Raw genomic sequence first — 141,636 nt, 5'->3', positions numbered from 1 at the left:
TTTTGCCAGTCCAAAGATCCATTAAAATGTTATTCCTTTCCACTCTTATTTGTTTACTTACCAAGAAGGCTCAAGCTGGGTGTGGTAGTGCATGCCTGTAATCCCAGCACTTGAGAGGCTGAGGCAAAAGGATAATGAGTTTGAGATCAACCTAGGCTAAAAGTGAGATCTAATCTAAAAATAAAATATATTCTAAATGAGAATCCTAGCAGACCGGGAAAAATAACAGTATAGAAAGAACTGTTATATAAATTGACAATATATTGACAATTTCATATGTCAGTAGCTATATTTATTAAGAATTTATGGGCTAGGAGTTTAGCCCAGTGGTACAGTGCTTGCCTAGCATGGGAAAATCCAGGTTTGATTTCTTGGTACCACATATACAGAAAAAGCCAGAAGTGGTGCTGTGGCTCAAGTGGTAGAGCTCTAGCCTTGAGAAAGCCCAGGGATAGTGCTCAGGCCCTGAGTTCAAGCCCTGCGACTGGCAAAAAAAAAAAAGAATTTATAATGTACCAGGCAAGCACTGTGCTAAAAACTTCATGTTGAATGCTGGATGCCAGTGGTTCATGCCTGTAATCCTAGCTACTCAGTAAGCTCAGCTATGAGGATTGACGTTCAAAGCCAGCTTACACAGAAAATTCCTCAAGATTTTTTTTTGCCAGTCCTGGGGCTTGAACTCAGGGCCTGAGCACTATATGGTACCAAGGAATCAAACCCAGGGCTTTGTGCATACTAGGCAAGCACTCTACCACTAGGCTACACTCCTGGCCTGTCCTCAAGATTCTTATATCCAGTTAAGGAACAAAAAGCCATATGTATGGGTATGGCTAGAATGCTAGCCTTGAACAAAATAGCATAGGGACAGTATGCAGGCTCTGAGTTCAAACCCCAGTACCAGCACCAAAAATAAATGAATAGCTTTATGTACATTATATAATATGTACATAAACAGTGATGTTTAACTTGGCACCACACTGCTACTTACTAAAACAAAAGGAGATTCTTACCAGACTTAAAAATCTAGCTCCCCAAACTCAACTATTTATTCATATGAAGAATTTAAAGGATCAGGTAACATCCTTTTCCAAAAAAAAAAGTGCTAATTTTCCATCCACAGATGGACAGGTTAAGAGACACGAAGACATCTTAATGGTAGTGATAGCAGTGGAGGCAACTGGTCAAAACAGTGAAGAAGCCAAGTGCTGGCGGCTCACACCTACAATCCTATCTTTTCAGGAGGCTGAGATCCAGAGCCAGCCTCTGCAGGAAAGTCCATGAGATTCTTCTCTCCAATGAACTGTCCCCCCAAAGCTGGGAGTAGAGCTGTGGCTGGTAGAATGGTAGCCTTGAGCAATAGAAGCTCAAGGAGAGGGCTCAGGCCTTGAGACCAACTCCTAGGATCAGCACCAGAAAAGAAAATAACATTGATGACCAAAAGTTCAAAAAGGGATGGAAGCATGGCTCAAGGGGTTGAGCTCTTAAGCCGTGAGTTCAAACCCAGTATAATAAAAAAAAGAACTATAAAGCCATGAAGTCATGACCGAAATTCCTTCTGTCCCCATAAAATGAGAACAGTATACTAGGTACGCGGGATAAATGATTTGAGAATGACAAGGCCGGCGGGGTCCCCGCAGCGGGGATAGGATGCCTCGGGAGCGCAGCTTGGGAGAGCAGCCGCTAGAGGGCGGCAGAGCGCAGCGGGCGCAGCCACTCAACCGGGAAAACGCTGCACCTGCCCCGCGGCCTACAGGCCAAGCGAGGCTGATGGCGCTGTTGAGTAGCAATGCAACGCCAGCCACACGTGTAAGTTCAACTTTTCCAGTAGCCGCTTACAAATTTTCGTATTTTTAGCTCCAGTTATACAAAGTTTATCGGACAGCACCCAGACTCTGAGTTCAAACACACACACACACACATGCAAGCGCACACATGCACATGTACAAATTAGTACAATGAAGCCAAGAGGCAGTGGCTCATGTCTGTAAGCCTAAGGAAAGAAAGTCCATGGGACTCTGATCTCAAATTAACTAGCAAAAAACGTTTCACAGTCTTTAGTGCCTGGGCTGGCTTTGAACCGTGATCCTCAGACCTCAGCCTCCTGAGGAGCTAGGATTACAGGTGTGAGCCACCACATTGAGCTTCATCCATCCATCTATCCATCTATCCTTCCTCTCTCTCTCTCTCTTCCTCCCTCTCCCTCTCCCTTTCCCTTTCTCTCTTCCTCCCTGTCTTTCTTTCTTTTTGTGCTGGTCCTGGGGCTTGAACTCAGAGCCTGGGCACTGTCTCTGAGCTTTTATGCCCAAGGGTAGTGCTCAGTAGAGCAGAGCTAGGAGAGGTGGCTCATACCTTTAATCCTAACTACTCAGGGGACTGAGATCTAAGGGTCGAGGTACAAAGCCATCCTGGGTGTGAAAGTCTGTGAGACTCTTATCTCCAATTAACCACCAAAAAACTGGAAGTGGTGCTGTGGCTCAACATGGTAGAGAACTAACCTTGAGCTGAAGAGTTAAGGGACAGTGCCCAGGCCCAGAGTTCAAGCCCCATGACTGACCCCTCCACCAAAAAATGAATCTCACAGACTTTCCTGCCCAGTCTGGCTTTGAACCTCAGTTCTCAGATCTCAGCCTCCTGAGTAGCAAAGATTATAGGCATGTGCCACCAGCACCAGTACTAGGGCTTGAACTCAGGGCCTGGGTGCTATCCCTTAGCTTTTTCACTTACGGCTGGTACTCTGCCACTTGTTCCACTGCTCTACTTCAGCATTTTGGTGGTTAATTGGAGATAGGAGTCTCAAGGACTTTCCTGCCTGGACTGGCTTCAAATCTCAATCCTCAGATCTCAGCCTCCCGAGCAGCTAGGATTACAGATGTGAGCCATTGGCACCTGGCTTCGGTTGTTTGGAGATAAGAATCTTAGTGCCCAAGACAACCTATAATTTATGATCCTCCTTCTCAACCTCCACAGGGCTGGGATTACAAATACGGATGACCACACCCAGGTTTTCCCAACTGAAATTTCATAATCATATAAAGGAAAAGATTATCACTTAAATTTTACAAAAAAAAAACCCAACAAACCTCTGTAAAAACAATTTAGTTATTTGCTGATAAGTGACCACCACTTACTGAGTCTTTGCCAAGTGTCAGATGTTTTCCTGTTTTATTTTTTTTTAGCATGTTTTAAACATTTCATTGCCAGAAAGCCACTTCATGCAATACATTCTGTATTGTGCAGAGAAGAGAGGTTAACAGTTGGGCAGGGGCAGGGGTGAGACTGCAATCCAGACTGTCTGGCTCCAGAGTCTGAGCTCCACCCTGTGCCACCCCTGCAGTGCTCAGTCTTCCAGACAAGCGACCTACACGGCAGAGCCAGGCTTCCGAGACTGGCATGGGAGGGCCCCTTCACCCTCTGCCCTCTGCCTGCCTTTCCAGCCTGAGCCCACAGCAGCCCCTGATCTGTGCCCACCTGCTTGCCTCTGTGTTTATGCCTATTCTTCCTCTCCCTCTGAGCTCCCTTTTCCACCTGCGAAGTCTCTTCTGCCAGTCTTTTGGCTTCCTCAGAAAGGCTGTCACTGTCTCCAGCCTTTGAGCCCCCATCCTGACCTTTCTGACCAGACCCATGTGCTCTAGGTCTGGGTTTCCAGGGGCTGATTACGTGACTGTGACCTTGTAAATGAATCTGGAATCCAGTTCCTCATACCAGGCTGTCAGCTTCCTGCTGGGGATAAGGACCAGGCTGAGCCTGACAGGCCCAGGATTGGTTCCTGGCTCTTCCACCCACTCTGTGGGTGCCTTAAACAAAAAGGTTCATTCACCATGCCTGAAGTGTGTCAGGAATGTTTTGGGTAATAGGTGTGAGCTCTTGATACATGGCATGTAATTAAAAAAAGAATGTTCAGGGCCGGGAGTTTGGCCTAGTGGTTAAAGTGCTTGCCTAGCATGCACAAAGACCCGGGTTCGATTCCTCGGTAGTGCTGAGGCTCAAGTGGTAGAGCTCTAGCCTTGAGAAAGTCCAAGGACAGTGCTCAGGCCCTGAGCTCAAGCCCAGGACTGGCAAAAAAAAAAAAAAAAAAGAATGTTCAGGGGCTGGAAGTTTGGCCTAGTGGTAGAGCGCTTGCCTAGCATGCACAAAAGACCTGGGTTTGATTCCTCAGTACCACATACATAGAAAAAAGCCAGAAGTGGTGTTGTGGCTCAAGTGGTAGAGTTCTAGCCTTGAGGAAGCCCAAGGACAGTGCTCAGGCCCTGAGTTCAAGCCCAGGACTGGCAAAAAACAAAAAAAAAATTACAAAAAGATTGTTCATTGTAGCAAAAGATTAGAGACCACCCAAAATCCCAATGCTACAGAATTGTTTTTAACAAGTTCTAGTGTGGCTACGGAAATGTATATAATGAAGCCATGAAGAAAAGATGGCACCATGTGTAGTTGGGGTAAATCATGTTGTGAGATTAAAAAGAGGAAAGAGCAGAGTAGTGTAGGAAATGTGACAGTTTGTGTAAAACCTGAAAAGCAAGGCTGTGCATATGAGTGCTAATATATGCGCTACATGTCTGTATAAGGAATTCCAGAAAAAACTCAGACATGGTCTCTGGATAATGAGTTTCAGGACTGCACTTCAGAGCCATGGAAGATTGCAAACATTTTACTTATAAAAAAAAACAAAAACTAGGGGCCGGGAGTTTGGCCTAGTGGTTAAAGTGCTTGCCTAGCATGCACGAAGACCCAGGTTCAATTCCTCGGTACCACATGCATAGGAAAAAAAAAAGCCAGAAGTGGTGCTGAGGCTCAAGTGGTAGAGCTCTAGCCTTGAGAAAGTCCAAGGACAATGCTCAGGCCCTGAGTTCAAGCCCACGACTGGCAAAAGAAAAAAAAAAACTATTCCCAGCCCTCCATTGTATTTTTTAAAATGCACAATTTAGGGCCACGAATGTGGCCTCGTGGTAGAGTGCTTGCTTGCCAAGTATGAAGCCCTGGGTTCAATTCCTCGGTACCACATACACAGAAAAAGCCAAAAGTAGGGCCGTTACTCAAATGGTAATGCACTAACTTTGAGAAAGTTCAAGGATAGTGCTCGGGCACTGAATCCTAGCCCGAGGACCGGCAAAAAAAAAAAAAAAAAAAACACAATTTATTCTTGTACAGAGTTGAGAAAATGTGCAAAATTTGATATGCCTTTTTTTCCCATGAACTTCCTAACTTGCATTAATGAACACTGGTGACAGGTGTGCCTCCACATTCTTGTGTGACTTGGGGAGGAAGGGACGAAGGGAAGCAGATGGAGGGGGAGGGGATGACTCTGCTTCTCAACCTTGGCACTGTGGACATTTTGGTCACAAAAATTCTTAGAGTATACGCTAAAGTCCCAGAAGATAAGCAGGGTGAAGGAGTAAGTGCTTTTAGAGTTTTATGTTCTTAATTTTTTCCCCTGCTTCCTAACTAGCATGTAAGCGTCATAAGGGAGCTGGATTTGCTTTTGTGTGTGTGTGAGGAGGAGAGGTCCGTTGTGAGGCTTGAACTCAGAGCCTGGGTGCTATCCCTGAGCTTTGTTTTTTGCTCAAGGCTAGTGCTCTACCACTTTGAGCCACAGCTCCACTTCTGGGTTTTAGGAGGTTAATTGGAGATAAAAGTCTCATGGCCTTTCCTGCTGGAGCTGGCTTTGAACCTCCATCTTTGATCTCAGCCTCCTGAGTAGCTAGGATCACAGGTGTTAGCCACCAGTGTCTAGCTGAGAGCAGGAATTTTTATACTTCTGTTCTTGCTGTGTCGAGTGCTTCACACAAGCCTTACACAGAGCAGATGCTCAAGAAATACATGTTGAGTATGGAAATGTAACAATGATATCCTGCTCTCACCCTGTATAATGAATATAAGCTAATTAAAAAAATAAAACAGCTATATGTTGGGCTGGGCTCAATAGCTTATGCCTGTAGTCCTAGCTAATCAGGATCTAGAGAATCATAGTTTAAGACCAGCCTGGGCCAAAAAGCTCAAAAGAATCCATCTCAACCAATAAAAAGTTGGATATAGTAGTATGTGCCTGTCATTCTGGGTATGTAAGAATCGTAAATAAGAGGATCGAGGTCCACATAGTCCTGAACAAAAATTGAGACCTTATTGGAAAAGTAAAAAAGTGAGTTAGAGGAATAGTTCAAGTGGTCCAGTGCCTACCTAGCAAGTTTCAAGGCCTTGAGTTCAAGCTCTAGTGCCCTTTGCTCTTGCTTCCCCCTCCCCCCCACTTTGCCACACCTCCACTTCTGGTTATGTGGAGATAAATATTTCAGAGAACTTTCTGACGGGGCTAGCTTTGAAGCGTGACCCTCAGATCTGAGCCTCTCGAGTAACTAGTGTCATAGGGTGAGCCACTGGCGCCTGGCTGTTGGAAGTGATTGAAGGCAGCAGACACCTGTCCCTCCCCAGCACCTCCTTTCCAAGCCTGTTTCCTCCACACACTCAGGGAAGCATTCAAAGACGGTCGTTCACGTCCTTGCCTCCGTTTCCCTTGCTTCTCCCCAGATGGTGTTGCAAAATCTGACTAGTGTGCACCATTTCCTTTCTGTCTCCCTTCCTGACTGCGTATTTTCCCTTCTCTAAAATTCGTCACCATCACCACAAATCTGAAAGCTTATCAGGGGGCAGAGAAAGTAGGATAATTTTCATAGAGGAAACTCATTCATAATGAGAATTCTTGCCAGGCCTGATGCAGTGAGACCAGAGACTTGAAAGTTCCTGCTCCCAGCATTCAGGAAGTCAGTACCCAGGCCCAGATCAGGGAGCTTTACCTGCTCATCTTCAAGTCTTGGTTTGTAGTGCAGAATGTAGTCTATTCAAGATGTCCATCTGCTTCTAGTAGTTAGGTACAGGTGGCTCACACCTGTAATCCTAGCTACTCAATGCTAGGTCTGCTCCCAGAGAACAGTCCTCTTTCCCCCCTAGGCTGTCCTGGGCAAATCTAACATTCAGGAAGCTGAGATCTGAGGATCACCATTTGAAGCCAGCTCCAGTAGACTCTCCGGTAGACCCCTGAAACTCTTATCTCCAATTAACCAGCAAAAAGCCAGAAGTAGAACTGTGACTCAAGTGGTACCTTGAGCAGAAGAAACTAAGGAGGCCTAAATTTAAGCCCCAGTATTGGAACACATACATAAATAAAGATGCTCACTTGCTCTCCCTGTTTCTGATCCTCTCAAAATCGCCTGGTTCAAGCTGGGTGCCCATAGCTCATGCTTGTAATCCTAGTAACTGAGAGATTGAAATCTGAAGATACTGGTTTGAAAGAGGAAACTCATTCATAAAGTGAATGATAAGCCTGGAGAGAAAAGTCAAAAAAAAAAAAAATGGAAGTGGAGCCATGGCTCAAGGGGTAGAGCACTAGCCTTAAGGAAAAAAGTTCAAGGACAGTTCCCAGGCCCTGTGGTCAAGCCCCAGGAGGACTGGCATACACACACACACACACACACACACACACACACACACACACACACACACAAGTTACCTGGTTGAGATTTAAGTCCTTGGCCTACTGCCAGTGGCTCATGCTTTTTGCTACTCAAGAGGCTGAGATCTAAGGATTGTGGTTCGAAGCCAGTCTGAGCAGGCAAAACTGTGGGACTCTTATCTCCAATTAGCCAGAAGGAAAAAAAAAAGCTTGAAATGGAGTTGTGGTTCAAGTGGTAAAGCAGTGAAAATGCTAAGCCAGAATGCGAAGCTCTGAGTTCAAGCCCCAGAACTGGCATGCTCGCACATATATATATATATACACACAGGCCTTAAGTCAAGTACTTGTGGTCCACACCTTTAATCCTAGCTACTCAGGATTCATCCCAGGCAGACATATTGGGAGAGTCTTAATTCCAATTAGCCCTGAAAAAGCCCTAAGAATTGGTAGATCGATCACCAACCTTGAATAAATAAAGCCAAGCAATAGTTGAAGGCCTTGAGTTCATGCCCTAGTTAGGTAGTGAGGACAATGAAGAGTTTGACCTGAATAGTGCTGTTCTCACCTGTCAGAAGGCGCCTGTGGCTGCTGTTTTGGCTTACTGGGTGTGTCTGTTTATATTGGTCTGAGTCAGCTGTTCACCTGCAGGACACTAGGCTTCCAGAGCCAGGTCTTTCTCTCTGCGTCCCTCAGTGACCTAACTCAGCACCAGGCTTCCCTGGGTTTCCAGAGTCTACAGGAGAGGAGGGGAAAGAGAAGAGGTTGAAGGGTAGAGCCAGAGCTCTCATTCTGGGTTTAAATTCTGCCTCAATAACTTAGTAACCATGACACCTTGGGCAGCTAGCTCAGACTAATGTTCTCTTTATCTCCTGCCCTAGCCTGCCTCTCACCCTCATTAGGAATCACTCCCCCCCAAGAAATAGAAGGAAGGGTAAAGTCCATCCAGCGCCTATGACTCAGGGTGGGGGAGGCAGAGCTTCCTAACTAAGGCAGCTACCTTCTCTATCAGAGCTAAGCAGGCGCTGTGGAGTGGCGCCTGTAGGTTATGTCTGAGGCTCCTACCGGCTTCTCCCTCCTCATCTAGACCGTCTGAGAGGAGTGGAGATAAATTAGAGCGGTGGTGGAGTGTCGTTAATCCCGTCTGGCTCTCAAGTTTCCATAGCTTGTGTAACCACGGAAGCCTATAATAAACTTAGGCAAATAGAAGAGCACAGACAATTTCTGGCTCTGGACACCTGCTGGGGTGCTGATGCTGAAGTCATGGACCCCCTCCCATTTCTATCATGACCAGACCACCGAGGAGATCCTTGAAGACATAAATAAACAGGAGATTTATTGTACTCCAAAGAAACTGAAGATTGAGAGCAGCCTGTGCTTAAAGACTGTCTAATAAATTCTTTCAGGAGACAATAGAAATTTGGCCTTTGAGCAAGAGGATCTTAGGGTGGAGACTGGAGCAGTTGAAAAGGCTCATGCCTGCAATCCTAGCTATGCAGAAGGCTGGGATCTGAGGATTGAGGTTCAAAGCCAATGGGGGCAGGAAAGTCTGTGAGATTTTTTAATTTTTTGCCAGTCCTGCCTGGGGTTTGAACTGTCCCTGAGCACTGTCTCTGAGATTTCTCAAGGCTAGTGCTCTACCACCTGAACCACAACACCATTTCCAGCTTTTTCAGTGTATGTGGTACTGAGGAATCGAACCCAGGGCTTTGTGCATGCTGGGCAAGCACTATACCCCTAGGCCAAACTCCCAGCCCCCAAGTCTAGGGATTCTTTTTCCATCAAAAAGCTGAAAGTGGGGAGGGGGGTAGAGCACCAACATGGAGGGAAAAGGGTAGTGCTCAGGCCTTGAGTGCACATTCCAGTACTGGCACAAACAAGGAAATAAAATAAAGAAGTTGGGTGGTTTGAAAAGTTTAGCTCAGACGTTTCTTTTGTAAATTTCTTTTTTATTGTAATGTATAGAGGGGTTAGAGTTACATTTGTCAGGTAGTGGGTGCATTACTTTTTGCACATTGATACCATTTTCATGTTTTTCTCCTCATTTCCTCCCCCCCAATCATCTCGTTTTCCCTACTTCCCTTTCCTATTTTAAACAAATAAACATGTATTTTCCCTACTTCCCTTTCCTATTTTAAACAAATAAACATGTATACAATATACCAGGTAACAAAATGAGAAAAGTAACAATATGAGATTAGCCGAAGGGCAACAAAAGAGAAGAGAAATAACATAATACATTAAGAACAACAATCACACATGATAAAGCTTTTATTTCCATATCCTAGAATTCCTTTCATTTAGCCTCATCCTCTATGACCTTATGTACCTAGGTTTTGCACTATCGTAATCCTCTGCTAGGAGAGTCCTAGATGTGTACTAATTATTACAAATGTAGTGCAAACATTTCTTTCTTCACATTCTATCAACTGGAAAATCTTGTCACAGTTTCCTATTGGGTTACAGTTTTATAGTACAGCTTTGCTCTTCCTGGAGTTTCTTGGCATCTCTCCCATTCATCTTTGGGAGAAGAAGCAGGTGGCTTCTTCACAGTATGACTAAGAGCTTAGGGTTTCTTAGTTGTACTATCCAGTAGCAAAAATCTCGTTGGCTTTTTTTTTTCTTAGAACATTGTTATGATAGCCTTCTACAAACACTATAGGTTTTTTTTTTCTCAATATAGGTATAGACTTGCTCTATGGTTTTTTTAGTTTCTTCCAATTCCCCAAAATCAGAGCTTTAGATTGAGTTTTAATCTGTTTCTTATTACTGTACTAGAAGACCTGAGGCTGGGTATTCTGTAAAGAAAAGAGGTTTACTTAGCAAAGTCACTGTCGAGGCATAATTTGGCTCTGAGGAGGACTTCATGGCAGATGGCACCACAATGGCTGGACTCTATGGTGTGTGTACATGTGTGTGCAAGAGAAAAAGAGAGAGAGACAGAGACAGAGAGGGTGAAAGAGAGAGAGAGAATATGATAGAGAGAGGTCAGAGATCATGTGGCAACACAGAAAACCAAAATATAGCTTAGGGATCAGGCTCAACTTCTTACAACCAGTTGCTCTTTTGAGAATTAACGTACAGTCCTACAGGACATTTCTTAATCCTTTCTGAGGGCAGCAACACCAAACTAGGGACCCAGCTTCCAACACATAAACCTGGAGGGAGATGGGTCCCGCTCCCAGCAGGGGGCGATGGACAGTGTAGGGGCTTTGTTGTGTGCCGTAGTCTCCTGGAGGGTTTGTGGAAATAGACCCTGCGCACACTTCTAGAATCTCTGGTTCCATAGGCCAGGATGGGACAGAGCATTTGCACTTCTAGTGTTCTGGAACTATCCAGAATCAAAGCACTGCAGTGTGTCTTTCCCCTTGTGCTTGCTCCCCTTGTATAAACTCAACTGACTTGATCTCCCCCCACAGACCAAATGGGTTGCCAGGTGTGGTGGCACATGCCTGTAATCCTGGCTCTTGTCAGGCTGAGGCTGGAGGACTGTGAGTTTGAGGCCAGACTGGGCGACATAACCCTGACTCAGAAAACAAATAACAACAAACAAATATGCAACAACAACAACAACAACAAAACCCATAAGGGAGGGAGGCTTGGCTTAGTGGTAGAGCATTTGCCTGGCAGTTCACAATAAAAGATAAAGAAAAAATAGGGTTATGTTGTAGGATTCTTAAAATATATACTGGAGCCGGGCAAGGTGGCTCACGCCTATAATCCTAGCTACTCAGGAGGCTGAGATCTGAGGATTGCAGTTCAAAGCCAGCCTGGAAACTAAAGTCTGTGAGGCTCTTATCTCCAGTTAACCGCTAGAAAACCAGAAGTGGCGCTGTAGCTCAAGGGGTAGGATGGTAGCCTGGAGCTGAAGAGCTCAGGGACAGCACCCAGGCCCAGAGTTCAAGTCCCATAACCAACAACAATAACAAAAAAAAAAAACCTAAGCAAGAGTGGAGACCCTAAGTTCAAGACCCAAGACACACACACACACACACACACACACACACACACACACACACACACACACACGTACACACACATATTAGCTTGGCAGTTTTAAAGAGTGCAAGTCAGAGGCAGATCCTGGTGGCTCATGATGGTAATCCTGGCTACTCAGGAGGCTGAAATTTGAGGACCACTGTCTGAAGCCAACCAGAACAGGGAAGTTGATGAGACTCTCATCTCCCATTAACTGCCCCACCCCCCCCCACCCCAGAAAGCTGGCTCAAGTAAAGCTCAGAAACAGTGTCCCAGCCCTGAGTTCAAGCCCCAGGACCAGCACGAATTTTTGTGTGTGTGTGAGCTCTTCAACTCGATTGCTACCACATTACCCCTGAGCCACAGCCCCACTTCCTGTTTTCTAGTGATTAATTGGAGATAAGAGTCTCACAGTCTTTAGTGCCTAGGCTGGAGTTGAACTAAGATCCTCCCATCTCAGCCTCCTAAGTATCTAGGATTTGCAGGTGTGAGCCACCACGCCAGGCTAAAAATTTCTTTTAAAAAGAAAATAAATATGGGGCTGGGAATTTGGCCTAGTGGTCAAGTGCTTGCCTAGCATGCACAAAGACCTGGGTTCGATCCCTCAGTACCACGTACATAGAAAAAAAGCTGGAAGTGGTGCTGTGGTGCTGTGGCACAAGTGGTAGGGCTCTAGCCTTGAGAAACCCAAGAACAGTTCTCAGGCCCTGAGTTCAAGGCCTGGGACTGGCAAAAAAAAAATTTCAGATATTTTGTAGAATGTCCTCCAATTCTTTTTTTTTTTTTAGGATGACACCAGGTTAGGCCCTTGAGGGTGGAATGCTACAGAGCGGTCATGGGAGAGATATCCCTACAGTAGTCACGAGATGGAAGCAGACGTGGTTGTCAGGCTTCTCTGCATAGGGGTTATTATTGCTGCCTTTATGCTCTATGCTCTGAGGAAGTGAGTCACTAACCCCTGCCGGTACTCAGCGGAGGAGGCCCGGCCGCTGGGCCAGGCCAGGCCAGCATAGCAGCTACACAAAATGAAAATGCTTACTGTACATCTGCATTGTTATTCTGCAAGGAAGTAGTTCTTTGACTTTATTTGTTTATTTAGATCAGTATGGACTCATGCTTATTTGTTTTAGACTCTGAATTTTGATCTAATCAAATGTTATTCATTTCATTGCTGCAGTTGTTTCAGATTTGGCTGTTAAAAGGTTTTTCTTCTTCTTTCCTACATCCGTGTCACATGTCTTATCCTGTATTTAGATTTGTGCTGGTCCTGGAGCTTGAACTGAGGGTCTGGGTGCTGCCCCTGAGCTTTTTTGCTCAAGGCTAATGTGCTACCATTTGAACCACAACTCTGCTTTCTCCTCCTCCTCCTCCTCCTCCTCCTCCTCCTCCTCCTCCTCCTCCTCCTCTTTTTCTCTTCCTTTTAAAGGTTAATTGAAGATAAGAATCTCAGGGACTTAGCTGGGTGTGGTAGCTCACACCTGTAATCTTAGCTACTCAGGAGGCTGAGATCTGAGGATCAAGGTTCAAAGCCAGCCCTGGGCACAAAAGGACCTGAGACTCTTATCTCCAATTAACCTCTAGACAACGGGAAGTGGGGCTTGGCTCACGGGTAGGGCAGCAGCCTTGAGCTGTAGAGCTCAGGGACAGTGCCCAGGCTGAGTTCAAGCCCCATGACCCACCAAAAAAAAAAAAAAAAAAAAAAAAGATTAAGATTCTCATGGACTTTCCTGCCTAGACTGACTTTGAACTAGGGTCCTCACATCTTTGCTTACTGAGTCACTGAGATTACAGATGTGAACCACCAGCACCTGGCCTCTTATCCTTAAGAGGAAAACAAATAAACAAACAAACAAAACCCTCACTTTCTGGCACTAACTTCTAGATTTTTAAGTTATTTGCTTGTTTTAATGTACGTTTATAGCTCATTTGTTCATTGGCAACATAAGGGAGTTTCATTGTATTTCCACATATTCTCCCAGTCTACTTTGAACATACTCATCCCTTCCAACATGTGCCTATGCCTCTATCCCTTATTTTGCTTCTGTTGGACACAGAATCTCACTGAGTAGCTTGGGCTTAAGCTAGCCTAGAACTCCCAGTCCAACTGCCTCAGCTCTCTGAGTACCAGGATTTAGGGTACACATCCAAATTTTTATTTGAGCAGTCATATTTTTCAGTTACCTGGACTCCTTTGTTTTCTGATTTATCTTTTTATTAGCAGTTCTCCTTGTAGTTTTATGAAATAAACTAGAATTTGTTTCTACTCATAATCCAAAAATGCTATTTGTCAGTTTGTTTATTTACTGTTGGTCTCAGGGACTCCTGATTTTACTTTTTGCTCAAGGCTGGCCTCTACCAGTAGAGTCACACCTCTACTTCCTGTCTTTTGCTAGTTAATTAGAATTTCATGGATTTTTCTGCCCCGGCTGACTTTGAACACCAATCGTTAGATCTTAGGCTCCTGAAGAGCGAGGATTATAGGCTTGAGCTGCCAACACCAGGCTTTAATTTATTTCTGTTATATTCAGAGAATGTTGCCTGTAAGATTTGTCTTCTGCTGGAGGCATGGCTCAGTACTCAGTGTTAAAGTGCCCAAAGTTTAAATCCCTGTACTATACCCCCGTAAAGATTTCAGTCTGCTGGACTTTATTCTCCCCTCCTTCTTTCTGGTGGTGAACTTTCTGTGAATACTTGAAAAAAACATGCTGGTTGTAGTATTTTACAAATGTCAGCGAGTCCAAAACACTTGATAGTATTGTCCAAATCTTTTATAATTTTATTTATTCTTGTCTAGATGTTCTTACTGAGATAGGAATGTTAAAATTTCCAGCATGATTTGGAGTTTGTTTATTCTTATTTTAGTTTCCTTGGCTTTTCCTTGGTATATTCTGAAACTCTTCATAGCACAGCCAGAAATGGCTGTCTTTCTGCTTGGTATTTTACCACGTGTATGAAACGCCCCCTCTCTTTCAGGGTCTTCAATTTTGCCTTCTCTCACATTAATAATGAGTCCAGCCTCATTATGGCCACAGTTAAAAAATTATTGCTATCATTAAAGTATTGTACAGAGGGCTTACTGTTTCATAAGTCAGGTAATGACTCTCTTTCTCTCTCTTTTGGACAATGTCACCCCTTCCTTCATTTTCCCAGTTTCTCCCTCCCACCCCTGCCCACATAAGTCATTTTCCACATAGTGTCTACTGAATAGCATAATTGCATTTGCTTACTCTTCCTCCTTCTCTTTCTGCACTCCACAGGTTTGTTTTTTTTTTTTTTTTAATGTCAGATTCCTTCCTAACTTTTTATTTTCCAACCACCTTTTTGTTCACAGGATATTTTTTTAAGGCAGTATATAAACTTATACTTTCTCTCTCTCTCTCTCTCTCTCTCTCTCTCTCTCTCTCTCTCTCTCTCTCTCTCTCTCTCTGTGTGTGTGTGTGTGTGTGTGTGTGTGTGTGTGTGTGTGTGTGTGTGTGTGTGTACCTGTAACTGGAGTTTTAACTCAGGGCCTGATTACTGTCCTGAGATTTCTGGCTCAAGGCTAGCACTGTACCACTTGAGCCACAGCTCCACTTCTAGCTTTTTGCTGGTTGATTGGAGATAAGAGCCTCATGACCTTTCCTGATTGGGATGACTTTGAACCATGATCCTCAGATCTCAGCCTCCTAAGTATCGAGGACTACAAGTGTAAGCCACCAGCAATTGCCTGAATCCTAACTTTGTATTCTTTTAAACATAATTTTTTATCCTTTTTACTTGGAATGTTAAGTTCATTTCTTTTGTGATGGGGGACAGTACAGATTGAATCTGAGGCCTTGAACATACTAAGCATGTTATTTACCACTGAGTAACATCTCAAACCACAGTTCATTTTAGTTTAGTATTATTTTGATATGGGAAGATTTAGTTCTACCATTAAAGTAGGTTTCGGTGTTTTTACTTTATTTTATTTTTGTTGTTGTTGGGTTTTCCCTGAGCTTGCACTCAGAGCCCAGATGCTGTCCCTCAGTATTTTTTTTTTTTAATCCAGGCTTGTACTATACCATTTGAGCCACAGCTCATCTTCTGACCTTTTTTTTTTTTTTTTTTTTTTGCCAGTCCTGGGGCTTGAACTCAGGACTTGAGCACTGTTTTTGGGCTGTCTCAAAGCTAGCACTCTACCACTTGAGCCAAAGTACCACTTCTGGTTTCTCTTGTGTGTGTGTGGTACCAAGGAATCAAACCCAGGGCTTTGTGAATGCTAGGGAGACACTCTACCACTAGGCCACACTCCCAGCATTCATCTTCTGACTTTTTGCTGGTTAATTGGAAATAAGCGTTTCATAGACTTTTCTTTCTTGAACTGAGATCTTCCCATGTCAGTCTCCAGAATAGCTAGGATTACAGGTGTGAGTCACCAGAGCCAGACAATGTCTTTCAGTTTTCAGTGTTTGCTGCAGAGGTGCCACTGTGCATCCTCTTGACAGTTTATTTAGAATACAGCATGTGAGCCCACAACAATGAAATCCACCTCATTTCTTCCTTGTATGTTACTGTCAGCATGCATTTACTTTTACATGCATTCAAAACCCCACAATAAAATGTTGTTATTTTGACATTTAATGGTCAGTTAAAAATGGAGGAAAGCCAGATATAGTGGCGCAGTCCTGTAATCCTAGAACTTGGAAGGTAGAGGTAGGAGGAGTGCAAGTTTTAAGTCATCTTTTAGCTATGTAATGAGACTTTGTCTCAAAAAAAAAAGGAGAGAAGAAAAATGTCTTCTGTTTGTCCTTCTTGTTACCATCTCTGATGTTCTTTGATTCCTTGTAAAGATCTAACTTTCTATGTGGTGTCATTTTTCTGTAGGTGGAAGAATTTAACATGTATTGTACTATAGGTCTGTGGATAATAAGTACTCTCTGTTCTGATTTACTTTGTAATTTTTTTTTTTTTTGGTCTGTTCTAGGGCTTGAACTCTGGGCCAGGACTCTTCAGCTCAATGCTAGCACTCTACCACTTGAACCAGAGCACCACTTCCGGTTTTTTGGTGGTTCATTGGAAATGAGAGTCTCATGGACTTTTATGCCTGGGCTGGCTTTGAACTGCAATCCTCAGATCTCAGTTTCCTGATTAGCTAGGATTACAGGCCTGAGCCACCATACCTGGCTCCTTCATAATATCTTTCGTTCAATAGATTGACAGAATTTGTGTCTGGTTTTGGTTCCTAGCATTTTTCTTTTATCTTTCTTTTTTTTTTTTCGTAGTACTGGGACTTAAACTTGAGGCCTGATACTTGCTTGCTTGATTGGTGCTAGCACCACCAAAACCACATCTCTATCCCTGCTTTTTGTTGGTTATTTTGGGGATGAGTTTTTTTTTTTTTTGCCAGTCCTGGCCTTGGACTCAGGGCCTGGGCACTGTCCTTAGGGTTTCTCAAGGCTAGAGCTCTAGCACTTGAGCCACAGCACCATTTCTGTGCTTTTTTCTATGTATGTGGTACCAAGGAATCGAACCCGGGTCTTTGTGCATGCTAGGCAAGCACTCTACTACTAGCCTAAACGCCCAGCCTGAAGATGAGGTTTTGTAGACTGGTCTTAAAAACTTCATCCTCCCCTTGAGTAGCTGGGATTATAGGCATGAGCCACCAGTGCCTGACACTTTTCCTGTCATTTTTGTATTATCTTTGTAAATGCCAGAATTTATGTCAAGTAAGGGAAATACTTTTAGATAATGTTTTATTTTCAGTGGGACTTGGGCATGTTTGAACTTGCTTGTAATCCCAGCGCCTAGAAGGCTGAGGGAGGTTGGTCTCAAGTTTGAGGCCAGCTTCAGCTACGTAGTGAGACCCTTAAACAACAACAACAACAAAACTGTGAGGTGCTGGTGGCTCATGCCTGTAATCCTAGCTACTCAGGAGGCCAAGATCTGAGGATCTCGATTCAAAGCCAGCCTGGGCACTAAAGTCTATGAAACTCTTATCTCCAATTAACCACCAAAAAAAAAAAGGAAGTGGTGTTGTGACTTAAGTGGTAGAGCACTAGCCTTGAGCTGAAGAGCTCATGGTCAGAGCCCAGGCCCAGAGTTCAAGCTCCAGTACTGACTAAAAAACCAAACCAAACCAAACCAAATGACAACAACAACAACAACAACAAAAAACCAAACCAAAGAATAAACAAAAACATACAAAAAACCCCAACACCACTGGCCAGTGGCTCATGTCTGTAATCCTAGCTATTCTATTCAGGAAGCTAAGATCAGAGGATCAAGGTTCAAAACTAACGTAGGTTAGAAAATCCCTGAAACTTTTATCATCAATTATATATCCTCCCTTCCCCCCCCCACCAAAAAAAAAAAAAAAGCCAGAAATGGAGCTGTGGCTCAAATGGTAGAGCATTAGCCTTGAGCATAAAAACTCAGGGACAACACTCAGGCTTGAATTCAAGCCCGAGGACTGGCACACACACACACACACACACACACACACACACACACACACACACACAGCTAGCAAAGTTTTTCAATAGCAACTAGAATTCTTAGGCCAGCCTAAAACAGCCACACCATGCTGAAGAAGTGCCCTGTTTAGAGGCCTATTTCCTCAGGATGTGCCACCCCTCCCCCGGCTTCCTTTCCAGTTCCCTCCCCTCTCTGTGCTTTGGCCACAGGTCTATCTGAATTCGCCCAGTGTCATGCCCTTTCTTTCCTCCCTGTCTTTGCAGTCTGTGTGTTGTCTCCCTGGAATGCAGTTATCTCTCCAACTGAACTGTTGACACAGAATTGATCTTGCTGTCTGCATCCTCTCTGGTCCATGTCCAATCCATTCTCCCCACACAGCCAGAGATCCCCTCAAAGCATGTCTGAGCATGCTACCTTTGCATACTTCCTTCAACGGGACTTCATTCATCCCTCCCTTTCAGGACTCTTCATGAGCAGCTTCACTGGGAGACATTTAGGAGGGCAGAACGGTGGAGCCCACGATGAGATGGATGCAGATTGAGGCAAGTGTGTGACAAATCACAGATGGCACTCAAGGTTCCGGTTGAGCAGAGGTAGAAAAGCTCCATTGTTTCTTTTTTGTCTGGTGTGTGTGTGTGTGTGTGTGTGTGTGTGTGTGTGTGTGTGTGTGTGTGAGTGTAAGAAACTCCTGGGGCTTGAACTCTGGATCTGGGCACTCTTAACTTCTGCTCAAGGCTAACACTCCACCATTTGAACCATAGATCCACTTCTGCTTTTTTTACTGGTTAACTGGAAATAAGTATAAGGGACTTTCCTGCCTGGGTTTGGCTTCAAACTGCAGTCCTCTGATCTCAGCCTCCTAACTAGCTAGGATTCTAGGCATGTGTTACCAGTTCCTGGCTCTCACTTTTAATATAAGATGTGGTTAGCCAGGCACCGGTGGCTATGCCTGCAACCCTAACTACTCAGGAGGCTGAGATCTGAAAATCCTGATTCGAAGCCAGTTCAGGACAGGGAAGTTAGTGAGACTCTTAACTCCAGTTAACCACCAGAAAACTGAAAGTGGTGCTGTGGCTCAAAATGGTAGAGCACTAGCTTTGAGGTGAACAGCTCTGGGACAGTGCCCAGGACTTGAGTTCAAGCCCCAGGACCAACAAAAAATGAAAGAAAGAAATGATTCTAGTGAATGATAATTTTCAGATGCCTGATGGGTTTCAGTTAGAATATAATCAAAGATGCTTGTCTATGAGCCTCAATATGGAAGCCATTTACTTTTTAGAAAAGTTATTGGGATGTGACTCAAGTATGATAGACCACATACCTAGTAAACATGAGGTCCTGAGTTCAAACCCTAGTACTGCCAAGAAGGAAAAAAAATAGTCAGGTGCCAGTGGCTCAGGCGTGTAATCCTAAGTATTTAGGAAGCTGAGATCCAGAAGATCTCCATTTCAAGCCAATCTAAGAAAAAAAGCCTATGAGATTCCACCTTCAAAGTCAACATCAAAAAGCCAGACTTGGGCATGGAGGTGAAAGTGGTAGAGCTGGAGCCTCGCAAGCAAGCTCATTAATTGGGAAGCCCTGAATTCAAATTGTAGTATCCTCCCAACTCAAAAGAAAGAAGAAAAGAAGAAAGGAAAGGAGGGAAGGAAGGAAGAAAGAAAGAAAGGAAAGGAAGGAAAGGAAGGAAGGAAGAAAGAAAGAAAGGGAAGGAAGAAGGCAAGTAAGCAAGCAAGCTGGGGCAGGGCGTGGCTCATGCCAGTAATCCTAGCTACTCTGTGGGCTATGATCTAAGTTAGAGGTTCGAAGACAGCCCAGGTAGACAATTAGTAAGACTCTTATCTCAAATCTGAACGAAAAGGTGGAAATGGAAGTTATGGCTTCAATAGTAGAGTTCTAGCCTTGGGCCAAAAAGTCAAGTGAGAGTGCAAGGCCTTTAGTTTAAGTCCCAGCACTAGCTCAGAAGGGGTTGTCTTCATTTCTGGGATCATCACCCTAGTCCAAACCCTCGTGGCTACTGTACTAAGGAGATACCCAGCCTCTACACTACTCTTGTGCCCATCCAACAATAGCCAGTGTGACCTTGAGAATGTAAAATCCAGTATACTCACCAACCCAACCTCTTTCCCTACACTGGCCACGCATACTCCTCAGGCCTGACTCCAGCCCCAGGTGACCTGGCCCTGGCCCACCTCACCTGCAGCCTACCTTCCCTGCACACCAGACCCAGCCACACCATCCTGGATCTCTGCTGGTCCTCCTGTCTGGGCAGCTCTTTCTGGGGCATACCCTCTCTTGACTGACTCTGTGTCTAGAGGTCTCTGCTCAAGGGCCACCTCCTTTCACAAGCTCTTCTAAGTACATTTGCCTCTAGTACTCTGCTTCATCACTATTTCATTGGTTTTCTAATGCCTATGACTGCCTGAGATTGTACTGTCAACCTACAGATTTCTCAACATGACTAGGTCTAGTTTTATGTGTCTGTGCCATTCATTATTGGGGTTTGAACTCTTACCTTAATGCTCTCTTGCTTAGCTTTTGTTTTGTTTTGTTTCTTTTTGTGCTAGTCCTAAGGCTTGAACTCAGGGTCTAGGTGTAATTCCTGAACTTTTTTGCTCAAGGTTAGTGCTCTACTGCTTGAGCCACAGCTCCACTTCTGACTTTGGTGATGGAGTAGGAGTCTCACGGGCTTTCCTGCCAGGACTGGCTTTGAACAGAGATCCTTAGATCTCAACCTCCTGAGTAGCTAGGATTACTGGCATGAACCACTGGTGCCTGGCTTTTGCTTAGCATTTTTCTGCTCAAGGCTGGTATTCTACTGCTTGAGCTATACTTCAGTGGTTTGTTTTTTGTTTTTGTTTTGTGTTTTTTTGCCAATCCTGGGCCTTGAACTCAGGACCTACGAATTGTGAACCCGGGTCCTCGTGCATGCTAGGCAAGCACTCTACCACTCCTGGCCCCACTTCAATGTTTTCATACATTTAATTGGAGATAAGAATCCTGAGAATTTATTTGCCTAGGATGTGATCCTCAGATCTCAGCCTCTCTCAGTAGTAGGATTATAGCCTCTGCAGGCTCTTCACTCCTCTCCCCATTCTAGATTCATCCCTGGAATGGAGACTCTGGTTTGTTTTCTATTTGCTTTAAATTTCCTAGAACCATGAGTATGAAATTTAAAAAATGGTCATGACAGGTGCCAGTAGTTTGGTCCAGTGCTAGAGTGCTTGCCTAGCATGCACCTTATCCAAGATCCAGTTCGATTCCTCGGTACCACATACATAGAAAAAAGCCGGAAGGGGTGTGGAGGCTCAAGGAAAGCCCAAGGATGGTGATCAGGCTCTGAGTTCAAGCCCAAGGACTGGCAAAAAAAAATAAATAAAAAAAAAAAGTCATGACAGCCAGGTGCTGGTGGCTCACACCTGTAATACTAGATATTCAAGAGGCTGAGATCTCAGGATCACAGTTCAAAGCCAGCCCAGGCACGAAAGTCTGTAAGCCTCTTATCTTCAGTTAACCACCAGAAAACAGAAGTGGTGCTGTGGCTCAAGTGATAGAGTGCTAGCCTTGAGCTAAAGAGCTCAGGAACAGTGCCTAGGCCCAGAGTTCAAGCCTCATGACAGACAAAAAAATGAAAGTCATAAAGAATAAACCAAGGGTCAAATTCTGGTGCTACTCTGTATTAACTTCCCTTTGGAGAGAGGTGGACCAAGAGAGGTCCGAGACCAAGGTCAAAGGGTGCTATACTTTTAGACAAAACACTTAGTTTTTCTGAGTAGTAATTTTTCCTCCCTCCCACTCTCCCTCCCTTTTCCCCTCCCCCCGCTTTCTTTCTTGGAAAAGAAAGTCTGGTGCCTGTGGCTCACAGCTACTGAAGAGGCTGAGATCTAAGGACCTGAGTTCCAAGCAAGGACAGGAAAGTCCAATTAATCACCAAAAATCTGGAAATGGAGCTCAAATGGTAGTGTGCCAGCTTTGGGCAAAGAGCTAGAGGATAGTGTCCAGACCCTAAATCAAGTCCCAGTAATGACACATAGACACATAGCCAAGTAAAATAAAAGAAGAAAGGAGTATTTATCTCTTAGAAGTACGGGCATGAAATAGTATCAGGCACATGCACACCCACACCCACACACACACTCCTGTGAAGTTTACAGGGTAGTGAGATACACTTGACATCTTCACAATTTACCAGTGTATTGAGTGTCCCTAAATGTTAGAGCTATGCTTTCCAAACAGGGATGGGAAGAACTACGTGGGGGAGGGGGCAGGCACCTGGACCACCTGGCCTAGCTTCCTGGACTGCTTGTTTTATTCAGAAGTAATTCAAAAATATCATTTGTTGGAGTAAAATAAACGAAGTGTTTATCAGAAGAATGAAGGATTTGCTTGATTCTTAAAATTCAGGTGTTTGGGGAACCAGCCTGTGGAGTACTACTGGGGAGCACTTGTTTTATTAGTGGGGAATGGAAGTGATGGGAAGCCCCATCCAGTCTCTTCATCCTGATTAGAGACCTTTCTGCCTCTCCCAGTCAGCCTTCCTGCCTTCAAGGGGGATTCTAGCCCTCTTCTCTGAAGTTCCCTAATTCCCTCCTCAATGCACTTTTCCTCCTCGGGTGCAGGAGACATGTGAGGTGGGGGTGGGGTAGAGGTAGGGTGGGGAGGCCCAAGTGCTTTTAAAAGGATAAGTTGGGGTTCTGAGCCTTAGTGCATTTTCTCTTAGCTCTTAATAAAGCCCAGATAGGGACCACCCTGCTGGTCCATCAGCCTCTACCCACTCTCCTAATCTGGACATAATTATAGTAATTACCCTGGGATATTATTACCAACCCTATATAAACAGCATAGGTAGCTGCTTCTAAGCAAAATTACAGGTGGTGTTTTTCAGACCCACAAGTCCATCATCAGAGTAAATGAATGTTTCCTTTCCTCCCAGTATCACTCCAATATTAGAGACCTCTAGGGTCAGTTAGCCCAACCTCAGCAGTGACTGAGGTGAGAGAAAGACCTCATTTCTCTTGCAATACCTGCAACACACAAAACAAGGCCTCTCCAGATTCCCTCCTAGGAGAAAATGGACCAAAGCCCCAAACCATTCTTAGCTTCTGAGTCCACCCTGACCCCCCCACTGAGAAAAGAGAGCAAGCCACTTGCAGCTTTTGCATGGGCTCAGTGACCTGGAGAGAGGTCAGCATCGCTAAGGCCACCCAGAAGCCTGTCGAAGGCAGGCGTTACAATTTGCAGATATGCTGGAGAGGCCAACAAATACAAGCAAGTCCTTTCCACCTGTGCGGAAGTCTGCTGCTGGTATCGACTGGTACCCATGTAGGGCTGGGAACTGGACTGGCATGGAGGGTCACCAGCAGTATTCCTTGGAGTTTAGCCTGGGCGTTTTCCACAATGACCCTAGAGGCCAAGCCACTCTCCCAGGCTCACAGAGAGCCTGCGCTCTCCGCCCCTCTTCCTTATCTTCTCCTTTTACAGCTTCCTCTTTCTGACTGCCAACCGCTGCCCTGCATCCATGCCCCGCATCCATGCCCCAGCGTCGTGGTCGGCGGCGGCCCCGCAAGGCCTCTTGCGGTCGGGGCTGGGATGCTGTGTGTGTTCTCTCTCCCGGACAGGGGGATGGGCAGGTTGGAGCAGAGGGCAAAGGCCTCGTGAGGCTTCTGGAATCTCCCGCAGGGGGGCAGCCAGGGACTCAGCCTGGGAGACTTCAGACTTTGGGCATGCACGCGCGCAGGCGCGTGCGCGCGAGCACACACACACACACACACACACACACACACACACACACACGCACACACTCGCACACAAAGGCTGCCCGGGCGTGCGCAGGAGAGCGCGCTCGCACCCACGGCGGTGCGCACACACGCACAACTGCACAAAGACGTGCATCTCCACACACACGCGCACACACACTTCCCGCAGGCCCGCGCGCAACCGCACACCCGCCTCGCGTGCACACACGTGCGCACACGCGCGGGCACGCTCCCGGGAGCCGACCTCCCCCCCCCACACCCAAACGTCCACCCTGGCTCTTGGGGCGGCGCGCGCACCCGCGGAGACGCGCGCTCACCCGCAAGGCTCCGCGCCCCCGGCCGCGGCCCGGGCGCCGTGCGGCGGGCGGGGACCCGGGGCGGGGACCCGGGGCGGGGACCCGGGCGGGGGCGGCGGCGGCTGGGGGAGCGGAGGAGGCGGAGCGGGGATCCGAGAGCGGGCCGGCCCGCGCTCCTCCTGCCGGCCGGGGATTTTCCAGCCTGGGCGCCGACGCCGCGGATCTCCCTGCGGCCGCCGCGGACCATGGGCGACAAAGGGACACGGTGAGTGCGGGCGGCCGCCGCGCCGGGCGCGCGTGGGGGCGGCCGGGGCCCCGAGGGCGCGGGCCAGGCTTCCAGGCGGCGCCCGGGCTCTGCGTTCTCGATCACCCCGGAACCCGGCACCCTGCTTCCCGCCCGAGGTCTTGTGAATGGTGGCTGGAGAGGCCATGGGTGGGGGAACCGAGTGGGCGAGATCGAGACCCCGGCCACCCCATCCGGCTCGCGGCTCCTGCCTCAGACACTCTGCACTGGCTCGCAGACGCAGGGACAGCCGGACACACACACACACACACACACACACACACACACACACGCTGACAGCCGCTGCCACACGCGGGTCACACACAGCCGCACGACGTCATCCACACTTGCACACACTCGTCTGTCCACACCTTCATCCTGACAGTCCTGGTAACACGGGAACAGGAACCAACTCTAACACGCCCTCACGCCGCCACACATCCACACGGACACTGCCTGGCACTTGGACTCTGTAACACACACCATGGCCGCACGCACGCTGTCACCCTCAGAGACATGACACTGGTGTGACATGCTGCTGGCCTGACTCACAAACGCGGAGGAAGACAAGACTCTGCTGTTGCTGATTTCCCACCAGTGCACTTAAGACCCGATCCACAGGGACTGGCGCCCCGTGGGTACAGCTGCTAGGGTGGGGGCTTGCGGTACACTCCCTCCTGTCCCCCAGAGGGGAAGTGGAGACACAGCTGCTCTGGTGGAGAGCCCCTTTTTAGGCTAGAGTATAGCAAGTCTTCTCCATTCAGCCTCCTTTTCCTCTGGCCTCCTGAGGTCTGGTTGGGAGTGACTTCACACGCAGAGGCAGAAGGGGCTTCTGTCTAGCAGTCTCTGGAATGGGACACAGGGACAGAGGAGGCAGGGTAGGAGTAGGAAGCCCTTGGGGACAGCCCTTCTGAATGGGCCTGGTCAGACACCCAGCTTGATTCCCTCCCATTCCTGTCAGTCCCTGTGGCCTGTCCTCTGCTCCTCTTCAGACCCTTCTTACATCTCATTTTTCTTTACTCTCTCCCTCCTCCCTTCCTCCACCTCCTTTCTTCTAATATTTACTATCTAATGAGTTCTAATAGCTCATGAGTTCCTGCTGGATATTACTAGGTGTAGGATAGAAAATCAGAGATGTCTCCATAAGGAGTTAACAGACTAAAAGAAATCATCCACCAATGGATATATATATATATATATTTATATATATATTTATATTTGGAGCTTAAACTCAGGGCCTGGGCTCTGTCCCTCTGTCCTTTGAGCTTTTTCCCTCAAGCCTGGTGTTCTACCACTTGAGTCACACCTCCATTCTGGCTTTGTGCTGGTTAATTGGTGATAAGAGTCTTATGGACTTTCCTTCTTACCTAGGCTGTCTTCGAACTGTGATCCTCAGATCTTAGTCTTCTGAGTAGGATTACAAATATGAGCCACTGGTGCCCAGCTGGTCATCATGTTTTGAGACCCCTAACAAAGTGATTTCTTGCCACTTCCAAGATACTCAACAGAGTTAAAAGGGCCTCTAAGGGTTATGCCCATTTCTCATTAGAAGAAATTGAGGCACAGAGATCACTTCCTTTTTTTTTTTTTTTTTGTCGGTCGTGGGGCTTGGACTCTGGACCTGGGTGTTGTCCCTGAGCTCTTCAGCTCAAGGCTACCACCCTACCCCTTGAGCCTCAGCCCCACTTCCGGTTTTGGAGATAAGTCTCACAGTATTTAGTGCCCCAGCTGGCTTTGAACCATGATCCTCAGATCACAGCCTCCTGAGTAGCTAGGATTATAGTCATGAGCCACTGGGCTTGGCTCAGAGGTCACTTACTCTTTGAATTTAGAAACTCCTCTCAGCCATCCTCCCAGCAGCTTTTCCAGGAGGTTAGTTTTTTTTTTTGTCTTTTTCTGTCCCTCCACTCTTCTCCCTATATATACCAAGAGAAGTCAGAGGGTTGGGAAGATTACCTGACTTGTTTAAAGTCTAGAGGGGTAAGAGGCAGGGTAGAGGTCAGAGTCCACTGTGTATGGACTCACCCTTAGGCACTTCCAGGCCCTGTGTGGGTCTCAGGTTCAAGGACAGGGAGATGAACCCTCCTTTGTACTGGAGGCCCAGGCTAGGGTGTCTGCATTCACCTTGGTGGTGAGTCCCCACTGTAGCTGAATCTGATTCTTGGCAGAAGGGTGTGTGTGTGCATGTGTGTGCATCTGTGTGTGTATGTGTGTATGTGACTCCTTCCTTTATTTCATCAATCTCCCCCAGAGCCAAGGCCCTCCTGACTGGCCAGGTGAGGTCAGGCTTCTCTCCCTACAGGGCATAGCTGCGAGTTTGGAACCAATGTCTTCTTTGTTTTCCTGTGCTGTGGGTGAGCTGGGTGACTCAGCCCCCTTGGGCCTCTCTGTGACTTGAGGAGAAATGTCATTGTTTCTCTGCTGGCATGAGCTGGCATGATGAAGACATCAGGAGTTTCCAGGGGCCTGATGGAGACCTCTGAGGCCTGGACCTTTTCCTTGGCTTTCCCTCTGATTCTTGGGGGCACAGGACAATTGCCTTTGCCTTTCTGACCTTAGTTTTCCCATCTGTAAATGGGAACTATCAACAGAAGGACTTTTCCTGACTATTCTCCTTGTGCTCTCTGTAGTCACTGGGCATAGGGGAGGGGGTGCTGCCTAAGGCCTGGAGACTTGATCTGGCTAACCCCTACCTCTGGTGGGCCTAGCCTGCTTCTCTAGACTCCTGCAGCCACAGGAGGTCTCTTTCTTTCTAGGTGGTTTCTTGCATAATTAGGCTAAGAATGGCTGAATCACTAAGAACCTTAACCAACTCTCTCTCTCTTTTTTTTTTTTTTTGTGAGATTCTATCTTATGATTGGAAAGAGGAAGTATCTGACTTATTTTGCAGCAGAGTCAACTCATCTTTCCTATCTGGAATTCAAAGTGATAGGGAGCTGGATATTGATGGCTGGAATTACACAGAAAAAGGCAAAAGTGGGGGTGTGATTCAGGTGGCAGAGCAACAGCCTTGTGTGAAAAAGCTAAGTGAGAGAGCAAGGCTCAGAGATCAAGCCCAGTACTGGGTGCCCCCCCCAAAAGAAAAACAGAAAAAAAGATAAGGAAGTGATAATGACAACTAATAAACTGTCACTGTTCTTAAGGAGTTCCCAGGATGGAGGAGGGAAGAGAGATGAGATAAGCACCTGGAGAGGACTAGTTACAGGAGGGTGGTGGTGTGGGTGCTGTGGCTGGGATCCCTGGGGACAGTTAACAAAGATTGACTGAGTGTTTCCCAAGTCCATAGGACTGGAAATCCAGAGGTGAACAGTTCTATTTTGTCCCTGATTGTTATTCAGGTGATATGGGCTACCGGAAATCTAAGAGAAGCTCTGACCCAAGGTCTGTGCAGGGGCTAGGGTAGGATGCTGTCCTAGGAAGGAGGTGCCTCTGAGCTACTGAGCTTCATCTGGAGGGAGGAGGAAGAAGAGGAGGAGGAGGAGGAGAAGGAGGAAGAGGAGGAATGGGGCCCTGGGGATGTGCCAGTCTAGCCTGGGTGTGGAATGTGCAGAGGTTTGGAGATGTACAGTACAAGGCCTGGGCTGAGCGGGGGTCATGGATGAACCCTAGGAGAATACAGGCCAGCCAGCCCTACTGTGTGAAAGTCAGGGTTTTCTCCCCAAGCCAGAGTGATTCAGAAGAGTGCCAGGGGCAGTGGAGGGGCGCAGTGAAGCTTCCTATCTGTGATGCGCCTCTGGTCATGGCCTGGAGGCTGTATGGGAAGAGCAGGCCTGCAGGCCGGGAGCTCTGTCTAAGAACCTATGAGCCACACACCGGAAGTTCTAAAAAAACTAGAGAGGGTGGATCTGGAAAGTATGCATATGAGTAAAGAGGTAGACTTCTTGCCTGGCTAGTTGGTTGGACTTTTGCTCAGTGACTGGTATGTGTTTAACATGCTGAAATAATCTCACTGGATGCTCCCTGTGACCTAATAATGTGGGGCTTGTTAGTCCCATTTTACAGATCCGAAATAGACTAAAGGAGCTGAGTGCCGGGGGCTCACAGCTGGAATCCTAGCAATTTGGGAAGCTGAGATTGGGGAGGATCATGGTTTGAGGTTAGTCTAGGCAGAAAAGTTTTTGACGCCTTTGAAATCAAGAGCCAGCCCCATTGGCACAAAACTGTTGTCCTGGCTATGATGGAAAGTCGTAAACATGTAGATGGAGCGCAGGCCAGAGGGTCCTGCCTTGGGAGGAAGCAAGACCCTATCTCAAAAGTGCAATCAACAGAGCCAGACACTATTCACTTAATGTCTGTAATCCTAGCCCCTCCGGAGGCTGAGATCTGAGGATCAAGGTTTGAAAACAGCCCAGGCAAGAAAGGTCTGTGAGACTCTTATCTCTTAAACAACAAAAAGCCAGAAGTGGAGGTATGGCTCAAGTAGTGCCAGCCTTGAGCAGAAAGAGTTAGGGGTTAGTGCTCAGTCCCTAGATGCAAGGTCCCATACACACACACACACACACACACACACACACACACACACACACCCTGAAGACAGAGCTAGAGGTGTGGATCAACAGTAACAACCCCTGCATTCCAAGTGTGAGTCCCTGAGTTCAAATCCCATACTACCAAATAAATAAGTACACCAGAAGAGATGAAGTATTTTGGCCACTACCAAATTAGCCCATTAGCATTTGCACTGAGCGTTATCTTTCTACACAGCCCCGTGTGCTACTTTGTTACCTCCACTCACTGGCCCCCAGACTCAAATGGTTCATATCTTCTCTACCTTCCTGAATCCACTTACTTGAAAGGCAACACGAAGGGTCTGATTTAGACAACAGGAGGGACTTTCTGAAAGGCAATAGGTAGAATAGAATTTCCTTGCCTGCAGATGTTTATGAGCTCTTCTTTTTCCTGAGGGAGGAGGGTGGTGCGAGGGGGACGTGTAGTCACCAGTTCTCTGTGAGTTTTGGCTGTCATTTCTTTTGGTGGTTAAGGCCTGTGTGACCCAACTTGGCTGGAATATGGGGAAATCCTGTGGCTTTGGCCAGGACCACTCCTGAGCCTGCCGGCTGTGGTAGCAGCAAGCCTGGCCCGCTGTCCCTGATTCAGGGCTGGCTTCTGGGTTTCAGACTCACTCAGGGGCTCTATTTCTGAGCTGGTCAGTCTTGCCTGAGGCTGCAGCCTTTCCTTGGAATGGAGTCCTAAGTTCTGGACTGGACACCTCCCTGCGACCGTAGCAATTAAAAAAAGAAAAGGAAAAATAAAAAGCTTATTGGGAGTCACTTGTCACTTCAAGTGTTCCCTTGGCGTCCACCAGGCTGTCCTCCATTGCTGACCATGTGTCTCTGTTGCCCATTTGGTTGCAGCCTGTAGGTATGGTGGCGGTGTGGCTGAGGGAGCTGGAGTGGTAGGCTGTGCCTAGGGAGGCTTCTGCATGCGTGGGTCCAGGCCTTGAGCTAGGGCTGGAAGGGAAGGCAGTGAGAGGGAGGGCAGCCTTCCCATGGACTCGAAGGCAGAAGTTGCTTTGAGGAGTCTGGATGACTTGATGTAGGGGGAAGCTAGAAAGCATGGAGGTTTGGCCAGGACCAGCTTGAGCTTTGGTAATCACTGTACCTGAGTTGGAGAAAAGAGGCAGGAAGATGAGGAGCGCTGAGACCTGGAGCCAGGAAGGCCCCATAAGACTTCTCCATGTGGGCAGAAGGTGGTGACCTGGTGGATTGGTGCGGTAATGAAGTCACATTGGACCACACAGCACAGAGGATGTACCTTGCTTTTCTGTGTGTAGAGCATGCCTTGCGCTTGAGTGGGGGATTGTGGGGTTGAAGCCCCAGGAATTTGTTCCATCTACTCTCCTGCCTGTGTCCAGAGAGAGAGGATCACTGTCCTGCAGTGCCTTATAGGCCCAGGCTGAAAGGTGGGCAGTGAGCTGGGTTCAAGGGAAGGTGTACAGTTTTGTGGTTCCCCTGATGCAGGCTGGGGGACTTGGAATGGTTTCCTAGAGTAGATGACCCTGAGCTCCAGTACTGGATCATGAGGAAGGCCTAGGCAAGATGGATACTTTTAGATGTGTGTGTGTGTGTGTGTGTGTGTGTGTGTGTGTGTGCGCACATGCTCGCGTGAGAGAGAGAGCCCATGTTTGTCCCAAACATGGCCCTCTACCACTTAGGCCACTTCTGGCTTTGTATTAGTTAATTGGATATAAGAGTTTTGTGGGCTTTCTTGCCCTGACCAGTTTTGAACAGCAATCCTCAGGTCTCAGCCTCCTGAGTAGCTAGGATTATAGTCATAAATCACTGGCAACTGCTTAGTTGTAGATAGTTTTGTAATTGTTTTTTTTTATATGGTTCTGGGCTTTGAACTCAGGAACTTGCACTTGCTAAACAAGCCACTTGAGACACACTGGGAGGAAAAGCAGAGCTTGCGCCAAGGTCTAGTCCAGGATCCAAGTGTGGGACTGGGAAGAGCCAGGCTCAAGGAGGGTCTCAGCCTCCAGGCAACCAGCAGGCCTTGGGTGTCAGCGCTGCTCTAGTTGATGTCCTGGCACTCATCCATTCATGTCAGGGTCCTCATTGCCACTTGTTGAACTCTTTTTGTTTGAACTCTCTCTTCTTCCTCTGTGTTGGCATAGCCTCCACTCTGGGTATACTTTTTGGGAAGTGTCTGTTTAACTAGACTGGGTAGAGCTCAGTGCTGAAGGAGAGAGGCAAGACTCTTCCATTAGACTGGAAGTCCTCCACTGAGGGGAGGACCTCTCAAAGGGAGGCCTGTGTCTCTTCCTCAGACTGGAGATTTGAGGGGTGGGCCTGTTTCCCATAGGAATACACGTGACTCCTTGCCCCTACCCCGTGTACAAGATGGGTCCTGTCCCAGAGGTGGCTTGAATCTTCGCAAGGGAGTAGAGGAGGGGGTGTGGGTGGCAGGACTGGGTGGCTGCTTTGAGAGGGGAACAAAGGACTCTGTTGTCCCAGGCCCCCTCTCCTCCCTCTCCAGGGGCCCTGACTAGGTCATCTCTCTGGAGACAGCCTCCTCCTTCCTGGGACTGGCCCCATCTTTATTCTTGCGTTAGAGGAACTGCTTGTTCCTGCCCAGAAGACCCGATGCCAGATGAGGCCCCTGGGACAAAGCCTCAGGGACTGGGCCTAACGGCATCTTGGGAGTTCTGAGTGACTGAGGTCACCAAGGAGAAGGAGCAGCTTTCTCTCAGCCTGGGGCTGGACCACCACAGAGCTTGAGTGCCCTGGCAGGGAGGAATCTATAGACTCTAGAGTATCCTGCAAGGCTGGTCCTAGTCAGGCTGGCAGGAGGCAGGACTTACTCAGCAGCTGTGGGTGGGTGTGGGTACCGGAGGAGGCCCTGATCCTGCTGGACCTGCAAGTAGCCTCCTTGGGTGTTTTGGTACTTCTACCTCTCTCCCAGGCTTTGCCATCCGTGCTCATGGGCAAGTTTTGGCAAAGTACCAGGAGAGGGCCGGGGAGAAGATGCTGGGTGCCATCCCAAGAGGATCCCAGCCTTTGTGCTGCCACTTATTATTTATTTATTTATTTGAGGGGGGAAGGTAATATTGGGGCTTGAACTCATGGTCTAGTGGCTGTTCTTTAGCTTTTTTTTAAGTGGCTGTTCTTTAGCTTTTTTTTTTCTTTCTCAAGGTTGATGTATTACCACTTGAGTTATAGCTCCACTTCTGGCTTTTTTGGGTGGTTAATTGGAGATAAGAGTGTTATAGACTTTCTTACCTGGGCTGGCTTTGAACTAGGATCCTCAGATCTCAGCCTCCTGAGTAGCCAGGATTATAGATGTCCTGGGGTTTCTGCTGTTTACTCGCTACTGGGTGCCCTTGAGTGTGACATTCACCCAGCAGGGGGCCTGGTGTGTCTGAAATCTCTGTTTCTGTGTCCTGCTTGTGGATCTGGAGAATGACCTTTCTTCTAGAGGCCAAACGTAGGGAACCCGGCAGCTCAGATCTCTGTCACAGACTGTGAGGGAGCTGAGTCCTGGCTGAGGCTGATAGTGGACACTGAAGGCCAGGAAGGAGCCACCTTCTGCTTGAAGGGTTGTGCTGTCATCTGTGGGCCCAGAGCCTTCTTGGAGGTGTGTATGTCGGGGGGTGTCTCTACTTCTCTGCACCATCCCCTGTCTCCTCTGGGGACTTCACATCATATCTGGTGACTAGCCAGTCCTAGGCTGGTCTCTCTTTTCCCTTCCAGGTGGTGCTTAGAGTTCCTTCCTCCAGGAAGCCAGTGAGTTAACTGGCTGCCCAGTGCCCACTCTCTAGGCACCCTCTGTGATCTGATTAGCATAGACTAGAAACTGATTAGCATAGCGGGTGGATTCTGGGAAGAGCTAGATTTCCTGGTTTCAATCCCAGCTCTAACACTCATTGGCTGGGTGACTTCGACTGATTGTTTAACCCTTTCCTGGCTGTAGGCCCTCTACGGCAATACTGAACTGGAGGTTGTCTTGAAGATTCTATGAGTTAAAATAGAGATTGCACAGAATGTCCTGTCATGAGGTTAGTGCTGTGTGTTGGCTTTTGGATGCTCTTTCTGGGTTTCCCTCTCTCCCTCAGCTGAGCCTCCCCTAGCGGGGACCCTAGATGAGTCATTTTTGAGGTCCAAAGCCTGTATTAGGGTTGGCTCTTAGTACCTAGTGGGTGATTTGACTACAAATGTCATACCATTCTTAATGGCCTAAGTCCCATTTGCTACCTCCTCCAGGAAGACCTCATGGATCTCCAAGTCTTTTGTGATCTTTCTGCCATCTTCTGTCTTACATACCTTTTATCCTTCTTGCTGCTGTGGTCCAGGTTATTTACACACTTGTGATGTCCTCCAGGAGGTTGAAAACTCTTCAAGGGCACCTGGTCTGGGTCTGCCTGTCCCTAACATCTGAGTGGGCCTGACATGGCACCCAGCTTCCTAAATACTTCTTTAGTGAAGGAAGCTGAATGGCAGCATTTCATGGGGAGAAGATATACTTTAAAGGGTGGGTGGTGTGGTTGGTGTGGATGATCAAATCTCATTGCTAGTTTCAAAACATCTCAAAGTAGCCCAGAGCCACAAGAATTAGATTAGTCTTGTGGCCTAAAGGAGCAGAGGTCACCCGATGACCAACTTTCCTCTTGTTGGGATGACATGTTTTTCTAACAACTGAGGCTTCCTGGCAGGAGATCCATGGCTTGTTTCGGCCTTGGCGGCTTTGCTGCTGTTGTTTCTCTAGCTCACCCTCTTAGCTTCTGTCTGCCTGCTGAAGTCCAGCTTCCTAAATAAGCACTCAGCATGCTGCCCTTCTTCTGGCCTCCAGAGGGTGGGCTCTGAGCATGGTCTCCATCCTCAGACATTCCTGAGACCTTCCTGGCTCTGGGCAGGAGCATGAGGGAGCAAGGGGTCTCCTTTCCACGAGGCACACGTGGGTCTGGTTGTCGTACACCCAGTGTGGTTTGGCATGGCCTGAGGAGAGCATCACCTGCTGGTGATCAAGGATTCTATGCAGCTGGAAAGTCTCTCTTGGTTGGCAGAGCTCAGTTCTCTCCATCAGCTTCCCACTGGGCAAGTGCTCAGAACCCACCTCATTACTGGGGACAAAACTCTGGGCACTGGATCCAGCAGGCTGCGGTCATAATCAGCTAATTAAACCACCCAGGAATTGCTGCTTGGCTTACAGGAGTGGGGAGAGGGGGTGGGCTTGTGAATCAGGGAGGAGAAATGACGGGGGTGGGAGGGGAGGCTCAGAACACTGGGCAGGGCTGGGAGAAAGGAAGCAGAAAGAGGGAAAGAGGCTGGGGAAGAGGAAGAGAGGGGTAGAAGCCTACAGGGGCCATGGTCGGAGGAGTGCCAGGTGAAATGGGACCCAGGGACACCGCCTTTACTAGCCCTGTGGTTCCAGGACAAACTGCTCTCTTTGCCTCAGTTTCTCCATGTGGCAAGCAGGAAGTATGAGAGGCTTTGGGCTAGAACATTCCAGCACAGTTCCTTTTCTGTGTATAGGCTGTGTAGTGAGGAGGAGAGAAGGTGTACTGTTCTCTGCAGGGTGGCCCAGCTTAGCAGTCCCAGGATGGACAGGTCATGCTGGGCTTGCTCTGAGGAGTAGGGCTGGGCTACTGTAAGTTTTTTTCTGGAAGGGAAGACTTGTAGGTAGTGAGAAAGCCTCCCTGTCTCTCTAGGCCTTGGTCCTTAGGCCTTGGTTCTGCTATCATCTTGGTTCTGTTGTTCCTTAGGACTGACTATCTAGTCAGTGCTTACAGGGAGGGACTGTTGAAAGCTTGGGGTTTCCTCTCCAGGGCTGACTGGCCAATGTCTTATCCAACTTGCAGGACTGTCCCCAGTAGTACTTCCAGAGTATGTGGGGAGACACTCCATGGATTTTCGCAGTCAGATGGATTCAGCCTTACTTGTCTAACACGATGACTGCTTAGCTCCATGCCTTTAGCCAAGGCATTTAGATTCTCACTTGACCTCAGTCTTCTCATTTGGGAAATGGGTACAGTGATCACACCTAGCTCAGGGGTGGAGGAGTAAAAAGCCGTATGGATTTGATTTTTTTAAAAAAATCATTGCTCTTCTCCAGGTCCAGTGTGGATCTGGGCAGTCCCTCCCTGCTCTCTTTCCTACCCAGTCTGCACAGAGATGAGGCTCAGAGATGGCAGGAAGGAGCAGTGAGATTGTCCCGGGCCACTGCAGATAGTGCCTCTGCCCCTCAGCCAGGGCAGATTCTGTAAGAGGAGGTAGAGAGGGACTGGGGAGTTGGAAGCTGGGGGAGGCTGTAGAGAAAGGGCCCTTGGCATTCCAGCCCCGTGTCTTTGTGCCTTTTCTCCCTTGGCCCACACCCGGGGTGCAGAGCCCAGAACTTGGTTTCCTGCCAGGGAAGTCAGCCGGCCTCTGTTTACATTCAGAAAACAACAGCTCTTCCTGGTTCTCAGTGCTTAGCAGGAGGTGCCTGCTCAGAGGTCTGGGGCAGGCCACAGAGGGATGGGGGCTGCCTCCTCCAACCTCTGCCACCGAGCCCAGCAGCGAGCTGTGACTTGTCCCTAGCTGGACCACTCCAAGGAAGCAGTTACATAAGTCCCAAGGACTCCTGCTCCCTTCCTCCCAGAGGGCCTGAGGAGGAGGCAGACACAAGGCACCAGGCAGAGCGGGCACAACAGGGCACGGAGCTCCTGGGCACAGCGGGCAGTGCTGACAGTCGGTGTCCCTGTTGGGGGGGACACTGTGTTGCATTGCCTTGGTTGACTCTGAGCTGCCTTCATTCTCCCATAACTCCACCCCTGGGAGTTGAGCTGTGACGGGGAGAAGCTTCATTAGAGGAAACGAGCCACGGTCCTCAGATAATTTGCTTCCAAACTGCCCCCGGAGGGGAACTGGCCTCTCTGCTGCCAGAACAACAGATAGCTAGCATGTTCCAGTTTCTTCCCCTGGATTCCACATGCATGTCTCCAGAGTTGGCTGGGGACCAGCTCAGGCCTCCACCACAGGCCTTGCTGTGGCCTGAGCCACCACAGTGGTGATATCAGAAGCCACTCTCTCCCCCACATCTAGCTTGTGCAAGGCAGGATCTTCAGACTTTCCCCAGCCCCGTAGAAATTGTGAAGCCAATAGCGGCTTCCAGTGGAGGTGATGCAAGGTAGAGGGTAGAGAAGGAAGGAAATGGCAGCCAGAGAGGGACCTGCCGCATTGAGGGCTGTTTTAATTTTATTTAGTATGGGTACTGGGGCCTCAGGTTCTCCCTTGGCTTTTTTTTTTTTTTTTTGGCTCAAGTCTGGCATTTTTCCACTTAAAAATCCTATCTCCACTTCCAGCTTTCTGGTGGTTAATTGGAGATAAGAGTTGCACAGATATTCCTGGTCAAGCTGGCTTCGAACTGCAATCTTCAGATCTCAACTTCCTGAATAGCTAAGAATACAGGTGTGAGCCACTGGCACCCAACTTGGAGGGCTGTCTTAAGGGGTGCAGAGGCCACGTGATGTGGTGGTGTGGGGCATCCGGCTGAGGTCCTCATCTCCCCCTACCAATAACTGCATGTCTGAGGGCAAGCTGTTCAGATTCTGAAGAGACCTGGGCACACATTTCCTTCCTTTCTTGAGGATGCTGTGCTAAGGAAAGAACTCAGCACATGAGCGGGACTGTCAGAGTTGATGTTTGCTCTGGAGCTGCCAAGGCCCAGGACAGGGGAAAGTCTGCAGGCATTAGCACACTCAGTCCCCTCTCGAGGAATGCTGTTTCTTCACTCCACAGACACCCCTGAAAAGAGCCATCTCGTATGTTCACCATTTTGCAGAGGAAATTTTGTAATGGAAACTCTCTGAGAGCCATGATGGAGCCCCTGGCCAGGCCTCTGCGCCAGCCTCCTCCAGCCTCAGCACCATGTTCATCCAGACTGAATGGTGATGGAAACGTAGCTTCTCTCCATTCTGCAGCCACTGGCTCCAGAACACTGACTTCCTATTAAAGCCCTGTCTCTGGTCTGGGCTGTCACTCTAGTCTGTGGATTCTTATCCCTTTGCTCATGCCTAAGCCTTCCAAGCCATCTTTGTGTGTGTGTGCGTGTGTGTGTGTGTGTGTGTGTGTGTGTTGAACACAGGGCCTGGGCTCTGTTCTAGCCTATCCTTCCCTTTCCTTTTTTTGTGTGCCAGTCCTGGGGCTTGAACTCAGGGCCTGAGAACTGTCCCTGAGCTTCTGTGCTCAAGGCTAGTGCTCTACCACTGGAGCCACAGCTTCACTTCTGGCTTTTAAAAAATTGTTTTGGTATTTAATTGGAGATCAGATTCTCATGGGCTTTCCTTCCCCTTTCAACTGAGATCCTCAGCTCTCAGCCTCCTGAGGAGCTAGGATCACAAGAGTGAACCACCAGTGCATGGCCCATCTCCCCCCCCCTTTTTTTTTTTCCAGTCATGGGCTTGAGCTCAGGGCTCGAGCTCTGTCATTGGACTTCAAGCTCTACCACTTGAGCCTCAGCACCACTCCCAGCTTTTTTCTATGTATTTGGTACAGGGGAATTGTGCATGCTAGGCAAGCACTCTACCACTAGGTCCAACTCCAGGCCCCCTCTCTTCTTTTTGAAACACACTCTTGATGATGTCCTTCCCAGTTTAAAATCTAACGAACTGCTCTCCTCCTCACAGGACAGTTCACAGCTCCTCTGCCCACACATGTGCACTGAGGTTAACACTGATCCTTGCACTTGCTATACTCTAACACTTGGGCCAAACCTCCAGCCCTTTGTATTATTTATTTTGTTAGCTTTAGTCATTTTTGCTTAGGGTTGCATGTCTTTTTGCCCAGGACCTCAATCTTCCTATCTCTGCCTCCTACCATTCTAGGTGTGGACTATTGATTGAGACGGCATCTGGCTGTCTTTTTGTGCAGGCTGGCCTCATATTGCAGTCCTACTCATCTCCAACTTCTGAGCTGAGAATACAGGTGTGAGCCACCATATTGGGGCCGGTCAGTTTCATCAGTTCTTGATAGAGCCTGGCACAGTGGAGTGGGAGGTTGCTGGAAAGTGATCAGGCAAGTCCCTGGAGGAAGTGAACCCTGAGCTGCTGATCCAAAGGAGAACCATTCTCCATCCCACTTCCTTACTGTGCCTGGAACTGAAAGAAAACAAGAGGATACTGACGTTAAAATGGGAAATATGGGCTGGGAGTTTGGCCTAGTGGTAGAGTACTTGTCTAGCATGTACAAAGAGTTGGGTTCAATTCCTTGGTACCACATACATAGAGAAGTTGGAAGTGGTGTTGTGGCTCAAATGGTAGTGCTCCTGAGAAAGCCCAGGGACAGTGCTCACCCTGAGTTCAAGCCCCAGGACTGGCAAATAAATAAATACATATGGATGGGAAATATAAGCTGAGGGTTGCTCCCCTCTCCTCCGCTCTTTCTTTCTTAAGCCAGGGCTTTGTCTCAGGGTTTATTGCTCTCACTCTGCTTTACTGCTCACTGCTGGCAATCTACCACTTGAACTATGCCTGCAATCTGGCATTTTGCTGGTTAATTGGAGATGGGATTTAGTTTGTGCGCATGCGCGCACACGTGTGTGTGTGTGTGTGTGTGTGTGTGTGTGTGTGTGTGTGTGTGCATGCGTGTAGAAGTGTTAGTACTGGGGTTTGAACTGAAGGCCTTGTGATTTCACTCAGCTTTTTTTTTTCACTCACAGCTGGTGCTCTGCGACTTGGTCCACAGCTCCATTTCTGGCTTTTTGCTTGTTGATTTTCTAGTTAAAAGTCTCTTGGATTTGTCTGTCTTTTCTGTTTTTGAATCTTGATCCTTCAGTTCTCAGCCTCTTGAGCAGCTAGGAGTCACCAACACTCTGTTTCTTCCTCTTGTCCACATAGTTGCTGAACGAGCAGCCATGACGTGAAAATGCAGGCTGCAGAAATGAGTTTATAGAGCGTGCCTTCGTGTTCTCCTATCTCCTGCGTGTCCTCGATAGACCTGAGTTTTCCTTTCCTCATTGGATCTCGTTCTAGTCTTGGCATGCCATTTGTTGCTCTGCAACTCTGGGCAGTTCTTGTCACTTTCTGAGCCTTTGTTTCTGTGGTGTATCTTAGAGGTGACAATATCCTCATGGTGGCATTGACGTGTGTGTTTGGACAAGTGGTTTGGACAAGTGGTTTGGGCAGTCTTTCAGCTGGAAGGCTCTTGAGGAGGGACACATGTCCAGTTGGTGAGTGTGTCCTCAGTGCCAGCCGGGGCAGGCACATGTACTAGGGTGAACAACCTTCCTAGCTTTTCCGGGTCTTTGTCAGTCTCACACCTTAGGAGAGCTGTCAGCTCAGTCTTGGGTAAATTGGAACTGAGTTACTCTGTGCTGTGTTTTCCATAAATGCTCGTGGACTGGGTATGTCAATAAATTCATCTTTAGCGCAGGGCAGAGGTGGGACTTGGCTCGATATAAACAGGGCCAGACTAATAGAGTGAGATGAGGCCTTGTGAGAGAGGAGGTGACAGAAGGGTCTGGAAGATGCAGGAAATGAGACAGAAAGGAGGGGAGCTTGCTGGATGCTGCTCCAGGCTTCAAGCTCTTTCTCCTGTCTGTCCCCAGCCAAGGCAATGGCTGGTTTCTCACTGCCTTCTGGCAAGTCTGCCAAGTGCTTTCTGTATTGTCACTTCGAGGGTGAAGTGAGCCTAGGTCAGGCTGCAGCCAGTGGAGGCTCTGAAAGTAAGGCCTCACCTGACACTGGTGTCTCATACCTGAATTGTAGCTATGAGGAGCCTCAGATCTGAGGGTCATGGATCAAAGCCAGCCTGGGAACACACATCAATGAGAGACTCTTCAATTAACCAGCAAAAATCTGAAGAGGTTATATGGCTCAAGTGATAGTATGCTAGCTTTGAGTGAAAGAGCTAAAACTGGAGGCCTGGAGTTTAAACCCCATTACTGACACAGACACATACAAACAGACAGACAGACACACACACAAAAGAAATTAAGCTTCAATGCCCATCCTTCATCAGGTGTCTGTGTATAAAGCTCCTTGTTGTGTCTGGTCCTTAGTTGGTACCAAGCAAGTGTCCTTCATTATCTTATAAAATGGGGACAGGAAAGCTTTCTCAGCGTAACCACCAGGCTTGTGTGGCAACCAGATGGGTTGTGAGGAACTCTAGGTAAACTGGGCCACACCCTATACAGTTAAATATGGCGTTCTTTGTAGGGCTGCTCTGTCTAGCCTATGGTTCTAGGCATGGAGGATGGGGGGGGGGTAAAGGGGTGGGATTGGGTCTATCACCAGCATGGAAAGGAAGGATCTTGTCCCTAGAAAGTGCTCCAGGATCACCAAGGACTCCAGAGATGTTCCCTGTGCGAAGCAGTCCTGGAGGGCCGCCTGGATTTGGGAAGCCACAACAAGACCGGCTTCTTAGCTGGGACTGAGGACCAGAAGAAGGAGTGTCCTGGAGCCTCTTCTGTCTGATGGGCTGGGGGCAGGGCCTTTGTGCAGGCGGGTTGTGCTTGATCGCCTCTGGGCCCTTCCTCCAGCCCCCAGGCGGACTCACCACTCAGCTCACCTCATCTCAGCGCCTCGCCTCGGAAGACTTCACCTTGTGTCCCTGCACGCAGGGAAAACGGAAGATATTTTGCTGTTCTTATATAAATTATTAAGTAAGCTTCCAAACTCTGTGAATCCATGTTCCCAGGCCTAGTTTATCTCCCCGCCTCCCACTCCCTCCTTTACTGCCGTGGTGGGAACAGGTGCTCCTCTGTCAGGCAGCTCTGAATCCATATGAGACAGTTGTTAGTGAGAGCCCTCACTGCTCAGGTAGGACCTCGGAGGCTTCTGGGCCCATTCTGGGCGTGGCTGAGTTCACTGTTCCTGCTGGCTGTGTCAATGAGAGCCTGGAAAGGCCTCTCTGGCCCACTTGTCCTCATCTGCACAATGGAGAAGATGAGTACTTGGAAAGGATGAAAAGTAATGGATCACAGCATAACCTGGGTTTATAGAACTGAGCAATGCGGGTGGAGCTGGCTCTGGGGCCACATTGACACTAGGATGGGGTCTGTTCTGGGGTAAAAGGTGTGTGTGTGTGTGTGTGTGATAAGAGGGTGAATGTGTCTATAAGCTGGGGAGTTCAATTGGCCCAGGAAGGGTCTAATGTAAGCTTAGGTTAGGGCTGGATGGGTGGCAATCTGGCCTAAGTCTGGGTGAGGAGTCTGGCTTGTTTATGCTTTTGAGAAACTTCTAGGGCAAGCTGAGCTGACCTTTCCTGTTCAAATGCCCACGGGGTGTGGCACATTGCAGTGCAGTCAGAGAAGGGAAAAGGGCAGTGGTGGCAGCAATGGAACCTCTGCCTGGAGATCAGGGGAGGAGACTGGGCGCCTGGTGGGGTGGGGGTGGGGGAGGTGGCAGGGAGTGGGTGGAATGGAAGGAGCAAATGTAGGCCTGGGTTATCAGCTAAGCTGGTAGCCATAAAATGGCTACATAATCTTTCTGAACCTGGAGTTTCTTGTCTTAAAACGACAGTGATAAAGGGCCATGAGTTTGGCCTAGTGGTAGAGTGCTTGCCTAGCATGCACGAAGACTCGATTCCTCAGTACCACATACATAGAAAAGCCAGAAGCGGTGCTGTGACTCAAGTGGTAGAATGATATCCTTGAGGAAAAAGCCCAAGGACAGTGCTCAGGCCCTGAGTTTAAGCCCCAGGACTAGCAAAAATAAAAAATAAAAGAATGATAAAACCAGCCTTGGTGACTCACACCTGTAATCCTAGCTCCTTAGGAAGCTGAGGTCTGGAGGATCATGTTATCATGGTTCAAAACCTTTCCTGGGAGAAGTACCCAAGAGACTCTATCTCCAAAAGAGCCGGAGCAAGTCCTTGAGTTCAAACTTGGTACAATGGGAGTGGTGGGGAGGATGGGATAAGGCTTCATGAGATAATATAGGGCTTTTAGCAGAGTGCCTGGCACACAGTAGGTGCACAAGCAATGCTCAGTGTGCCTCTCACCCTCATTCACCTCTGTTGCACTTTATCAACACTTTGTCTGCCCCACTGCCTCCCTCTTGGTTTCTACTGCTCTGGGAAGGACTGAGTTTTGTTCATCCAGTGAAACCTAAAAGCATGTTCTTTTTCACCCAAAGCCATGCTTACCTACATACCTCCTAGGTGTTTCTGCCACAGGACCACCGTGTGGGTTTTGCTCTGTAGAACTCTAGCTGGTTACTGAGATTGTGATGATGCCCTAGAGACAAACAGCTTTATCCTTCTGAGCCCTCAGCAGCCAAATAATCAAATCACCGCTGGGTGAGTGCTGACATCTGTTTCTCCCTCCTGGAATGCAAGCCACTGCCACCCAGGGGCTGCGTCGCCAGGTTCCCGGGGCTGCCATGGGATGTGCCTCTCCCCTGACTGTCATTTTCTTATCTTTAAGTCATTTAGGCCTGGTTCCTCTTCTGTCTGAGGCAAGTCCCCCCTCTCTTCCTGCCTTGGGTTCCTGGTGTTTAGAACTAGGCAAAGAGCAGAACTACATCAGCTCCTCCCGCCTACAGCAAGGCATTATTAAGTCAGCTGCTGTATTTCACAACCTCCAAGGCCCCTTCCATTCTGACCTTCGGTCTCTGGGCCTCTGGGAGGAGAAAGGGGAGAACATTCCATTCTGAGCAGACCCTCTTCTCCTGGCTTCACAATGGACATGGAGCTCTGTGCACACTGTTTATATTTCCATGCCAGAGTGTATTACCCAGCACAGCCTGCTGCAATTAATTACAAGCCCAGCAAATAACTTGTTCCTGGGAGGTTGGGCTTGGCATAAACATTTATATACAGCCCTGGACAGCGGAGGCTGGGCTCACCCCTCCTGCCTTAGGCTCCCAAACAGACAGGATTAGGGTGGGGTGAGTGGGGCCACCCAATTTCCTTCAGAGCTGAGGTGCTATGTTTGTAATTTTCTCTTTCAACCTTCTAGTTCTGCTGGAAACCCCTGCACTTCTCTGTGGATGAATAAGTAGAGATTCGGCTGAGTTAAGTGATTTGTTCAAGGCCACACAGCACATAGTGGTAGCAGGATCTGTGGGATAAATAGATTCAAAAAGAAGCTAGAAATCAGGAAGTTAGTGCAGAGCTGAGTTCAAACCCTAGGATCACAAAACAGAACAACGAAACCAACCATCCAGAAATGGATCAATTATTAAGCTGTCCATGCATTCATGACTCTTTGTGACCATTTGTCCTGAAGGGGGTTCTACTAGCTCCAGCCCGTCCTTTATCAAGACATGGAGTCTTCAATTTAGGGGTTTTGGGGAGGTCAACTCAGGCCACCTCAAAGGATCTGGAATTCTACATTGAATGTTCTGTACCTGAAATGCTGGGGACTAGAAATGTTCCAGATTTCTGATTTGATATAATCTGCATATGCTGATGGACCCAAGTCCTCCCTTAAGCCACAATTGATGCATGTCTCACATACACCATCTACTGTGAAGGTAATTTTAAGGTATTTTGCAGACACCTGCATTTTGATCATGTAATCGTCACATCTGAGGTCTCGTTGGGATTTCCATTTCTGGCATCCTGTTGATTTTCAGATTAGGGATTTTCAGGTTAGGGATGCACTTGAGCCCTGCTTGAGAAGTCTTGGCTTGAGTTTATCCTCAGGAAGAGGCCCAACCATTTCTGCTGTCCAGATTTACTGTTCAAATCTCTGGAGCCACCTGTTGGGGGCCATCCTTTTCTTTTCATGGAGGAAAACAGACCCAGGAAAGAAAGAGGCTGGACACTACAGACAGGGCCCACTTTAGACATGGAAGTGCCTGGTCCCTGGACCTGAGTCCTGGAACCTTCTGGTGGGGCAGGAGCTATCCCCAAGGGTAGGATTGCAGTCCTCAGGCTTTGGGGGCTTGAGCTACTCACACCATGTTAGCACCGTGCCTGGAGGCTGGTGTAGGAAACCAAGGCTCAGGAAAGATGTTGTGAAGCATGGAGTGAAGGATATGCTGGTGCGATGATATAAAAGGAAGAGCATCTCATTTGGGAGATGAGGGTTTGGGGCCCAGGTTGCCACCTGTACCACAAACGAGAAGAAAGAAGTGAGATAAAGTAGGCTATACTTTAGCTATACGGTAGGCTTGCTATGAAAACACTCTGCTAAGGGAAGGAAGCCAGACATCAAAGGTGGTAGTATGGACAACTAGAACAGATGAATCTGTAGAGACAGGCAGCAGCCATTGTTGGCTTTCAAGGGTTGGGGAGAGGGGACATGGGGGAAAAAAACTACTTAGTGGGGAAGGGATTCCTTTGGAGTGGTGGAACCAGATAGAGGCTGTGGTTTTACACAACAGTGTGAAAGTACTGAATGTCACTGAGTTCTTTCACTTTCGATGGTTGATTGTATGTTAGGTAAATTTCACCTCAGTGACTTGTGGTTTAAAATCAGTAATAATAATGATGATAATAACATCTGTCAGGAGGGGTATGGCTGAGATGAGACACGGGTGTTAGGGTGAGGCTGTTGAAGAAAGAGTGGTGTCAGAGGTTATAGGGAATTAACTACAGTGTAGGGAGTAGCTCAGCAGTTAAGATTCTATATTAGTCTGTCTGTCATTACTGTCAGAGAATCCCTGGTTCTGGGTATTTTATAAAGAAAAGAGGCTCCTTTAGCTTACAGTTCTGGATGCTGGCACTAACATAGGCTAGGTTCTGGCAAAGGATTCACAGTAATTTGTGGTAGATGGCATCTTGGCAGGAGCAGCACAGTAAAACAAGAAGCTCAAGAGCCATTCCAGGGTTGTAGTCACCCAAGAACTCAAAAAGCCAGGCATCTGGGACTCATGCCTATAAATCCTAGCTACTTAGGAGACTGAGATCTGAGAATACAAGTGCGAAGCCAGTCTGGGCTGAAAAGTCTATGAGATTTTTTTTTTATCTCTAATTAACAAGCCGAAAGCTAGAGTTGGAGGTGTGACTAAAGTGGTAGAGGATTAACCTTGAGTGAAAAAGCCAAGTGAGTGGTACAGGGCTGGCCTCGAGCAAGGTGCTCAGAGACAGTGCGAAGGCCCAGAGCTCGAGTCCCACGACTGGCAAACAAAAACAAAAATCTCCCCCCCCAAGCCAAGAACAAAACAGAAACAAACAAACCAAAAAACAAAAACAAAACAAAAAACTCAAGTGAGAACATGAGGCCCTGAGTTCAAGTTCCACTCCCCCTTAACCAAACCAAACCAAAGTCCCAAGAAAATGACCTTAATTTCTTCTGAAGGCAGTTTCTATAAAGATCAAAATGCCTCCTACAGGTTGCACCCCTACCTTCCTCCTCCTCCTCTCCATTTCCCTTCTTTTTCTTTCTTTGATTCATCTATTGAACCCAGGACCTTGCCTATGCTAGGCAAGAGGTCTACCCACTTAACTGTATCTCCAGCCTGCCTGTCTGCTTAGCAGCTTCCTTCCTTCCTTCCATCCTTCCCTCCCTCCCTCCCTCCCTCTCTCCCTCCCTCCCTCCCTCCCTCCTTCCTTCCTTCCTTCTTTCCTTCCTTCCATATATCAACCTTTGGGTCACATTCAAATCATCCTGAAACCATAGCAGTTCTAAAGCAAGACTGACACGCTCCAAAGCTGTTTGGCCTTTGCAGATGATTATTTATTCTCTCTTTGTTTGAGTTTCCTCAGCTATAAAAGGAGGGGGGGAGATAATTAAGGTTTTATTGTGGGGATTTTAATCTTTGATTATAGGAATCTCAAAGCTTGCCTGAGGATTAAATGAGTTAATATTTGTAGTGGCACGAAGTAAGACTTGCATGGTAGCTGTGGTCATTCTCTCTCATTCACCTTTCTGTTACTTGTTCATTTGCTGGGTACCCACGCTGAGCCGGGCTCTGGATGGGATTCTGGGGACACAGCTGTGCATATGACTCAGTGCCTGCTCTGATGTCAGGAGCTTTCTGACATTCTGGCAGAGGAGCCAGCCCGCTGCACAGCACCTTCCCCCTCCTCAGCTCACCTGCAGCTCCAGCTGCTGCTGAGAATCTCTCTGCATCTCTGGAGCTGTCAGAACAGGCAATGCCTCCCAGGCTTTCAAACGTTTGGGGACTGGGTCCCTGGGTTTGAGGGAACCTGGGCCTTGGTTTCCCTACTTGTCACAGACAATCAGGCTGGCTGAGCACTCAGGATATTTTTCTGGCTTCCAGACTGGAGTCAAACAAGCCTTAGTGGAGTCTGGGGTCTTTGCTGCAGGGCTGAATGCTAGCAAAGTCAGTCCAGATAGCACTGGGCTGTGAGACAGGCTCTCAGAGCTACCCAACGGTTCTAAGAAGCTGAGATGTGCTGGAGGGAGCTGAGGAAGGTTAAGTGCAAGCCCAAATGTGATGGCCCCAGCCACATCTGGCCTTGGTAGGGGTCCCAAAACCCAGTAGCCTGTATTGGCATGGCCCGAACTGTCACCCTGTTGAGATTTAATGATGAAGCGTGGACTGTCTTTAGGGGACTGACTGGTAAGATGAGTAGACAAGGTAGGAATGGGGTCAACAGGTTGAGCGTGACCTCAGTGATACCGGACAAAACTTGAGTCTAGGTGTTGCCCCTGCCCCTCTGTCAGCCTGTCCAGGTTTCTGTGTCTGCATCTCCCCGACTGCCATCCTCAGTCAGTCCTCCTTGGGTCTTGTACTAACATTTTCCCTCTGGCACCAAGGAGTGTCTAACCCTTCCTTCTCCCTCCCTCTCCCCCCTACCTGTGTGGTCTGCACCTGCTCTCTTCCTCCAGATACCTGCCTGCGGGGGATTGAGAAGAGCCATTCTAGGAAGGAGTTTGCCCTTTCTCTGCTCCTTCTAAAAACGTGTGTGTGTGTGTGTGTGTGTGTGTGTGTGTGTGTGTGTGTGTGTGTACGGGCATGCACGCGCATGCACGCGCTTGCCATTACCTAGGGCTTGAACTCATGGTATCTTGTCTTACTTGTGTCTCCCCCCTACACCCCAGTTGAGACTGGTGTTCTATCATACACTACAACTTCTAGCTTCTTGCTGGTTAATTGGAAATAAGAGTTTCATAAACTTTTTGTGCCCGGGCTGCCTTTGAATCATGATCCTCAGATCTCAGCCTCCTGAGTAGCTAGGATTACAGATGTGAGCCAACAGCGCCCAGTTCTACATTGCTATTTTTATTTTTCGAGTGAAGATACAACAGTTGGAAACTTCCAGAACTCATGTGTGGGCTCTGGAAGGGACCAAATAACTGGTCAGAGTCACAGGGGAGAAAGGAGAGCTTAGAGAGGCAGTGGGTCTGGCTGAGTGACTCTGTCTGTGTTCTCAGGTTACCTCCTCCTCTCCCTAAACCTTCGTTCCTCACCCTTCTTGGGCCTCCTGGCCTAGAAATTTGACAGCTTGGCCTGGGAAGCTTCTTTGCATGAGACGTTCATTCATGCATCCCATCCTTCATGGCTCCTTGGTACCACGTCTTGTCCTGAGCCCCAGAGTCATGGAGTGAGAGACCTGACCTCATCTTTACTTGAGGACTGACAAGGGAATGAATGAATGACCCATATCTACTGTGGGCACAGGTTTCAAAGCGGATATGAGCCATTCATTCATTCATTCATTCATTTTGCAGGTGCTTGCTGAGTTCCCATGTGTTGGGCAATCTCCTGGCCTTGGGATACCAAGGCAACAGAGTAGGCAAGAGCTCTGCTCCTACCTGGTGCCCCTATTCAGCATGAGCCTGGGGGACAGTGAAATCAACGGACATATATTTTTTCAATAATAATTTAAGCATCAACAGTCAGAGAGCCCTTTCCCTGAGCGTAGGCAGAGAGAACTAGTTCCTAACCTCTTCTAGAAACAGCATTTGAAGCAATTGTTGCTGTTTGTCCTTCTGGTTGTGTGTGGGTGTTTCACAGGTAATCTGGCTGACTTCCTTTCCACATTGCTTGTGATGGGACGAGATACTGAGGTGATTCTCTTAGATGTGATCTCATGTGCTTTCCAGCCAGACCATGCAAGTCCACAGGTCGCAGGCCAGGTTTTGCTCCTCCTCCCCCCTTTCTGCATACTTGCCTAGCTCCTCACTACTTTGTCTTCTCTGGATGATCTCCAGGGAAATCTCTGTGAGTGTTGTTCTGTTTATCTTTGGCTGTATAATGAATCACCCCCCAAATAACACTAATCCTTTCAAGAGTCAGGGATGTGGGGAGTGTGGGAACTTGAGGACACTCCTGGCACATGTCTCTCATGTGACTCTGGATGGCACAAGGACTGGAGGAGCCAAGTGTTGGGCACACTTGTGGATACTATAGCTAGAATGAATTTCTTTCTCCTCCTCCTGCCATTGCTGTTTTCTGAATTGGGGCCAACTTTGTCTCTCACCTGAAGAAACGATGCCAGCTTAATTTAACCACACACCACTTTTTGTGGATTGGGTATTATGCTGTTGTTATTATTAATAATTCTGGTCCTATGGCTTGATTTAGGAGCTTTGTTACTCTCCCTCAGCTTTTTTTTCTTGATGCAAAGGCTCACTGTTCCACGTCCAGCTTTTTGGTGGTTAATTGGGGATGAGAGTCTCACAGACTAAGGTGCCGGGGCTGGCTTTTGAATTGTGATCCTCTGATCTCAGCCTCTTGAATGCTAGGATTATAAGTGTGAGCCACCAGTGACTGCCTGGCTCTGTGCCGATATATATATATGCTCAATCATCACAATTAATCCAACAAGGTCAGTTCTGTTGCTGTCTCCATTTTACAGAAAAAACTGGGGCTCTGACAAGTTTCCCAGTTGATAAGTAGCAGATCTGGGACTTGAACCCAGAGGGATCTTGTTGGGTCTGGCCCTTCCCTGCTTCCTTGAGCTCCTTCTTAGCCACTGTGTCCTTCTATTCTTCCCTCCACACAGCTCCATTTGGGGAGGGTATTACAGCATGATCCCAGAGCCCTGCCTGTGTTTCATCACAGTCATAAAATCTAGATGGCAGATTCTGCTCCCTGCCTCATCTAGCTTCTCTTCTCTGCCTCCCTCTCACCTTCTAGAAGCCCCATTTTTTTTCCCCCTGCAGGTTCTGTTCTGTGTAGTCTCAAGGTAGTATCCTGGCCCTCCAATCACCTTGGAGTTATGGCTGCTGCTCCTTGGGCTCCTAGCTGTGGCATTGCTCACTTGAGAAAACCTTCCCGCACTCCCCAGGTTGGTTGGTCACTGTCCTTGGAGCACTGCACTGTAGGACATTTCTGAGAAACAGTTGTTCTTGGTTTGTTGATATCTGTCTTGGAGGGGGGGTGTCCATTGAGAGTGCATGGTCCTGCTAGCTTCCTGACAGGTGAGAAGTTTCATGGAGATGTGGACTAAGACATTACTCTGCCCTAGTTGCAATATGTCTGGTGGCCAACAGTGTCTGCCATGCAACCAGCACTTCATAATATTTGTCCAATATTGTTAATAATGCAAAGAACAAAGCCAGGCACCGGTGGCTCACACCTGTAATCCCAGCTACTCAGGGGACTGAGGTCTGATGATAGTGGTGTTAAGCCAGCCAGGGCAGGAACATCTCTCATCTCCAATTAACCACCAAAAAGCTGGAAGTGGAGCTGTGGCTCAAGTGATAGAGCACTAGACTTGAGTAAAAAAAAGCTCAGGGACAATGCCCAGGTTATGATTTCAAGCCCGGACACTCTCTCTCTCTCTCTCTCTCTCTCTCTCTCTCTCTCTCTCTCTCTCTCTCTCTCTCTCTCTCTCTCTCTCTCTCACACACACACACACGACAGAAACACTCTCATTTAGCTCCCAGAGCTTGTCACCTTCATTGTACAGATGGACAGCCAGGCTGAGAGACAAAGGTCCCTGACGCCATAGTAAGCAGAGGTTTCTACCAGTGCAGCCTGGCTCTCTCGGACACACACTGAATGGCAGAAGAGCTTCTAATTTCCCGAAACTTCTAGTAGCATGTGTGTATGTGTGTGTATGTGTGTGTGTGTGTGTGAAGGTGTGAAGGTGTGTATGGGTGATGGAGAAGACAAAGATGGAGTCAGGGCTGGGCGCTTTGAGAAGCAATGGGCATCTTCATGGGGTCTTGAGAAGGAGTAGAAGTTACTAGATGAGGGCCAGGAGTTTGGCCCACTGGTAAGAGTGTTTGCCTAGCATGCACAAAGACCTCCCGTTTGATTCCTCGATACCACATATATAGAAAAAAGCTGGAAATGTGCTGTGGCTCCAATGGTAGAGTGCTTGCCCAAGGACAGTGCTCAGGCCCTGAGTTCAAGGCCCAGGACTGGCCAAAAAAAAAAAAAAAGTTACTAGATGAAATCTACCTGGCCCTGGAGGCATCTTGAGTCTCTAACTCCAGCCTCCCACCCTGGGCGCCATGCCTCCCCCTCTCCTTCCATCGCAGTACGGGGGATTCTGTTTTGGTTGGGCGGAGGTGGCAGAGGAGTTTGCATGTCTGGCTCTTCTCCTCCTCATTCCTCCTCTCTTCCTCCCAGTGCTGCTCAAGCTGTTTCCTCTGCCAGCCTGGCTCTGTTCCAGCCTTGGGCAGGCAACAGCCATCCCCTCTTCCTGGGGCTTCTGTGGGCTGTGGATTCCTTTTCACTCATGGAGGGTCCTCCTTTCTCCCTCTTCTGTGTAAAACCCTGGGAACAGAGGCTGCAGGCCATTCCAGAGCTGCCTGCTGCTCTCAGTGGTCTTGGAACTCATTCTTCCCCCTCAGGGCTTCTGTTTCCCGGGGAGTCACAGCCAAAAGGCACATAGCAGGCCTTGTCCTTGGGGAGTCATTTGGGGTCTGCCTCAGCAGCCATCTTTACCATTACTAGCCTTGGGGACAGAAGTTTGCTCTTCCACCTCAGGAACTGCTCAGCTGACATCCTGACACCCTCTGGGGACCCTCACTTGCAGCTTCTTCTCACACCCTTCCCTCCTGCAGAGGTTCATATGTGCGAGGTATTACTGGTGGTGTAGATGTAGATGGTGGGAAGAGCTGTCAGGAAGCAGAGGGTGATGTGATGGAGAAGTAATGGTAGACAGAGTGTGCGAAGAGAGCACTTGCCAAAGGAAATAGAGCTGAACTTGGTTTTGAGGAATGAGTAAGAGTTGGACAGACAGGCAAGGAGGGCAGACTGGATAAGTTGTGCAAACTGAAAAAACACAAGTTGGGCTGGGAGTGTAGATTGCCTGCCTAGCATGCACGGAGCCCTGCGTTTAATTCCTTGGTCAGAAGGAATTCTACCACTGTGGCTCAAGTGGTAGAATGTTAGCCTTGAGAAAGTTCAAGGACAGGGCCCAGGCCTTGAGTATAAGCCCCAGGACTGGGGTGCAGGGGAGAAGTGTAAGATACTCAAGATACTCAGGACGTATGGGAGGAAGTAGATAGAGGAAAGCTGGAAAGAAGGGCTGTGATTTGAGCTTGTATACCTTGCCCAGCCAGATGGTGCCACCAATTAGCCTTCTCAGCGGGTCCCAGGTCTTTGTGCTGCAGTCCAGGGCTTGGAGGGCAGCAGGCAGTGAACCAGGAGGCTCTTGGGATTTGGAATTGTCCCAACCGTTTGCTTCTGCTCCCTGGGGAGCTGGTTTTGTATTTGGGACCTGCTGAGGCAGCTGTGGTTGGGATAGGCTGGTGCCAATGTGTAGGACAGAATCAGGTTAAATTCTGACCTGCACAATTTGGGGAACATGACTGGCTAGTGTTCTGTACCTGCCTGGACAATAAGAATAGAGACTATCTGGCTTTGGGGTCGTGAAATTGAAACAAGGTCACCTGCACTGTTTATCCCCCCGCCCCCCTTCCCTGCACTCCAGTCTCCTCTCTCCTCCTTTCTTTACAGGGATGGCTGTTTGGACCAAGGCCTGTATACCAGGACACACAGTTCAGGCCTCACTGTCTTGGGCCAAGAAAACAGCATCTAGGCTGGAAGTGTGGCATAGTGGTAGAGTGTCTTCCTAGCATTCATGAAGTCCTGGGTTTGATTCCTTGGTACCACCATACAGAAAAAGCTGGCAGTGGCACTGTGGCTTTCAGTGATAGAATGCTAGATTTGAGAAAGCTCAAGACAGTGCCTAGGCCTTGAGATCAAGCCCCAGGACTGGCAAATAACTAACTAACTAATCAGCAACTAGTTTAGAAATGCAGCAAGTAGGCTGGGTACTGGTAGCTTATGCCTACATTCCTAGCGACATGGCAGGTTATGATCTGAGAGTTGTGATTTAAATCCAACCAGGGCAGAGAAGTCCATGAGAGTCTCTTATCACTAATTAACCAGCAAATAGCAGGAAGTGAAAAGTATGGCTCAAGTGGTAGCGTATCAGCCTTGAGTGGTAAAGATAAGAGACAGCACCCAGGCCCTGTGTTCAAGTCCACTCCCCGCATATGGAGAAAGAAACAAAGAAAAAGGGCTGGGAGTATGGCCTAGTGGTAGAGTGCTTCCCTATTATGTATGAAATCCTGGATTCTATTCCTCTGTACCACATACACAGAAAAAGCCAGAAGTGGTGCTGTGGCTCAAGTGTACTTTCCTCAAGCAAGGACAGTGGATAGTGCCCAGGCCCTGAGTTCAAACCCCAGGACTGGGGGAAAAAAAAGGAAATGTAGTAGCTAAAATGCAGACTCCCAGGCTCCCCCATGTCTATTGGGGAGGATGTCTACAGAGGGGCCCAGATCAGAGACCTGACCCCTGCTTCCTGTGCACCCTGCTGTCTGTGGGACCTTTGCTCTGAGCAGCAAAGAGGAGCAACCTAGCATTGGCCCTGAGGTCAGGACCCCTGGGGACTGAGGCAGGCGAGGCTTCACGGGGGGGAGGCAGGAGCTGCCTGGGACCTGTGCTCTGGATGCTCCTGATTGGTTTAATGCTTTGTCATCTGTGTCCTGGCTGCTGTACCAGGGACCCCATGTTTTCATTTCAAATGAGGCCCACAATTGTGTAGCTGTCCTGAGTCCCAGCTGGGCAACCTTTCCCTCTCTGATTCTCATCTGTGCATGAGAGGAAGTCGTTGTGAGGACCAAGCACGATGCTTAGCACAGCTCTGAGCATACTGCCTGGCAAAGGCTGGTGTGGAGCGACTTCCTGTGGCTAGGTGCCATAGACACTACACATGACATGGTCTCATGGCTGCCTGAGAGAGATGTGAAGGGGGCTGTTGCTGTGGAGAGTAATGCAGGCAGAGGAGGGCCTAGTGCAGGACTGGACCTAGCTGGGGTCACAGGAGGCAGCCAGTTGGAGGTGCAGTGGGTGTGAATTCCGCTGGTGCTGTCAGCACAGAGGTGCCAGCATCACCGGGTGTTACTTCTACAGTTACAGTTATTAATTCCAAGCCTCCAGGGAAGCTGAGGTGAATTGAGACTGGGGAGGAGAAAGATGGACCACAGGGCCTGAAGGTGGCTGAGAGGCTGTTTCTGGGCCTTGTGGCTGTGATCGTAGTCTAGGGGCTTTCCCTTCCAGAATACCCTACTGAGCCTGCAGTGCTGTAGAAAAGGAACCAGAGCTGGAGCAGCCAGGAGGATGGCTTGGCTAGTTGAGGCCTGAGCACATTGTTTAGCATCTGGACACTTGGCTTCCTCTTCTGTGAAATGGGACTAACATCCCTTGCAGTGATGCTGGGAGGTTGCTGTGAGAGGTTGCATGGAAGACCCAGATCAGCTCTCAGCACAGGAAGTGCGTGGTGAATAGTCCTCCTGCCATGGGATCTGTCAGTTTGGAAGTTGGGAAATCTGTTTTGTATTTGGACTTTCTGTAGCCCAGCTTGCCCTGTCAGACAAGTGCTGTCACCCGCCCCTCCCCGCTCCCCACCACCCTTTAATTGCCAGGAAAGTGAAGCTGAGAGCCAAGGGCCTTGGTGGTCCAGAAGCAGCAACTGGAGATGGCTGAAGGCACAGCTCTCCAGGGGACCCCTAGGGGGGTCAGCTTGCGGGGGGGGGTAAATTGAGTCTATTACAGTAGATCACAGAGAAGGGAGTGTTTGAATAGTCACTGTTTTGATTTCCAGGCTCTCTCTGGAGAGTATAAATTCTAGCCCAACCCTGCTAGGGCTTCAGGGCTTGTGTCGTGAATGTTTGCAGTGTGTGTTTCGTGAGATTTCCTTTTTTCTTTTCTCATTGCTTTGCTTAGCTCTGCTTTTAATTTCTTTTCTTTTGATACAGAGGATTGATTGCAGGGCCTTGTACATACTATCCAAATGTGGTACCATTTGAGACACATCTCCAGTCTCTTTTTATGTGTATTTACTTTTTTCAGATAAGATTTCTTACTTTTGCCCAGGCTGACCTCAGACCAAGATCCTCCCATCTTCACTCCTTCAGCTGCGATTATAGGCAGGCACCACTACTCCTGGCCTGTTGAGTAATTGTAAGATTTCCCTGCAGAGGCTGAGCTCTCAAGCCAGCACTGTGGGCTGGGAGAAGCAGCACTGACTGGGATTCCAGTGTCCGAGGTCCAGGCCTGGTTCTCTCAGTGGCAAGAGGAGCTTTCACTTCTCATGGGCTTCACTGTGCTCAACCATGGAGGACACATTCATGTTATTTCCATTGTAGAAATGAGGACCAGAGAAGTTTGACTCTTGCTCATGTGAGTGCTGATTCTCTTAGCCACACCCTGGGGCTCAAGGGGTCATTGGGACTCCTTGTCCTTGTCCATGTCCTGAGGGAGGCATACTCCATGAGCCCCAGTTCCATATCTTGGGGTATGGAGAAGTGTCTGGAAATTTCTAGCCTCAAAGTGGGCTAGATCTTTAAAGGTGTAGGAAATGTCTGACCTCCCTGGGTCCTCCCAGCCCAGCCTCACTGGCTGACCTCAATCCCCAAACCCTTTCTCTTTCCACATGAGGAAGAAAGAGTGGCTGGAGTTTGTGGTTTCTCCACCTGTGTGTATATGGCCTCAGGGTTGGTGGGGCTGGGATCTTGGGACACCCACACATGGGAATGAGTTTGGTGATTCCAGGAATCACAGAGATCAGTGTGACTGGAGAGTGGGGGAGGAAGCCAGAGGGTGGTTGGGGCCAGGTTTTTGAAGGGTCTTTGGGGAGGAAAGGGGGGTGATGATTGCATTCTCCTTTGAGTCTAGAAGGATTGAGAACATGCCTGGGGCAGTTACACAAGTGTTGGTCTTCCGTCACTGGTTCAGTGGCGTTTAGTAGTGGGTAATCCCCTGTTGATGACTCTAAAACCAGACTCCCCTGTCTGCCTATTCTTGAGGAGAGCCTGGGCCAGTCACAGCCCCTGGGAACTCCTTTTCCTTCGCAGCCATGCTGAACCATAAAGAGCTTTCCTGGTAGGGATTCTTGCTGGCTCAAAGTCTGATAATGGGAGATTTTGTTTAATCTCAGCTAATCCTGCAAATACTTGGCACAGAATCCAGCTGCACAGCCAGGGCCTTTCCTCAAAGACCTGGCCAGGAGAGCAAGACTTTGCCTTGGGCTCTGGAAGGGGTCCGGTCACCATAATCAGCCTCCTGTAGTCCCAAAGCTTACCTTTTCAGCCACCTACCTGCTCTCAACCACAGCTGGCAGCAGTGGATCCTGTCCCTCCTTACACTCTGTCCTTGGCCTTAACAGGCTGGGTGGAGGCAGCTGAGCTGAAGTCACTACAGGAGTTCTCAGTACTTAGTGTGTTACAGAGGAGGCCTATACAAGTCGTAGTTGAATTCTAAGCCTCTGTTTCCTCACCTGCAAGGTTGTATTAGTCACCCTGGAGACACATTTATGCTCTCAAAGTTCTGGAGGTCAGAATTCCTCCAATGGGCCAATAGGCCTGCAATCCTTCTGGAGACCTCAGGGGGGAAGGGATTCCTTTACTTTTGTGTCTAGACTCTGCCTGCATTCCGTGGCTCCTGGCCCCATCCTCCATCATCAACACCAGCTGCATGGCTTCTCCCAGGACCTCTCAGCACACCTGTCATCACAGGGTCTTTTTTTTCCTCTAGGATTCTTATAATTTGCATTGGCCCTTCCTACCTCATTTCCCTACCTCTACACTGTTAATTAAATCACCTGTGCAGAGTCCCTTTTGCCATGTGAGGTAACACAGTCACAGCTCCTAGGATTAGGACTGGGGGCAAGGGATATAATTCAGGCTACCACATATCCCTTGCAGTAAGCATAGTTGTGAATTAAGCGCAACAACCACCAGTGGCTCACACCTGTAATCAGACCTGGAGGGTTTGAAAGTAACTGGCAGGCAGAACAGTCTTCTATCTCTGCAATCCTCCAGCAAAAAAGTGGGGCTCAGCATGTGGCTCAAGTGGTAGAGCACCAGCCAAATAAGTTGAGCTGTTGGGAAGCCCTGTGTTCCAATCTTACTGCTGCCAAGAGAAGAAAAAGGAATGTGAGAGCTTTGACTGGTGCCTGGAATGTGGTAACCAGCTCCTGGCACTCATTTCCCCACTCTTCTGGGCCTCAGTCTCCCCACCTGTCAAGTGAAGAATTCCCCTGTAAGTTCCCACCGTCTAAGCCCACCTTCTCGAGAAGTGTAGTGGAACAGACAAGGTTTTGCTTCTGTTGGCCTGGGGCTCAGGAAGCGCAAACTTGAGCCCTGTCCTGGGATACTTCAGACCCCAGATCCCCTTGGGCAACCTCCTCTCAGTTCCTGGCCCCGAGCATTTCCCATAATTCCTAGGAGGTAGACAGGAAAGGCTGAGCTCATGGCTCTCCAGGGAGGGCAGGAGGGTGAGGGGTAGAGGAAGGGGATGGGAGAGGCTGGAGGCAGTGTGGTAAAAGGGAGGGCAGATTTATAGCTGAGAGGTCCAGGTTATCTGCACAGGGAGAAGTGAGAATGATGGCACTTCCTCAGCCCTATGCCAACATGCTGGTCTGCACCTCTGCTGCATGCCACCTGCCCCCTTCAACTGACCCTACCTGATAGGCTTAAAGGCCCAAGGAGTGAAGGTGTGGGTAGGATGTGAGAAGGAGAGGAGGGTCAAGAGACCCACAGGGCTGGAAATGGGGAGCAGCTTGCTACCCAGGAACTCCTGCCATCTCAGCTAGGGATCACCCCTCCTCCATCTGCTCAGATACCAGTCATCACCTGCCCTTGGGCTCAGTAACTTCCTTTTCTGGACTTGCATGTCTTATTCACGTGTGTGTGTGTGTGTGTGTGTGTGTGTGTGTGTGTGTGTGTGTGTGTGTGTGTGTGTTTGTAGGGGGGTGGGGTTAGGACACGAATGTGGGCTTATGGGGGGTTAAGAGACTAGAAGGTTTTTGTTTTGTGGCTTTTTAGTACAAGTGCTAGAAGTTAAACTCAAGGCTTCAAGTTCTTGCTCTTTCTTTTTGCTCGTAGCTGGCCCTCTACCACTTAAACCATCATTCATTTTTAAAATGTTCTTTAAAATTGTTATTATAAAGGTGATATACAGAGAGGTTATAGTTTCAGAAGTCAGGTAATAAGTACATTTCTTTTTTGGACACTGTCACTCCTTCCTTTGCTCTCTCTCAGTTCCAGTTCCTCCCTCCCTCCCTCTTTCCCTCTCTCCCTCCATCCCTCTCTCTCTCCCTCCCTCCCTCCCTCCCTTCCTTTCTTCTTTCCCCCTCTGTCTCTCTCTGTTCTCTCTGTGTCTGTCTGTCTGTCTGTCTGTCTGTCTGTCTGTCTGTCTGTCTGTCTCTTGCCTGTCATGGAACTTGAACTCTGGGCCTGAATGCTGTCCCTGAGCTCTTCATCTCAAGGCTAGCATTCTACCTCTTGAGCCACAGTGCCACTTCAGGTTTTCTGGCAGGTTAATTGGAAATAAGAGTCTTAACAGGACTTTCATGCCCCTGGTTGGCTTTGAACTGTGATCCTCAGCTCTCAGCCTCCTGAGTAGCTAGGATTAGAGGCGTGAGCCACCAGCACCCAGCTTTTCTTTCTATCTAAACTGTATTTTTAAAAATCCTTTTCTTTTGGTTGGGAGTTGGCCTAGTGGTAGAGTGCTTACCTAGCTTGTACTAAGACCCAGGTTCGATTCCTCAGTACCACATACATAGAAAAAGCCGGAAATGGTGGTGTGGCTCAAGTGGTAGAGCTCTAGCCTTGAGAAAGCACAAGGACAGAGCTCAGCCCCTGAGTTCAAGCCTCAGGACTGGCAAAAAAAATAATCCTTTTCTTTTTTGGTACCAAGGATTGAACCCAGGACATGGAAATTTTTAGGCAAGCACTTTGCCACTGAGCAACATCCCAGCCCCTACTTCCAGCTTTTTGCTCATTGTTTGCCCCAGCTGGCAGTTCTCAGATCTTAGCTCCCTGAGTAGCTAGGATTATAGGTGTGAGCCCTGGTACCCGGCTTCTTGTGCGTGGCTGTGGATGTGTGTGCTGTTAGATCAGGCAGTGTGTCTATATCTTGTCTTCCACCTTCTCACTTCTAGCAGACTTCATCTTCAAATCCCAGCTCAGGGGCCGCCAGCAGCTTGTGTTTTCTCAGCAGCCTCTGCCCATCCAACGGGAGTGGAGTTGAGCCTTTTTAGAACCCTCTCCTTGGCGCCCTTGGTGGGGTTTGTTATTGGGTCTTCACATCCGTTTCCCTCCACTTTGTGGGCGGCATGTTCAAGGTTACTGTGGTGACCAGCTGCACAGCCAGGGCCCTTCCTCTGAGTCATGGTCAGGATGAGAAGGACTCAGCTGTTGGCTCCCCACCTTGAAAACCAGTCCCTTGTAGGCACATGGCTTTTCCTCCTAGTTCCCTCCCGGGCCTCAACCACAGACCCCTGTGGAGAAGCAGTTAGGCTCCTGCAGTTATTCCACACCTTGAGAGTGATTTGTGCTACCCATAATGCAGCTGAGGCTGTGGGGCTGGAGGAGGGACAGGAGCCCCCTTTAAGTATCCAGATGAGGGTGGGAATCTTCCTCTCTTTCCAGTGTCTCTTTCCACATCCTTTACCACTTGAGCAGCTCTCAGGATTGGGGGTCAGATTGCCCTAATCCCTCAGTGAAGATAATAGAACTGGTTCTGGGGGCGACTTTCCAGACAGGCTGCTGGTTAAGGAGGGGTAACAGGATGATTCCTGATGAGAAGCCTCTCCGCCAGCCCCTGGCCCCTCCTGGGCCAATGGAAGGAGCAGGTGGTAGGGGTGGGCATGGGGTGTGTATCAGCAGGTCCAGGGAGTGGTTTGGGGAAGAGTTTGGAGGAGCCCCTCCTTGTTCCCTGCCTGAGCAGGCACAGTCATTCTTGGCCTCCTCCTTGGTGCCCACCTCATCTACAGGCCTGCGTGTTCTTGGAAGTAATGGAAATGCATTTCTTAAACATGCTCGATAATTCAGCCTTGTCCTATTAACAGACCTTCATCTCTCCAGAACTCCTTATCCCATTATCTCCTCCCAGCAACCCAGGCTCTTGTGAGGTAACCCGAGTCCACTGAGCCAGCTGCGGGCAAAAGGGCCAGGGCCTGCCCCAGGCCACCTAGGCAGCACATAGGGCTATAGCTATATAGCACAGTGCTTATGTCGCTGTAGGCCAGCCAGACCCCACATGGTACCGCTTAGCTCCTTTACAGTGGTCTTCTCTATGTCCAGCACAGTCCCTGACCTGGAGGCACTCATACCTCTGGGGCAGACACCTGGAGGGATCACGGTCACTAGGGAAGCTGTAGGATCTTACCCTGGGTACCAGTAGCAGCCCAGGAGGTGGATTTGGGCCTTCTTCCTCCGGGCTCCCTGCAGCACACATGCGCCTACCAGTTGAACTGTCCTCGCACTTTGCTGCTGACCTCTCCTTTGCAGGCTGCGGGACTTCCAGGCCACCTTCTAGAGTACAGGGAGCAGGGTGGACTGGGGAGGAGTGGAGGTTTTGATACTATGAGCTGGCACTGATGTGAGCTGGTGACTGTGGGGCTGGTTTCACTTCCAGAAAGATGTAATAATGCCTTTCCCCTGGAGCTATCTTTTTCTTACCCCCACCCCACCCAGTACTAAGGCTTGAATTCAAGACCTTGTATTTTTACTTAGCTTTAAAAAAAAATAAGGCTGGTATTCTACCATATGACTATTTGGCGTTTTGCTGGTTAATTGGATTGAGTCTCAAGGATTGTCTGTTCAAGTTGGCGCTGCATTGCAATTCTAAAACTCAAGTCTCCTGAGTAGCTAGGGTTGTAGGTATGAGCCATGAGCACTTAACTTGGAATTACCTTTTCCTTTTTTATTGTAAAGGTGTGATGTACAGAGGGATTACAGTTACATAAGTGAGGTAGTCAGTACATTTCTTTTTGAACAATGTCATCTCTTCCCTCATTTTCTCCCAGTTTTTTCCTTCCCAACTGGAATTATCCTTAAGATACTGCATGATAATCACGTCAAGTACCTAGCCTCTGGAGAAAAAATAAGTCAATGCTAAAATAATGGTTAGTGTGGGATTTAGATTTTTTTTTTCAGGATAGTAATTTTTCTAATAGAATTACTCAAATGTTATTTATTATTTATAAGGACAATATGATTTTAAGAACCTAAGAAGCAAGCAGCTTACACTTGGAATACTAGTCTGCCCCAGGGGTATGAGTGCCTCCAGGTCGGGGACTGTGTTGGATGCAGGGAAGACCACTGTAAAGGAGCTAGCGGCACCATGTGGGCTCCGGCTGGCCGGCAGTGACAGAGCACTATGCTATATAGCTGTAACCCTATGTGCTGCTTAGTCTCTTAATCTTAAACCATATGACAGTGTGTCCAGGCCTGAATGTGTTCAGTTGGGAAGATAACTAGAATAAATGTGTCTTTCTAAACTATCTTTTTTCATGGGTGTGGCAGTACTGGAGCTTGAACTCAGGGCCTGGAAGCTGTCCAGCAAAGCTTTTTTGCTCAAGCCTAGCACTCTGCCATTTGACCCATAGCTTCCTTTTCAGGGTTTTTGTTTTGTTTTTGTTTTGTGTGTGGGGGGGGAGAGGGTGGTTATGGGGCTTGAACTGGCCCTGTCCCTGAGCTCTTCAACGCAAGGCTACTGCCCTACCCTTGAGCCAAGCCCCACTTCCCCATTTTCTAGAGGTTAATTGGAGATAAGAGTTTCAGGTTCTTTTGTGCTCAGCCTGGCTTTGAACCTTGATCCTCAGATCTCAGCCTCCTGAGTAGCTAGGATTACAGGCGTGAGCTGCTGCACCCAGCTTCCAGTTTTTTTTAATATATATTTTTATTGTTATTATTAAAATGTTGTACTATTCTTTTTGAACAATGTCACCTTTTCCTTTTCCCCAGATTCCCCCTTTAGTCGCTGCCCACAATTCCCATAGTTCAATTTTTATGTAGTGTATATTGAATACTATGACTGCATTTGTTTGCTCATCTTTCCTCCATTTCTGTGTTTCTTCCCCCCCCTCCACCCCCCAATGCACTTTACTCCTTTCTAAAAAGACAAAAAGCCAACACTAACACTTCTGGCAGTTAATTGGAAATATGAGTCTCAGGGATTTTCCTGTCTGGATTGAATTGGAACTGAGCTTCTAAGATATTAACCTCCTGAGTAGCTAGGATTACAGGCATGAGCCCAGTGCTAGGGGTATGGCTCAAGAGGTAGAACAGTAGCCTTGATAAGTTAAAGCCCTGATACTTATGTGCACATGCACGCACACGCACGCGCGCACACACACACGCACACACACACACACACACTATTAATCATGTTTCTTAATTTTAAAAACAGATGCTTTTCTTTTTGGTGGCACTGGTGTGCGTGCGTGTGTGCATGTGTGCGTGCGCACGCGCGCGCGCGCGTGTGTGTGTGTGTGTGTATTACTAGGGATTCAATTTAGTACATCATGTGTGCTAGGCAAGTGCGTTCCCTTATTTAACTGCTTAATTTATCAAATGGGAGGTTTAAGCTTTCCAAATGTTTTATTTCCTGCACTATAACTTTTGGACAAATTATTTGACCTATCTGTATGTCAGTTTCCAGTTGATGATATGGAAAGTATGTTACGCTGGGCATTGTGGTTCATGCCTGTAATCCTAGCGACTCAAGTCAGCCTGGGTAGGAAAGTCTGTGAGCTTCTCACCTTCAATTAACCACTGAAAACAACCAGAGGCGGAGCTATGGTTCAAGTGATAGTAGAGTGCTAGTCTTGAGCAAAAAAAAAAAAAAGCTCAAGGACAGGCCTGAGTTCAAGCCTTAGGACTAGCACACACAAAAAAGTGATTCAGTTGGTAGATTGTTAGCCCGTGAGTAAAAGTATCAGATACTAAGTTTGAGTACTAGTCTAGAATCAAAAACAAAGGAAAACATATCTAAATTACTACTGAGAGTCCAGCAAGTTGCTTTTTATCAAATGAATGCTCAGCTGACATTTCTATTGTGGGTTAGTTTAGACCTTTTCTTAAGGCCTGACCTGTTTTAACCTGAATCAATGACTCCCAGCTCTACACTATGTCCTGGATCCATGGGCCTAGCTTTCTGACTCTTGCTCCTGGCCCCTAGACTGGAAGAAACTGAGCTCATAAAAAGTATTAGCAAAGGGCTAGGCACTGGTGTATCTACCTGTAATTCTACAAGGATCATATAGTTCAAAGCCAGCTTAGGCAGTAAAAATACCTGTGAGAGTCTTTTCTCCAAATAACCACTCAAAAACAAGAAGTAGAGCTGTGGCTCAACGTGGTCGAATGCTAGCCTTGAGCAAAAGAGTTCAGGGACAGGGCCCAGGCTCTGAGTTCAAGCCCTACAACCAACTCCACCCCCTTACACCCCTCCCCAAATAAAAGGCAACAAAGCACTTGGGGGATGGATGCTAAGTAATAGCAGTTCTCTGGAGCTAGTGTCAGGAAGAAAGACCATTATGGAAGCTACCTGGCCCAGGCTGTATGTTGGCACCTAGGAGGAGCCACTGAAGTCGTCCACAAAGTGGGTCCTAGGAAGAGCCTCTCCCTCATGCTTCACGTCACTGTAGTCAGGGACCGGTGCTAAGTCATGTAGAGATAAGGAGGATGTTATCATGAGTGCCCCTGGGGGAAATGTTTGGCATAGAGACCTAGCCAAGACCCACATTTGGTTGCACTGAGGTCGGAGCTGGGTACCCAGGCATTCTGGTGCTTTTTCTTGTCAGGGTCCTCCAATTTCTCCCTAGACATCTGCGCAGAAGTTGATGGCTCTAACTGGACAGCCAGTTAGACACACCTCTTCCCAGACATACCTGGCTATCTTCAATATGGCAGGTCAATGGCAGGTGTGGGTAGGCAGTTGGCATGGGGCCCTGTGCCAGGGCGATTATGGGCAAGACATCTAATTCTGCCTTCAAGGAGAATCCATCTCTGTGTCTTAGACTGAGCTGTTCTGGGAACTGCCGTAGAGGTGGCAGGTGGGGACTGTATGCTCTGGGAGCTCCTGGTCTGATGGGGGAGATGTGGCCCTGTTTCCTGGGAGAAGGACCTACGTGTCAAGGAGGAGCATGGCTCTGATCCCCAGGGACCCTTGTCATATGGAGGGATCATGGTCTTCTTGTCTTTAGGCAGCTTCTTCTCTGAGGAGGGAGGATCCTCCGGTCTAATGGAGGAGTGGTGGTCATGTCCTTTGGAGATCTCTGTTTGAGACCCGACTGACCTTGTCATCAGAAAACGCTGTCTGATGGAAGAGGCTTGTTTTGTGTGTCATCTAAGAAAACCCCTTTGATGGCCTCTGTTTTGGGGTCCTTTCCCTTGCCTGGATTATGGACAGTCAAGGTCAATAGGCAATGTAAAGGGAAGACAGAGGACTGTAGCAACAAGTGGAGTAAACTTGAAGGCTTCCTGGGGGAGGTGGCTTGTAGCTCATCACGGATGAGGGGTGGAAAAACCTGCAAGAGAATAAGGGGTACAGGCACCCCTTGGCTGGGAGGGGAAATTTGAGGGGACAGTGAGCCTGTCTCCATGTGGCTCATGCTGCTGGGATGCAGTTAGGTCCAGGAAGACCCTCACTGTTGGCAGTCTGTTCACAGGCTGAGGGCTGCCAGCCCAGAGGCATCCGCCCTCTATGGCCTGAGAAGCCCAGAGGAGGAGAGGAAACAGGACGTGTATCAGGAACGCCTTTTCCTTTTCTTTGTAACTGACCCCTAACCAGGGGCTGGAGAGAGTGATCAGCAGGACTGGCCTGGTGGTTGCTGCCTGTAGCCCCCAGATCTGAGTTTTACAGGGTACCCCAGCATCCCGGGTGTCTATTGCCACTTCTGCTGCTTCATCAGCTGACCTGGTGGCCCCAGGAAATCTCAGACTGTCCTCCACAGAATGGGGTAAGAGTTCCTGGCTTTTTCTCCAGGAAGCAGTGGCAGTCCATGCATGCCGTATAGGATTTGCATATTACTCCTTGATCTCTGAGATGCCAGCTGAGTACTTCCTGTTTGCCTTATACCTCTGGGATGGGCTGTGTGCACAGGGGAGGAGCAGCCAGGGGAGGAAGTGTGTTTGTGACTTGTCTGAGGCCTCGAAGGGCCTCCAGACTGCTGGCGGGTGTGGGATTAGATCGTATCTACCTGGTGGTTTGGGTTTAACGGTATCTGATGGGAGCTGCCATGGTCTGGGGGGTGGAATTCCCCAGGACACTGCTTGCTGTGGATTCTGGGAGGAGGCAAAGGCTGATTCAATTCTGGAGCATCTGAGAGAGTGGGTACAGATGAGGGTGGAGGGATGTCCTGGGTGGGTTCTCCTTAGGAGAATACGGAGATCACCCTCCATGGAGGCTGGAGGTGAGGAGTGTGACAGAGGAGGAACTCAGAGGGTGAGGCGGGAGGGAAGGCATGGAAAACTACCATCCGTCAGACCAGCTTCCTTCTGGTTTTCTTAATATTCCAACCACTGTTCTGCTGGGAGTGTGTGTGTGGGGGGCGATCGTGTGTGTTTCTGCGGAGTGTGAGCTGTGCATGGGTGTGGGGTTGTAGCAGATGTGTGGCATTGTGATGACATGGGGCAAAGGGCAGTGGTTGTATTTGTGGATGGGCTGTGTGTGGGGGGGGGATGAGGTACTGATCCATAGAGGTCTCTGCAGGCCAGCGCTGTCCCCCTGAGAGGGGTAGTGCTCCAATCGCTTGTTCACTTGCACTACCCTTAGTGGGACACTAGAATCAGTGGCACACTGAGAACTAGTAGGAAGGTGGCAGGATGGTGGCATCTGCCCATTCTCCAGCCATGGATTTCACATGTCTGAGATGCCGCTCTTGGGTATGGAGTTGGGCAGAGATGCTCAGGAGACACCATTCCACAGTGTTCTCTACTGGAACACAAGAGCCCTCTAATCATGAGCGTCCTGGGAATTTAGGATGTACCACCTGGGAAGTTCAGCCAGGTGGTTAGGAAGTGGTGCGATCAGCATACGTCCCTTGTTCTTTTTCTTTTTCCTTTTCTTTTTTTTTTTTTTTTTGCCAGTCTTGGGCCTTGAACTCAGAGCCTGGATGCTGTCCCTGAGCCTCTCTATGCTCAAGGCTAGCCCTCTAGCCACAGCACCACTTCTGGCTTTTTCTGTGTTTGTGGTACTGAGGAATCAAACCCAGGGCTTCATGCATGCATGGCAAGCACTCTACCACTAGGCCACGTTCCCAGTCCCTTCGTTCTCTGTTCTTCATACAGTGGACTCGGGGGAAGTGAGACTGGGGCTTCTTAATGTAAGCACAGTGAACACTTGGGATGGCTTGGAGATCTTCTCTAGGCAGGAATGTGGGGGTTCTGTCCTGTGTACCATGCAGACTGTGTCTGACACAATTTGTCTCCTCCTTCCCGGACCTCTGCTGAGCTGGGCATCCACAAGGCTCAGCCTGGTGCCCAGGCTACCACTTCTTCTTTACTGCTGAGATCAGGGTTTACCCTCCTACACCCCACCCCTGGCCCAAGCTTATTGGCTCATTGGCTTTTCTGTTTTGATTTTTATTTTTATTTTCCAGTCGTAGGGCTTTGAACTCTGCTCCGGGGCACTGTCCCTCATCTTTTGTGCCCAAGGCTAGCATTTGAACTACAGCTCCACTTCTGGCTTTTTGTGGTTAATTGGAGATAAGAGTCCCATAGATTGTTCTGCCTGGGATGGCTTTGAACTGTAATCCTCAGATCTCAGCCTCTTGGGTAGCTAGGATTATAGGTGTGAACTACTATCATTAGCTCATTGGTTCATTCATTCATTCGAAACATTTGTTAAGTGCCTACTAAGTATCAAGGAAAATAAGCAGAGAAGGAGGAGGCAGTTTGTCATGGAGACTGTGGAGTCTGCTTGGGTCCAGGTACACGTGGAAGGATCTGCAGAAGGGAAGGGCTGATATGTGTTGGTGACTGTCATGGCTGGAGCCAGGAGGGCACACAATGAGGCCTCCTCTCACCCCCCACTGTGCTGGCAAGGAAGACTGGATTATCTGTGGGTCATGTATGTCTCTCCACCCCTAGTCAGAATGTCCCATCTGGAGACACACACAGGGATGTCACAGGCCTGTGACTCCTGCAGTGGAATAGTGCCCAGGGTTTTAAAGACTAAAGGAAGGCAAGAAGGAGAGAAATCAGAAAGATGAACGGAAGAGAGGGAGAAGCAAAACCTCACTGGAGGCTAGAGGTGGGGGAGTGCTTTGGGTTTCAATTGTGAGGGGTGAGAGGAAGGGGAAGTGGCCGGAGGAATGACGGTTGGAAGAAAGGATGGAGAGGATGGTGATGCAGGGAGAAGGAAGGGCGGGGCATGGCTGAGCATTCCAGGAATGTGGAGGACGGTGCTAGACCCCCCCCCCTTTTTTTCTTTTGGTTTTTGGTCAGTTGTGGGGCTTGAACTCAGGGCCTGGGTGCTATCCTCAAAGCTAGCACTCTATTACTTTGAGCCACAGTGCCGCTTCTGTCGCAAGACTGCTTGCTCCTGTTCTCAGGTCTTCTCACCTGAGTACAGGGTGGGCAGTGCTAGCTCCTATTTATTGATTCCCTACTAGATAATCTGTCTGTCTGTCTATCTATCTATCTATCTATCTATCTATCTATCTATCTATCTATCTGTCTATCTATTGCTATAATGAATGTATTTCTCAGTGCAGAACTCAGGGTTTGCACATGCAATACAAGTGCTCTACTTGTTTTTTAGCAGTCTTGGGCCTAGGCACTGTCCCCGAGCTCTTCAGCTCAAGGTTAGCACTCATCACTTGAGAGCCACAGCGCCACTTCTGGTTTTCTGGTGGTTAATTGGAGAGAAGAGTCTCATGGACTTTTTGTGTCTGGGCTGGCTTTGAACCATGATCCTCCTATCTCAGCCTCCTGAGTAGATAGGATTATAGGTGTGAGCCACTGTGTCTGACTAAGTGCTCTACGATTTAAGACACTTCCCCTATCTTTTGTTTGTTGAACTATGTCTCACTGACTTTCTCTGAGGTTGGCCTTGAATTTGAGACCCTCCTATCTCTGTTCTTCAAGTAGCTGGGGATTACAGTGTGCCACCTCACCCAATTATTATTATTATTATTTAGTTTGTGGTACTGGATATTGAATCCAGGGTCTCATGAAGCACCAAGACTTTATATTATCCCTATCTAATGCGATGGAGGACTGATGGCATTTTATCCTCCAGACAAAAGAGAGTGAGCCTCAGAGAGAATTGGACCTGACCCATGGACATGCAGGGCCCAGGTGGGGTCTTCTTGTGGTTTCTGGGCTCTTTTCTTCCCTTTCAGCCCTCCCTTCCTGCCTGTTGATCCTCCGAAAGGCTGGTCAGGCGTCTAGGGCCGTCTGGGCTCTCTGCTGTCCAGCTGCCAGCCTGCTGAGTGAAGTTTTTCTTAGCATTTAGTTTTCATATGTCTAGTTTCACACGTTTGCAGAAAGTGGCCCATGCTTCTTTAATAAACTCTCCCCACTTCCCGTACCACCTGGTGGCTCCCCTTTCCTCACTCCGAACCTTCTGAAAAGCCTCAAATATGATCATGGCTAGGAAAATGAAGAGGAAGGATGAGCAGGAAGCTTATCCGCTTAGAAGCCTGTGGGGTACGGCTGTGGGAGGGGAGTGTTCAGAGCCCAGGAGCCTGCGATTAGGCCAGACCAACCTCTGCCAGACCCCACCCAAGCCAGGCCTGAGAGAGCCATGGTGGGCTGTGAGCAGGCATATAACAGAAGAAGATGGGGTTGCCAGAATCCAGGGTCTTCCTCCCAAGCCTGCTTCTCGGGCAAATCTCTGAGCCAGTGAATGAAACTGTTCTCCCCATCCCCAAGGCTTTGTGTTTCCATCTGGGAACTGAAGCAGGTGGTTCTGGGACGCCAAGAGATCTGTGAGATGGTCTGAGAGGCAGCCAGGGTGGGAGCAAGCAGGCGCGCGGTGACGCTTTGTCCCTGGGGCTGTGCCATGCGCCAAAGCAGACAAGCCATACACAAATAACTCTGCTGCCAGGGAGAGGGTGAGAAGGGCCCTCAGAGCCTCTTTGCACCGCTGCCACCTGCTCTTCTCGCCTTTCTACTCCCTGAAGGCGGTTCTCACACCCAGCAAAGTGGGTCAGAATGTAGGGCGGCTGTGTCTGAGGGAAAATGGCCCCTTGTGTGCTCTCCACCCACCCAGTGGTGCCAGGACTGCTGCAGGGCTATGGGTAACGGGAGTTAGGGAGCTGAGGACATCTGTGTCCAGATTACATTAGTTCTAGCTGGGGATTGGTGGCTCATTCCTCTAATCCTGGGTACTTGGGAAGCTAAAATCTGAAGATCATGGTTAGAAGCCAGCCTGGGCAGGAAAGTCCATGAGTTTCTTCCAATGAACCAGCAAAAAGCTGGAAGTTGAGGAGTGATTTAAGCGGTAGAGCACCAGCCTTGAGTGAAAAAGCCAGTGGAGAATGCCCAGATTCTGAGTCCAAGTCCCAGTACCAACACAAAACAACAACAACAACAACAACAAATGAAATTCCTGCTGTTCCGGCTGGTCAATTTTCCCTCTGTCCAAATGTCCAGGACTCTCTTCTGGGTGTGGTCCAAATTCCTTAGTCTGGCATCTGGGACTCTTCAAGGATTCCTCCTTCTACCGTGTTAGCTCAAGGCTAGACCTCTAGCCATCCACTAGCTTACCTCCTTTCTGGGGTGGGGGGGCACCACGGACACACACCAGCTCATAGCCGTGGCTTACTGCCTTCCAAGCACTCACTGGCCTCAGTTGCCCTCTCCAACCCCCCCCACCTGTGGTATTGGGTGTTCAGGATTCTCTTCATCGTAGCTTGGCACCTGTGGATCACACCTGTAATTCTAGATCTGGGGTTGAGGCTATTTTGGACAGAAAAGTTCACTACATCTATCTCTAAAACAACTAGCAAATAGCATGGACAGAGGCATGGCTCAAATAGTAGAGTGCTGGCCCAGGAACTGAACTGGGGCTTGAACTCCGTGATTCATGCTCTTGCGTATACTGAGCCACTTCTCTAGCTGCGTGATTTTTTTTTTTTTTTGGTTGGGATAATGTATAGAGGGGTTACAATTACATTTGTCAGGTAGTAGGTGCATTATTTCTGGCACATTGATACTCCTCATGTTTTTGTCCCCATTTCCCTCCCCCACCCACTTTTTTTGTTGTTGTTTCTTTTTTTTTTTTTTTTTTTTGGTTAATTGGCAATGGAGTCTCATAGACTTTTCTGCCAAGGTTGGCTTCAAACTGTGACCTTCCACCTTTCAACTTCTATGAGTAGCTTGAATTATAGGCACTCAGCTCCTTGCTCATGTGTGCGTGTGTGTGTGTGTGTGTGTGTGTGTGTGTGTGTGTGTGTGTGTTGGTCATGGGACTTGAACTCAGTGTCTGGGTACTGTCTTTGAGCTTTTATTTATTTTTTTATTTGTTTTTTGTGGGTCATGGGGCTCAAACTCTGGGGCCTAGGAGCTGTCCCTGAGCATTTCCGCTCAAGGGTAACCCCTCACCCCTGAGCCACAGCCCCACTTCCTGTTTTCTAGTGATTAATTGGAGATAAGAATCTCTTGTTTTTTAGTGCCCAGGCTGGCTTTGAACCGAGAGCCTCAGATCTAGGATTGCAGGAGTGAGCCACTGGTGCCTGGTTAAAGTTTATTTTTTATTTTTTGCCAGTCCTGGAATTTGAACTCAGGGGCTGAGCACTGTTCTTAGACTTTCTCAAGGTTAGAGCTGTACCACTTGAGCCACAGCACTACTTTTTCTATGTATGTGGTACCAAGAAATCAAACCTGGGTCTTTGTGCATGCTAGGCATGCACTCTACCTCTAGGCCAAACTCCTGACCCTGAGCTTTTATTTTTTTAATTTAATTTTTATTATTTATTTATTGTTTAGGGTTAGCATTCTATCACTTGAGCCATAGCTCCACTTCTGGCACTTTCTGAGTAGTTTATTGAGCGTCTCACAGACTTTCCTGTCCAGGCTGGCTTCTAACAATTTTCAGATCTCAGCCTCCTGAGTAGCTAGGATTACAGGCATGGATTACATGCACGAACCAGCAGCATCTGGTAGTATGGGGGTTTTTATGGAATATAAAGTTGTGATTGGCTTTGCAGTGTAGCCTAGTGGTAGTGTGCTTGTCTAGCATTCACGAAGCCCTGGGTTCAAATTCTTGGTACTGCATAGCACAGAAGGAGCCAGAAGTAGTGCTATGGATCAAATGGTAGAGTGTTAGCCTTGAGAAAACTTAAGGACAGTGCCTAGGCCCTGAGTTCAAGCCCCAGGACTAGCTAAATAAATAAGTAAATAAATAAAGTTGTGCTTGTGCCACATGTACTATTTTGATTTCAGTCTTAATATTCGATCGTAGGTATTTCCTGCCTTAGGAAATCTATATTATGATTTTAGTGCTACATAACATTCTATCATCATTAGCTATACAAAGCAAAATTAAAAACTCTGCTCAGTGCTAGTGTTCACACCTGTAATCCTACCTACTCAGGAGGCTGAGGATTGTAGTTTGAAAATAACCTAGGTTGACAAAGTCTGTGAGATTCTATCTCTAAAATAACCTGCATAAATGCAGAACTGGAGGCATATCTCAAGTGGTAGCGTGCCAAGCCTAGCAAGACTGAAACCTTGAGTTCAAACTCTAATACTGAAAAACAAATCTGTCTTGTGGTTCATCTGGGTTCACTGTGCTGCAGCCCTGTTGTTGACAGGCGTAAAGGGGCTCTAGAAGGTCTGATGACTCACAACAGCGGAAGAAGACTATGAGTGTCAGAGTTGACAAACAGATACTCATGAGACAGAAGGGCACTGGGGCTCAGTGGAGAAATTTACTTTCGGGTTAGTGGGGAGTTGGCCTGCCAATCTTCTGCCACCTCCACCCTACTGCAACCAAAAAACAGCATCAGGAGGCTGCACAGTCACTCACCACAACTTGTTTGGTTAAGGCATGTTTTGAGTTGGATTGTAAACATTTTAGTATTTGCAACCTGCAATTCATTTTACACTGTAACACATACACACTCATCGGAAATACAAGTTGCACTAAACACTACAACGTGTGTGTGTGTGTGTGTGTGTGTGTGTGTGATGGGGCTTGGACTCTGGGACTGGGTGCTGTCTCTGAGCCCTTTAACTCAAGGGTACTGAGCCACAGCACCACTTTCATTTTTTCTGGTGGTGAATTGGAGATAAGAGTCTAATGGTTTTTAGTGCCTGGGTGGCTTTGAATTTCAATCCTCAGATCTCATCCTCCTGAGTAGCTAGGATTACAGGCGTGAGCCACTGCACCTTGCCCATTCTCAACTTCAGAACTCTACACAATATATTTTTTTATATCGCCAAGATTGTGATAATTTCTTTTTGCAGTCATAGAAAAACGCAAGCTGGACATGAGTGGCTCATCTATGTAATCCTAGCTACTCAGGAGGCTGAGATTTGAGGATCACAGTTTGAAGCCAGCCTAGGCAGGAAAGTCCACCAAGCTCTTATCTCCAATTACTACCCAAAACCCAGAAGTGGAGCTGTAGCTCAGGTGGATTGAATGCCAGCCCTGAGCAAGAATGCTAATGGACAGAGTCCCGGCCCTGAGTTCTAGCCCCAGTATCACTATGTGCACACACACACGGGCATGAGGAACCAAGTAGAAGCAGGTAAATGCACCTGGTCTCACAGTGGGCCTGTCGAACTTCACAGGTCTGCCCACGTTGGCTAGTCCCATATATCCAGAGAAACAACACTGGTGGAAGTAGTCGTATGTGTTATACTCTGGCCACCTGAAGTGCCTGGCTTGCATTTTCTATTCCACTCTCTTCCAGTCCATTAAAAACCAAAACAACAACAAGTTGATCTCATTATCAGTCTACTGGGTTATGACTGTGGACCCAGTTCAGTCCATGCCTCCTGGAACACCGGGTACACCCAGGCCATAGTGGATTGGACCAGGGGTGGGCACAGGGGTGGACACGTGGCCGAAGCTGACCAATCAGATTCCTCCCCTGGGACTTTGGAATTGGGCCATTCAGCCAGTTAGCAGCGGGAAGCTGAGCGAGAAGCAGAGTAGAAACAAGGTTGGAGAGTGAGTCACATGCAAGCCAGGAGGATGGAGGAGCAGAAAAGCCCTGAGTAAGCAGAGAGAGAGAGAGAGCTAGTCCTCAGAGACAATGGAGCAGCCGCACAGACAGCCGAGCAGCTGGGAGAACATGCAGCCCCAGAAGGAGAGGTGGACAGAGGGAGCCACAGCCTGAGGTCCCGATGGCTTCCCCGTTCCTGCCTTCAGCCTCTGCTCGTCCTGCCTGCGCATCCTTCCCGTGAGATGTTTTTTTGTCTTCTAGTGAGCTGGCTTCCCTTGCTTTCTATTACTTGTCTCTGGGAAGCCTTCATCAGCCAGAATAAGGGCAGTATGTCTCTTTGGGGAAGCCAGATTGTGGGGGTGTAGACAGATCTGGAGTCTGAACCAAACCCCATGTCCCATACCTAGAAATTGCTTTTTAACCACAAGCTTGGGCAAAGCCACCGATGTGGTATTGTACATGTGGGGTCCTGGGAGACTGGGAACCCTCCACAGAGACCTCTTTTTTTTTCTGATATTGTTGGTAGTGGGAAGCTGACGGGGTTTCAGAAAGGACTTAGTGATAGGATGGATGTGGGCTCTGGGGACAGACCACAGGTCGCCTCTCTGAGCCTCACTTTCCGCATCTCTGAAATGGGACTGTTGTCAAGACCAGCAGTGTTCTGGAAAAATACTTGAGACGTGCCTGGCTAATGCAGCAGCTGTTGTTTAAGGAAGCCCCCGAAGGGGATGGCCCCACTGCTGATTAAGTTAAAGGCAGGACATTTCCCCACACCCACTGTTTCCTGCCCCTCAAACACCCTCACTCTGCCCCACCTCACTCTTTGATTCCTTCCTCTTCCCCTCCCCATTCCTGTCCTCATTTCCCCTCTATTCTGTTATGTTTGATGTTGATTGAAAACACCTGCTTTAGGAAAACAGCACAGAGAGAGAGAGAGAGAGAGAGAGAGAGAGAGAGAGAGAGAGAGAGAGAGAGAGAGAGAGAGAGAGAGAGAGAGAGAGAGAGAGAGAGGACCAGCCTTTGGTGGCAGGTAATAGAACTAGGTCTGCATCCTGACCTAGCTTCTAGCGTCTCTACGTTCTTGGGCAAATTACTGCATCTCTCTGAGCCTCCAGTTAATTATCTTTAAAAGAGTGATTATAATATCCATTCTGCTGTGCTGTAAGGAGAAAAGAGAACTAATTTGACAAATGTTAGCTCTTCTTCCTCCCTGCCCCTTTCCCTTCTTCAAGATTCTTCTTCCTAGCTGGGCACAGGTATCCCCTTGGCACCCCATGTCCCACCCAGTAGCCACTGGGTGGCTTTCCCTGACTTCGGGCTCTCAGGCATCTGGGGCTTCTGTTCCCCTCACACCCTGAGCTCCAGTAGGCTGGAGGTGGACCAGAGCTTGGAGTCTGCATGTTGTGGGATCCCTGGTGCCCCTGCATAGACCTGGGCCCAGCTTAACAGAGCCACTGGTTCAGCTGGTGTGGTCCGTGTTGTTTTTTTTCCTCTCACTTTAGCAATCACACCCCAGCCAACTGTGGCATCTTCACACTCCCAACACCGATAAATATTGATGAGGAGAAGAACCAGGGGGCCCCTAGGGAGGAGGGAGAAGACTATGCCAAGCTCATCTTCACAAGCAAGGCTCAGACCCATCTGTGGTCCCTGAGGGCCCCAGAAGTGGAGGTGGGGAGCAGAGCCAGGGCAATGGAGGCATACCCAGAGCCACCACTCCACCAGCTTGGAGGGGAGGGGAGGGGAGGATGGCTCAGGCGGCAATAGTCCTACCTGGATGTTTATAGACCTCTTGCTCCTGGGGAAGGATTGCAGCGGCGGGGTGGGGGGGGAGTCACAATTCTGTCACCCCTCTTTCTGTGTTGGTTCCATCTTGCTCTGCTTGTGCCTCCTCTTAAATCTCTCTTTTCCATCTTTTATTTTTACACCTGCATCTCTTCCTTTTCCTCCTCTCCCCTTCCCCTCCCTCTTTCAGCACCTCCCCTCCCCGCTTAGGCAGCTTTCACTTTTCTTCTCTTCCCTCCCAACAATTATTCTGAGAAATTCTGGGTTGGATGGTGGTGAATCGGAACGGATACAGCTCGGAACACGGCAGGAGGATGTGTGGAAGGCAGATGTGCTACTGGGACAGAGGCGTGTGCCCTCCCTTGGCATTAATTCATCAATTCATTTATTCACCTGATAATTGTTGAATGCCAGCCACCTGCCATTCCTAACATATCTATTGAATAACAGTTAGGTTTGCCATTATGAGGGTCAGGGATGGAGACACTTCATTTAGTTCTGGTAGAGCAGGTGTGCTAGCAGAGGTGGGGAGGGGGCAAACAGGCCTGAGATAAGCAAGGCATGGTGGATGTTGGTGGAATCCTACCTACTCAGGCTGGTGTGATAGAAGGATGGTGGTTTGAAGCCAGTCTGAGAAGGACATTTTGTGACACTCTTATCTCCAATTAACCAGCAGAATGCTTAAGTGGTAGAATGCCAGCCTTGAGTGAAAAAGTTCAAACCCCAGTACCAGCACAAAACACACACCACAAGCAAAGCCTGTGGCAGGTTGGCTGGGGCCAGGTGGGTGTGGCTGCAGCATCATATAAAGCAATGGGGAAAGCAGCTACCTGGAAGAATCCCAGTGGGTAGAAAGGGCTGGGGCTGCTGGAGAAAGGCTCTGAGGCAGAGATCAGTCACTCTGTTGAGTTGACAAACAGCAGCAGTGACCAAGAGTGGAGTGGCAGGGGTTAGGGAGGTGATGCTAGAAGAAGGCGAGACCATATCTCAGAGGCCTTGAGGGCCCCTGAGGCTTTTCCTCAAGTGAGACTTGCAGACTCCTCAGGCCTCCTGTGTGCAGAGTCCACCGCTGGGGGCTGTGTGTGTCCTGGGAGGGTTAACAGCAAGGATGGCGGCTCTGCGGTGGTATATGTGGGCAAGGTAAGAGGCTGCTATGCTGGCTCCCGTTCCACTCTGTACATCTTTCCAGGCCTCTTCTGTCTGAGATTCAACCTCTGGGTGGCCTGTAGCAGCTTCTCTGGGCAGAATGTGCTAACCCTGGCCTTGCCTCTCTTTCTCTCCGCAGTGTGTTCAAGAAAGCAAGCCCCAATGGAAAGGTGAGTATGTGAGGCTGTGCACAGCTCCTCCCTGGTCCAGCCCACTCTTGTGGGCTGACCGAGGGGGTGTCTCAGGGGAAAGGTACAGCTGTCATTTCCTGTTAGAGGGAAACACAGCTCTGTCCTCAGGAGCTTCCATCCAAATCAGGAGTGGGGGGGGAGCTCCCTCCCTCCTTCTGGAAACTTTCTGTCCAGACTTCAGGGAGCCTCAGCTCCAGCTAGGGACGGATGGCCTGTTGTCAAGAGACTTCAGTGTAACTGTGAGAAAGAGTTCAAGCAATCAACAAAAGGCCGCAGAGGAAGTAATCTTCCTATGTGAGAGGCCCTGGCGTCACCTCATTATCCACAGTGGCTGCCAGAGCCCATGCCCTTTCCTTTTCTCCACAAGCCTTAGGCTCCATCCTGTTTTGTTGTCAGTTCAGCAAATAGATATTACTGGCATCATTCTTTGCCAGGTCTGAGGTGGCCCAGAGGGGACTGGGTAGGCGGAGATGAGTTAGACTCAGTGCTCAGTCAGATATCCAGGACTGGCATAGATCATTTACTTCCATGTAAAGGACCAATGTGAGATATAGGGATGCCTAGGGACCTCGGAACCCAGGTGGGTTCAGGCATGTCTAATCAGGTAGGATCAGGCATGGCTTCTAGGAAGGATTCATTTCCAAGCAAGGGAAGGTGAAAAGAGCCTTCTAGGTAGGAATGTAAAATTTGAGGCATCTCTGGAATGGGGCAGCTGCAGGGCTGGGCCACAGCAGTCCTGTGCGCAGGTGTAGGAGTTCACATGGCCTGGTTATGTGATTAGAACCAGCTGTGCTTCTACCGCCCATTAGTGCCCACAGCAGACATCACTAATCATCCATTCCTGCTTAGATTCCGTCTCCATCCAGGGTGGCAAACAGACCTGACTAATCAATCTCACGTTCTGTTTCTAGTGAAACTCATTTTCATCATCCTTATCCTCCAGGCGCAGATGAGGAGCAGTTACAGGGTTTTAATACGGGGATGTGGTTAGATTTGCATTTTAGGACAAACAGTGTGGCTGTTGAACAGTTGAACAGTTGAGAAGGAAAGTTCCACCGTCAGCAGGGGCTGATGTGCTCCTCCAGGATAGGGGGAAGGGCTGTGGAGATGGAGCAGGGGGCTTGAAAACTGGAGCAGAGCTAGAATCGCCAGGACTGACAGATTGGGAAGGAGTACTGAGCATCCAGAGTGATGCTCTGGGTTCATCATGGGTATTGAAGGTGATTTTCTGGGTGCATTTTTTTTTTTGCCAGTTCTGGGCTTGAACTCAGGGCCTGAGCACTCTCCTTGGGCTTTCTCCAGGCTCGAGCTCTACCACTTGAGCCACAGCACCACTTCCGTTTTTTTCTATGTCTGTGGTATCGAGGAATCGAACCCAGATCTTCGTGCATGCTAGGCAAGCACTCTGCCACTAGGCCAAACTCCTGGCCCTCTGAAATACCTGTAGTGTGGCTCCAGAGGAGGGAAGTAGCTCTTCAATTCCTCAGTGTACCATAAAGCATGTCCTCACAAGAGTGGTTCCCTGCCACTTTTCAGGGAGGAGATGCTGAACAGCTCAGAGCCAGCACCTGTACCCATCGCCCACCCTGTGTACCCAGCCCAGGGGTCTGTCTGGCCCCATGGTGGAAAGACTTCCCCAGGCCTCAATGTCCTCATCTGGAAAGTGGGAACAACAGTAACTGCTTCCTCGGGTTTTGGGTGGAAGAGTTACTTGGAAAACTTTCCAAAGCCTTAATATACATACTAGGGTTAGGATGACGAGCCAAGCCTTGGGTGCAATTCCAGCAAGGGTCCTGGTGGGTCTAGAGCTCTTAGAGGCAGCTGTGGGTGGGCTTTCCTCTCGGGCAGAGCCAGTGCCTCCTGGCCTATTACAGCTCCTAATCTCCCCTGTGCCTCTCCCCAGCTCACAGTCTACCTGGGAAAGCGGGACTTTGTGGACCACGTGGACCTGGTGGACCCTGTGGGTAAGTGCTGAAGGGCCAGGTGGAGTTGACGGTACTGGCTCAGGCCTCAGGGAAGAGTTCTGGTCTCCAGAGGGCCCTCTAAAACTGCTGACGTGATTGGGATGAGGCTGTGCTGATGGTGCCATAGGATACAGGCTGACTGTGGGCCAGGCATGGTGATGCTCCCCTGGGATCTCAGCTGTAATCCAGAGGTGGAAGTAGGAGGATCACGGTCTAAGGCTGGCCCAGGCCAAACTGCTAGACCCTATCTGTAAAACTCTGTGTGTCTCCAATGATAGAAGCCCTGAATTCACTCCCCAGTACTGCCAAGTAAATAAAAGGCTGAAGCATGGCTCAGGTGGTAGAGCACCTGCCTAGCAAGTACTAAGTTCAAACCACTGTACCACGAGAGATTTAAAAAGACTTATTAGTAATAGATAATTATCCCTGAGTTTATTTTTGGAGAGGAGAGGCTTGATAACTCACTCTAGGTCACAGAGTGAGTAGGCAGAAGGGCTTGACTCAAGTTCTGCCTCTGCTGCTTCCCCATGCTAAAGGGCTTGTGAGTTTTGGAGCTGGCCTCACTTATATGCAGGTCCTGCTAGAGTTTGGGGGCAAGGACTTGTCTAGCTCAGGACTCCCCACTCTGTCACTGCGGGCATGTGTTTGGATAGTTCTTTGTTGGCGTGGTCTGTCCTTCGGTATAGATAAGTCCAGCACCCTCTGCCCGTTAGATGCCTGCAGCGCTACCCTGCTCTGACAGCTTGCCAAATGACCTCTTGGGAGAGAATCTCCCCTGGTTCAGAACTATCCTTCTTGCCAGAGGACAAGGAGCCCATTGTCAATTAAGATAACACGAAGGAGGTGGCAGACTGGGAAATAGCAGCTGGAAACTGCCTGCGGCCAAGTTCAGAAGAAGACACTGGAATCTGATCTTGGTTCCAGAGAGAGTGGTCTCTCCCTTCCTGTCCCTGGGGGCTGTGCAGGGACCAGCAGGCAGGAGTGTCCTGTGAGGGGACGCTCACAGCTCTATCTGGGGACAGTATTTGGTGACTTCAGAGCCCTTCCTCTCTCCCCTCTCCCTACTGCCAGTTGACTTCTTTCTGAAGTGGCTTCTCAGAGGAAGTGAGTCCATATTCTGGTATTTGCCTGTGGTCAGCTTTGAGCTGAAGTTTCCAGAGGGTTCTGATGCCAGGGCTGAACAAAGTCATCTGCCTAGTTGGAACAGTATGAGAGGCCGAGGCAGAGGAAGGGCAGGAGGGGACCAGTTTCTCTAGTGGGCACCTGCTTCATGCTGGGCTCAGCCACCCAGAAGGCTCTGGGGTACTGTCTGGGGTTGATCCCATGATGCACAGTGAGACGTACTGTTTACCAGACACTGCCCTCTAGCCGAGGTTCCTGTTTTTAGCCACCCCATCAGTCCTAGTCCCCTGGCCTAACTCGTGTGGACATGTTCCATCATCCCTGGCTTTCTTCTATTGGCCTCCAGAAGATGTCCACCGGAAGAGTGAGGAGGCCCCAGGGTGGGGTCGGGTACAGCCCTGACCCACTGTTCCTGAGTCTGTCTAGCATGGCTGGCTTGTGTCCCACTTCCTCCCTCCCAACCCTAGAGAGAGAGATGGAGAATACTGGGGCAGAGATGAGCGGGGGAGGCCAGGTAAGAGCATGGCGTCTGAGCTGGTACTGCTGGCCTCCTGGGATGTTGGGCAGAGGCCATCTTTATCCAGGCTGATCTCTGCACTCAGGGTAGTCCTGGTGAGAGGAATCTGGGCCCATTCTGGGCTCCCCATCCTGCTCTCGCAGGCCGTCCTCTAGGCTAGCACTGCACACACGGGGCACATTTTATGCATGTGCCCACCTGTCATGTAGGTCAGATTCCAAATTCAGAAATGTCTGAAAACCTAGTTCTGTTTCTAAGTGTGGAATTCTGTTTATTGCTAAATCTGACCTAAACCCATATATGGAGCTGGGTTGGGCCTTGGCTTCTTGGCTAGAATAGTGTCAGTTCAGTTCACCACAGGGACCTGTTCTCGTGGTGTGGAAACCTCACGGGATGCTTGCAGACAATGATGTCAGTAGGCAATATATTTTATTGCAGTCTGTTTTGTTTTACTTTTGAAATAAGGTCTCTATATGCAACCCATGCTGGCTTGAAACTCAGTGTGTGTCCTAGGCTGGCCTGGAACTTGGGATCCTCTTACTTCAGCCTTCCAAGGGCTAGGATTGCTGGGATTGCAGTTGTGTACAACCAGGCCTGGCCTAGACATATATTGGACCATATCCTCTGGCTGGATCTCTGAAACATTGTTTGGCACATCATTGTACCCACAGAGGCACTGGTGGCTTTGATCTAGCCGTGCGTGGCCTACAGAGGGGTGTGCCCAATAGAAGGCCTGGGGACATATTACAAGTTTGCCTCTCTATGATTCCAGTCTTTTGAGTTCTAAAGTATATCTGGCTCAGGCTCCAATCAGTGCTGAGTCTGCTGGCCTGCAGGGGATAAGAGTATAGGACTTGGTGGAGGTCAGACTGAAGGCTGGATATCACCCCTGGGTGCTGCCCCCCCGTTTCTGTTGGATGCCGTTGGGTGGACAGGTATCAGGGTTTGGCTGTGGCTGGGTGTTGGGTGTGGAAGGTTAATTGGGGATTTCCTCACGCTTCTGTTTCCTCAGATGGTGTGGTCCTGGTGGATCCTGAGTACCTCAAAGAGAGGAGAGGTAGGCTGTGGTCCTCACCCTCAGCCGGTGAGGGGTGTACTCTGCCTACAGGCCTCCTCTTGCCCCCACCAGCCTCCCTGCCTCCCAGGCAGGACCTTGGCTTATTTTACAGCCTTGTCTTGCCTATCCCCACTGTGAAGTCCCAGCCTCTTTCTACTTATCCCCTCTTCAGGAGAACTGGTCAACCTTCCCCTTACCCACCAGCACTTTCTCAACAGTATGGTGTGACCATCAAGACCCAGGTGCCATCAGGGCAGGTGTTAAGGTCTCATTTTACCAATGAGGAGGCTGGGCTAAGGCCCCCAGGCCTTCTGGATATAGCTTTGTACTTCTCTGCTATCTCCCAGCTTCGCCAGACCATTCTCGGGGACCCCTCCAGATGCCCAGAGTGCAGTGGGCCGAGGGGGACAGAACTCTCGAGCAAGCAGCCCTGACCTTCCACGAGCCACAGCATGGCTCCTGTGCCACGCACTGTGTCTCGGCTCCTCAGGGAGAGGGCAGGACTGTGGCCTGCAGAAACATGGCTAGTGCTTGGGGAGGAGGAGGGGTGCCGTCCTCCCGGGCGCCGCTTCAGCACCTCTGCTCCTCACAGTGTATGTGACGCTGACCTGCGCCTTCCGCTATGGCCGGGAGGACCTTGATGTGCTGGGCCTGACTTTTCGCAAGGACCTGTTCGTGGCCAATGTGCAGTCCTTCCCACCGGCGCCTGAGGACAAGAAGCCCCTGACGCGGCTGCAGGAGCGCCTCATCAAGAAGCTGGGCGACCATGCCTATCCCTTCACCTTTGAGGTCAGGGGCCACCAGCTGGGTCACCTATGGGGAATGCTCACGGTGGACACATGGGCAGGGGACAGCCATTCCAGGTCACCCAGCAACTCCTTAGTGTTCGACACTGTCACACTCCCTGTCTGTTTTCTGGCCACTACTGGAGGATACCACCCTAGCCTATGATTTTTATTTATTTTTGCCAGTCCTGGACCTTGAACTTGGGGCCTGAGCACTATCCTTGGGTTTTCTCAAGGCTAGAGCTCTACCACTTGGGCCTCAGCACCACTTCCGGCCTTTTTCTATGTATGTGGTACTGAGGAATCGAACCTGGGTCTTCGTGTATGCTAGGCAAGCACTCTACCACTAGGCCAAACTCCCGGACCCCATTATGGGCTATTATTGTTCAACTCTTCTGTCTCCAGTTCACTGGTGGGAGCGAAGGGGGGCCCGTGGGTGGCTGAGGAGAGGCACAGAGCCCTGTCTGGTCCCTGAGTCACTACATTGTGTCTCAGACTGGCTGCCCGATTATCCAGGAGGGATGGCACAGGTGCCTTTCAGTTGCAGATTCCAAGATTCAAACCTGGGATTCAGGGTGACCCCCCCACTTCTGTAAGAGCAAGGGGAGATTAGGTTTGGATTCCTCATTTCCCATGTAGAAGTGCTGGGTGCTGTGACAAACGACCACACATATGGTGGTAAAACAACTCAAATCTGTCACTTAACCTATTATTCTAGGAGTCACCAACCCAAAATGGGGCTCCTGGGACTGAAAGCAAGGTGCCTTTTGGTGGAGAATCTATTTACTTTTCTAGCTTCCCATTCCTTGGGGACTGCATGCATTCCTTAGCTCATGCCCCCTCCTCCATACTGGGTCAGCAGTGGTATGTTGAGTCTTTCTCACAAGTCTTCTCTTGGCAGGGACTCTTCCCTCCCTTCTCTTTCTCCCTCACTGGCCTCCCTCCCTCCCTCCCTCTCTCCTACCCTCTTTCCTTCCCTCCCTCCTTCCTCCTTTCCTTCTCTCCCTCTCTCCTTCCTTTCACTGTGCAGCCCAGGCTGGCTGTGGTCCTTGGATTTAACCTTCCTATGCCTAGTACTCTATTTCCTCTTTAATTTATTTTTGTGCTCATCCTGGGGCTTGAACTCAGGGCCAGGATGTTGTCTCTGAGCTTTTTTTTTTTTTTTTTTTTACTCAAGGCTGGTGCTCTGCCACTTGAGTCACAGCTCTACTTCTGGCTTTTTGGTAGTTAATTGGAGATAAGAGTCTCAGACTTTCTGCCCAGGCTGGCTTTAAACTCTGGTGTTCAGACCTCAGTCTTCTGAGGAGCTAGGATTCCAGGCTGGAGCCATGAGCACCCAGTGAGCTCTAACTTTCGATGACCCTGTCATTACATTGGACCCACAAGGGTACTGCAGGCCATTGTTCCATCTCTAGATCTTTAACTACAACCGCTAACTCCCTTTCTCCTGTAAAGTGTCTCAATCACAGGTTTAGAGGACTAGCCTTTAGGGAGCCATGTTTTCCTCTACCTCACATGATGAAAAATCTGTTCTACCCCTGCTGTGAGGATGGGGCGTGGGTTAAACCCTTGAGATTAAAAACCACTCAAATCCTTGGCCTTTTGGGGGCATGGTGTGGCAGGTCTGATGGGGAAGGTGGTTTATTTTAGGACCTTCTAGTCTGATGGGGGAAACACAGCTGTTCTCAGGGGTGCTGGTCTGATGAGTGTGAGCTGAGTAGCAGGGTGTAGGCATGGAGGGGACACAGTGGTGGCTCATTCTGTTTTCTGCCCAGATCCCTCCGAACCTCCCATGCTCAGTGACATTGCAGCCTGGACCTGAGGACACAGGGAAGGTAGGTCACCTCAAGGGGGGTGTCTCGAGACCCTAGGTTCTGGGCTTTCTCCTTAGGAGAGGCGCCGACTACCCTGCTCATCAGCCCTCGTCAAGCCTCTGGGGCTAGCCTGGCTGGTCACACGGGGACCAGTACTCTCTTCAGATAAGGAGCCCATCAGATTGGGCCTCTCCTCATTCTGACTCTGTGACATGAGCCATGCAGGTCCTCTTCTGATGACCTGTACCTAGTCTCACACAGCTCCCAGTATGGAGGGGAAACTGAGGCTCGAAACCTCCTTGTGCTCCTTGTGCTGTTGGGGTGGGGGGTGGTGACTGAAGCACCCCAGAGCAGGTTCTGTACCCAGCCCTGTTGCCTTGTGATTTCTGTGACTCCAGGCAGTAGCTCAGGGGGAGAGTAAGAGGGAGGCAGAGGGAGTGCTGCATCGAGGCTGGGCTGTGGGCTGGGGAGCTTGCTGTCCCATCCAGAACTCTTGTTGGTGAGATGCTGAGGTGAGCTGGCTGTGTGCTGGGGGACCTTGCCTTTCCAAGGTCCTGTGGTCAGCGGTGTGCCCTCCACAGGCCTGCGGTGTGGACTATGAAGTAAAAGCCTTCTGTGCAGAGAACCTGGAGGAGAAGATCCACAAAAGGTGTGCAGGGTGTTGGGTATGGAGAGAGGAAGGAGAGACAGGATGGGATGGGGCAGGGGGAGGAAGTGGGGGGAGGATGAAGAGCTGCATGCTCCAGTCCGGGAGAGGACATTCTGATGGGCCGTAGGTCCTGAAGGGCATCTGGAGAGGCAGCCTCGATCACAGCTTCCTCCCTCCTCTCCCTGCCTCTGCTCTCCTCTCCTCCCCTCCCCCCCAGACTGCAGGTCTTTTTATTTTAGGAAAAATTCTCCATGCAGAGTGTGTTCCATGTTCAGCAAGATGTCTCCAGGCCATCCTCATTACCTTGTTGGTCTCCTAGGAAACCACAGGCAGGACCAGTGTCATGGAGGCCTCTGAGCAAGGGAGGGGGAGTGGAGAAAGTGAACCCATCCAGGGAAGAGTGAGAAAGTCACCCATCTCCAGCCGGCTGGGGTGGGCTCACGTGTAGTGCGCTGGTGACCCAGTCCAGGTTGGCTGGGAAAGCGTATGGTGCTGACTTCTCATGGCTGCCCTTCCTTCGGTCACCTCCTTGCCCTACCTCCTGGCTGCTGCTGGTAGCTCCCAACCCCAATGTCCCTGCTTCTGACCCCAGTTCCTGGAGGAGGCCACAGAGAGGTCAACCACCGATTCAGAAGAGTGGACTGAGTTTGCCACCTGGTGGCTGAAGCCTGCATTGCAGGCGTTTCCATCAGCAGCCTGGACAGCTGCTGGGTGGGAGGAATTGAGACCTTTTTCTGTCCCACCTTTTTCTCGTAATACTTGAGACCAGGGAGGAAGAGGTCTGCAGATGTGGGAGGGAGCTAGACCAGAGCAAGGAAGAGGAAGTAACTTTCAGAGCCACCATCCTCAGCCTACCCAAAATGGGACATCTTGAGACCACACCCAAGACTCACTGGCAATAGTGATGGGGTAGTGTTACTTCTCAAGAGCTCAATAGGTGCCAGAATGTTGGGAAAGTATGCACCAATTTCATGATGTCACTGCTATACAGATGAGGAAATTGAGGCAGAGCAAGGTTAATTTTCTCAAGGTCATAGGCTAGGTAAGAGGAGAAGAGCATGACTCATAGAGAAGCCTAGGAAGTGAAAACAGGTTTTTTTGTTTTGTTTTTATTTTGTGCCACACCTGACCCTTGAATTCAAGGCCTGGGCACTGTCCCTGAAGTTCTTTGGCTCAAGGCTAGTGCTCGACCACTCGAGCCACTTCTGGCTTTTTTTGAGTAGTTTATTGGAGTCTCAGACTTTCCTGCCTGGGCTGGCTTTGAATTGTGATCCTCAGATGTTAGATCCTGATTACAGGTATGAGCCACCGGTGCCCAGCTAACTGGATACCAAGCCAGAGACCCAGTGAAGTACTGGCATTGGACAGAACAGGAGAGAGTAGAACTGGGCCAGATGGTGACGAGGCCCCTAGGCCAGGCTCTGCAGTTGGCTAGATTTGACGGTAATGGAAGCCATGGCAGCCTCTTAAGCAAGAGAGTAACACGGGGACCCCAGAGAAAGAGAATGGAGGCAGTGACTCTGGCCTTCTTCCACCCTGCCCAATCATTAGGAATTCAGTGCGTCTGGTCATCCGAAAAGTTCAGTACGCTCCGGAGAGGCCTGGGCCCCAACCCACAGCTGAGACCACCAGGCAGTTCCTTATGTCAGACAAGCCGTTGCATCTAGAAGCATCCTTGGATAAGGAGGTAGGAGGCTGGGCCTTGGCTGTGGCTGGGGGGGAGGGGAGGCTGCCTTCCTAGACCTCTGTCACAGATTCCACTGTCCCCTGGCATCTGGGGACTTCTGGGGACAGAGCTCAGTCCCAGCCCTGGGACATGGGGCTTAGAGAATCAAGACCTCTCTTGGAGGCTTAAGAAGGCAAAGCAGAAGTGGACAGAAGCCTGAGGTATGCAGGTGGCTTCAGACTCTCCAGATATACTTTGCTTTCTCTCCTTGTACCAACTGCCTGCTTCAGGTCAGCGGGCAATAACCAGTTGGAGGGGACAGCAGGGCCAGGCATTCCTTGTTGTACCCTACATATCCCTGAGAAAAAGGGCAGCAAGGCCTGAAGAAGGCAGTGGACGCTGATCTGGCTGCCAAGCCATGAGCCAGCAGGGTGATTGAGACTACAGTGAGGACTCGAGGCTGGCTTCCTAGAGGGCCGGGCAAGCCCTTCCTCCAGGTCACCTGTTTCTTCCATAGCTCCCTAAGACTCAGGCCACGAGAGCCAGCAGGGACTCAAGACTTACCTCATTGTATGGAGGGAGAAATGGAAGCTTACGTGACCCACCCGAGGTCATGTACCCTTTACCACAGCACTGCTGTTGTGCAGTGAAAACAAAGGCTTGATGGCTCCAATGCCACCTTCCACTGGGAGGCAGTGGCAGAACTTGGGGGCTGAAGTTGGAATAACAAAGTTCTTCCTCCTCACTTTGCATGTTGGCGTCCTCCTGGTCCACACTGCCCTCCGTCTGCCTTCTAGATCTATTACCATGGAGAGCCCATCAATGTTAATGTCCATGTCACCAACAACACCAATAAGACAGTGAAGAAGATCAAGATCTCAGGTACTGTGGGAAGAGAGTCCCCTGGGAGTGGGGCAGGGTGAGCAAGAGGGAACCCTTAACAAGAATTTTGATAAGGTTCTGTGGTAAACCCCAGCTACTCAGGAGGGAGCGGTGGAAGGTTGCTGGTCCCAGTCCAGGCAAAAGCATGAGACCCTATCTAAAACATAAACTAAACCAACAATAACTGCTGAAGCCCAGGGTCTGCCCTGGGCCAAAGGGTTTGGGGCTTTCCTAGGCAGTACTCCAGGCTGCTTATGGCCAGGTAATGAGTTTACTGTTCAGCTGCTTCTCATAGGTTTCCTAGGTCCCTGGCAGTTTCCCCAGTCGGGGCAGAACCTTTTGCTCATGGGAGGAAACGAATGGTCTGGGAGGGAGATCCCTCTGGGGTAGAGGATATGAGTGATCCTACAGAAGTGCCTGCCGGTGGGTTGGCCCTTGCCTGGGGCTGAGCATTCTCCTGGGAGCTGCCCCTGGCTCACGTGATGGCTTCCCGCTCCTTCTCCAGTGCGCCAGTATGCGGACATCTGTCTCTTCAACACAGCGCAGTACAAGTGTCCCGTGGCCCTGGAGGAGGCTGAGTAAGTGCGTGTAAGCCGGACCCTGGGTGTGTGGGACGTGGTGGGGATGAGGAGAAGTTCTAGGATTAGACACATAGGCCCAGGTGGCTCCTTTCCACCTGCAGGGGGCTGTAGTGTTCCTCACCATTCAGAGCAGATGAGGTAGAAGAGCCTTTAGTGCTAGAATAAAGGAATAGACCTAATCCAGATCAAGACAACAGCTAATGAGTGGAAGGGAATCAGGGTTGTGGAGAGGATAAGTAATCCTGTCCCAGAAACATGGGTGGGAAAGAAATACTTCCCTTTGAGCCTCCTGGAAGCCAGGGAGAAAGGGGGTAAAGCACTAGGCACACCTTTTCCTTGTCTGTTCAACTGGATCATCCAGCTGATGGTATCCAAAGGGTTATACTGACAGGGCATAGAATAATGATACAGCAACCAAAAATGGTCTGGGTTTGGGGAAGTTGTGATTGAACCATGAACTTAATTTCTACCTTGTTGGCAGCTAAGGTGTGAGGTCTGAAAACAAACATTTCTGTTTACTGGGAGTTTTTACTCTCATTGGATTAGAAAATGCATTCATGCTTCTCCCCTGGCCCTGAAAAATATATATTTGATTATATATTTGCATATATGTCTTTACACATAATTTCAACGTATTTTTTCTGACTTAAAAACATTTTAATGTTTTTAATAATGCTGGTGGCTCACACCTATAATCCTAATTACTCTCAGGAGGCTGAGATCTGGAGGATCAAGGTTCGAAGCCAGCCCAAGTGGGAAAATTTGCAAGGCTCAAACCAGCAAAAAGGCAGGGCGGAGGTGTAACTCGCATGATAGAGTACTTAGGTACAGGGCCTTGAGTTCAAACCTTAGTATTGGCCAACAATCACATCTATTTGTTGGTTTAAAATCAATACTCAAGCTACAAGACTGATGCATGTTGTGGGCTAGGGGTGAGTGGAGCTGGAGCCCTCAACATGCATAGCATGGCCAGCTGGGACAGGAGCTGCCCACATTGAATGCCCAGTCTCCCTTGCTGCTCACAGAGCCTTGCTGTCCCCAGTGAACAGATGATACAGAACTTGCTCAGCTCACAGAGCTAGAGGGGGGCAAAGCCAGGGCTCACTCCAGTTCTTGCCCACTGTCTGCTTTCTGCTCCTGCCTTGTTAAAAAGGAAGAGGTGAGACAGAGCAAAAATAAGTAACAGTTGAGCCATCAGTAGATACCTCCACCATCAATGTATCCCTACACATGGTGAACAGATGTGCAATAAAGGCGTGTGTGTGTGTGTGTGTGTGTGTGTGTGTGTGTGTGTGTGTGTGTGTGATTGGGAGGGTGGAAAGGCATGTGACTGGGATTTGAATTCAAGCATTGAGCTTGGTAGGCTGGTGTTTTACCATTTTAGTCAACAAGTTGGTTATTTTGGAGGTGGGAGTATAGCAAACTTTTCTACCTGTGTTAGCTTCAAGTAATAATCTTCCAGGTCTCCCACTCATGAGCCACTAGCACCTGGTTAACAGTGGAAGTGTTTTTCTTGTTTGTTTTTGTTTTGTTTTGTTTTTGGTGCTAATCCTGGGGCTTGAATTCAGAGCCTGAGCACTGTCCCTGAGTGGTTTTTTTTTTTTGCCAGTCCTGGGCTTGAGCTCAGGGCCTGAGCCCTGTCCTTGGACTTTCTCAAGGCTAGAGCTCTACCACTTGAGCCTCTCAAGGATGGAGCTCTACCACTTGACCCTCAGTACCATTTCCGGCTTTTTTCTATATATATGGTACCAAGGAATCGAACCCGGGTCTTTGTGCATGCTAGGGAAGCACTCTATCACTAGGCCAAACTCCCAGCCCCCGGTCTGAGTGTTTTTGATCAAGGCTAGAAGTCTACCACTTGAGCCACTGCTCCACTTCTGGCTTTTGGCTGCTTAGAGATAAGTCTCATAGACATTCCTCCCTGGCCTTGGTTTGAACTGGCTTGCAAGTACAGTTTTAACTGCAGAAGCTAGATGGGGTTATAGCTGCCCAGTAGCTTCATTCGTGGTTTGCATGTAGCCATACTTAAAAAAATAAACATAGCTGGATGTGTGGGGAGTCATCCTGTAATTCTAGCTACTTGGGAGGATGAGATCTCAGGATCATGGTTCAAAGTCAGCCTGGGCAAGAAAGTCTGTGAGACTCTTTATCTTGAATAAACTACTTAGAAAAAGCCAGAAGTGGCACTGTGGCTCAAGTGTTAGAGTGCTAGCTTTGAGTATAAGAGAGGCTCAGGAACAGAGCCTAGGCCCTGAGTTCAAGCCCCAGGACCAGAAAAAAAATCCTCCCCCAAATCAAACCACAGTGTTTTAGCCCAGGCTTCCCCTGGTTGTGTAAGATGAGTGTGCACTGGTCACAGGTGGCAGTGGGAGCTAGGACTGGTCTGTGTGGTCCCTGCTTCTGCGGAGCAGCACAGGCTGGCTTGGTTAGCAGGCCAGTTGATGTCCTGGCTAAGCTGGGGCTGAGGGCAGGGGTGGGCTGTGGAGGGGACTGTCTTCACCCTCCATTTTTCCCAGTGACACGGTGGCACCCAGCTCGACGTTCTGCAAGGTCTACACTCTGACACCATTCCTGGCCAACAATCGGGAGAAGCGAGGCCTTGCTCTGGATGGAAAGCTGAAGCATGAAGACACAAACCTGGCTTCCAGCACCCTGTGAGGAGCCCCCCCCCTCCTAGTCCTGGGTTCTAGATACCCCCCCCCCAGCCTGCCCTCCTCATTTCCCCAGTATAAACAACATGAGGCTCAGGCTGTCCTCATCAGCCAGCCTTGGACCTGTCAGGAAGGCTGCACCCCTGCTTCCCCCACCAGGGACCACAGGCTCAGCTCACTGAGGCAGTGCCAGCCCTGTCTGCTGGTCCAGGGAGGGCCAGCTGAAAGGCTTCCTGCAAGAGGTGGGGGTGTGTCCCTGCGGCTGAGCAAATAGCAAGGACACGGCTCCACGATGGAGCCTAGTGTGAGGAGGACTTGGAGAGTCTGGAAAGACTGGGGTGATGAACCTGATGTGAGAATCCCTCCAGGTCAGGGACCCTGAGCATCTCCTTGCCCCATCATTGAGCCCTCAGGGCCATTCACATGCCCTGGGAGGGTTTGGCTCTTAGGCACTGCTCTGAGAGACAACTCCTCCCCCCCCAGGCATGCACCACATCCCCAGCCCAGACTCTTGGCTTGTGCCAGACTGTTGTCATCATCCTTGCAGGGTGTGCACTTACCTACCCTGGTTCAAATCTTCCTTGTGCTTTAGACCCAGTGGGGCCCTACCTCCTCAGCTGCCTTCACCCCTTCTCAGCTCCCAGGCTGACTGCCCACTGGGTGTGCAAAGTGAATCTGTGGCAGAGTGGAGCCAAGCCTGGAGGGATCTGACCAGGGTCACACAGCCAGGACACCTCGCAGGGGCTGTGGAGTTCAGGCCCTGGAGTCCCAGCTCCCTGAGGATCCCTCCCCCCCCATCATTCCCCTCCCCCTTCTCATCCCTTGTCCACCAGTGAGCCTGGAGGACATCTTCTCCCTGTCACCCTGCAGGCTGAGGGAAGGTGCCAACCGTGAGATCCTGGGGATCATCGTTTCCTACAAAGTGAAAGTGAAGCTGGTGGTGTCCCGAGGCGGGTGAGTGCTCCTGCCAGCCCGACACGCGAGCCCCGAATGCAGATACCCCTGTAATCCATACCCTATCCTACCTATTTGCCTGATCCTTAACAAAAAAATTTTGTAGTGGCATTGGGAGGTTGAACGCAGGGTCTCAGGCTTGTAAGAACGGATACATTATTGCTGTGCCATGCCTCCAGCCTTTGTTTCCCTGCTGGTTACTTTGAGAAGATCTCAGCTTTTTGCCCAGGTCTTTACCTGAGTGGCAGGCCACCTACTCTTAGGCTTCCTGTCCAGTACAGACTACTTTGTCCAGGTAAAGATGAAATGGAGACAGAAGCTTCTAAACCAAGCCGACCAATCTCAGCTTAAGATGCCAGGCATGCCATTGTGCCCGGAAATGGATTGAGAAGGGAGTCTCAAACTTTTCTGTCAGGGATTGGCCTTAAAGCACGATCCTCTCATTCTTAGCCTCCTAAAATACTGAGGATGATATGCATGGACATTTGGCACCTGGGTTGTTTGCTTGACCCTTTTAGCTGAATCCTTCTGTGGAGGAGGACTGGGACATGAGGACTTCCTGTTCTCTTTCCTTCTAGTTCCTCCTCCCTATCTCTTCCTCTCCCTTTTCCTCTCCTAATGTTCCCCAGTTTCCCCTTTTCTCCCATCTCTCCCTCTTTCCTCCTGATCCTCTACCAGGCCTGTGCCGGGCACAGAGGATGGGGCATAGATGGGAAGTGGATGGCATTTTTAGTCTCTGCTATAGGCAGGCCTAAGGGCTGCTGTGTTCCTCAGCATACCTCAGGCACAGCCCCCACTCTCACCCTTGTTGCAGGCTGAGGAAACAGCTAAAGGGACTCAGAATCTCAGGGCTAGACCAGGATTTGTTAGATTGGTGGACATATTTAGTTCATAGATGGAGAAACAGAGGCCAAAACAGTTCCCCAGTTGCTTCTTGAATTCTCCCTCCTCAACCTCAGCTGTTTGGCCAGGTGCTGGGGTGCAGTGAGGACCAGATGTAGTCCCCGTTCTGGAGCATAGCTTGATGGAGACTCAGGAAACTCCGCATTTTTCCATCTACTGGGGAATTAAGTTTCTAATTTGTACGTTTTTTTCCCTCTCATTTAGTTGACACGTGTCTATGGAAAGCTTAAAAAAGGAAACATTAGACAAGGAGCCCCCTTATCATAAAAGAGAATGGTATCCTAGGATCCAGGGACTTACTAAGGGGGGCCTACATCTTAGCTCCTGTAGGCTGATGCTAAGTCAGTACCCTGGTTGGGTGGGCAGTATGTCTCTGGTCTGCTGTGTTTGAAGCAGCAGAGGTGGTGAATAAATGTGCTTTCTCTTTTCTTTCGCTCTGCACTCCTTCCTGGCCACTTCTCCTGCCTCTTCTGACCCACCTAGCCTGTTGGGAGATCTTGCATCCAGGTAAAACCTCTCCTTTGTCCTGCCTGACTCACTTTCTTGGAGGGACCAGGGACCATTTGCCTGGCTGACCAGAACCACAGGGCACTGGATTGAAAAGAATCTAGTGGTCATTTTGGATTGCAGGCCTAGCTGGGACTAAAAACATTTCCAATGGACTAGGGACCCAGCTTCAACCCAGATCCTACCCTTTGGTTCCCCCTCAGGTGACGGGGATGTTTATATATGGTGGTAATCTGGGGAATGGCTTGCTTGATCATGTGAATTTTAAGATGTTCAGGGGACATGCAGGCTTCGTGATGGTCAAATTTCTACACTGATCAGAAATCTCTGCTGGCTGAGTGTTGCTAAGGTTGGCCTCTTAGGAAGTTTTGTTTTTGTAGACTTACTTTTGTAGACAAGATTTCCCAATGAGCTATGCTTCAAAAATGCAGGTGTCTGACAGATGGCTGTTTGCTTTCTGTCACAAGACAGCAATATTAAGTACCCTAAGCAATCGGAGTCCAGTTGGAAATCAGTTCAATTCAGTATAACTCGGCAAAGACTGCATCTAAACTTGTATGCAGGCTTGTGCAGGGGGCTAGAATCCTGGAAGGAATTGGGCACATCTGTGTATTCCCCATAGTCTGACAAAGGTTTGGGTCTAGAATCTTCTGACCACATCCTTTGCAGCCATGGTCAAGGTTATAGCCAGCTTGGTCTGCCACTCAAATTCATCAGATGGCTTACTCTTCCAGGAAAAACTGGAAAAGCAGCTCCTCCTAGATCAGTCTTTTTAAGAAGACTGACAGCTTTCCCTTACCATGTCCCCATTGAGGGGACATATTATGTCTTATCTATATCCCCTAGAAATCCAGTGGTTCTAGAAGGTAGGTGTTAGCCCCAGTGTTCCAGATGAGCTTGGTGAGTCTCAGGTGTGTACCATGCTCTCTCTGTGAGTGGCAAGGGCTGGCTTGTCCCTGGCTACTCCACCTCTGTTCCTTGTCCCCGTCCAGCCCTGCCTGGACCACAAGATCATTAAGATGTGGCACTCACAGTCTGAGAAGGAAGGGTCTCATAGGGTGAGACCACCTGTAGCCAAAAAAAGTCTCCAGGGCTGTTCTTCTCAGTTCCGATTCTGCTGCTATGATATGGCGGCCACGGGGTAGAATGAATGGAACCAGAATCTTCCATCGCTTACCATTAGTAGCTATGCAGCCTCAGGCAAGAGATTAATCTTTTTATGCCTCCCATTTCCCAAGTCACACATTGGGGATAATAAGATTGTGAGAATTAGACTTACTACAAAGAAGGGTTTGCAACAGTCCTTGGCTCAGAGTCAGCACCCTGCAGCTGTCTGTTCTTATCCATCTGACTGTCAGGGACAGGGACAGAGAAGACCTGGGCAGCAGCACCAGCTAGTGGCCAGATCTTCCCTCAGTCCCTCCCTCCCCTCCCCAAGGTGTCAGACTCTGCATATGGTGTCCCAGCACTAGGCCCTGGGTTCCCTCTCGAGCCTGATGACACTGACCTCAGCAGGGCTCTAAGGTCACTTGAGCACTTCCAAAGAAGCCACCTCAGGTGCTGTGGAATGGGAGTGGGGATCTCATCCTGATGTGTCTGTGTTCCAGCGACGTGGCGGTGGAACTGCCTTTCACCTTGATGCACCCCAAGCCTAAAGAGGAGCCCCCACATCGGGAAGGTGAGCAGCATCTGTGGGTCATTGAAGCGGTGGTGGGGTTCCTCAAATGAACTCTCTTCTCCCCTAGCTCACATGATACTCTGGTCACCCCCATGTTCTTCTGGGTTGAGCTTCAGTCCATTGCTAGCCTTTCCCCAGCTCCCCAGGAGCTTTTGTGGGGCTCACAACACCTATTTGCTTCCAGCCCTACTAGGAGGCAGCCAGCCCTGGCTCTCTTTCTGCAGGAGAATGAGCAGGGGGCAGAGGAGCACTTTGGCTCAGCACCCAGCATGAACTGGTGCTATTGGGATGTAAGGGGAGGGGCTTATGGATAGGGTGCCCTCTTCACACCCCATACGTTTTACAAGGGATAACAGATTGCTTGTGTTCTGTTGAACCTAAGGCTCATTTTATTAAAAGGGAGACATTATATCATGATCCCTAAATAATACTCCTACAATTAGATTGTGAAATGCCACCAGTTATAAAATAAATTCCGAATTCAGAGAGGGTAAAATGTAAAAAAAAAAAATCCTACCAACGCCCCCCAAACTCCCCGAACTCCAAATACACAGAGGGAGAAAAGGAGAGGAAAAGAGAGGGAGGGAGAGAGGGGAAGGGAGAGATTTCTCCCTTTCTAGTACTGGGGCTTAAACTCAAGGCCTGGCCTTTGTTTCTTAGATTTTTTTTTTTCTTTTGTCCCTTAAGGCTAGTGATCTATTTCTTGAGCTACAGCTCCAATTCTGACTTTTTGGTTAATTGGAGTCAAGAGTCTGGGCTGGTTTTGAACTAAGATCCTTAGGTCTCAGCTCCTGAGTAGCTTGAATTTCAGACTTGAACCAGTAGCATACCAAGCAAGAAACATGGATGTTGGAGATCTTTCCACAGAGCAGAAGTCAGAAGTTCTTCTGGCCCTCAGGCATGCAGTGGACACCCTGCAGCCTCTACCTTTAAGATAATTTGGGGGAGTCTTAAGATTCTAAGACCTGTGATAAGACTCCCTTCCTTCTTGGGCCCTTCCCATCTTAGCATGCTTATCCCAGGATGAGGACATGTCCCTCTTGTACCCACTCCTGCTCCAAACCCCGATAACCCTATAAACCCCAATTGTCCTGTGTTCAGTTCCAGAGAACGAGGCACCTGTAGACACCAATCTCATAGAACTTGACACCAAGTAAGCTGATGCCTGGGGGTGGGCCTCAGGGTGGGGTGGATGGTTCATTTGCATATATGCTTATTAGCCCCCTGACAAGCAGCTGGTCTAACCTCTGCTTACCTCTTCAGCCACCTGCTTGCCTGCATGTGACTTGAAGGACCCTGGTTGGTGCCTGTTCCTCTTCCTCCTGTCTTGGTGGGATCTGTCTTCCCTTGTCCTTTATGTCCATCAGTCCGTCCACAGTACCTGCTTGACTGGCATAGGGCTGATTTGGGGTCCCTGGCTCTGCTCTCCCACCTTACTCATACCCATCTGGCTGTGGGTGGGAGAGGGTCTGGGTCTTGTTGCTTTTGAATCCTGAGGACCAACTGATGTGGATTCTCCTGTGATGGAGGGCCACTGGGCCACTGGACAGTGGCCAGAGGGGGATGACCTGAGCCAGCAGCAGGAATCATCTGCAGTGGCTTTTGGAGCTGGAGGAAGCAATATCCTTGTCTTGTTTCTTGGGAATCTGCAATAAGGGAGCTCAAGTCATCCCAGGAGGATAACTGTGTAGTTGGCTGAACTCCACTGGGGCTTCAGGGATTTCAGTAAGCTCTGCTGGATCCTAAATGTACATGTTTTGTGGGAAAAGGGAAGCAGTTCTTCCTCCTGTAACCTCACTCAGGCACCTGGCCCCCAACCCCCTTCTCCAACACCTACCCATATTTCTTTGTCAGTATCCTGCCCCAGCCCCTGTCTCTCAGGGTAGCAAGTGAGCCAGAGCAGAAATGCTTCGTAATAGTTGTTTTGAGGGGTGGTGTTTCTTGGGTCTGTGCGTTTGAATTGGAATATGCTGTGAAATCCCAGAAGCCTGGCCTCTCAGTGAGAATGGAATAATTTCCTCTCGGACCACAGAGGCACATTCTTTTTTTTTCTTTTTTTTCTTTTGCCAGTCTTGGGCTTGAGCTCAGGGCCTGAGCACTGTTCTTGGACTTTCTCAAGGCTAGAGCTCTACCACTTGAGCAGAGGCACATTCTTAACTGGCTCATTGTTCCAACTATTAGGCCCGAGAACCCAGCTTGTGACCCAGTCTGGCCTCTCAACCCCCATATGTCTGTATGTGACTAGACATTGGTAGAAATCTATGTCTAGGCTGCTAGGCCTTTCTGACCAGGGTCACCCCGAAAGGCTAGAGACCTCCTCAGAAAGACTACTTCTGTTCTGGATCTCTGCCTTGCATCTGGCCAGACCTCTCTCTGGATGTGCCTGCCAACCCTGCCCCTGGAAACACACCCCATTTTCCTTGTCTCTCCCACTAGCGATGACGACATTGTATTTGAGGACTTTGCTCGCCAGAGACTGAAAGGCATGAAGGATGACAAAGAGGAAGAGGAGGACGGCACCGGCTCTCCACACCTCAACGCCAGATAGACTGGAGCTGGCTCTTCCTCCGGGCAGCTCCAGGTCACTCTTGCACTCGGATGCTTCTTCGTCGTCTTCTTCTCCCCTTTGTTCTTCCAGTTTCTACCAGGGGTCCCCACACCCACCATCACAGGCAGGGAGGGGGGGTCCTTCCCCAAAAGGTGGTCTTCTAGGTCCAGTGATGAACCTCTGGCCTCAGGACTGGCCCCATGTCACCATGCCAATAGGACCACAGCATACCACCTTCGCCCCTTTCTACAGTCACCTGTCCACCCCACTTTTCATGCTCACTCCCAGATAGGTCACTACAGCCCCGGCTTGGGGGATTTGGCTGGAAATGGAGCTGAAAGGAAGAGAGGGGGACACGAGGGGCACAGTGATGGTGGGCCTGGGGCTGTGGAGGGATATCCAAGCATGGGGACTTGAGACATGGGAGATGTCTGTGGTCCCAGGTGGTGACAGTTCTGGCAATTAGAAGATGACAGTGTCAAAGGCCACCCCTTTCTGGCTGGAGGGGCCCTCCTGTGGGTAGATTCTCCATGCCTTTTTGTCCTTGTCCCTGTGTCTTGATAGTGACATTGGTGAAGGTGCCTAGAGCCTAGGAGGGGTAAAAAAGCAATGCACTTTTCCTATCAGCAGCTATATCTAGGTGGAGACGAGCGGGTGAACTATAACCACATAGATTTTGGTTATGGTCAGGTTATGCCATTTTAGCTCCCTTTGTGGATGGGGTGTGGACTCATTTGTATGCATCCACAGAGAGAACAAGAAGTCTCCTGCAGACACCATCCCTAGCACAGGAAGCTCAAGCTCCTAGGGAGGTTTCCTGAGGGGGCATTCAGAGATGGAGCAAGGGATAGGAGGAAGAAAGGCCACCCTACCTCACTTCTGGGTGAACTTAAGATGACCATCCAGGAAGCAAGACTGGAGGGCCAGAGGCAGCTGTAGTTCTCTAGGGCTGGGCTGGCCCTGCAGGCTGGGTGAAAGAGTGTGGCTGATATCACCATCCTCACTTTCAAGGGGATCCTGCCCCACCCATGGGGCCTCCTGAGGGAGGGCTGCTGATCTTCCTGTGGGGAGTTTCTGGGAACTATAGGGGTTCTTTCAGGGGGATCTGGTACCCACTGACAGGTGTTGGTGCTGGGGCATTTCCCAGGGCAACAGGACAGGCAAGTGATAAAGTAGAAAGCGTTCAAGGTATCTTGGTTTGGTCTTTGATGCTAACTTGTGTGGGTGCGGGTGAGTTCCTGTCCCTGTGTTGAGCCTCAGTTTCTCATTGGAAAACCAAGGAGTTTGACCAGATGATTCCCAAAGGGCCATCAACTCTGGCTCTTGAGAATCTATGAGCATTTCAGCATCTGGATTACCTAGTAGAATTAAGAGTTGCTCACTGCTTCCCATATCTCCAGAAAGGATTTATTGGGCATCTGAGGTAGCAGAGCCTGCCTGTACCTACCTACTCCATTTTCTAGGCCAGGAGGATAACCTAATGCCAAGCTAGGGCCACAGCCACTGCTCTGGAGCCTAGACATTGCAAGGAGAAGAGCTTGTACTTGCTGAGGCTTTGGTGGGGGGGCTTATAGTAGGTTCTCTTAAGGCCTCACAGGCCCCCCCAGACTACTCTGAGGCTTACCCAGGCAAATGTCCCCCAGTACTCTCCAGTTGAGCACCCCTAGGGATGGGGCATGTAACCATTTCACTTGGTGGAATGACCCAGTCACCAGCCTGGCCCTGCTCTGAAATCTCATCAGCAGTCAACCTAAGAGACCCCTTCCCAGCCAGGGGCAGACACATACTCTGGCTAGTTCTGGGGTCTTAGCTGCAGGTACCCCAACCCCTGCCAGGGATTGCTGTACAGTTGACACCTTACCCGGGCAGCTGCAGAATATTCTACAACAGCACATGGTGAGCATGTGCTATTCAGTGTCTTCCTCTGAAACCTTTGGGGCTGATGTGAAGCTCTTTAGCACTTCAGGTCACTGCAAAGCCCTTCTCCAATGTATACACAGGGTTTCCTAGGCTGTTTTATTGCGTTTTCTCCATCCCGGCATTCCACTTATCTTGTGGATGTTTTTTAGAGTTAACTAAAATTTCTCCAGCTGCAGGGAAGTAGTACCTGGCTGTCTTGAGCCAAGACTGTACAGGTGGTTAAATTGATTTGAATATAGCCTAACCATCCTTTGCTCACAATGTCTCTGCTCTGTGCCCAGCAACAGAGATACTAAGATGGGTCCATCTCACCCCCTGTCCTTAGAAAGCTTGTAGCTAGGAGGAGTAACAGGAGGCCATGGTGGTAAGGGCTCCGTGGCTGCTGCTGGTCCACACTGGGCCCTTTCCAGTGGGTTCAGATGCCATGGTGGTAAGGGCTCCGTGGCTGCTGCTGGTCCACACTGGGCCCTTTCCAGTGGGTTCAGATGCACATTAGAATGCACAGTCCTGTAAGTGGCCCATGGGGGGCTTGGGTGCCATCTGCATCTTGGCTAGGTGTCCTACACAGCTGTGTACACACAGTATAAAGCAGTTTGGGCTGTTTCCTGAAGCAGCAGGCTCAGGGTGTCCTTACAGATGCCATCCAGATATGACCGAGTATTTCTTTGCAAGTCCCCTCTTTATTTTGCAGTCAACCTGGAGGGCTAAAGTGGAGGGGTGAGGGAGCCCTACTGAGCTTTAGGCATCCAGCCCTTAGCATCGGCACTTTCTGAGCCTTTGGGGGCCTGTGCTAGCTGAGCAGCCCGATCCAGTGAGTCATGAGGGTAGCATGTTGGTGCCAGTCAGGTCAGAGAGGAAGAACATTCCCTGGGTGAAATGCCATCAAGCAGAGGGCCAGCTAACTTAAGAGTTCAGTTTCCTAGAAAGATGAGCAAAGTACTTGACTGGACCCCATACTCATCTCAACCTCAAAGCCCAAACAAGACGAAGTGGAGTCCTGTGGGGTTTGAGTTCAGCAGGAAGGTTGCTGACAAGCTGGTTCCCTCAGTGCAGTGACAGGAATGCTGTTCTGGATATCTCCAGTGTTGCCCCTCAGTCCTGGCTGTCACCAACCAGCTGAGTGGCCTCGAGAAACTTCTTAGGCCGTTTCCCAAACAAGTGGTACAGAAAGGCCTTCCTGCCTGGCTCAGACCCTAACTTCTATATAGCCCAGAGAAATCAGAGGCCAGCTGTCTACAAGTTGTAAACCACTGCCCAAGTAGTGACCTGCCATGGTAGGGCATGGACCAAGGTCGCACAGGAAGCCTACCCTGTCTACCAGCCTTCATCTCTCACCTGGCTTCTCAGTCAGTGTCAGTCAGAATGACACGCAGCCACTTTTGCCCTGGGGACCGAGCTGGAAGGAAAGTTTTCAACTATTCAGAAATGCCATGACCAAGGACATGAGAACAGAGACAGGACAGAGGTTCAGAGACCTCTGGGCCTTCACAGGCCTGGAACTCTCCATCTTTCATCTCTCAGGTCTCCAACACCTTGGCTTTGACCCCAAGCTAGGAATCTGAACCTGCATATCATGGGTCTATCAAATTCCAGGCATGAGGGGCAGTAGAAGTTGCCCATTTATTCTCTTCCAAGTGGCAGGCCTCATGCAGAATCAACCAGAGCTACTACAGTTTTCTGGTAAACCCTGGGAAAACCTTTGGCCCAGGGAAAGCTCAGGCTGCATGCCTTGAGATTTCTGCAACCAGAGAGGAAGTTTCTCTTCTGTTAGTGACTAGAGCTTGGGGATGACCACCCATCCAGGAGGAAGGGGCCAGGCCTGATCTTGAACCCATAGGGTTTCATGGGTACAGGTCTGGGCCTGGTCTGATTGGTTTCTTTTTAAACTCAAGGACCAAATGTATCTCCACCAGTCCTCATTCATAGTCTGCTTTAGGCATGGTGTTTTATTCTCCCAGCCCCCCGCAGCTCCATCAATTTTGCCTCCATTCCCTCCAGGATGAAGTAGCCTACCTGTGGGTGCAATCCCCACCTCTTACCACTCCTCTCCACAGGGCACTACCCACCACCTTAACAGGGAGGCCTTGTGGAAGGGGGGCACCTTTCCTCCCACCCCCAAATCCTCTTCCACCTTTTCACCCCAAAGGGGAAGTAAAAGCACAGGTCCCTGGGACCCATGGTCTACAGACATTCAGTGGTTTTCTAACCAGATACTCCGGAATCCCACAAAACTTTTGTCAGTGGCTGCTACCCAGGGTGGGGGCAAATGCTGAATCTCTAGCCCCCTCCCTTCTTCCCAAACCACCCAAACAACTCTGCTTTTCATCTCTCTTGCCTAGTAAGGGTTCACTTTTAAACTCTGCTTTGAGGAAAAACTTTAAACCACCACTCTGAGGTTTGGTCTCAAACCAGCAAGCACAGGTCCTATTTCTCATATTGGAACGGCTCCAGCTTTCCAATCCACAATGTCTTAGAATTGAAACTTGGGCTCCCTAGGCCCGAGCATTTGCTCACACACACAGGCACAAGTCACACGGACCCACTTGATGTTTTTTTTTTTAGCTGACCCACCCTGAAGCTCTAGCCTGGATGGATTCAGGCAGGGCCTGGTGCTCGGGAAGGATGGGGTTTTGACCCTGGATATTGGCTCATACAGGATGGTAGTTCATGTAGCAAGGAAACAGGCCTGATCTCCACCTAGGACTCGTGTGTGCCCCTGGGCCAGACTTCTGGGGATGATTTGGAGGAGTAGAGTCAGGTTCCTTTTTACTTAAGGTCAGGTGGACTTTGATGACCGAAGTCCCTCGGCTGAGGGCAGGATGCATCCTAATAGAGGCTGGTCCTCCCTCCCGGAACTTCCGGATTTCCCTCTCTGCCTGCCTCTCTGCCCAGGCCCCTCATTTTGGACCAGCCCTTGGCAGAAATTCCTGCCTCCTTCCTATCTCCCACAGTTTTCTATGTGGGAAGGTCAAGCCTAGGGCACTGCCGTTTGCATGGCACCAGAGAAAGAGTGCTCACTGACATTTTATGTTCAGTTAGTCAGAAGGGACCTACTCACCTCAGTTTCCCCATATGTACAGTGGAGCTAGTACCAGGATCCGTCACCTCATGGGGGCTATTTCCAGGGCAATAGAGAAGGAGTTCATAGGAGGTGGCAGCATGTGAGAGGCGGGTGAGGTCCTGGCCTAGGTGGCAGAACTTCGGAGCCTAGGGGTATGAATGAAGGACATGCACACTATCTTGGACTTTATCTGCTCAGTGCTAAGATCCAATCCCAGATGCTCCAGGGGTTGCTTCTTTCTGTGGGGTGGGAACCAGTGTGTATGTACCAGGTATAGAGGGGAGGGGTGGCCTTGAACTTGTGAGTCTCCTTCTTCTGCCTTGCCAGGTCTGTGGCCCTTCTGTGAAGTGATTATTTGTGACACTCTCATTCCTGGATCACCTCCAGGTTAATCTGTTACCTGTGGCATTCCTTATTCTGTCAGATAAGTTATTATAGTTTATTCAAATCGAACAGGACAAATAAAAAAATAGATAAGAGGTCATTAAAGATCTTCTGTGACAAAGGATACTGCTTGTGTGTGTTTTCTTGGTACTGACGTTTGAACTCAGAGTCTATGTGTCAGGAAAGAACTTTACCAGTGAGCAATACAGTCCCGGCCCTTTTGTTTGTATCTTGCTTGATTTTAAAACAGTCTTAGGCCACCTTTGACAGGATTGGCCTTGAACTTGAGAATCTCCTGCCTTAGCCTCCCAAATTGAGGTTACAGGCATGCATTACCATGCCTGGTCCTGCTTTTATTTTAATCTCACATATCCTTAACAGTAGTACCATTGGCTGACCCCAAATTGATTTTTTTTGTGGGGGGGGAGGTGTTGGTCCTGGGGCCCTGAGCTTTTTTGCTCCAGGCTAGTGCTCTATCACTTAACCCATGGCTCCATTTGTGACTTTTTTGGTGTATAATTGGAGATAGTCTCACAGGCTTCTCTGCCCAGGCTGTCTTCGAACCATGATCCTCAGATCTCAATTTTCTGTGTAGTTAAGATTACAGGCGTGAGCCACCAATGCCCTTCGGATTCAGCCTTCTGTCCCTTGTCTGTAGCCTCCAGCTCCAACGCTCTTGAAGATACTAAGAACTTTTCTCCTGTCCCCCTCCGGCCAGTGACTAGCCTCAAGGTCCTGGCAAGCCCCGGATACTTCTCAGAACCCCTGGAGTCCATGACTGCTGTTTTGCTGCCAGGTGACCCCTCCTTCCCTCATCTTCTACCTGCTTCCTCAGCTGCAGTTTTCATCTTAGTGCTGGCCTGTCTGCTGTCTAGTCCTCTTCCTGCTCTACTGGTGTCTTCCTGAAGTCACTCGGGTTTTCCGGGCATTACCTGTTGTTTGGGCTAACAGAACACACTGAAGGAGAGGGCTCAAGATGAGGAAGAGACATTTTAGTAGATAGTGTACTAATTTTATATGAAACTAAGAGGCCATGAATATAAAATTTTTTTCTACAAAATTGATTATGTAATGGAACAACTTTTTTTTACATTCCTGAAAAGTAGGCAACTTAGACAAAAGCCTTGCTTTCCTGGCAGGCCAGTAGGTGGAGCTGTTACCTTCCAGCAACGTATGAAGGGTACTGGACAGACACTGGCATCCAATCCAAGAGATGGGAGCTAGAGCTAGAGCTTCTGCTCTGCTCCTGCATGGGCTGTGTCCATCCCAGCCCAGAAAAATAGAATCTATGACAGGATTTTCATGCTGCTCATGAACCCAGGGCCTTGCTGAGCTATACTAGCAGTCCTATGCTACTTTAATTGGGGAAATTGGTTATTAAAATGTTGAAGATGAAAGGGCAAATGGGATGAGAGGTGACCCAAAGGTCAGGCACAACAGGAAACCATCACCACCTCTAGGGTAGAGAGGGGGTGTATGGCCTCAGCCGAGGAACCAGGACAGCCTAACCCGGATACAGGGGAAGAGGATGTCAACAGCATCCAAAACATAAAACAGACTGTAGTGATTAATCTCAACTGTCATCTTGATTAGATTGGCAAGCAAGACAGAGAATCAGAATGCACATCTATGGATGTGGCTGGGAGGTATTTCCAGAGAGAACTAACTAGACTGGAGGGAAAAGACTCAACCTGAATGTGGGCTTCCCCCTTGCATAGGCTGGGAGCCTTGATGGAATAAAAGGAGGAAGGAAACCTAGGCACCAGTGGCTCAGACCTGTAATCCTAGCTCTTCAGGGGGCTGTGATCTAAGGATCACAATTCAAAGCCAGCCCAGTCTGTGAAACCTAGGAGACTCATCTCCCATTACCCACGAAAAAGTTGCAAGTAGAGTTATGTAACTCAAGTGTTAGAGCACCAGCCATCAATGAAAGATCTGAGATGGTGATCAGGCGTTGAGTTTAAATCTAAATACTGGCACACACATGAAAAAAATGGTGCAAGAGGAAGCTAGGCAACACAAGCCAATACCTTTTCTCCTTCTCTTCCTTTCCTTCTCCCCTTCTTCCTTTCTTCTCCCCTCTCCTTCCTGGCTCTCATGAGGTGAGCTGTCCCATTCTGCCATACTCTCCTAAGCCACGATGCCCTCTGAATCAAAATACATCCTTTTCCTCCCTTACATTGTCTATGATAGACATTTTTATCACAGCAATTAAAAAATCTGATTAACAGTCATTTGGGGGATGCTGCCCGCACCAAATAGAGTAGAAGAAATATTCTGCCTTCTCCCCATGACCTCTGATTTTATGTCACTATTTATTATTTACAGAATCCAATTTAAAATCTAACAGTGAAAGCCAGGTGCGGTGGCTCACGCCTGCAATCCTAACTACTCAGGAAGCTGAGATCCGAGGATCGAAGTTCAAAGCCAGCCCAGGCACTAAAGTCCATGAGACTCTTATCTCCAATTGACCACCAGAAAAGTGGCATTATAGCCCAAGGGGTAGGGCGGTAGCCTTGAGCTAAAGAGCTCAAGGGCACAGACAGTGCCCAGGCCTAGAGTTCAAGTCCCACAACCGACAAAAGAAAATCTAAAAGTGAATTTTTAAGACATTTTGGAAAATGTAGTTTATAAGATCAGTGCCTGACAATGCAGAGAAAAAAGAAACTGAAACAAGTAGGTCTGATGCTAAGTAGGCAATTGATCAGACCCAAAACCTAGACATCATTATTTTGACTGGTTGGCCACAGTTTAGGGGGACGGCTCTGAAGGATTGTGGAAATGAGAGAGACATTTAGCGTTGACTGCTATCACTATCTTCATTATGATTCTGAACATCACTTCAGTTGGCTTTTATAAATGGCTGAAAAATCAAAGAAACTGAACAGAGCCAGGAGATAGAGGCTTATGACTGTAATCCTAGCTAATCAGGAAGGAGGCTGAAATCTAGAGGATTCAAGGTTCAAGGACAACCTATGTAGAAAAAGGTCGCTGGACTCCATCTTCAAAATAAATGTCTATAATTGCGGGAGTCTGAGGACTGTAGCTTGAAGCCAGCCTGAGAAGAAAAACTATGAAACCCTTTTCTCCAATCATTTGAGCTGTGGCTCAATGGTAGAGCATTAGCCTTGAGCAAAAAAGCTCAAGGACATCACCCAGACCCTGAGTTTAAGCCTTAAGATGCATGTGTACCCTTCCCCACCCAAATAACCAACAAAAAAGTTGGGCTGGAGGTACGGTTCAAGTAGAAGAGTGCCAGCTAAGCAAACATGAGTTCCTGAGTTCAAACCCCAGAAAACTGAACAGGTAGTTCAAATTCTGGCCAAGGTAAAATATATAGCTTCTCTTCACTACTGGGGCTTGAATTCAGGGTCTGCATACTGTTTGATAGCTTTTTCCACTCATCATCTGGCTTTAATTAGAGGTAAATGTCTCACAAACTTCCCTGCCCAGCTGGCTTCAAATCATGATCCTCAGGTTTCAGCCTTCTGAGTAGCTAGGACATAGGTGAGCCTTCAGTGCCTAAGAACATAGCTCCAGGACAGATTGCCTGAATTTTAAGGCTTTTTGGCCCTTTATTGGACATGTAACCTTGAGCAAGTTACTCATCTCTCTGTGCCTTATTTCTTCTGTAAAGGAGGAATAGTAATACCTATTTCCTAGCCTTGTCAGTAAAATGTCCTAGCCTTGTCAGTTAATACAAGGAAAGTACTTAGAACAATAGTATAACTATTACTATTCTCATTGTCTTGTAAGGAGAGACTTCATTAGTTTCTGCCAGAATAGTATCCACAGCTTCTTCCTAACACAACACTTGGCACATAGTGGGCATTTAAATATTTCCTGAGGCATTGTGGGTTAAGATTGAACTTTCCTATCACCACCAACAGATGATGTATGCATCCCAAGAAAAACTGAAGCTGGCTCTGCCCTGCTCCAGACCTACTAACAGATGTCATTGCAGCTCCCTGGGGTGGAGACCACTGCAACTGCTGTTGGGACGGAATCCGGGACAGGTATTCTAAAGGAGGGACGGACAGAAGGCTGTAATCATATTTAAAAAGTTGAGGTGATCCAGGCTCTGGTGGCTCACACCTGCAATCCTAGCTATTCAGGAGGACGAGATCTGAAGATTGTGGTTCAAAGCCAGCCCAGGAAGGAAAGTGTGTGAGATTCATCTCCAATTAATCACCAAAATAAAACACACAAAAAAAACCCCAAACCAAAACCAAACCAAAACAAAAAAACTAAGGGAGAGCTATGGCTGAAGTGGCAGAGCAATAGCCTTGAGCACAAAAACTCAAGGATAGTGCTCAAGCCTAAGGGCTGGTGCGTGTGTGTGTGTGTGTGTGTGTGTGTGTGTGTGTGTGTGCGCGCGCGCGCGCAAACATAAACCACAAACACACAAGTTGAAGTGCTCTGGGGACTAGTAGCTCACCTCTGTAATCCTAGCTACTCAGGAGGCTGAGATCTGAGGGACATGATTCAAAGCCAGACCAGGAAGGAAAGTCCATGAAATATTTATCTCTAATTTACCACCCCCTGCCCCCCAAAACAGTAGAGTGTTGGATCAAGTGGTAGAACACTAGCCTTGAGCAAAAAAGCTCAGGAACAACACTCAGGCTCTGAGTTCAAGCCCCTGGACTGGCACACAAAAAACACTGCAATGAAAAAACTAAGATTAATTTACATTTGGCATGATTGCATTTTCTAATACTACATTTTGTCTACTCACTTAGAACAGTAACAGGATTTGGCTGCCAAGATCTCTTACATCAGTACAATCTTAGTGAGAATGGAAGGAAGTATATGATTGTCAGGGAGAAAGTATATAACAGCCAGTGGTATGCCTTTCCCCCTGCAGGTTGTATTTCTGTGGGATGGTGGTGGGGATGGAGCAGGAGCCAGAGGAGGTTTGCAAATCTCTGTACCAGGTTGAGGGGCTTAGAAGGGAACCAGCTCAGCCTCTGTCCTGGAGAAACTTCTGGCCTGGCAGGAGCAATCAAACCAGTCAGCACAGGGAAAGCTCTGAGATGCAGCAGTGGTAGAGGGGTGAGGTGAGGAAAGCCCAGGAACTCTGCTCTGAATTCTCCCTACATTGGGGAAGAAGGTTCTGTGTGAGCAAAGGCAGATAGCAGCAAATGGCCGAGCTCCATCATGAAGACCTGAGGAGGCTGGTGTGGGTGGAGGGTAGGTTCAAGGCACCCACACTCTTCCTTTCTCCAGCCTAGTCTTGCCAAGACTCACCAGAATCCAACCCATGTATCCTTGTCTCCATGTAACTATTTACAGTGGCCCACTGAATACCAAAGATTACCAGCTTGGTTGCCCCCCTGTGTTTTTATCCTCCCAGTGACCCTCCCTAGTCACCATCTCTGTGAACAGGAGCTGCTTCTCAGCAAGTACGCAGCAGAGTAGAGACACTAGAGGGAAGGGCTGAAAGCTGGGACTTCTAAGCTTGGGTGCCCAGAACAAGTGCCCCTTTCTCTTCAGCAGGGGTGGTGGTGGTGATGGAGCTGGCCCTCCACAGGACTGTTGCTTGCAGGAGGCTGGAGCAGGACGTAGCTGCAGACTGTGGAAATCCCCTAATCTCTCCATGGTTTGCTGGCCTTTTTCCTCTCTAGTTCAGTTTCCTCTCTGGTTCAGCTGGAGGTAATGACCACAGGATAGAAGTACTAAGTGAAGAGGGAGGTGGTTGTGCCAGGGTCTCAGACCCAGGGTAAGGCAGGGCAAGAAGCCCCGGGAGACATGAACTGCACAGACTCCCGGGCAGCCAAGAGAAGGTTAGTTGAAGTGGCATGAGTGGGGCTGGCCAGCTCCTGGTAAGTCACTCTGAGGTTTTGCTGAGGGGAAGGATAGAGATGCAGCAAAGATGGATGCAGGGGGTCACCTGCATCAGAGCACTGTTGACTTTTCCCATCTCCCTTGTCATTTCCCCAGTCCGGGAAAGGCCATGCCCATAAATTGAAGACTGAGAGTCTTCTAGACAGGCTGGGGACTTCAGAGCGGGCAGGCAGTGCCTCCAGTGTCACAAGTCCCGCTAAGCCTGGAAAGATGGCACTTGCTGTGTGTCCAAGGGCATGACATTGGCCTGGGCCAGAACTGTAGGAGGCAGCTCTGCTGGGTTCCCCAGCACCTAGCTCACAGGAGGCTCTCACCTGGTGTTTCTGGCCTAAGGGCCAAGGGACGTGGCAAGTCACTGGATTCTAAACTCAAAGCCAATCTTAGACTCTAGCTCTTCCTCTCCAGGTCTGGGGGAATGGGCAGGGGAAGGGTGTAGAAGCAAGCCCAGCTTCTCTGAGAGATAGTTGAGCTTGTGCTTTTTTGTGTGTGTGTGCTAGTCCTGGACCTTGAACTTAGAGGCTGGGTCCCCGACCTTTTGTGCTCAAAACTAATGCTCTACCACTTGAGCCACAGCTCTACTTCTGGCTTTTTTTGGGGATCTGCGGGGGGAGGTGAATTGGAGATGGCTTTGAACCTTGATCCTCAGCTCTCAGCATCCTGAGCAGCTAGGATTACTGCTGTAAGCTACCAGCACCCCACTGGGAGATTTTTCTTTTTTTTCTTTTTTTGCCAGTCCTGGGCCTTGAACTCAGGGCCTGAGTTCTGTCCTTGGGCTTTCTCAAGGCTAGAGGTCTACCACTTGAGTCACAGCACCATTTCTGGCTTTTTTCTTTTTTTCTCTGTATGTGGTACCGAGGAATGGAACCCAGGTCTTCGTGCATGCTAGGTAAGCGCTCTACCACTAGGCCAAACTCCTGGCCTCCTGGGAGATGTTTTTGAAAGGCAATTTCATGCTGCTTACCCTGTCTTAGAACTCTGGGAAGTCTGCCAGATCTTTCCAAGTACACAACAGTTTCATGTCTCACACATTTCTGATAGTCACACCTAGACTTTCTTGCTCCCTCTCTTCTTTACCCTCCTTACTTGCTCTTTATGAGGACAACCTAGAGATAGTTCCCCTCCCCCTGCCATGACTCCTGCACCCCCAAGGCCTCCTGTGACTCTGCCCAGCTCTCTAGGAGCTTCTGAGAGAGGTTCTGGAGTGATGGGGGAGGGATCCACGGAGTGAGGGTGGTGCATGCCTGTAATCCCAGCACTCAAGAGGCTGAGCTAGAGGATCCTAAGTTCTAGGCCAGCCTGGATGTTACTCAGTGGTAGACGACTGGATCCTCACACAGCAACCCCACCAAAAACAAAACAACCTCCCCTAACTCCCTATCATTGGCAGGTACTTTCTTCTAAGTAGATGCCCGAGGCTGGTCAGCTTACTCTGCATTCTCATCATTTCATTGTAGACCTTGAGTAAATGTGATGCTTTCTCTAGGTCTTTACCATCTCTAAGACTAGCAGAGTTGCATTCAATACAGCTGGAATGAATGGCTAGGCTTGCAGCAGAAGCACAGCTATAGACCCTGGGACCCTGATAGATTGCAACAAGAGTAGAAGACCAGAGCTGACTTTCAACAGCTAGCACTGAATGACACTAAGGTTAAAGACCAACTTGCACTTGGGTGATTTTTAGTAACTGCTGATACGTACAGTAGTTCAATTAAATGCAAGTTCTTGGTACAGTACATTTAATATAAAAGCCTCCGATTTTTGCTGACAACAAGCACATGGCTGATAGCATGCTTTATTTGCCAGGATTTATTTTGGTTTTACGTGACCTTATCAGAGGGCACCCCTCAGGTACTAAGTCAATCTGTTAGAGACACAGTTCTCTATGTTAGGCCATCACTATTTTTATTTTTTTTTTGCCAGTCCTGGGCTTGAGCTCAGGGCCTGAGCACTGTCCTTGGACTTTCTCAAGGCTAGAGCTCTACCACTTGAGCCTCAGCACCACTTCTGGCTTTTTTCTATGTATGTGGTACCGAGGAATCGAACCCGGGTCTTCATGCATGCTAGGCAAGCACTTTAACCACTAGGCCAAACTCCCGGCCCACTATTTTGTTTTATAGGATTGTCAGGGTCCCTCTTGAAGGTCATTCTAGAGCCTATAATCCCTTCTCAGTGAGGAATTTTCTGGAAAGAGATGAAGACAGTCCTGCACAGGTTTCATGTCTGTCAGGACAGCTGTGGAGGCGTCCCACGGTACTCTTGAGGTCCTCTTCAGCATTTGAAAAGCATATATTCTGGAGTCACATGACCCCAAGTTTCTTTTCTTTTCTTTTGTTGGTCATTGGACTTGAACTCTGGGCCTGGGCGTTGTCCCTAAGCTCTTCAGCTCAAGGCTATCGCCCTACCCCTTGAGCCACAGCACCACTTCCATTTTCCTGGTGGTTAATTGGAGATAAGAGTCTCACGGACTTTAGTGCCCAGGCTGGCTTTGAACCATGATCCTCAGATCCCAGTCTCCTGAGTAGTTAGGATTACAGCCGTGAGTCACCCATGACCCCAAGTTTCTAAATGTCAGAATTCTATCTTTGTGCCCCAGGATTCTAGAGCTCCTTGATCCAAATGCAAAATAACCCAGTCTAGGATCTCTGAGGCCCATGTAGCCCCTGGCTGCTCATATCTCAAGGGGTCCTTTCACTCTCACTCTCACCTCTACGCTGGTGCTTCTTAGCCTCTTCCCCCATACCTGCTATGGTCTTGCCTCTCCAGCCAGGAGAGTGCAGCTGACACCAGAGAGATCAGGAAATCACCCTATCGATTGGATGATCCAAGAGCAACAAATAACCCCTTTTTCCTGTCTGTTCTAACAAACGGCCTCATTCTGCAGCTGGACTTCCTCTCCACAGACTCATCCAAGACACTGCTCTGCAAACCAGTCTGCTTTTTATCCTGAAGCGGTTATTCACAGCTCATAGAGAGTCCCACACATTCTCCACATCCTCTTTTCCTTCTATTCCTCATCCTTGGCGTAGGAGGGAGGGAAGGAATATAATGAGATCCATACTAACCTCAATCCTGCCATGTGCAACCAGAGCCCAATTCTTTCCCCTGTCCCAGCACACACACGGGTCACTGCCTCATCTCAGGGAGACCTGAAATATCCTCCCAAACGTCACCAATCGTGCATCAACGCCCCAAGTCAGCAGAAATGACACGGCACCACTTACAAGAGCAGAATATCCGAGATTATTGCAGACTTTATAGAAAACTGCCCAAGGGAGGTCCAGGTTTCTCCAGGTGAAGGTGGGAAGGCAGGCCTCAAGCCAGTATATTAAAGGAGGGAAATGTCCTGTGCAGAGACAACACAGGCCAGCCATTCTGCCTGACCTAGGGGTGGGCGGTGGGGAGAGGGGCCCCTCTCCACTCACCAATTGTGCTTTGGGATCATGCAGAAGGCAGGGCACTGAGGCTCTGACCCTGAAACAGGAAGGCTTGTGCCTAGCACAGGAGATGAGATCCCCATCTCTTTCTGGAAAGCTTATGGATGACGGTGGGAATATAGTGTGTGTGTTGGGCAGGGTGAGGTGGCAAGACTTTCCAGGAGAGGGGCCACCCTAGGTGGGCAAGTGAATGGATAACTTGGTGGGTAGCAAGTCCCATCCCCTCCCCATTCTGAGGTCAACAACTCTGGTTCTGAAGCCCCACTGTATCCTTGCCATGCCCAGTGGCTTGGCACCTGCCCTTGTGCTGAAGGACTGCACAGATCGTGGTGGAAGCATAGGAGGTGGCATGCCTCAGCGAGGGATTCCTCACTGACTGGCCAGTGAATGGCAGGGTGTTACTCGTGCAAGCCATGGGTGTCCTGGAAACAGAAAACCTAGAACTTGGGGGTGAAGAGCTGAGGGCTTGAGATTGGGGTCCAGCACTGTGTGTTGGGGGGACCAAACCCCATGGGAAAAGCTGAGGATAATTGCCATGCACATGAACGCGCCTTTGGGGTGTTCCTGGAATGGGGAAGATATCAGAAGCTAAGCACCAAGCCTGGGTCTAGGAAGGGTGGGACCTGAGCCTGGGCTAGGGTATGAAATGCACCCACACACGTGGGAGGGGGAAAGGGGGAGGGGGACGCCCCAACCAGCAGGGTCCCAGGATGTGGTTCTCCACGGAAGATGGAGGGATCAGAGATCTGGGACAAGACCAGAAAGCCTTCCCATGAGGATGCTCTGCTTCTGCAACTAGAATAGGATATGCAGGTTCCAGGACGTGGGGGTGGGCTGAGGGCTCTCAGCTGAAAGTAGGGGGTCAGTACAGTCTAGGGTTGGGTTCAAAGCATGGACTGTGGAGGCAGTCTCAGAGCTTTGGGATCTAAGAACAGAGCCTTCTGGGAGACTCCGAAAAGATGGAGGAGATTTTCCATGGAAGGGATGGATCAGCCCGAGGTGGGAGAGGGCAGTTTCTGGAATCTTATAGGACGTCTCTGGATTTTTGATGGGATCTCTTAGGACCTCCAGGCGGGAGCGATGCCATAATCCAAAGGTCCCTAGTGCTCCAAACTGGTGGGTGTCTTAGCTGCAACGCTCCAGGCTGGGCAGGGACAGCTCCCCTCCAACCCCAGGAAGCCAAGCTCAGAGGCCCGAGCCCGGGGAAGTGGCCCGGGAGCCGGCGGGGGCGGCCGGGGCGGGCGCGCGGCGCGGGTCGGCGTCCTGCTCGTAGCGGTAGTGGTAGCCCTCCATCTGGTCCCGGCACGCCTCGCGCAGGTTGCGCATCCAGCGCTGGATACCCCGGCGGTTCAGGTAGAGCACCATGAGGAAGATGAGGCCGATAAGTGCCAACACCAGCCCGAAGAACACATAGGAAGCTTCCAGCTCCGGACCCTGGACGTCCACCTCGTCCCCGCGCCCATTGGGGTCGCCGTCGGCGCAGCGCAGGCGCGTCTCGTCCAGGTCCAGCAGAGGCCGGTCGAGCAGCGCCCGCGGGGCGGCGCAGCGCAGGCGGCGCGCGTCGGGTACGCGCTCCGTGGCGTTGCGCAGCCAGGCCAAGAGGGGGCGCGCGGCGCACCCGCAGCGCAGGGGGTTGTCGGCGAGCAGCAGACGCGGGCCCGGCCGGTCGCCATCGCGTTCGAGCGCGCGCAGCTCGTCGGGGCCCAGGCCGACCAGTGCGTTGAGATGCGCATCCAGCTGTTGGAGGCGCGGCAGGCGCAGCGCGGCGGGTGGCAGGCGGCTCAGCGCGTTGCCCGCCAGGCCCAGCAGGTGCAGCTCGGCCAGCGGAGCCAGCGCGGCGTCCAGTGCGTCCAGCAGCACGGGGCCGCCCCGCACCAGCGCATGGTTGAGCTGCAACGAGCGTAGCTCAAGCAGCCCGCGGAAGGCGCCTCCGCCCAGGGCGCGCAACGGGTTGTGGCTCAGATCGAGCGCCGCCAGGCTGGGCAGCCCGTCGAAGGCGCCGTCCTCCACGACTTCGATGTTATTGTGCGTGAGGCGCAGCGCGGTCAGGAGCGGCAGGCGCACCGCGGCCGCCGCCTCCTCCTCCCCGTCCGCGTCCCCGCCGGCGAAGGCGGCCGCGCGCAACACCGTCAGGTTGGCGCCCACGATGGTGAGGTTGCGCGCGTCGGGCGGCACGTCCCGCGGTGGCTGCCGAAGCTCGGCGCCCGAGGCGCAGCGCAACAGCAGCTTGGGGCTGCCGAAGCAGTAGCACTGGAAGGGGCAGGGCGCGGCGGGTCGGCTCAGCGCCGCCGCCGCGAGCAGCAACCCCGGTAGCAGCGGCCCCCAAAGCCCCGGCTGTCCCACGCGCGGGGCCATCGCGGCCGTCCCCGCATCCAGCGCCCGGGCCGCCGCGCTCACCAGTGAGTTGGGAGCGCCTGGGAGAGGGAGGGGGGAGGCGGGCGGGGCAAGTCCTTGACCCGGAGCGGCAGGCAATCTCCGTCGGTCTCTCCTCCAGCTCTAGAAGTCCCGCGGAGTCTTCGCTTTTTCTGCCTTGGGGGCCACCGGGGTCAGGCGGGGAGCAGAGCCCCCCGCCCTCGGTGCGCCCTCCTGGCCCTGCGCGCCGGCCTCCGACTCCCGCGGCTGTTCTGGGCTCCGAGCCCAGTGGGCAGGGTTTACCTCCCCCTCCCCGCCTCCCGACCTCCTCCTCCGCCCCCAGCGGAGTCTCCGCGCCCTCCTCGCCTGGGGGAGGCGGGGGAGGAGAATCCGGGGCTCGGCCGCCGCGGGCTCCTCCTCGGCTCGCCAGTCCCGGGGCTGCTGAGAAGTTTGGCTCGCGGCTCTCTGACTTGCCTCCGCTCCCTTCCCAGTCCCGGTTTTAGCCTCTTCTTTCCTCCTCCCTCGCGGGCACGTGTGGGGCGGGGCCGGCCGCCGCGAGCGGGCAGGTGGGACTTTACTGGGGCGAACGTGGGGGGGCGGGGAGGACTTTAAGGCTCCCCCTACCCGAGAGGCAAGGCCTTGGGGTGGGCCGGGAAAGTTACTTGCTTTTCAGCCTCTTGCTCAACTCTGATCAAAGGAGCTGAGACTGGAAAATCCCCAGCCTTTGCGGCCTCCTCTAAGACCCCCAACTCCTTCAGACAAAGCTGTGCCACCATCCCTGATGGCCTTCTGCGACCACCCTTCCCTTGACCCTGTCTCATGCTTTGGGGAAGTGGGAAGCAACTGCCTTCCCCTCCACGCACTCCACACCCCCACCCCAGTGTTCTGTCTCTATGCAAGTTCTCTCACTCTGCCTCCTGCCCCCCTACCAGGCACTCTCCTAGGCACAGGGGCAGGTGAATGGAATGATTCAGCAATTTGCTGTCCCTCACCACACCCCTGCATTTGGGTACTCCCTGGACACTGCCAAGCTTGCCTCCGCCCCTCCAGGATTCCCCACCTGTCAATGGTGAATGCAGTTGAGGGGTAAGGTGGGGGCTCCAGAGACAGGGAGGACAAGAAGCTGCTTTTGCATATGGAAGGCAGGTGATGGAGGGGTTGAGGTGGGAGCGATCTCTTTATAGGTCTGTTTTGCACCAGAGATGTTATTTATTTATTTATTTATTCATTTACAGAACTGGGAAGCTCCAGATCTGATTTAAAGAGACAGGCTTCTGAGAAAGGAGCATTCCTGGCCTTGGCATAAATTATTCAGGCTGAAGAAGCTGACATTTGATCCGCAGGCCATTTGAGTATCTGTAGAGCTGGTTGGGATATAGACTCCCCCCTCCTCCCCGTTCCCCACCCCTCTAAGAATTAGTCAGTCTCTTTCACCTGAAATTCTGGATGGGTGATGGGTTGGTTTCTTTCCTGTGGTTATATCTAAAAGGTCAACCAAGGGATAGGATGGAAATCACTTAAAAGGAAGAAGCAGACCCTGCAGTGGCCTGGGTCTCAGGCAGAATCAACAGTAAGTCCATGTTGGTGTTTGGGGGATACCCCCCTCCCACTGCCCTCCAAGCCCAGGGAAGTTTTCTCTTTCCTAGCCCTGTCACACTCCTCCAAGTACTAGCAGAAGACAGCAGTAACTTACACAGCACATGTGAAAACACAGACTTGGGCTTACTTAGACATGCTCACACAAGCATGAAAGGCCTCCCAAGTTGTGTGTGATTGCAGGCAGGCTCAAATGTGCCTCACATACATGCAGGTTCATTTGCACCTATGCACAGAGGACATGGATTTGAACACAGACCTTTGGGTTCACAAGCACCCAGGCAGGTTCCTGGTGTGTTCTCAGACCCCTGTCTGCAAGCTGGGGACTGATGAGTGCTAGGAATCCACGTTAGCCCTGTGCTGTGCCTTTGGATTGTGGAGGTTAAAGGCTGCTCCTCCCTTTTCTCACATAGGCATCAAAATGCAAGTAACTGCCCTTAGAGCTAGGCCCTCCTCTGTTGCACTCCCTTCCATGCTGGTCCACGTCAGCTCTGACAAGAGTTCCAGCTCTGACCTTTTGGTGAAGGGGGCGGGCTCCTGGATCTCCTGCATTATTGTTCCTGAACCAATGACCAGAATAGTCTGCCTTCTTGTCCTGCCTCCTGTAGACCTCTCCATTTGTAGTCCCCAAGGAATTATAGACCATGGCCAAGGCCAGAGCTCTCTCCCTAGATCCTTCGGGTGGCTGGCTTCTGAATGGGGGACTGCTGGGTAGCAGGTAGCCTTAACTGGGGTGGGGTGGGGGTTGCAGGGCACTCCTCAGTGTTCATGGAAAGGAATTCAGAATCTAGAATCACCAGGGAACAGGGCAGATGTTCTGTGTTGCACAAATGGCTGAACGGCTCTATTCTCTGGAGGAATATGTGTGAAGTAGGCGTAGGTGTTCAATAAATGTATATCCGATTTGGACTGGGGCTGTGTTTCTTCTCTTACGCAATCAATAGCAGAATCTTTGCTTAGATTATTTGCCCTGTGCCACTGTCCCTCAGGACTCACCACACATTTCACCCCTTCTGGGAAGCCCTTGTGGCTTCCTTTTCTCTTTTTGGAGCCTCATTTACTGATCAGTGCTAGGGTTGTCCTGAGCCTCTTAACTGTCAGTAACTGGGCTTGAGCCTAGTCTGATTTCTTGTGTTAACAAGTCAGCCTGGAGCTCGGCATAAAAAGGCATGATGGGACCTTTTCTGACTGAAATGACTTAAAATCTCTGCCTTGTCCCTGTGAGGCCAGCTTGATGAGGATCCGTGTGTATACTTTTACACCACAAGACAGTTGCTCAGAAAGGTTAAGTGTTTTCCCCCAAGGTTACACAGCTGTCTGGAACCTGAGCCTGACAAGAAGCTCGGGTTTCTGAGCTATCTCCTTTGCCACAGAAGCCCTCCCTCTCCAAGGCTTCTTTTCTCCCAGGAATGTAACTGGCAACCTGTGGGCAAGGAGCTCAGGCTTCTGGCTTTCCTTAGGTTCAGGATGATGGAGGAGGTCATTCCATCTCTACAGAATTGCCAGTAGCCTTTGCTAGCCACACTGGACCTCAGACATTGAGTTTATTGTCCCACTAGATTACAGGGCCTCTCAGTCCTTAAAGCAAAGTCCTCTCCTTGAATGACAGCCTCCTTCTTTTGAGCCCCCTTTCTTTCCTAAAAGATCCTGCTTTCTGGAGGTCTTGGTAAGGAGCACAGAGAGGTTTGGTGGCTTTCTTAAGGTTGCCTAGCAGGTAGCCCCTTGCCCATCCGAGTTGCCTCAATGTCACTGAAGTCTCTAGACAAGTGTATCCTTTTCCAAGCCTGTTTCCCTGACAGAAACAAGAATATGTGGACAGAGGGCCTTCAGGTCCTGGGCCCTTTAGCATTGTGGGGATGGGCAGAGGAAAGTCATGTCATGATCTGCCCATATTGGTGCCCCTACATTTTTATGTGTGACCTTGAACTTGACTCCATCCCAGGCTTAGTTTGCCTAAATAAAAAAACTGGTATTATAAATGGATTATAAAATGGGGGGGGAGGGGAGAGGGAGTCCTTTCACATAAGCTGTGGTAGTTTCCTATAACTAGAGTTTCTTTTTTGTTTGTTTGTTTGTTTGTTTGTTTTGCCAGTCTCGGGGCTTGAACTCAGGGCCTGAGCACTGTCCTTGGGCTTTCTCCAGGCTAGTGCTCTACCACTTGAGCCACAGCATCACTTCTGGCCTTTTCTATGTATGTAGTACTGAGGAATCAAACCTGGATCTTCTTGCTAGGCAAGCACTCTACCACTAGGCCAAGCTCCCAGCCCTAGAATTCCTTTTATCCTGCAGACTCTCCTGCTGCCCTCTTCTTCCCTCTGCCCCTCTTCCTCTGAGGAAAATAGAAGACTAGACCTGACACCATGAAGATCATTCGTAAGGCAGTGAGAATGGCCCAAGGATTCTCTTTTTGTATGCTTCTGGACTACCCTGGCCAGAAAGAGAAAACTCTGTGGGCCTCTGTGGGCCTCTCACTCTGGCTGCCCTCCTCCCCCACTGCCTGGAGACACAGGAAAATCCATAGGCCCAAGATTCATTGTCTTCGTTGAGTCAGCAGAGGCCACACTTGGCTCAGGAGGGGCAGGCAGGCGGGCGGCTTTTAAATAACTCTGATATTTAATACTCTCCTCCTCCACTCTGTGGCCTGGCCTCTCGGGAGAGGCTGATATAAGTGAGTGAGATGAGTCCAAGGGAAGTCGTAAGTGCTTCTGCTCCCACCTTGCTCCTCCTCTCTCCACACTAAACTCGCAAGTCACTGAAAAAGATGATTCCGTCTCTACCTATGTACTGAGTTTTACAGTTTCCAAATGGTGCCCCAGGCTGGACTTGCTTTCTCCTCTTTAGTTGGAAGCTGGTTTAGCAGTCTGCAGGCGTTTGGAGTGTCTATGGCTGGCTCTGCCCGCCCCCCCCCCAGCTAGATTTCTATGTGCTCAGCCAATGGGTTGCAATTTTCTGTGTGGGTCTAGGTCTCTTTGCTTCTAGAACCATTGCATGCCTCTACACTGCTTTTTCTGGAGAAACCAGAGGGCAAAGTAACTGAGACGCAAGGCATCTAGGGTCTGGCTGCAGGACTCTAGTGTAGACTCTGTTGAGCCAGGAGTACCAGTGAGTAGGGGGAAGGAGGAAGGAGTTGGGTCCCTTCCTTTCCTTCTTCTCCCCTTTCCTCCCTCTTCTTTTCTACCTTCCCATTATTTCCTTTGTACATAGGGGGTAAGGACGGACCAAGGGTAATGACTTGCTTGATATCAGTTTCCTAAAAACTCAGGAGGGTCTCAGCAGCTGATGGTGCTCTTCTTCAGTTTCATGGGCCCAGGCTCTCCAAAATGGCTCAGAAGAGACTTTGTTTTGGGTAGTACTAAGGTTTGAACTCAGGGCCTAATGCTTGCTAGACAGGCACTCTGCCACTGAGTCATACCTCCAGCCCTTGAGAGTGGGTTGAGTGGGCTCAGTTCTGGCTTTGCCATGCTCTGCATCATTTACAGAATAGAGGTAGACAGTAACTGGCTACAGGAGAACCCTGGCTGTTAAGAGTGATACTTGAGAGGCTGAGAATGTTGCCCAGTGGTAGAGTGCTTGCCTAGCACACGCAAGGCCCTAGGTTCCATTCCCAGCAGTGGAAAGGGAAAGGAATTACTCCTGGGGTCACCACAGATTGAAATAGAGCAGAGATTTTGATCTAAGTTTTCTGATTCCAAACTTGGTGTTGATACCCAGCTGGGAGTTGGGGGGGGCTGTAGGGTGGAAGTGAGAGAGATGGGTGCCTGCTCAGCTCTGGGGGTGCCCTTTGCTTATCTGGCTTCCTTAGCCTCATACGCTTGCTCAGCAGTACCAAACCTCCAACTCCTAAAATCTCCGAATCTTAGATACCCAGGCTTTTATGCGGTGTCTTCCCACACTGCCTTGGGCTTCGCCACACTCACTTTAGCTTACAAACATCAGCCACCAGCAGAGGATGAACAAGCAATTATGTACTGGGATCCCTTTTTTTGGCTTCTTTGAAATTGTCAGGAAGAAACACAAGCAAGCCCCTTTAGAGGACAAGACAGGAAGTGAGCCATTCATACGGAGGTCCCTGCACCAACCAGCTTCCAGATGACCTACCTGAATTCAGTTGCCTGAGTAATTCCAGGTGACACTAGCAAAAAAAATCACCCAGTTGGCCCAAAGCTCCAAATGCTACCTTGCAGAATTGTGAGCAAATAAAGTGGTCTTTGTGGGTATGTGTGTGATATGGCAGAGCATGGTAAGAACCAATACAGACTTAGAATTGTAGAATCTCAGTCACAGACAGGTTCCATAGGCAATCAGTATCTCAGCATCAGAGTCCTAGGACCAGAAGCTGGAACTGTTGATGTAAATGTGAGGAAAGGGAAGGTCTTTAAAAGGCCTCTTTACCCACAATGCTGTGCTGTTCTCTCCTTCCTTCACACACCTCTCACACTGAGGCCTCTCCCCAGCCCACAGAGGTCCGTTCCTCTTCAGTGGTCTATATGTTCTGTTATGAAGTGTTATACCATCCACATCCACGTGTTGATCTGCTTGCTGTGGCCCAGGAGCTTAAAAAATGAATGTGGTAGACATTTATCTTGGCTTTTTTAGCCTAAGTTTTTTGTCAGTCCTTGAGCTTGAGTTCAGGATCTGAACATTGTCCTTATGCTTTCTCAAGGCTAGCACTCTACTACTTGAGCCACAGCACCACTTCTGGATGTCTTCTGTGGTACCGAAGAATTGAACCCAGGGCTTTGCACATGCTAGGCAGGCACGCTAACATTAGGCCACACTCCCCGCCCTATCCTGGCTTTTTAAAAAGTCAGCCTTTTAACACTGAACATATCCCACATCACACAAAAGTGCTCTCTCCTGGTCCTGCTCTGTCCAGTTACCCCTGCAATGGCAATGTGAGACCTGTCCATGGTGCTGAAGATCGATCCTGTTTGTCACTGTCTGCATTAGAGTGGCCGCTTTCCCACGTTACATTCTAATGTTCTCTGCCCATCCATTGAGACAGACCATTGGCCTGGACTATTCAATGCAAAGCAGTATGTGGTGATGGTGATGTATATCAATTAAAATTAGGTCGAATCGAATGTATTAGATGCCCAAAGTAACAGTCTTTTCAATGATATCTCTATCATTTTTTTTTGTCTCTCATACTCAAGTTTAGAAGTACTTGTGTGGAGTCTGAATGGCCTCTCCACAGTTCTGAGGACGCCATGCTCTTTCCAGCCTCCCACTCTACCTTCCTTGGGGTGAAACCCTTATTTTTGTCATCCGAAAAGCTACACTGGCACCCACCACTGCATCACAGTGAAATAAAGAAAAGAATAAAGGTTTCCTCATCTTTATGAGCATTTGCCATCATTCTATTCCACATTTTCCCTTACATGGTACACCTAGCTTAGCTCCAAAGGACCTTGGGGAAAAAGGAGGCAATGTGCCCAGCAGAAGGATATAACCATTATTACTGAGGAAAAAAATTGAAATCGTGATTGAAAAACAACTCTGAGCCTGGCATCAATGGCTCATGCATATAATCCTAGCTCCTCAGGAGGCCCAGATCTCAGAATCCGGGTTCAAAGACAGTTCAACTAGATAAATATGAAAGACCAGCAAAATGTTAGAAGTGGAGATATAGCTCAAAGTGGTAGAGCACCAGACTTGAGCAAAAGAGCCAAGCAAAAGTACAAGGCCTTGAGTTCAAGCCCCAGTACCAGCACCAAAGGAAAAGAAAAGAAAATCAGATGTGATGGCTCATGCCTATAATCCTAGCTACTCAGGAGGCTGAGATCTGAGGATCAAGGTTCAAAGCCAGCCCAGGCACTAAAATCTGTGAGACTCTTATTTCCAATTAACCACTAGAAAACCGGAAGTGGTAGGTTGGTATCCTTGAGCTGAATAGTTCAGGGACAACACCCAGGCCCAGAGTTCAAAGCCCCACAACCAACAGGAGGTGGAGGGGGGGGGGAATAAAAGAAAGACAGGAAAAGAAAGGAAGAAAAGAAACTAACTTTCTGATATTAGTAATGGGACAATGGTGTTGCTAATGACAGGGACAGTGGTTGTAGTGTTGATAATAACAGTGATGCTAGAAGGTGGTGTGGTGGGTGATAATGGTTATTATCATGGGATAGTAGTGACAGTGATGAAAGAGGTAATGGTGTTGATTAATGTGGTAATCAATGTAACCTCTTATGTAAGCATGGACCCAACTAGGAGAATACTGGAAGATGGGCCCAGTGGCCCTATAGTCTGTGCCTGCTCTAAGCCACTTGGGTGCAGTTTCTGGCATCCTTACTGCTTTGCCAGTCACCAGCTACAAGTCTCCTACCTTCTTGAATACAAGCCACACCAGGTCAGCCAGCATCAGATTTCCCCTGCTATGGCAGGAGATAATTATGGGCTGGAGACTTTAGGCCTTTGGGAGGTGAAACAGAAAGGACAATATTGGACTTCCATTTATTTAGACAGTAAACCCTGAAGGAACTTGTTGTTACAGTCAAGGAAAGCTTGGTTGTGGAATACACAGAGAAACACCCAGACACACATAGCTTCAGAAATGGAGACATTACAAAGACAGATGAACAGAGTTACAACTACTCAGGTCAGAAACAGACTGCAGTCAAAGATTCACAGACACAACCATACTGATCCACACAAGGATACTCAGGACAACTACCCCCCTTAAACAGAGGCAGCTGAAGCAGGCAAGCCCTTGAGATTCTTACCTCCTAATTACCCACCAAAAAAAACAGAAGTGGAGCACTGGCTCAACATGGTAGAGCACTATCCTTGAGCTAAAAAGTACACAGATAGTGTCCGGGCCTCAAGTTTAACCCCAGTACAAAACCAGTCACAAAGAAACACACAAACAACAGAAACCACCATTCGACCAACCTTCTTACTCCAAAGGAAAACTTGCATGCAACTACCAGAGTCCCACACATGAGGAGCCAGCAATGGCAGCTATGGGAGCTCAGGGGTCAGCAGCTAATCAGAGGAGAGACACTTTGATTCTTGATACTCGTCTCATCTGGAGTAACATTGTACTCCCAGGCCCTAGCCTGCATAGACGCTGTGGCTGAAGGTGACCAAGGGGTGAAGCTTGTGTAGGAGGGAGTGTGTCCTCCAGGGCTTTTTCCCCATCCCCATCCCAGGGACACAAGGACACACCTGGAAGTCATTAACAGAGACCATCCAGCAGCAACTCTGGCTCCAGGTGAGCAGGGGTGATGGGAACATGTGGTGACCTCCCCCTTGCTGGCACTGGTGCACGGAGGACACCTTGAAGATGAGTGGTTCCAGAGTCACTCCCCTAAAACCTGCCAGGAAGGCAGTGCGAACCACAACATAAGCCCTGGAGCTCAACACCACTGTGGATCCCTTTCCATGTGTCTCCTGCACGTTTGAGACCAGATCTGACCTTCCTGGTGACACCCATCTTCCAGAAAACCTTCCTCAGGTCTCTTTGACATCTTTCTTCCTCTGCTTCTGTTCAGAGATCCTCATGCCACCACTCTCACCTGCCAGCCTTTCCTTTGGCTCATGGTAGCCTTATCCAGGTCCAGAGGCCATAGCTCTCTTTCTGCTTGGCTGGAAAAACTTGACTGCATTGCATGGTAGCCATGGTCCTTTCCTTGGGATTGGGGGGGTTGGGTTCCCATCTCGGGTCTTACCACCCCACTCTCTTTCTGCTAATGCTTAACCCAGGGACTCATGAATGTACATTTCTCAGTCACTGGTTTCTTGGGCCCTCAGCTTATGATGGAGCTCCTTTCCCACACCCCCAGAGTACCTCCTCTTGGCAGACAGACACTCTGTTGCCAGCAGGATAGGCCTGGAGAACTGAAGGTACTTCCACTGTAGATTCTTTCTCTCTTCCCAGCTTTGTGATGACCATTTGGCAGAATAGTCTGTTACTCTTTTCCCCCCACAAATCTAGGTCCCTAGATTTTCCTGACTCAAAATGATGGAGAAAGCTTATGGCCTAGCCCTAAGTTTGGATGGGATGGTTTCCCACCATATCTATGGGGTATGGTGTCCCTGAGGCTCTGAGTTTATTGGAAAATGGTGGGTGGACAGGAGGACCTCCAAGTCAGGCCAGAACCCTGATTCTCACTACCCCTTTCCCTCCCCCCATATTTCTAGACTCAAGACGAGAACCTCAGGACCATAGATGGAAAGCAGACAGCAGTCAAGAGGAAGTTCCCTTGATGGGGCAATGCCAGACTGCCTCAGTGGCACCCTGGTACAGCTCTGATAAGCAGCTTTCACCATCCTTAGCAAGGGTCCTGGCTGAGGGAGGGGCTGTAGCTCTGCCCAGGCAATGTGTCCCCAGCCCTCCTTGGGGAAGGAAAAACGAAGCCGATTGGAAGTTCAGAAATGGAAAGGCTAAAAAGGAGCCTACAATTGGCACTAATTAGCCACTGGGAAAGAGAAAAAGGAGGTCAGAGGGTTGAGTCTACATTGGAGAGAAAGCACCTGGCAAGCAGAATATGGCTGTTTCTTGCCCCCATGCTGCCCAGCACAGGGCTTGGCCCCACATATGTCCATCGGATGTGGGGGTGGGGCTCCCCAGCTACTCACAGCTCCTTCCTGGCCTTCTCTTCTGGAGGAGGCAGCTGGCTGAAGAGAAGAGGGAGGGGTGGGTGTGGAAAGGAAGGAGGGAGGTAGGCAGGCCTGACTGGGCCGTGGTGCAATGCACTGAGGAGAGAGATCAACATGGGATTGTATTTATTTCTTACAACGGCCCTAACATACAGCTTCTTTGGACTCTCAGGTTGGACTCAAGACTGCATGGTTGAGAAAGGGTTGAGAAGAGAGTTGGGCTCAGGCTGCAGAACCAACACTTGGAGAGTACCATGCCTGTGTCCTCTAGTTCTCAGCCCAGGGTTAGTCAGGCACATGGCCAGTACTGTACTTGGTTGGCAGGAGGGGCTGAGCCAGGAAAGGATACAGAAAGGGAGAGCTAGATGGAGGGGAATAGTAAAGAGGCTCCAGAGGCAGAGCATCTGTGCCCTCACATCCTGGAGGAATCTCTCCTGGGGCCCAAGACAGGGTTTTGCTGAGGACAGCCTCGTTTCCATTGATGGAGGAGGGCAGGGAAGAAGCTACACAGGAGTAGGGCATTTCTTCCCTGCTATGGGTCGCCCCTCCCCACATCCCCAGATGGTTAAGCTGAAGCAGAAAACAAAATGAAGAACCTTTAGCCCTTTCTGGAGTCAAGCCACCTCTGCTCAAGCTGGGCAGATCACCAGCAAGCCAGCTGTTCAGAGCCAGGCTATGGTTCTGAGTTGGGGGTGGGGGAGGGACAGCGGTGAGTACTTGGGCATAGAGGGCATGCTCGGCTCTGGGCTGGGCCCCAGTGTGCCCTCCCCACCTAGGCTGGATCTTCTGGCAGGGCCTGATGTCCCTAATAAAGGGATGAGATAGGATGGGGTCACGGACCTTTCATTTTCCTTGACTGTGAGCAGCTCAGTAGCAACTGGAGAGTAGAAGAGACCCGAGGTGGGGCAGACAGTGATCACACAGAAATGACTCAATCTGGAGAACTACTATCCATGAAGGTGGAGTCTCTCAGCCCTGAGTTCAAAGACAGGCATCCACACCAAGAGGGTGAGGACAAGCTCATTTCAAGTCATAAGTGAGTAGGGGAAGTTCTGGGATTCTACCTCTGGCTGTTTGAGTCCAGCCTCTTCATCATTACAATCTTCTGAGAGGAGCAGCAAGAAGTCTAGCCATATGCACCCACCAGCAATTAGGGTCCCTCCAGCACTGTGAAAAATGTTGGTGAAGTGTGTCTGATTAGGCTCATCAGCGCCCAGCGTGGGGCACATGTGGTTTTAAGACAGGACACCATTATCCTTGACTGAGGTATTACATGGGGCTGTCTAATTACAAATTATTCCTGCCCAATTTCCTTATGCTGCCTCTTGTACTACTTTTTTTGGTATTCTTATTAAAACTTTGAAAAGTATGGCTGGCCAAGCTCATTTTCTAGGGCTTAAAATATATAGCTAAACTTTTTTTTTTTTTTTAAGATCCAACATCATTTTATTTCCAAGTGAATGCCTAACTCAGGACAGCAATGATTTGAATTTCAGCATTCTACAGTTACAAAGAGCAACATTTATCTTTCTATTTGAAAGGCTTTATTCATTTAGAAAGCAAATTTCCTGTGTTTGTAGAGGGGTTGCTCTTAAGTATTTTGAATTCTTTTTCGCCAACAGCCAGGCTTGTAGGCTTGTAGCCTCTATCATCAGGATCTTTTCTGATAATCTCCACTAATCACTGATAATTCTTCAGATTTAACAACACTAACAAAGACAGCAGAAGACAAATGATTTATAACATTAAGACAAGTTGACTGCCAGGGGCTTGCATTCATACATAATTCTAACTATCCAGGAGTCTGAGACCCAGAGGATTATATTTGCCAGCCTAGGCAAAAAAATGTTTTATAAAACTCCATCTCTAATTAACTATTGAAATATTAGACTAGAGGCATGGCTCAGGTGATAGAGTACCATCCATGAGTAAGAAAGCTTCAAGAGTGCAAGGCCTTGTGTTCAAATCGCATTACTGACACCAAACCAAACCAAATAAAAACAAAAAGAGGAAGAAAAGGGCACAGTCACCAGGGCCTAGTATGGATGACGTAGTTTCTTCAGAGTCTTGGCAGAACAAGGAAAATGCCTCCTTCCTCCTGCTTTGGGAAAACTTGAGAAGTACATGGGGATCTGATGGGATCCTGCCAATCCTGATTTCCAAAAGGAACTGGGAACATTTCTTAAGGTTCCATATTTTGAAGGGAAATGTGGGAGGGGAAATCACATAGTGATATGCTGGGAATGCCTAGCTGCCAGACACTGGGTGAAAGAGAGTGGATTTCCCAGTCTGATGTTTTTGTTTTGTTTTGTTTTTGTGTCAGTACCGGGGCTTGAACACAGGGCCTGGGCACTCTCCCTAAGTTTTTTTTTTTTTTTTTTTTTCTCAAGGCTGGTGCTCTATCACTTGATCCACACCTCTACTGCCAGTTTTTGGCTAGTTTATCAGAGATACAAGTCTCTCAAACTTACCTACCCAGACCAACTTCAAACCCCAGTCCTCAGATCCCAGACCCTTGAGTAGCTAGGATGACAGGCATGAGCCTGTAAAGTCACACAAAACATGTTTATGAGATCAAATAAGACACACTTATCAGATCTGCAGGTGGTTATATCAGCCACAGGAGGTTTCAAAATGATGGGGGTTGGTGAGGGCTAGAAGTTCAGGTTCATGGAAGCAAATGCTAAGTTGCCATCAGAGCTCTAAGTCTGGAGGGGAAGAGAGGAGAAGGAATTCCAGAGCATGAATTGCGCCACACCCTAGCATGAGTTATTAATTGTGGAAACCTTAAGGGGAGGAGGATGTTCTCATTTTATATGGGAAGAAATTGAACACCAGAGAAGCTAAATGTTTGCTCCAGGTCACATAAGTAAGTAAGATACGGAGCTGAGATCAAACCCTAGGTTCATCAGACTCCTGGATACTTTTCCCTCAGAAACTTCAAGTGCAAAGATAAAAACAACAGCAACAACAAAACATAACAGCAACAACAAAACTCGTAGCCACCCTGAACAAGGTGAGCTCCTGGTCTGGTTGAGAAGTCCACACAACAGGTGAATGTGAACAATGCTAGGAAACAGTGCTGTTGTGAAGGCGAGGATTAAAACCCCACCAGAGAAATCCAAGTCAGTGTGTCTCTCTGTCTCTCAGTGGTAAGGGGTGCCCAGGCCTCATTCCAGGGCCCATGAAAAGGCAGGACAGGGGGAGGGAGGTCTGCTTCCACCTCTGCTTCCAGCCTCAGCATAAGAGGTGATGGGAAGCTTGGAAGCCATGGAGGAGCCCGTGAGGAATGTACCTCCGGCACGCTGGGTGGTTCCCAGATCTTGGCTTCCAAATACATTTCACTTTGCATTCTCCTGCTGTGTCCTGCAGCTGTTCCTTCAAGAGGAAAGGGCTAGAGACAAGGGTTTGGGAGCAGGGAACATGCGAGGGACAGATGTCCTAGGAGTCATTTGGAAGAGGGAAAGAGGACAGCCTGAGTCCTTGTGCTCACAGGGGAGACAAGGCCAAGAACAGGCACGAAGTGGAAGCAAGACTGGGTGGGCTGGAGGCAGAAGTCAAGAAATGGAGAAGGGGGTTGTTGAGCTACCTACCCTTGACTCTGTCAGCAAAGGTCCCCAGCCATACTGGCCTTCATCCCAAAGGCAAGGGGAAGCTGCAGAAGGCATTTAAGCCCAGAGGAGACATCCATTATCTGTCTTTTGGGGAGACTCCTGTCACGGCATGATGGAAGGGGCCCGTGTAAGAAGATACATGAGGAGTTTGGAGGAGGAGAGGTGGAGGATGATGGAGCATGGGCAGGTGATGGAGTGGAGGTGGGGAGAAGGGCATAGATTAGAGGTACTCAGATTTGACAATAGATTGGAAGCTGGGTATTGGTGACCAGGTCTGGAGTTTCTGGTCTGTGGGTGGTGGGGCATTCACGAAGCGGGAAGGACATGTATAAGGTAGTGAGACAAGGCGAACTCAGCTTGGTTCTGGTGGAACAATGACTGAGACATCGCTGACCCAGTCCACGCATGGATACCCAGGTCTAGAATTCTGGAGCCATGTTGGCGATAAGGATGCAAAGCTGGCAGTTATAGGAATTTAGGTGGTAACTGAAGCTACAGTGTCAATGAGAGGATCTATTTATTCAGTTCTTCCTGGGCCATCACCTGCTCTGGGAAGGTTCCTAGTTCCCACCTTAGCCCCAGGGTAGCTTCCCCTCTGGCTCCCAGAGTTTCTGTGTTGAAATGTTTGCTTCTTTTTAGTGTCTTCTGTCCCTCTTGGAATGCCAGCTCCTTGAGAACAAGGAGCATATTTGCCCCCAAGTCCCCAGATCTTAGCCCAGGAACAGCTTGATAACTGATAACATGAACTATCAGTGGAATGATTGCTACAGTAAAGAATGAGCTGCTTGCTCTCCATGGTCTGGGAATGCAGACTCCTACTCTTTGGGGAGTAGAGGAGCTTCCTGTATTCAGCAGGTATCCTCTAGTGATGTATCCAGAACCGGAGTCACCTTTCCTAGGGAAGAGAAAGCATACTTTCCACTTATCCCCGTGTCCAGGGGTTGGGTTCAAGTTCTCTGCAGCCTTCTTTTCCTCTATCACTTCCACAGAAGTTTCTAAAGGCTGTGCTGACTTCAGCAGGCCTTTCCAGATCTGGGGCTCCCACTCAACTGTAGATGCAGAAGCTGCTGAGGTAGCTCTGGCTTCAGTTGCTAGGCTGGCTGCCTGCCCTGCCTGGCCTCTTTGACCTCAGCCTTGGCCTCGGCCCTCTCCTTCCCAGCCACCTCCACTCCACTGCACCTTGCCCAGGAGTGCTTGGCTACAAAAGCCCAAGTGGCTGAGCCTGGAGATTGTATGGACTTTTGAGAAGGGGGTGCACCAGAAGGAGGCAGGGAGGGGGTAGACCTTGAGAAAGAGTTACACAAAATGTACTTACTGGGCTGAAAGGCTGTTTTGAGTTTATCTAGTTTGTTAGCTTTGTGTGGGGAAACAAAAAACAAAAAACAAAAAAAAACACTGATTAGCAGAGGAGGGTAACAGCTTACCAGAGGATGAATAGGGCACCAAGAAATTTTCTGATGTTTGGGAGGGTGAAAAAGGGCCAGCAGGCCTTGGAGACCAGGGGAGGCCCTGGCAAGAGGTGTACCCCGCTTGGACCAGGGAGATGGGAGGCCTGGGAGGCAGAGGAAGAGGCTTCAGGAGTCAGGGTTGGCTGAGATTGACTGCTTCCTGTGCTGATAAGCCCTGGGCTCTTCTGTCCTGTCTCCCTGTCACACTGAGCTCCTAGAATACTAACACAGTATCCTTCATCTGATTGGTGGCACCCCTAACAGAGGAATAACTCCCCCATTAGCCTAGAGTTCCCTGAGGCTGCAGACTGGAGATAAGACAGACTCCAGTCTCCATCCTCTGTCCATTCAGAGCACTCATGGTGAGGAGGGAAGGGGCACAGACCTTGTAGCTTAGGCAAGAGAAATGCAGGGGTCTAGGAGGGTCTAACAATTTACAGTGCACAGCCCCGCCCCATTCATAGTGGAGAAAATGAACCTGAAAGCCTGGGAAACCAGAGATATAAGGGACCACTGGAGTTGAAATCTCAGAGCTCAGAAGGAGCTGATAACATGCTGATTGTTACAGGAGGTGTGGCTGTTTGTCCTGTCTCCCTGCTAAGCCTGAGATAATGGGGGCTGCTCTGACAGCAAGCACTGAGGGCAGTGGCTCCTGCTTCCAGAGCATAGGCTCTGACTCTGAGAAAGGAACAGGACATATCAACACCATCACTTCATTAATACCCGGCCTATGCTTGGATTTAAAGCAAAATCTGAGCCAGGCACTGGTGGCTCGTACCACTCAGGAAGCGGAGATCTGAAGATCAATGTTTGAAGCTAGCAGAGAAAGACTTATCATCAATTAACTAACAAAAAGCTAGAAGTGGAGCTATGGCTCAGGTGGTAGAGCACTAGCCATGAATGAAAAAGCAAGAATGTGGGGTCCCAGACACTAGTCAAACCCTAGTATGGGCACAAGCCCAAAAATTATGTTATCTTTCCCTCCCCCTAGAATATACAGTAGAGAAAATTTGAAGACAAGATTTTTTTTTTGTCAGTCCTGGGCTTGAGCTCAGGGCCTGAGCACTGTCCTTGGGCTTTCTCAAGGCTAGAGCTCTACCACTTGAGCTATAGCACCATTTCTGACTTTTTCTGTATATGTGGTGCCAAGGAATCAAACCTAGGGCTTCAAGCACATTAGGCAAGCACTATACCACTGGGCCATGCTCCCGGCCCCTGAAGACAAGAATTTGAGAGAAATATAAACAATATGTGTGTGACAAATTTCCTTCCAGTTTTTTTCCCCAGGCATATTTTGCCCCCAAATTATGCTACTACTGTTAAAAATCTTTAAGACTATTTTACATTTATTCTTTTTTTTAATTATTAAGCTAAAGTGTGCTCTTTGCTAGGAAATAAAGGAAAATGCAGAAAAATATAAAAGCAGGGAAAATATTACTCATTACCCTCTTATCCCAACAACCTTGGTGCAAAGACATGGCAGTGTTTACTTTTAGTCATTTTTCTGTGGCCCACACCTTTTCTTTTTTGTATGAGTGCATTCTACTTATAACTTGGGGAGGGGGAAGCTCAATATATTGAGCAACAAAAAGCAAATTTGTGTTCAAATTCTGCCTCCATCACTTCTTAGCTGAGAGAGTTTGCAAATGTCTCTCCTCTCTTGACCTCAATTTTCTCAGTTGTAAAATAAAATTAATCTTTATCTGTCTTGTAGAATTGCTTAGAAAATATTGTGTCTATAGAACCTCTGGTATTGCAGCCAGCACTTGGGTTCTAAATAAAGGTATAGTGGAGGTTTGTCACATTTTTTTTTTCTTGTCTAGGACCATTCTATGGCTTCGAAGTTTGGGCGAGTCTCTCCTAGGTGAGTTTGTCTGGAAAGTAGAACTTCACCTCTCTTTTAAAAGTCAAGAGCAGCCAGATACCTGTCCCACTTCTGTCCCTCAGTAATTTGGCCAGCTAGGTGCCTTACTGAGGAATTGGAATTTCAGGAAATTCCACTGGAGTTCATGCATACTCAGTTAACTGACGCTCAGTTAATTGATGTTCAGAGGCCAGGACATTGGTGCCAGCTGCCCCTGTGGCATGAACTTGTGTGTGAAGCCAGCTGCCCACTCATTTGGTCCTCCAGTATTCCCATCCATTCTCAGCTGCCTATATGCAGTTTGTTTTTCCTTGTTTGGTGTAGCCTGAGTCAGTTTAATTCTTAAAGGTTAATTCTTAAATCTGTTCAGCAATCGAATAAATTGAAGCAATAACTTCAATGCCTAGTTCATGTTTTTATGCAGAAAAGTTCCGGGGGAAAAAAAAAGGTCCAGGATGTACTGTGCTCAGTGCTGGCCTTTTAGACAAAAGAACAGGGTGGTAAGGACTACCTGTGCTTTCCTCATCCGCTCATAGTCAGTCTGAAGAGGAGGCTCAGAAGGGAGAGAGAGGGAGAGAGAGAGAGGAGGGGGGTGGGGACTGAAGGAGATAAGGAAGCCAAAGGATGAGTTTCCATCCGATAAAGAACCCTTGAGCACTTGACCTCCTCATGCTTTACCCCAGGATCTGAGCAGGATAAACACTTGGAGCTCATCTCCTTCCCCTCTGACCTCAGTATTGTCATGTTTCCTAGAGGACAAAGTGGTTCAAGCTAAGCATCTGTGTGTCATTCAAGGCCCTGCCCTGGCCCTCTTGGTCTTGGGCATCTCTCAATCCTCATCTTATCCCCTTTCACAGGGTGTCAGTCCATCTTGCCATTATCTCTCATCTGTTTGCCTTTGCTCCTGAAGCCCTTGCTTACCACAAACCGAGTCTTCAGTTAATCAGGAGGTGTCAAGAGCCAGGACCCAGGGGTGAGCTTCCCTTTGTTCCAGAAAGACTGCTTGTCCTGATGCTTCTGCTTACCCTCCGAGTTCCATCCACAGAAGTGTTGGTGGATCTCTGACTGGGTGCCAGGCTGTCTCACCACCATGCCTTCGTACACACTGTTCCCTCCACTCAAAGCCCTCCCTCAACCAGGTCAGCCTGATGAACTCCCTCTAATCCATTCTTCCTTTATGGCTCGGTGAACACAAGCACTGCCTCCTCTGGGAAGCTTCCTGGAATTGGCCCAGGAGGCCTCCCTGGCTTGTGCCTCTCCTCCCTCTGCCCACACAGAACTCTGCTATACCACTTGCCATAGAGCACTGTGGGTCTGTATCCTGTCTCCCCCCACCCTTGCCATGAGACACCCCCCTTCTGGAGAAACTGGCTTTCTCTTTCTCTGTATCTCCAGTACCCAGCTAGGATCCAGCATGGAGGGTACCAGGGCATAGTGCTTTCCTCTCTCTTCACGCCACTCCTTGGAGTCGGAAGGCACAGTGAGAGAGGTTAAGGGCTTTGAATGGCAGACCAACGGGAGAGGCTTGGCTAGAGTGGAACAGTGGAAGGATCCTGGTGACGAGGAATCCTCATTTGGGAGAGAGAATAGTGATTTTTCAATTTGGCCTGCTTCCAGAACAGAGAATAGAGGTATCTCTGCAGAGAGATGACATAGGTTCAGGGCTCATCCCTCACCCAGCCTTTGGACTCCCCTTTCCCATTCACATCCATCTTCAAGTTCAGGAGACCCCCTGCAAAGGTTTGGGGTTCTGAGATCCACCCCAGGACTCAATCCCTTGTTACATAAGTGAATTATCCGTTGTCCCCAACCAGCACCAGCCAGATCTCCTCCTCCTCCTCCTAATTGATTTAATCTTCTCATACAGAGAGCTAGGCCAGGGTTGAGGAGATGGTGTTGATCAGGAGCCAACACGTCAGTGACGTAGGTGCATTAATTACAGGGAATCTGGGTCACGGATTGGCTCTGAGTGGCTCTGATCCTCCTCCCTAGTCATTTGAGTGTATGAAAAGGCATTTTCATCGGTTCTTCCTTCCTCAAGTCCCAAGTCCTACCTGTAGAGAAAGTGGGGGGCAGGGGTCTAATAAGAATCCCTGTCTCTCAGTTCTACCCAAGCCTGCAGAATGCAGAAACCCCTGCATTCCAATTTGAGCACAGGGCTCAGACAAACCTAATTTGTGGATGAATTCAGAGATGAGCAGATGGTTTAATTTTAGGGTAGGAAGAGACCCTAATTTACTTTCCACATGAAACCACTCTCTACTTTGCAGCTTCCTTGCTGACCAGGCTTTGCTGTGTACCCTTAGACAGAGGAAACTCATGCTCCCAGGACTGTCCCTCTCTTGTGTGAGAACCCTGCCTGGAAAAGTCGTTTCTCACATGGGGTAAAGATGCCTTGTGAGTACCCTGGGAGATAACTGCCTCTCAGACCACAGGATATGCCACAGGACAGTTAGCCAGATCCTGGGACACGGGGACCTTCACCCATTGAGTTTCTTCACCACAGTGAATGACGCTGGCTCTTTCACCATTACCCCATTTGGTGACCTTGCTCAATAATCTACTGTTTCTCCTTTGTGCACAATCCATGTATGTTTTCACTTCTCTGACTGCACAGATCCGAGACAGTGTGAACTGCTCAGGTCAGGGCAAGACCATCTGTCATTTTGATTTTGTTATTAGATTTCCATTGTGTAGTCTGAAATTATTGGGGCCTAAGCACTTAACACTTTTTACTCAAACTTGAGTAGAGTCAGCAAACTCCCACAGTCATTTTTCTGGCACTAGAAATGAAGCTTCCATGAACAAGCCCTCTGTGATATTAGGCATGACTTCATGCTTTCCTTCCATTGTTTTTCATTCCATCCTCCCTGAGAATTTTTACACAAATACAACTATCTGTCTAATCATTCACCTACTCAACTATTCAACTATGTATGAATCCATCTACTTACCAACCTTAGAGTCTACCTTTCTTCTGTCCATAACTTCCCTCATATAGCCACCTGTGAACCTACTAATCTGCCTGTCCATTTATTTTTTATCCCTTTTCTATCATTCTGTTGGATTGTATACTTATTTATCTATCCATCCATTAGCATAATCCATACATGTATCCATTCATTCATTTATGTGTTTATTGCTTCATCTTCTCTCTCTCCTAGTCATCTGTATATCAAGAGTCACCATCCATCTGGCCATCTAATACTTCTTAAGATTCTTTTACATGTCAAATCTTCTGCTGAATATTCTGGGAAATTCAATGTTGAATAAAATGTCATTTCCCCTACTCCCACCCCCACTGCCAGTCCTGGGGCTTGAACTCTGGGCTTGGGCTCTGTCCCTGAGGTTCTTTTTTTTTTTGCCAGTCCTGGGCTTGAGCTCAGGGCCTGAACACTGTCCTTGGGCTTTCCTCAAGGCTAGTGTTCTACCCTGAGCCACTGCACCATTTCTGGCTTTTTCTATGTATGTGGTACTGAGGAATTGAACCTGGGTCTTCGTGCATGCTAGGCAGGCACTCTACCACTAGGCCAAACTCCCAGCCCCCCTGAGGTTCTTTTGTTCAAGCTAGCACTCTACCACTTGAGCCATAGCTCCAATCCTGGCTTTTTTTCTGAGTAGTTTATTGGAGATAAGAACCTCATGGAGGGGCCGGGAGTTTAGCCTAGTGGTTAAAGTGCTTGCCTAGCATGCATGAAGACCCGGGTTCGATTCCTCGGTATCACATACATAGAAAAAAGCCAGAAGTGGTGCTGAGGCTCAAGTGGTAGAGCTCTAGCCTTGAGAAAGTCCAAGGACAGTGCTCAGGCCCTGAGCTCAAGCCCTGGACTGGCAAAAAAAAAAAAAAAAAAGAACCTCATGGACTTTCCTTATGGGATGGTTGAGTAGCTAAGATAATAGACGTGAACCACCAGTGCCTGGCTCTTTTTTTCTTTTTCTTTGAGACTGGAACTTGAACATGATATCTGATGCTTTAACTTATTGGCTGGCACTCTACCACCAAACCATGCCTCCAAGCCCAATAAAATATTTCCTAAGCCTGAAACCAGTGGCTCATGTTTGCAAGCATAATCATTCAGGAGACTGAGGACTGAAATTCAAAGCCAGCCTCGGCAGGAAAAGTACCTGAGACTCTTACCTCCAATGGAGCATTGGCCTGGAGTGAAAACACTGGGGGACTGTGCCCAGGCCCCAAGTTCAAGCCCCAGAACAGGCAAAAATAAATAAAAATTAAAATATATTCTCAGTTTTTCTCTCTTTCATCTCTATTTTTAGGGGAGGGGATAGGAGCAGATAAAGAAGGTTGTGTTACATACCAAATAACTTAGGAACAAAGAAGACGTGTTGGAAATTTGGAGAAGGAAGAAGTGGCATCTGATCGAGGGCATGAGATACTTTCCTGGCAGAGAGACAGGATGGAACCTAGATGAAGGAGCAGTCTTTGGATACATAGGTTTGCTGGAAGCATTTCCAAGTAGAAGGAGCAGCACAGCAAAACTGTGGTGCCTAGAGAGCACAATTCATGTCCTATTCGTCCTTTCCCCTGCCAAGTACCCTGTCAGAGATCTGGGCAAGCTATACAGACCTAATATGTATTTACTGATCTATATTGTCCCTTTCCTCCTTTTCTGACAGGGCATTCCAAATACATGATTAGGTTAAGAATTCACTCTTTTAAAGAGAATTATACAGCTACCTTGCTGGAGGAAAAAATTCAAAACACCTCTGGGTTTATATCACTGTGAGGCAAATTTATGGTTTTATCAGGGTTTTTTTTTCCTCCAATCTTAATGATTTATGCCATGCTCTCTGTTCTCAGAGAGATGAGCATTTCCATACATCTTGAATATTACTTTCTTTTGTCAACATCGATTAATATATTCCCACTTGTCTTCAACTTACCAATCTGCTATGCTTAGACAAAGCAGTCTGTGTAAATGCTATACAGGAGAAATAGCATTAGTGTAGGAGCTGGGAGCCATGAGTTCCAGTCTAGCTTCGCTCTGAGCCAGCTGTGTGACCTTTGATGAGACTCTTTCCTTCTGTGTCGAACATGGAACACGGCAATTTAGATTGTCTAGTCTAACATCTTCATCTTAAAAATGGAAAGAAAAGAGAAACAGGCTCTGAAATGACATATAACTTCTACATTTAGATGGTATCTAGTTTAGTGGCAAAGTCAGGACTAAACTCCAAATTCCTGGACCTCCAATTTCTTTGCTCCACTACCACATTTTGCTCTCCACTCACAACCTCTATATATCTTGAACAGAGCATCCTCTCCCACCCTATTATGCTAGACAAAAATCTGTGAGTCTTCCAAGCTTTTGGCTGTATCTTACTGATTCATGCCTGAATGGGGGCTGGGCAGGCAGTGTTTAAGAGCAAGTATCCCCAGCCCAACAGAGTTAATTATGTTCATCAGGAAGAGAGAAGAGAAGGGAACAAGGCGCTCTGGTTATCTACTGGGCTTTAATCAAATTGAGAAATGAGGAAATCCATCACCCAGAGGCTGAGGGAGTTGGAGAGCTTTGCTTCCGCTGGCTGAGTATTAGAATAGGTTGGGCGCTGTCCAAGGTGCTGACATCTTTACTCGCTCTGAGTTTCTGGAAGAGGGTGGAAGAGGACCACTGACTCCTGCACAGAGACAGTCACTTCTACAACAAGAGAGGGCTTGGGGTAGATTAGGAGAGGGTCTAGACATGCTTAAAGAGGGTTAAGCTACTTCTCTGCTTCCTGAATCTTTTTTTTAATTGTCAGGGTAATGTATAGAGGGGTTACAGTTACATTCACCAGGTAGTAGGTGCATTACTTTTCACACATTGATACCCCCTCTCATGCTTTTGTCCCCATTTCCCTCCCCCAACCCCTCTCAATCATCTTGTTTTTCCCCTTTCCATTTCCTATTTCAATTAAATAAATGTATAAAATTGTATCAGTCTGTTTTAGGGAAAGCTTTTCTTATGGTGAATGCTGGGTGAAGACTGGAGGAGTGTATAGAGGGAAAGCCTTAGATTTCTTGCTGTCAGGGAGACTCAAGCCCAGTATAGGGGTGGAATCAGTGTCTTTGACCTTGAGGACCTCCTCATATGAAGAGAATTTATGCCTTCTGATTTGATGCAATCCTCAGTCTAATGATAGAGACATGGAATGTCTGGGAGTTTATCGATTGGTAGGGGCCTGTCATGCAGACCCCAACTCAAATTAAAGCATGATTCGAGGCAGGTATGGCCATATCAACATGGAGTCCCCCCACCCAGTCTGATAGGGAAGACACAGTCTTCTTGTGGAAAAATCTCCTTCTGGCTGAGGAAAAAACCTTTAGATTTAGGAGCAAATCTCATCTATAGCAGGAGGACAAGATATTAAGATAAATTTTAGGTATGCACAATAACCAACCATAAATCTCAGCGCTTTACATTTGTAATTAAGGTTATTGGTATCAGATATGCACTGTCAACTGTGGAAGGTTTCCAGGCAGAGGTTAGTGTTAGCGGGATTTAAAGAAGCCAACAATGTGGTGTATTCCTTTAATTCAGCATTTGGGATGTGGAGGGAAGAGAATTGTGAGTTTGAGGCCAGCTGGGGCCTCAAAATTCTGCCTCAATAAAAGAAAAACAAAACAAGAACACTTTATGTGGATAATCAAACAGAAATAATTGCAAGAGACCTGGATTTCTTGGAAGCTAGAGATATGGCTCACATATAGAGTGCTAGCCTTGATCCCCAAAGCTCAGTGACAGTGCCCCCAGGCCCTGAATTCAAGTCGCACAACCAACAAGTAAGAGAGAGAGGGGGAGAGGGAGAGAGAGACAGACAGAGACAGAGACAGAGACAGACAGAGACACAGAGAGAGAGACAGAGAGAGACATAGAGACACAGAGAGACAGAGACAGAGAGAGCCATAGAGAGAGAGACAGAGAGACAAAGACAGAGAGAGACAGAGAGAGAGAGACAGAGAGAGATCTGGTTCCCTAGATATCAGTCCTCTTAAGAACTGTGACCAAGCCAAAGCCAGAACTATGATCAAGCTGGGCACCAGTGGAACATCCTGTAATCCTAGCTACTCAGGAGGCTGAGATCTGAGAATTAAGGATTTTTTTTTGCGGGTGGGAATCATGGGGCTTGAACTGTGGCCTGGGTGATGTCCCTGAGCTCTTCAGCTCAAGGCTACTGCCCTACTCTTGAGCCACAGCCCCAGTTCGCATTTTCTAGTGATTAATTGGAAATAAGAGTCTCAAGGCTTTGTATTGCCTGGGCTAACTTTGAACCTTGATCCTTAGATCTCAACCTCCTGAGTAGTTAGAATTACAGGTGTGAACCACTGCACCCCGGCTCTGAGAATCAAGGTTTAAAGCCAGCCCAAGCAGGAAAGCCTGTATGACTCTTATCTCCAATTAACTACTGCCACGACCCGACCCGACCCCGACCCCCGGCTCCTGCCAAATAAATAAATAAATAAATAAACTCCGCAAGTGGAGCTGCAGCTCAAATGACAGTACTAGCCTTGACCACAAAAAGCTCAGAGACAGCATCCAGGCCCTGAGGTCAAGCCCCAGGATCAGTACGCGCGCACACACACACACACACACACACACACACACACACACACACACACGACCAAGATTTCTTGTTCCCCTTGAGGTAAGTATGAACTGGGTTAGTGTGGAGGCTCTTATTTAAGAAGCCATCTAACATGTAGGGAGGGAATGTGTCCATCTACTTACTGGGCCAGAGGATATGGGCAGGGTCTGGGAATGGAGAGCCTGAGGCTGGGGTAGGGACCAGTGGAGGATCATGAAGAGAGGGAGGAGCTCAGCATCAGTGGGGAGAGGGGGGAGGTCCCTGGAGTTCAGTATGTGAAGCCAGACCCTCATATTTGTGTAGCTGATGAGTGACACTTCATTGAATCTCCAGTTGTTAGAACTGAAGACTATTCATTATCTTTGCTGTCTTTTATGTAAAAAATAAACTATGTAACATGAGAGGAAGGATGTGTAATCCCTTTGAACAACTACTTAATAACAAGAACAATAATAATAGAAAAACTGAGGGCTGTTAAATTACAAAATCATATCATTTTCATCATTTGGAGTCCTGCAATCATGGAAGGTTGGAGGTATTGAAAATCATATGATGTAAGCAGGACAGAACCACAATTGCCTGGTTCAACTGTCTAGTTAAAATGACAGAAGAGCAAGCTGCTAGCACGAAAGGACAAAAAAATCCATATTAGAGAAATTTAAAGCCCAAGAATTTTAGTGTCAAAAGTAAAAAAGAAATCCCCAACCATTTATTGACCTCCCCTTATTTATTATACTATTGTACTCCTGGGAACATTGTCTTGTCCCATTTAATCCTACCACATGTCTTAAGCCATTCAGTTTCATCCCTTGTAAATGTAAAACTGGCAAGGATTTATCACACACAGGCTTGTATAACCTTGATGACAGGGGTGTCATACCACTGGGCCTAGAAAGTTCTTCCTTATGTAACTTGTACTCTCTCCCCCCCCCCCCGTCCCCCTGTATTGTTTGCATACTGGTCCAGTTCATGTCCTCTGTCTGAGCTACACTACGCAAGTTTAATCTCTTGCTCACATGACAGCTGTTCAGATGGTTAAAGACAGCCCTTATGTCTTTCTTCTCTGGGTTAAGCTCGCTTTGCTGATCAACTAGCTTGAAATGGGACAGCAAATCAAAGAGTATGTGAGCTGGACAGACGGTTGGAAGTCACCTTGTCCAGAGCCATCCTCTTGCTGCTAACACTCCAGCATTAAGGCCCAGAGCCTGAACGTTGGAGAGAGACAAGATGATTTGGGAATCGAGCAACCCAGCCCCGATTTCCTGTATAACCTCATGTCTCTGGGCCTCAGTCTCCTTATCCATAAACTAAAAAAATAGTAATAACTGACATAATAGAGTTAATGTGAGGATAAAGGAGATAATGCAAGAGAAGCTCTTCGTAGAGTACTTGGAACACAGCAAGCAGTCAATAAATATTAGCTATAATTATTGGAGGCCTAATGGGGGCAGGGACTTGTTCAAGACTAGAGAGCAATTCAGAGGCAGAGCTGGGGATTAGATCAAGGGCTCCTACCTCCCAGCCTGGGGCCCTTTCCTCATCTACTCTTCCTTCAATCCTTCTGAAATAAGAGTAGTAACCCCAGAAGGAGTTGGGGTGCTTGCTTGCTGAATCGGGATACAAAAAATGAGACAACCTGTCTTAAAGAGGCAGGTTGTTTTCTTAAGAAGGAGAACCAATAATGCAGTCAATGATGCCTATTGTATTTACTTGTCTTCTCATGGCACTGCCCCTAGCTGCTTTCCACCTTTTCCAGGAAGTCTTGCCCTCCCATTGTCTAGCAATTGAGCATGGCCTAATTTGTCAAGTTTTCTCATCTTTTCTTGACTGAATCTTCTCATCTCAGTCAAGCTGTGATCACAGGAAAATAATAGCAGCTACCAGTGAATACATGGCAGTCCATGATCCACACTTCTTAGAATCATGTCCCTCGAACTTTGCACCAGAAGATGACAAAAGCTGTAGGGTGTCACTTCTATACAATTAGGCTATAAAACATTTCATGGGACTTGTGGGATTGTACAACCACTTAACAATAACAACAATACTACTTCTACTAACCACACTACATGGCTTCCATTTTAGCAGCGTATATTCTCTTTCCTTTGGCCTTTCATCCTAAGGGAAAGTTTTCTGCTTTGAGGCTGATTGTCAATTTGGATACAGATTGTCTCCCCCTTGCCTCCTTTTTTTCAACAAGGCATCCAAGTCCAGTCTGACCTTGAGTTTATGATTCTCCTGCTTCCTCCTTCCAAGTGCTGTGATTGCAGACCCGGAGTCTTTTGATGGCTGTAGCTCTGATGGACATTTGATTGCAACCTCTAGAAATCCCAAACGAATACATGCCAGGTAACCCACGAGGGGAGTTCTTGACTCTTAGAGATTGTGTGACATAAAAAAAATGCTGGCTGTTTTAAGCTCCTAAAATTTGGGGTCACTTGTTTAAAAAAATACCCCAAACCCCAATCAAAAAATCTCTCCAACATGTTCCTCTGTGCCCTCCACCTTTTTTCTTCCTTCCTTCCTTCCTTCCTTCCTTCCTTCCTTCCTTCCTTCCTTCCTTCCTTCCTTTCTTCCTTTCTTCCTTCCTTTCTTTCTTTCTTTCTTTCTTTCTTTCTTTCTTTCTTTCTTTCTTTCCTTCCTTCCTTCCTTCCTTCCTTCTTTCTTTCTTTCTTTCTTTCTTTCCTTCCTTCCTTCCTTCCTTCCTTCCTTCCTTCCTTCCTTCCTTCCTTCTTTCTTTCTTTCTTTCTTTCTTTCTTTCTTTCTTTCTTTCTTTCTTTCTTTCTTTCTCTCCCTCTCCCTCCCCCTCCCCCTGCCCTCCCCCTCCCCTCCCCCCCTCTCTCTCAATCTCTTTCTCTTTCTTTCTTTCCAATCCTGGGGCTTGAACTCAGGGCCTGAGCACTGTCCTTGGGTTTTCCTCAATGCTAGCACTCTACCAGTGGAGCCACAGCACAACTTCTGTCTTTTCTATACATGTGGTACCTGGGTCTTTGTGCATGCTGGGCAAGCACCCTACCACTAAGCTAAACTCCTGGCTCCTCTTTCTTTTCCTTTCCTTTCCTTTCTCTTTCTTTCTTTCTTTCTTTCTTTCTTTCTTTCTTTCTTTCTTCCTTTCGTTCTTTCTTTTTTTCACCTCAGGGCTTGAACTCAGCTTGAGCTCTGTCCTTAGCTTCTTTGCTCAAGGCTGGTGCTCTATCACTTGGACTGCAATGCCACTTCTGCCTTTTTCTGTTTATGCAGTACTAAGGAGTTGAACCCAGGGCTTCATGCATGTTAGGCAAACATTCTAACACTAAGCTACATTCGCAGCCCCCACCTTTTTATTTTTCATGCCAAGTTAATTAGTTAGCATCCCTATATCCATTGTGTGTGATTCAAAGACAAGCAGACTTCCTAGAATCACTTTTTAAATTTTTGTGCCAGTACTGGGGTTTGAACTCGGCCTGAGTATTGTCCCTTAGCTTTTTGCTCAAAGATGGTGTTCTGCTACTTGAGTTACCGCTCTACTTCAGGCCTTTTGGTTAAGTGGAGATGAGGATCTTTCAGGCTGTTCCACCTAGGCAGTTGTAAACTTCTATCCTCAGATCTCAGCCTCCTGAGAGCTAGGATTCATTACGAGGCACTGGTGTCCAGTGCAACATGGGGTCTTGAAGAGGGCTTATTTAGGCTCTTGAGTGACCTTGTTAAGTTTTCATACTTTCTGGACCTCTATCTGCTACCAGGAAAGAATACCTTCCTGCCTTCTCTAGAAAAATATAGAAAATGGTTTGAACATGCAGATGTTTGCCTTTTTTTGTGTGTGCAAAGAGAGGACTGAGCCTCTCACCACTTCCTCTGCATCCTCTCTCCACTTGCATCAAGGTTCAGGGGTCAGAGGAACCTGAACGACATTGGGACACCATGCTGCTTCTTCAGCCTGGCCTTCCCCAGGCTGTCGAGACCAGTGGCAATACCCCCAAACTAGGGGACGTTTCCCCCAGCTTGCCAGGAACTTTCTATGTGCCTGGTCTTTATCTCTGTGGATTATCCAGCCTGGATACCCATCCCACCTCCATCAGCTATGTTTCTACTCATCTTTCAGGATTCAGTCTAGCTGTCCCATTTCTGGGATGCTTCTCCTGCCCTGGTTCAAGGCCTTCTCCTCCCCTTGATGGTTGCTTTAGCCTCTTGCATGAGCTTCTGGACCCCAGCTTTGCTCTTCTATTCTGAGCCCCTCTTCGGTAGATCCAGAAGCCTTTCTGAAACACAAATCTTGTCCTGTCATTCTCTGCTTAAAATAACCAGTCAATGGAATAATCCATCCATCAATGCTTCAAGGGCTCCTCCTTGCCCTCAGGAAGGCATCCAAAGCCTTCAGCTGGATCTCCAGGTTTGCTCCCTGCTGTCTCGCTTCCCTCTCCCAATTGTTCTGTTCACAAGGGGTACTTGGGTCACATTGCTGGAGTCACCATATCCTGGACACATTTTGCTCTCCATCTGTCTGCTTGTTCTATGGGTCCCCCTGCTATACCTACCATCTCCACCTGGGGAAGCGCTGCCTGATTTTTAAGCCAGCTCTGTGAGGGCCATCTCCAAGAACCCGTCCCCACTGGCCTGAGGAAGATCCCAAGGCTCCCTCTTTTCCCCTTTCCTGGAAAGGAAGCTCATCTGCTTCCTCAAGAAATTTGCGAGGAGTGGACCGTACCTGCACCTGGCTG

General features: G+C 49.0%; 2 protein-coding genes across 5 annotated transcripts; one reads left to right on the top strand and one right to left on the bottom strand.

Annotated features, from left to right (window-relative positions):
- Positions 1 to 24,036: 24,036 nt before the first annotated feature.
- Arrb1 (arrestin beta 1) lies at positions 24,037 to 97,575 on the top strand. Of its 4 annotated transcripts, none has more exons than XM_090348430.1 (16): positions 24,037 to 24,162; positions 74,908 to 74,938; positions 76,863 to 76,923; positions 79,575 to 79,619; positions 80,212 to 80,408; positions 82,180 to 82,239; positions 82,800 to 82,867; positions 84,419 to 84,554; positions 85,331 to 85,415; positions 85,921 to 85,993; positions 88,513 to 88,650; positions 89,518 to 89,601; positions 90,988 to 91,011; positions 92,619 to 92,689; positions 93,791 to 93,842; positions 95,126 to 97,575. In XM_090348430.1, exons 1-16 carry the CDS (start codon positions 24,143 to 24,145, stop codon positions 95,235 to 95,237), a joined length of 1,257 nt encoding a protein of 418 aa, XP_090204556.1. In that variant the 5' UTR covers positions 24,037 to 24,142; the 3' UTR covers positions 95,238 to 97,575. The 4 variants fall into 4 exon arrangements, with proteins under 4 accessions (XP_090204556.1, XP_090204557.1, XP_090204554.1 ...); XM_090348431.1 differs by lacking the exon at positions 24,037 to 24,162 and adding an exon at positions 63,582 to 63,674; XM_090348428.1 differs by lacking the exon at positions 24,037 to 24,162 and adding an exon at positions 71,760 to 72,074.
- Positions 97,576 to 109,663: 12,088 nt separating this feature from the next.
- Positions 109,664 to 112,558, bottom strand: Tpbgl (trophoblast glycoprotein like). Its single transcript, XM_090348427.1, has one exon. The coding sequence runs from the start codon at positions 112,233 to 112,235 to the stop codon at positions 111,066 to 111,068; it is 1,170 nt and encodes a 389-aa protein (XP_090204553.1). The 5' UTR covers positions 112,236 to 112,558; the 3' UTR covers positions 109,664 to 111,065.
- Between the last annotated feature and the right edge of the window lie 29,078 nt (positions 112,559 to 141,636).

This window comes from Megascapheus bottae, chromosome 16, assembly GCF_031878675.1.
Source record: "Megascapheus bottae isolate mThoBot1 chromosome 16, mThoBot2.hap1, whole genome shotgun sequence".
Lineage (NCBI taxonomy): Eukaryota > Metazoa > Chordata > Mammalia > Rodentia > Geomyidae > Megascapheus > Megascapheus bottae.
This window is presented reverse-complemented; position numbering and strand designations above follow the sequence as displayed.

Excerpts from the sequence above, each read along its gene's own strand:
- Arrb1 (XM_090348428.1), top strand. The coding sequence starts at position 72,019 with ATGGCTTCCCCGTTCCTGCCTTCAGCCTCTGCTCGTCCTGCCTGCGCA. Across the intron at positions 80,409-82,179 it reads CCTATCCCTTCACCTTTGAG|ATCCCTCCGAACCTCCCATG; the intron begins GTCAGGGGCCAC and ends TTTTCTGCCCAG. Across the intron at positions 88,651-89,517 it reads AACCTGGCTTCCAGCACCCT|GCTGAGGGAAGGTGCCAACC; the intron begins GTGAGGAGCCCC and ends GTCACCCTGCAG.
- Tpbgl (XM_090348427.1), bottom strand. The coding sequence starts at position 112,235 with ATGGCCCCGCGCGTGGGACAGCCGGGGCTTTGGGGGCCGCTGCTACCG.